Here is a 144,179-nt window from a genome sequence, read left to right on the forward strand (position 1 = left end):
AAAATGTTAGGTTTGTCCTTCTTCTATACAGAAGGGACAGTCCGTGCCTTACAGCCGTGGCTTTGGTTGTAAGGCCTGACGGTGCGCTGGGCACGAGGCACTCGCTACCGCCTCTGGAGGCTGCAGGAGCCGAGGGACACCGACATTTATGGCCTCTCCTCCACTCCATTTTAAGCCTCTTCCAAACCCGCCAGTCTTAGGTGTCCCTTCCTAAGCATGCCAGAGAAAACGTCCTTGTTCATGGCCTCTGTCCGGTGGTAACTGCTCTTGGGGCATTTCCATCTACCTTGCAGGACAAGGTGATGCAGCTGCTGGGAGCAGTGGCCCCTGCTGTGGTGATGGGACAGGCGCAGCATGCGACAACTCATCTGTCATTTATGTGATCATTACGTGAGGGAATTAAATGTCCCATGCTAGTTTGCTGATGTCAGCAGGAAAGCCAACTGGTTGATCTTATTTTTAGTCTCTGCTGTACTCTAGGCTTATGCAACCTGCTGGCTGTGTGTGTGTCCCTGTGTCTGTGTCCTCTCCTACCTCCAACTCCAAAATCTAATGCCGGTTCCAGCCATGTCTGGCAGATGCTTGGAGTTCCACAGAACACTGAATTTCACCAAGTTTCATCAAAATAGGTGACCGGGTAGAGGAAAGAATTTCTCAGCTGAACGAAGTTTCACAATATAAGCTTAGACCTTATCAGATGCCAGAAAACAGGAATGAAAGCCTGCACACATAACCCAGCTTCAGAAAAACAGTCTTGAATCTCCTGTGGGGACCAATCCATAGGAAGTCAGGGTTCATTATTTTGTTCTTTGGCATTGCACTCCTGACCACTCTTGATCAATGAAGTACCGCGTAGGACTTGTATTTTACCTGAAAATTTAATATGGCTTTATTATTCAGAAGATTATTTTTGTCTTTCTATGCATGTTTCTATATTCTCTCATTACATCATACGTCCTAGATGACCCATGCTTCAGAAATTCAGCTTTCTCAAGACTGATGCGTAATGAATCTTTCACCCTCAGTGACAGAATACGTTGCATTGATTTGTCAAGGCATTCCTTTTGCTACATTTTCAACTATATATTATGCTATGATTTATTGCTGGGCTGCCCTTTATTCATGCACAGACAGCTCACATGCATTTCACATCCTATTTATGGATTTATTGATAACAGTAATCCAGCAGCATGCCATAATGCTAGATAAGTACAGCTGAATATAATTTGAGAAAATATAAGATGCTTTTAAAACTCCAAGATTTGCATCTTCCTTATGCCTCACTGAGCAATTTTTCATTCAGGGCAACAGAGCTTTCCAGTAATGGGAAATTTCACATATTTTCAAAGAGAGAAAATGTCAGTTTTTGCCTTCTTGAGTACGTCATGTCACAAAGCAAAATGGGGAAAGCATGTATTTTGTTGAACCCCATAATCCCAAATTTGGGTGAAAATGGGCATGTTACTTTTGCAAAAGATATACTGATAGAATTATTATCACCTGTTTGTGAAGTAAAAATACTTTCTAAGAATTAATATTTCAAGCAAAATGTAACTATAATAATCAAATATAATATTGAGATATCAGTCTGCTTAATAGACTAATTCAGCATTCAAATCTAGTGACAGCATATCTCAATATGTACAATAAATATTTCATATACTATCCTAGAATATTGTGGTTTATTATTTTACATTTGCCAATTTAGCTTCAACTACCTGGTAAATAGAGTCTTCTTAAAACCTAAATTGTGAATAATTAGAAACTCTTGCCAACTAGTTTTCCAGCTTTCCTGTGTTGTCTAAATAAACAAAACGGGGAGAAATTAACTTTTCATATTACGAATCTCATGATTAGATCTCTGCGTCATATTGGCATCACTTGCCAAATAGGAATTCTGAATTGAGAGAACATTTTGTAATTGTTCTTTGTTTTGACAGTGATCCCTCAGCAGAAAACAAGCCACAAGGGCAGGTTTCAGGTTTAGAATGAAATTGAACATACTTGTATGAGTCACTGGAAATGAAAGTTCATATAGAATTGTTGTTTCAGTAAATTTTTGTTTCCTGCTGAGGTAATCTTTGTTAACAGATTTACTTTCCTATTCATGGATTTCTAGCCCCCTCAGCAGAATACAATTCCTTTAGCTGTCTGTTTCTTATTGTCTCCTGGTCACCTCCCACATGCCATGAAAATGGGATTTAGTGACTACATAATGCACATAGGTAGATTCTGGCTTTCTTGTAAGGTGCAGCTATTGAGAATATTGTGCTGTTTATCACCACAGCAAATATCAAAGCAGCACCAGCAAGACTTTTAGACTGAGCTCACAGGGTCATGCTTTTTATTCTTGTCAATGGAGAAAACAGCCTGATTCATATAAGAATACTGCTTTGCATACAAAGACTTTTTTGACTGCAGGCTGAAAGCTTTGTGCCAGAGTTAATTTGTTCTAAGCAGTGAGAGCCTCAGAATGGTGCAGATATTACTTGAAGACTCTGATGTGAGTCTCTAGCATGGCATCCATCTACCCGAGTTACTGTGTCCACCTTGTCGTACTGTGACAGGGATCAGCAGAACTGAGATTTGGTCTGCTGGGAGGGGTTGTCTGTGGAAGGATAATTTTCTAGAAAATGTTTTCAGAGTTTCAAGGAAGTACCAAGTTCTTGCATCTTCAATTGTCCTTCAGTTCCATCTGTTTCAGAAGGTGAGGAAAGTGATCTCCACAGCGTTTTAAAGATACATCCTTGTTGCTCACGATCTTCTCCCCCCCTCTCCGAGGTTATGTGGTAAGCAATTTCTCAAAGCTCAGTCCTTGTACTGCTTAAACTAGGCATGATGAAACCTGAATTGCACAAATACTCTAGAAAAATCTGCCTCGCACTTCCTCCCACAATTTCCAGGGTCTTTGTACCTGACCTTGGCCTGATCATTTATCTTCTCCATGCTGCTTTTGTACAAAATGAGTTATCTTCCATCATTCTGAGACTAAGGCCATGCAAATATATCCTGCTGTATCTCCAGCTTTGCCTGCTGAAGAAGTTACCCCTCTCAGCACCTTTCCATGAGGGGTCTTATTACTGCCTCTTTCCTGGAGCTGCCCCAGCATATTTGCTGACTGAAAGCTGTTTGCTGAGTTTTTCTTGCAATTCCTTTCTTTTAGTCACCAAGATCGATGACCTTTCAGTCAGTACAACTGGTGATACATTAAAAGAAATTTACAGTTAGTTTAAGATAACTTAGGCTATTTTGATTGAGACAATTAGGAAGTAACCATATAAGTAGCTCTGCAAGGGGATGTCTGTAGCTCCCACACTCCCCCCACAAAAAAGCATCTGAAAGTGGTAACCTCAGTTGGCAAAACTAGGGAGAAGGTGTGTATTAACTGACTTTAATCATTAATATATTTTAGTTCATTGGAAGGAAGAAGTGGGTACTAAAGGTTATTATTTAGATAAATGATCCAAAAGACAAGCATAAAAAAAGACAGATATGCTGAGTGAAAGCAGAAACCCATTTCCCCAATCCATTAGCATTTTTAGTTTTAAACTATAAGGAGATTATCTAATATGTGACGCAAGGATGACTGAAAAAATGTAATCAGATGACTTTCTTGTTATTAAAAGGAAGAAGTAGGTTGCAACTAAAATGAGCTTTTAAATTAGTGCTTTGTGGGCATCACAGTTAAAAAAACACAATTATAAATCAGGATAGCATCATTGATCAAAGTCCCGCATTATGGCACTTCACATTTCCTATATGAAATTTATATAATCCAAGTTTCTGTGCCAAAAAAAATTAAGTCTGCATGAGAGACTTAATTCTATGCTGAATGCTGACCTTATCTAAGGAACGCTTGTATTATATTGTCATTTATAAGGCAGTTTTCATCAAACGCCCATAAATATTTAACAAGGGACATTTCCTTTTCCCTCTGTTCTTTCACCTTTGTTGTTAATTGCTTAGCTTTAACATAGCAATTGTAATTCTGTTCTCTGAAGATCAGTCCTTATTTTTATTAGCGATTTCTTTAATTCTGACAAGGCAAACAATACATGGAAGTAGGAGCGACATTCCAGAATAAATGCCTACGAATGCTTGGATTCGACAAACAAATCCCCTAAAATGGACAGTTACTGTTACTTTGTTAAAATCACTTTTTACCTGTTTATTTATCTATGAAAGTGATAACACTGACAAGAATAAGTATGGTGCCACTAACACAGGAGCAACTGCAGCGGTAGTAGTGTGCAGCATCAGTGTTCATTCCACTGCTAAACACATTCTTTTTTATACATGGTGTAAAGTAATTGTTTTCAGGGACAGTTAATTTCCAGGAGCTTTTTCTAGCACAGTGGGGTGCTCCCAGCAATTAACAAAAGTCTTATGGCATTTTTCCTGAGGATTTGTTAAACGTGCAAAATAGGATATGTATCTGAGCCAGATACAATGAAGTATTTGGAGGTCTTTTCAGGATGATAGCAAACTTTGGATCTTGTACTGTAACAAAGGTACCGTTTTGTACACGTTGGTTGCCATTCTGCATCTTAATCTCAGTTCCTATAATGCATGATTTTATTGCTTGTAATCTAGTATTAATTTAACATACAGTTCCTGTTCTGGAACCCCACTTACCTGACCATAACCAGAGTGCAGCACTGGACTGTGTGCACGACATCTCTAGTTAAAGATCGTTCTCTCAAAGTACTTTGAAATAGCAACACTGGTTTAACCCTGACAGAGAAGAGTTCTTTTCCCTTAGTTTAGACAAACATCTTTGCTCCTAGTTCTGTGGCTGGGTACCACTGAAAAGAATCTGGCATCATCCTCTTGGCATCCACCTTTAAAATACTTATATGCATTAATAAGATCCCCTCTCAGACTTCTCTAGACTAAACAGGCCCAGCTCCCACAGTCTCTTCTCATCAGAGAGATGCTCCAGACCCCTGATCATCTTCGTGGCCCTCCGTTGGACCCTCTCCAGTAGTTCCTTGTCTTTGTTGTACTAAGGAGAAGTCAAGATTAATAAATCAGTTATAAAACTACCCCATTAGCAAGTAACAAAAATTACCACATTAAAATAGCCTCTTGGTAGAACAGCTATTTCTCAGGCTGCTTTAAAGGTGATTTCATTACTTTAATAACTAGAGCTGGTCCTTCTGTTGCCCTATTTGTGAACATTTGCACCTGTGCCCAATATAAACTAGATTTTGAAACACAGGTGAAAACAGAAATTACAAAAGCCATGGCATAGTTAGGGTTGGAAAGGACCTTAAGATCATCTAGTCGCAATCACAGGGGCAGGGATGCTTCACACTAGACCATGTCGCCCAAGGCTGTGTCCAGCCTGACCTTGAACACTACCAGGAATGGAGCATTCACCACTTCTTTAGGCAACCCATTCCAGTGCCTCACCACCCTCACAATAAAGAACTTCTTCCTTATATCTATCCTAAACTTCCTCTGTTTAAGTTTGAACCCATTACCTGTTTGTCCTATCACTACAGTCCCTGATGAAGAGTCCCGCTCTGACATACTTGTAGGCCCCCTTCAGATACTGGAAAGCTGCTATGAGGTCTCCACACAGCCTTTTCTTCTCCAGGCTGAACAACCTCAGCTTTCTCAGCCTGTCTTCATATGTGAGGTGCTCCAGCCCCCTGATCATCCTCGTGGCCCTCCTCTGGACTTCCTCCAACAGCTCCATGTCCTTCTTATGTTGGGGTCTCACAAGAGCAGAGTAGAGGGGCAGGATCACCTCCTTTGACCTTCTGGTCACAGTCCTTTTGATGCAGCCCAGGATATGGTTGGCTTTCTGGGCTGCGAGTGCACACTGAAGCCAGCTCATGTTCATTTTCTCATCGAGCAACACCCCCAATTCCTCTGCAGGGCTGCTCTGAATCTCTTCTCTGCCCAACCTGAATCTCTTCTCTGCCCCTGTAGCTCCGGGATTGCTCCGACCCAGTTATAGGACCTTGCACTTGGCATGGTTAAACTTCGTAAGGTTGGCATCAGCCCACCTCACAAGTTTGTCAAGGTCCCTCTGGCTGGCATTCCTTCCCTCCAGCTTATCAACCAAACCACACAGCTTGGTATCATCAGCAAACTTGCTGAGGGTGCACTCAATCCCACTGTCCATGTTGCCGACAAAGATGTTGAACAGGGTTGGTCCCAACACTGATCCAAGGGACACCACTCATTACCCAACCTGTATCAGCTGGACACTGAGCCATTGACCACAACTCTGTGTGTGGCCATCCAGGCAATTCTTTATCCACCAGGTGGTGCATCCATCAAATTCGTATCTCCAGTTTAGAGACAGGGATGTTGTGTGGACAGTGTCAAATGCTTTACACAAGTCCAGGTAGACAAATTTTGTGTAATTTCATTGTTTATCAGGAAAGGGTTTGTCACTTTTGCTCTCCTGACTAATTCTGGAAAAAAAAATAAAAAATAGTATGCTAAGTATTAAGGAAACGTTAAGAACAAAGCTTTGCACAACTGGTTATGTATGTATGTGTATGCCTACGGAGTGGCTGGTTATGTACAGCTTGAATATTCTTTTTCTCAGTGGAAATGCCCTCCTTGCTTACTGCTGGCAAAGGTAAGCTGTCTATTTTTAGGACAACCCACATTTGTCTGGATACACTTCAGGCTGGCAGTGTTAAGCTTACTGCAGCCCATTCCTGTACGTAATCATGGAAGAACACACAGTTAAAATGAGGTATGTGTCAGTATAGTTTAGAATATTATGATTACAGAAATCAACTGAAGAGACAGTTTTATTCTTCATCTTATAATTGAAGTTGTAAATTCTTAACTGCAGGTGCCATATTTTCATTAAGTGTTTAAATAAATCCTCACAATATGGGCCCTGATCCCTGATGAGGGACTCCTGCAGCACTGTAATGAAAAGAAATAATAAGAAGAATAAATAACTGTGCCCTTGTTTATGAGCCACACCAAGATGTTTGTCTGAATTCCCAGCTCTTTAATTAATCCTGAGTCCTGCATGTGAGTGGTTCCAGTTCTAACAGCTGTTACCTCTGTGGTGATCTTATTGCCTGATTTTGAGGTCTGCAGGTGAAAGATTAAGCTTGAAAGGAAGAGAAGCATACTGGCAATTTGACTATACAAATATATATATATTCAATAAACAGGATAATTAAATTTATAGGAATACGTGGAATAATGATGATGTTACCTGTCTCCTGGCTACAGATGAGGTACCTGTATGTAGGACTCATTTCCTTCTTTGGCATTCACAGAAGTAGAACAACACAGGCTATGTGATCCTAATCCTGCTTTGTAAATTGATCGCTGCTTCTTTCATTCCAGTACTGAAAGACACTTGATCTAATGTATTTGAACACAAGATTAAAGACTAGATACAGCTGAGCTCCAGTCCTGACGTAGTAACATCCTCTTTGTAGCCTTGGGCAAGTCACTTAATCTTTGAATTTTGAAGCTTCAAATTTTGTTATGTAAAATAATTACAAACATGTTATGTTGTTAACCAGAGCCACATTAGTGGTGTGAGAACTGTTTAGATGTTCTTTGTGAAGGATGGGTGTTAGGCAAGAAATGTTATTACAGATACATCTGAGCAGTAAAATTCAGATACTGAGCTTAACCTGGGTGAAAGAGCACTGGGTTTAGGGTTCAATATGACCCTGATTATTTCTTTATTCACATAAGTGAGCACAATCTCTACCCTGTTTTGTTAGAAATTCTAATTTCTTATTCTTCCATAACTTTCAGATGCCAAGTTCAGTTGCTTTTTCCCATCAGCAGAAAAGGTCGTTCTCATTAAGAGACAAATAATGCAAATTGGATGCATCCAATTTGAATATTTGAATATGCAAATGAGAACACTTCTCATTTTTCTTCCCAAGTACTGACCTCTGAGTCAAATGGAATTCATTCTGCTCTAAGCTGAAAGTGAACTTCTGTGCAATAAAGATGACTGGGTGTCACATGGCATCCAACATATTTTATCTAATTGTGATTCCAGATATTTGATGGCAGTCAGAAAGCCTGTGGCTGGATTTCACGAGAATGAAAAATGAGAAGTCAGCCTAGATTCCAGTTTTTGTGTAGAAACAGAGGTAATTAAGTGAAATTATTAGACCTGCTCAAGGCCAACATAAAAAATTGTTTTAAAGACCAGTGTTTAAGATTGATGTTACCAGCAGCGCTTTGATGCAGACTGGGAATGCAGCCATGGAACAATCCCAACCTCCAGCAATAAGGAAACAGATTCAAGGTCACTTGCAAGCTGAGATGCTTTATATTGCACATTTCAATGCATTCTGGACTGACCATAGGTTCTTATAGTACCAAGGATTGTCCTTTTATTAGGTAATCACTATGAGTGATTGTCAGATGAGAAAAATCTTGCCATCATTATCTATAATGGACAATACACTATTATTCTCTAATAGAATTTAGAAACATTGTTGCATTTTGTTCTTTAGTAACTAGGTTGAATAAGGGTGTGATCCAGTATTACTCTCCAGTTCCTTCAAAAGTAATTACACACTAAAAATTGCAATACATCAAAAATTTAATTACATTAAAAGTGCTTACTAATATTTTGTTATTACTCTGTTTAATCTTGGCATCTGCATGCCATCCCTTAATTTATTTCAGTTAATTTATTAATTTATTAGTCCATTAATTTATTTCTGTAAAAATTATAGGTCACATTGTGAAATTCTTCTTATATTGCTATGTAGTTAAAACTCCCATTATTTTTTTTCCCAGAGTGTAGCTTCAGTGAAGACATTGATTTGGGGTTCATGGCCTTGTGCATGCAGTGATGCATCTAACAGAGGAAGACAACTAAGACTATGCTTTAGTTTATATATATTTCAGATTTTTGTATAATCATATTTTTTCAGTTTATAATACTTAAATTTACTAGTTTTTGTATTTAATTCAATCAGCCATTTAAATATTTCCTTGATGTTAAAATAAAATGTTTATTTGGGTCATAAGCTTCAATGCTCTTCTTAAGTAAATGAAATATAAACTGCATAATAAAATATGCAGGGGGACACTCCAACAGTAATTAAACTCTTAACAGAGTAATTAACCTATATTTTTCTTTCTTTTATATGCATAGTCACACAAACTCATATGAAAATACTCTTAAGTTGCTGCTGCTTTATAAAGGAAAAACCACAATTTTTGGGAAAGTCAATAGACAGTGATTTTGTGCAATAAATGAGTATATTTTGGCTCTCGTAAAGAAATTATACAGAGAATGTAATGCTGTCTTCTGCACCAGCTTATTTTGACACTATGGCAGGGTAACTATATTTCAGAGAACTTTAGATATAAATAAAATAAGCACAAACATATAAATAGATATATAAATACACAAGCACACATTATGTACAAATATGCATACAATATATAAATTAATGTAATGATTCGAAAATCTACACCTTAAAATCTATTGTATGCATGAATCGGTAAACAAATTTTTCCCCAAAATTCCATAAACTTGTCCCACTGACATTGTGCATCAGTATTTCTTATTCCACAACATAAGGCAGGAAGAACTTTCTGAAAAGTGTGGTCTGTAGTTATTTCTTGATTCATGAATCCTTTATGAGGATTGTGCATATGCAGAGCAAGAGGACAATATAGTTTCTCACATTTTCTGTTACTGTCAGTACTAAAAAAGGCATCAGCCGGACAGAAGAGCATTTTTGTAATTTCTTTGAGTGCATGGTGTAGCTCACAAGAATTTCTCTTTGTAACAGTGGTGGCTGGAGTAGCTCCCTCTGTTCATTTATATCATTCCTTCTGCTGTATGAATAAAGAATGAACTGGCTCAGAGAATTAATTCACATTAAATTTTTCATTTTTGCTGGGTTATTTTCCCCTAGCTCTGTCTGGCTGTGTACTGCTGTGTCAATACTGCTGAATGGGTAGAGGGAACAAATTGAACAAGAAAGAACAAAGCTGGACAGGATGGAGAGGTACATGGTCAGGTATTTTTACAAAGTGCAGAAATGAAATCCTCACTTGGGTATTTCAGAAGCTCTATGGAGATTATTAGCCTGCAGTAATATAAAAATCAATTAGATGTAGGGAACTTGGAGTTGTACAGCGTCTTCTGCAGGGTTACTTCACTAGTGCCAAATTATATGATAAATTTTATAACACGTACGGACAAAATAACTTTTGATTCAGTTATTCTGTAAGGTTCTTTAGGACATAGACAAGAAATTTGAGGCTTTCTTTGGGGCTATTTGACAGGAAAGCTGGTGTTCCCTCAAACCTGCTGTTCCCTCAAACCTGTCATGACTTAAGGTATGACCAGAAAATATGAATGGTTTTGATTCAAATTTTCTATAAGATGGGATCAGAATTTTGGGAAGGCCTGACTGCAACAGCCATATCAATGTGGAATATGTGGAAAATAGGGGGAATTGGCTAGAAGTCATAAAGCTGAAGCAAGGTCAAAGGTATGAGCATAGGTATGGATTTGGAGAAGGCTGAGGTTCGTAATGACTTCTTTGCCTCAGACTTTACTGACAAATGCTCTGACCACACCACCCAAGTCTTGGAAGGCAGACGCAGGAACTCTGAGAATGAAGATCCTAGGCCCACTGCAGGAGAGGGTCAGGTTCAAGATCATCTTAGAAACCTGAACGTACACAAGTTCATGGGACCTGATGAAATCTATCCACAGGTCTTGAAGGAGCTGGTGAATGAAGTTGATAAGCCATCATATTTGAAAACTCATGGCAGTCAGGTGAAGTTCTCGATTACTGGAAAAAAGGTAATATACCCCCCATTTTCAAGAAGGAGAAAATGGATGGCCAGGGGAACTACAGACCAGTCAGTCTCACCTCTGTGCCTGGCAAAATCTTGGAGCAGATTCTCCTGGAAGGCATGCTAAGGCACATGAAAAACAACAAGGTGCCTGGTGACAGCCAGCATGGCTTCACTAAGGGGAAATCCTGCCTGACCAATTTGGTGGCCTTCTATGATGGGGCTACAGAACTGATGGACAGGGGTAGATCAATTGACCAGCAGGTCAATGGAGGTGATCCTGCCCCTCTACTCTGCTCTTGTGAGACCTCACTTGGTGTATTGTGTGCAGTTCTGGTGTCCTCAACATAAAAAGGACATGGAACTGTTGGAACAAGTCCAGAGAAGGGCCACAAGGATGATCAAGGGCCTGGAGCACCTCCTGTATGAAGACAGGCTGAGAAAGTTGGGGCTGTTCAGCCTGGAGAAAAGAAGGCTGCACGGAGACCTCATAGCAGCTTTCCAGTATCTGAAGGGGGGCTATAGGGATGCTGGGGATGGACTCTTCATTAGGGACTGTAGTGACAGGACAAAGGGTAAAGGGTTAAAACTTAAAGTTTAGATTGGATGTAAGGAAGAAGTTCTTTACTGTTAGGGTGTGAGGCACTGGAATGGCTTGTCCAGGGAAGCTGTGAATGCTCCATCCCTGGCGGTGTTCAAGACCAGGTTGGACAGAGCCTTGGGTGACATGGTTTAGTGTGAGGCATCCCTGCCAGTGGCAGGGGGATTGGAACTTGATGATCTTAAGGTCCTTTCCAACCCTAACTATTCTATAATTCTATGATCTCCTTGGGCCAGAGAAGGTGCACTGTTTCTGTAAAAGCAAATAAATTCTGAAGTATCAACACAAGATGCAAAACAAAATGAATCTATCCTATGAAACCTTGTTAACTTTGTACTATTCTTACAGTGTAAATAAGTGATTACTCACAGAATAATATGATTTTGAAACAAAAGGCATTTTTGTAACCTTATCATTACTGAAAATAGAAATACTGGCTTCTGCAAGTTTATCAGTGACCAGTTTGTAGGGAATATACTTCCAAGAAGAATGAATGAATGGTGTACTTGCTTTCACAATGAAGAAAGTCTTTGTGCTTTTTTAAAAACTCTGCAGCCTTCTATCCTCCCATGTATGATACATAGCCAGCGTACTGTGGTGAGCTAAGCCCATCATCATCATAACTTGTCACATGATTGGCCATATGGAGCTCTATGCTTTTTTTTCTCTGTAATGTGGGACCAGAATTTTGGGAAAGCCTGATTGCAACAGCTGTATCAGTGTGGAACATGTGGTAAATAGGGGAATTGTCTAGAGGTCATGAAGCTGAAGGACACCTGTAGCAAGGCCAAAGGTATGATCATTTCCTTGGGCCAGAGAAAGTGCACTTTTATGTCAGGTAGTAGTTATTACAGGTTGAGCCATGCATGACCACATCTTTGATGAGAAATGGGGTCAGTAACCATGCCCATACACTGATGGAGACAGAAGGATGAATATTGATACTTTCAACTTCATGTGGATAAGTCTGGGAGTTGTCCCACTCCCCTCAGTTCAGCCATTAGTAGTGCCTAGGAGAGCAGGGCACACCTGGTCACCAAAGAAGACATTCAGTCCAAGATACAACTTGAAATCCGTTAATGTAGGCAGACCTTCCCCTTTGCTGCTCGTTTGTTGAAAGACCAGGAGACATGCCTTTTCTATGTGTAGGATTCAGCTGGCAATGAGAAGGTTTGGGGTGACTTCATCTAGGCCATGGATGAGATTTACTGAGGGAATGGCAAACAGGCGGGCCAGGGAGTAGTGGCATTGTCATGAAGAGCTTTTGACCCTGCCTGCACACTTCTACTTGGAGCACAGGAAAACCTGAAACAGAGTAAGTGGGTGCATTTCATATCCGTGGAAGCATATGCTAAACCCACATCACTGGAGGGAATTTACAGGGTTAGTAGATAAGAAAGCCAAGAAGGCCAGTGGTGTCCTGGCCTCTCTCAGAAACAGTGCAGCTGGCACGGCCAGGAACGTGATTGTCCTGCTGTAGTCTGCACTGGCGAGGCTGCCCCTTGAATATTGTGTTCAGTTCTGGGCCCCTCACTACAAGAAAGTGTGTTGGAGTGGTCCAGAGAAGGGCAACAAAGCTGGTGAAGTGTCTGGAGAACAAGTCTCGTGAGGAATGGCTGAGGGACCTGGGGTTTTTTAGGCTGGAGAAGAGAAGTCTCAGGGGTGACCTTATTGCTCTATACAACTACCTGGAAGGAGGTTGCAGTGAGGTGGGGGTCAGCCTCTTCTCCCAGGTAACAAGCAATAGGAGAAGAGGAATGGTCTCAAGCTGCACCATGGGAGGTTTAGATCGGATATTAGGAAAAATTTCTTAACAGAGAGGGTGATCAGACATTGGAACAGGCTGCCCAGGGAAGTGGTAGAATCACTGTCCCTGGAACTGTTCCCAAACTGTGTGGATGAGGGCCCTCAGTGATATGGTTTAGTGGTGGTCTTGGCAGGCCTGGGGTAATGGCTGGCCTTGGTGATCTTAAAGGTCTTTTCCAACCTAGTTGATTTTATGATTCTATGTGACACACCACATGTAAAATATGGTCCAATGTAGCCATGTAGCATAGATATATATGGAACATTCAGCACGGGGTATCTCTGCAGTTGAAATCATTGGCGGTGTGGGTGTAATTTGAATGTAATGTATAGCTTAGAGGACTTAAGATGAAAATATTTTAGAGTTGGATGAGTGACAACCTATTCCTTCTTCTATCCTCCCACCATCAAGACAGTATGAAATCTCTGGAGTCCGTCATTCAAATACTTAGATGTACCCAAATGATTTAAGTCACTAGTGATGGCTTTTGATTTTATATATGTATCACCCCAGGATCTCAGGATCCCACTGTATTTTTGTTACTTGGAGGTGTAATTACTCTAATAAAATATCTACTTGAGAAAAAATTAAGCGGTCAAAAACAAATTGGCTCATTTCACATTACTGGCATGATTTTTGTTAAATCTGAGATTTGTTAGATTTGTGAGATTTTGTTAGATCTGAGTCCACTTTCTGAAAATAAGTATTGTCTTATGTTATAAAATAATCTGTTCTCATGATGTCAGCATTTTCTGATAGACCACTGGTGGAATGGATGAGTGTTATATGTTCTGTGGATCAAATACTAACCATTGGAGCTCTAATTTGAGTGTAGTTTTTGATGGGATAGCTACATAAAATTCTCCTGGTCAGGAGATCAGACTTGGCAGTGTAAGTGATCCTGTTTGGCCTTCCAGCCTTTGATGCTAGCAGTAAGCTTATACAGCAAAGAGAAACTTTAGTATAGCAACTGGCAGATATTGTAAAAAATGCATTTTATGTACTACTGTTGCATGAAGGAATACCTGCCGAAATTTATTTGCAGTGTCCTTGAACAACATTGAATTCTCCAGATTAGGTGGTGCCCATGGAGCTAGCCTATTCATTTTGCTAATGAGACAGAGGAGGAAGATAAAGATTTTAAAAACTCCTGGCATCATATTTTATTAGTCACCCAATATAATTATTGACAGGGATCAAGGATGTTAAGTTCCAGAAAAGGACTACTTATTATCTTAACACTCCTGAGACGCATTTAACACATTTGAATTTAATTAGAAAGGAGTATCCATGATTTAAGAATAAATCTTGCACCTATTAATTTTAGAAATTAAGATGATTTATTTCCTTTAAAATTTCTGGCATTTTGGATAAAAGTCCTTCATAAAAGGTGCATGGCTTACTTTCAAAGACTAAATTTATACAATGTGATTTTGTCAAGCAGACTGAAAAATGACTGTAGTTTAATACTGGATAGATTTTCGAAATGCCTTCTGTGTGCTATTTAACAGTACAGTCATCTTAGTCATGATGAGTCAGATACTGAAATTAAGAGAGAAAAATAAAACTATCTAATACAAAAAAAATGTTGTTTTTATTGTTTAAGGATTTGGCAGTGCAACCTATCTTCTCCCAAAAGTGTAACATTTCATTTCTCAAAACTATGTAACTAACAAAAAATAACTTGAGGATAGTTTAGAATGAGCACAGATGGTCCAGCAGATTAATGATTTTTTTTCTTTTGGCTTTAAGGGACAATGAGTACAGCCATATTAAGCAGTCAGGAACTGCTAATATGGGTGGATATTTGCATTTTCATCATTTATAATAGAGTTAATGCATGGTCACATGTTTTAGAATCAATAGTAAATTGGCAGACTAAGATGTCTAATGAAAGGTGTTGAATGCTGACAAATCAAAGGAGGATATTCATAAAGGACAGAGAAACAATCACATGTAAACAGAGCAGAACAAGTACAGGCATCATGATGGGTGAGACTCTATAGCCTGTGCAGGACATTGTGTATAGTGCTATATGCAACAAACCAGAGTGGAGCAGGGGCTGGAGTTATTTTTAATGATACTATGTAAGCACATCAAGAGTGGGAGCTAAACACAGACTGAAGAGAAAGAACAGGAGTGAAGAAAGCATCTGTTCTGTAAGGACAAAAAAATTATTTCTGGCACTTTGGGTTCAGAGACATATGCTGGTACTATTATTCAACCAGTGGTAAAACAACATAAAAGCTTCTAATGATTATTTGCTAACAGAAAAAATATTGACTTCACTCTGAAATAACAGTTCTGGATCCCATTATTATGTTGCCATGGAACCAACCCATGACACTGGCAAGCTTATATTCCATATGGGCAAAAATAACACTCACAACTAGTAAAGTATATATGTACATAGTACGTCAAGAGGTTCCCAAAGATGAGAACAATGATAAGAAAAAATTTGCATTAAAAAACAGGGATAGAGAGGATTTTTATTTTTTTTTAAAGGATGTATTTATTATGGTCAGTAAATCATTGCTAATACTACTGGCAGATGACACACAAAAAGAGTTTGCAAATACTGGAAATAACAGAGTGGTAAATTACAAAGATGAGTTAATTATATAATGTTTGGGAAGCAGAAAATAAAAAAGGCTTGAATTCAGTCAAACGCCTGTGTGCAAGGAATTGAGGTCCTATCTAAGAATTGGAGAACAGTGATTCAGAATAGAAATCATGGATTGCTGCTGATCGATATGAGCAAAGTTCAGAGGTAGCCACTATTTTCTCCCTCAAGGAAATGATTGCTATATCATTTGGATTTAAATGTCCCTAAAAGTGGCTTTACTCTGTATAATCATATAAGTGATCATAACAACCCAAAACAAAGATAAAAAACTGTTAATCTTACTTTAGGTCTGCCAGAAGGAAGTCTTTAACCTACAGCTGAACTGCTGATAGCAGGAAGACAGGAATAGATACAAGTTTCTTCAATTGCACATTCCATTTGCTTCTGGGAAGCAATCATATTTTTCACCTTTGAAGCTGTGTTCTGTTTTCCTCTCTAGTGAATCTAGATACAAGGCTGATTCATTGATCTGGCTTTCTCAAGTTATAATGCAATTCTTGTTATACTTTAGCTTACCAAATGTAAGACATTGAAAGGATCACCCAATAAATAATCTTAATGTATATAATTATGATAGTGTAACATTTATTTATACCATGATCAAATTATTTTAACCTTTCAATCTTTCTTTTGACTTCTGTAACTGGCTGGTAAGTATGTAAAGTACTGGGTATCATCTGTGGCCTGTGTTTACCCTAAGTTCTCTTTAAAATCAATGGTCACCCTCAGCAATATACTAAATTGGTCTTCAGGATTTGATCTGGCCAATTCTTGAGGAGTATCTTGAATGTAATAATGTAAATAGTTATATTAATTGAGAGACTAATTTCCTATTTTCTGTGTAGTCCAAGCTGTATTTGGCTGAATGGTGACTTGAAAAGAAGGCATCACCTGTTCAAATGCTCCTAGATAAATTCAAATTTAAAGACACAATGCCCATTTCATATTTGCAGGTAAAGAGAGTGATCTAAAATCCATTGACAGAATGTAGAAACTTTCCCAGTTAAACAGTTCCAACTTTAGCAACTTCAATTTTAGCCAATTCAACTAAATTTTATTAATTTGAATATCCCTTTATTTATTTATTTATTTATTTATTTATTTTTAATGCAAGTTAACCCGGTGCACATAAAATCCTCCTTGGGGATTCAGGACACCAGACACTGGGTTATCCTGAAGGTGTAAAATCATTCTTTTAAAACTAGGCTGAAAAGGAATGAACTGAGCAAAATCTATTTAAGTCCTCTCAATTTTTACACTAGGCAGTTAGGTACCACTAAATGCAAGCTTAATAGAAGTCTATTTTTCATTATTCCTTTTGTGTGTGAATAACTACATTACCATCTTGAGAAAATGTTCTATTTACACCTAAATCCTGCAGAGCTTATATTTAAACCAAGCTCCTCAGGGCTACTGAGGAGAATTGCTGAGGATAGTCCTCCAGCGCTGTCCTTGTTTTATCTGAATATGGATGAAAACCATGTAGAGGTCTTTTAGCCACTCTTTGGTGCAAGGTACCTTTGGCTTAATATTTGAGGTTTTCTTTTGGTATGCTTCAAAATACTGCTTTTGTACTCCCATCAGAAATCAATGGATTCATCAGTCAGCATTCTCATCACTTTGCAAGAGCTGCCTATTCTAGACTGCATTTCCTTTGACTGAAATAGATTTTGCTGTGGTGGCTATCATGATCTTCTTTTGGGATTTAGATGTGCCAGAACTAAGCAGTAACTTCTGCCCAAGAGGGAAAAGGATCGAAGCTGTTTCTCCTTATCCCACTCCCCCCTGTCTTTCTGTCTTTTTAGCAAATACAACTGTGCATCATGTTTCTGATGATTCACCAGCTAGAAATGGAAGAAAGAACTTGCCAGTTCATAAGAGAACTGTGTTCTCACTCTGCTCCTCAGGTATATTTCAAATTCAGTAGATTAAACATACAGCCCAAGTGGAAGCAGAAGGTTCAGTCCTGTTAAATCTTAAACTGAATTTTATTTCTGTAACAACTCCAAAAGTACAGCTCATTTTCCTTGTAACCTTCTATTTCAGAAAACTGTTTAACATGTCTGCACATGAAACTAGAAATGTATGAAATCCTTGGTGCCTAGATACAATTCTCAGACCTCCTTAATGAAATAAACTTAGTTGCAGATTCAATGATCTTTTTATTTACCACTGGGTAAATAATTTCCCAGGTAACTCAGGAACTAAATCTCACCTCTGGCCAAGTTTCCTAACCAACTGGCGCTAGAGATTGGTATTTACTGGCAGAGATTCCCTAAAAGCCTATATTGCCCTGCCTTAAGCTTAGTTCCTTCTTTTGACTCCTAACTATGGCTTTCACTGTCTCTTCTTCCCCAAACTGCTTTTGCTCTTCTATCCGCTTCTTGTGGGTCATCCTTGTCTGGATCAATTTGCTGCTTGTCTGTGGCCTGAACACCAACCATACTATTCTTTTGTGTTGGTATTGGTATGTCTATTTTAACATACTGATTGCTGGCCTAATCTGTGATTGTTCGGTTCTCCTCTTTGACTAGACCTTCTGGTCTACCCAGTTCTTAGATCTGGTTTGGTCTGGCTACAGCACTTCTGTCTTCATTGCAAATCTAGCAAAGGCCTGAATAATGGGTTCTTCACACCCTGGTTATAATACCGTTTCAATTTATTGTGTTTCAATTTATATGAGATTAGGAAAGCTGGGAACCTGTTTGTTCTGTACAAACTTTTCTATAGGCAGCTCTGAGAGAATTGGATTTCTCTGGGATCAGGTTCTTGCATACCAAACAGTTGTCTATTTTTTTTGCAGCTACAGCTGCTTTCACCACTTTCAGCATCTGAAAAAGAAAAGGTGACTGAAAATAAGTAGGAATACTTGAAGAAAAAAAAAAACAGATGGGTAATAATATTGTCTATCAGACACAACCTAGTGCTGTGCAGGGAATAGCTGTAAAGTAGGACAACTTTTCCCAAGAAGCATCTCAAAAATGGTGCTCCCTGATACTTCAGGTCTATTTTTAATGGTCCTTTTCTGTGCTTCCAGCTTTGGCGAATATCTAGAAAGTCTCCCTCCTCAAGCAGTGGGCTTCAGGAAGGGAGAGAGAGACGACACACCTGTGACCTCTCACACCCCTGGTGCTGCTCTGCCTGCAAATTGTATGTACTTGTCTATACCTTCACAAGTATCAAAAGAACAAGGGTGAGACCAGGGCCATATGGAAGCTGAAGGAAGTCCTGCACCCATTCAGAACTACGAGAAGTACATTAAATAGTCAGACATCAGTTTTGCTGACTCTAAAATTTAATAAATACTTCACTGTCTGCTTTTAACCAAGCAAATGGGCCAGAGGCTGGGAAGTAAATAGAGTATCTACTGTAATTGGCATGGATATCATGTATATCAATAGATGTAAATAGGCAGAGAGGGATGAAATTAATTTTTGAAACTTCCGTGGAATAATGTTGCATATTTGGATAGAAATAAGCACCATCTATAATTTAGAATGTGTCCTAGATTATCAGGTTGTATGTGTATATTTGGACAGTTGATCTACTTGCAGCCTCAGGAATAAAAGAAGTTGCCTGTGTGTATGGGGGGAATTGGGAACAACTGTAAGACTGTGCTTCTGTAGCACTACAGTCAGCCAAAACCCAACACAGCAAGTGATCAACAGAAACCACTCGGTGACAAAAAGCTGCTCCAGACAAGTGGAGCACTAGTTTTAAGTTAAGTACGATCTTTCAGACTATAAATTCTGGTGCATTTACAGCGAAGACTGCTTTCAGGGAGACCCGGCTGGCTACCCCCGAGGCCCCTGAGGTGAGTGAAAACTCCCAGCCCCCCGGCGGCCTCCGCCACTCCCCATACCGCTCACACGGTCACGTCCCCCTCGGCCATGCCCCTCCGCCCTTGCGCTGCCGTGGGACACCCCCCCCCCCCCCCCCCCCCCCCCCCCCCCGCCTTGCTGTGCTCTTCGCACCTCTCCTTCTCCCTTCCCCTGTTTTACCCTCGGCCCCATTGCCGAACAGCCGTGGGGTTGTCCCGCTCTGTCCCTTTCTCGTTGCCTTCTTTTCGCTGCTTCGCCCTTCGCCCCAGCTCTCTCGTCCAGGCTGACCCGGTGTGTGTGTCCCCTGTGGGCTTAGCTGTGCTTGCATCTCCCGCCGGGATGGGTGTGCAGGGCCGTGAGGGCTGGCTGGTGGGGACCTCAGCACTTAACGCTGGCGTGGGTTTTCCTCTCCCTCTGCCTTCAGGGAAAAGAGGAAATGCTGTGTATACATGCAGGTCATAGGTGTGCTGCTGAATGTTCTTCTGTGTGCTCTGTTATGTGTTCAACACCGCAACCTTAAAGTACAGCCTTGGTGGTGGTAAGGTATGCAAGGGATTTCATAGCATTGCTTGTGATTCTAAAATCCTCTTCTCTTTTGCTGCACTGTTGCAGCGGATGTGTGAGTAACCTTAGGTTTACCCTGACCTGTCGTGGCATTCTGAGTGCTGCTGCGTGCCTTATGCTTTCCAAGTGAAGCAATACAGAGCTCATGAGCAGTGCGTGTGCTGTCCCATCTTCCTCAACCTTCTGTGGTCAAGTGTAGCACTACACCTTACTTGCACTTGGATGGGACTGCTGTGGTTTCCGCTTTGACTGCCTCGTAATTATTTTCAGGACTGTTCAGAGCTGATAGAGGTGTTTTGATGGGGCTTATTTCTCTTCTGCTTCAGTTCAAGAAAGGAAATACATGCTGCATGTAGGAGACACGCAGTGTTGCCTGTTATGCATGTGCTGTCCTAACTCAGCTGGGTAGTTGCACTCTCTTTGCAGTTAATGCTGTATAAAGAATAATGGATTTCTCAGATGAAAGTATTTTTTTCATAATTCAGCTTTAAGTATTTTTAGGTGTACTGAGAGACAGTATTAAATACCACTGTTAACTGATTTATGCAGGCCTATGGCAAGGTTATTTGTTAGCAGAGACTTGGTTGGATCCCTAGTGTATTAATTTCTTTTCTATATTTTACAAATCTGCATATTAAGACCTTCTTTCTTCTGGTGAATTATTATATTTCTGAGATGTTTTTCTGAGGAGTACAAAACAAGGCTGTATAAAGAGAACTGTTTAGGAGATTTTCTGGGCCCTCCCTTTTCTGTGAGTGGATGTAGCATATGTAATGAGAGCTGTGAGTGGTGGAGGGGTGTAAAAAAGAAAAATGCTTCTTTTGGTAAAGAATTCTTCAAGCATTTTTAATCTTCTTTGTGCTGTGAAAACACAGGTGTATTCACAAATTGTTCCTCTCTTCTGAGTGCTAGCATCTGTCTTTTCCCTAGTGTCTGTTTTCCCATTTTATTTCTTTTTTGTATTGTCTCCTCCTTATGTCCGCCAGAGTCTTGTTCCCATACATTGTATGCTACATAACCTGCTGTTGTACCTATCAAGATGCGCACTTTTGATTCTGAAGGAATGGTTGTGTACAGGTACTGTTACAAAGACTGAAGGTCCATTAAATTCTTAAAGAACTAGCTTGTCTGTACTGCAGCTACTTATCTAAAGCTCTTTCAGTTCCTCTGGAACAATTGTGAACTCTTCCTGTTGGTGTAGCCCTGCAAGAAATCGCGTAAGACATCAATAACTTGTTTTAGAGGTGCAGGGTTGCTTTATTTGGAGGCAGAATATTCTTGCTCTTGAAACTGTGCTTTGATCTTTAATATTGATGACAAGCCATCTATGGTTTTGTTTAACCAGTGGGGATAATAATAACAATTTTGCCTTTTAAATCATGCATTGGGACAGTTGTGATCTTGTCTTTAATTTACGGTGGAAGACCGCAGGGTTTTATGAGTGTATAAACTGCTGCTGTCCACAGCTGAGTACACAACCTTCTTGTGGCTTTCACATAGCTGCAGAAACATATTGCAGTTATGATTACACTTGTGGTTAGTTTAAGTGTAACAAGTACATGGAGCATATTGCTTACATGTACCATTATGATAACACTTCCTCCTAATCATTCCTGCTCTTGCTGGTCATGAAGTTACACGGTGAATGTAATTTCTTAAAATATGCAGATATACAGTTGTTGTGTGGGTAGTGGATATAATCATCATCCCCTTGGCTGAGGAGGGAGCATATTCCACTTCCTGGCACATACACACAACTTTCATTCAAGCTGCAGATGGGGTGGGGGCAGTGGAGTAATCAGTAGAAAGACTTGATGTTTGCTGTGTAATATTACAGTGGGGGAAACCTCTGTGTGCCTGTAAGAAGTCAAATTTACAATATCTGGTAGTATTGTCTTTGGAGACCTAGTTGTGTGGCAGAATCTTTACTGGAAGCTAAAATGATGCATTCATGAGAGAAGAGAAATCAAAGGAAGTTGATGTAATTTTAAAGAAAAAAACTTTTTCACTTTTCTTTTATGAATGTTCCCTGGTTTCTTCGAATAAATAAAAGAATTTGTAGATTGTGCTTTCTGATGGAGTCCTCAGGGCATATTAGGCTTAACTTCAGCTTACTGCTTCATTTCTGTTTCATCTGTTCTCTGAACTGGCGAGCTACAGTTTTCCATGAAGTTGTGTTACATAACAGAAATTAAAGGCTTGTTACCCTTCTGCTGGTGGTGCCTGTCTCTTTCTGTAGGCACCATCTTCTGCTAATCCCACCTTGAAAAGACAAATGCTTCTGACACATGTTTGTAGCAGGGCACATGTTATGCGCAAGGGTAGTAAAAGATTATTATTTTTTTTAAATAAATCCTTCATCTCCTTTTGAGGTCACTGTCTGTGATTTTAAAGCTTAATTTAATTCTGGCCCATTTACTTCTGACCTCATTTGGAGTGTCTGTGTGGTGCCTGTTTTTTCCAAGAGGGTAGCTGTTTGCATTTCAGCTGCCTTGTATTTCATTGCTTCGTGGGGATGGTCTTTTATAACAGAAGGTTAACTCCCTAGTCTAGTTTTGGCATGACTCTTCAAATGTGAAACTGTGATGTTGAGGATCTGTTGTTTGGAACAGTTACTTGAAACACCCACTTTCAGACTTTTTGAGACTTGAATGCACTTTAAAATTCAGATTCAGTAAAGTGAACATGGGGACTGAGAACTGATGAGCTAGTATAAGAGACACGGCACAGCTGTGAGCTTGCTCAAAGTCAGTGGAAGCCTGGACTTTAATAAAGCTGGAGTCATACTCAGCCCTAACGAAAAGAGGCATGTTTCCAAAAAGCAGCCTAAGTTGGTTAGAAAATATAGAAAAGTGTCTGTGTTCTGTACTTGTCAGCATTCATATGGAGGAGTTGTAAAGGGCAAACAATGTTCTGTGCTAGTCTGATACTATCTGTTATTTTTGTACACTTAATTAGTTTGCCTTTCTTGACCTTTAGATTAATTTATAGCTTGTTTCAGTGTTGCACATCCATGCAATATATTTAAGCTTTTAGGGAACTGCTTTTCCCTTGTGTCTTGCTATTATGTCTGTTTAGACAACATAATTGTTCAGTTTTCCACTTGTATTGTTGTGAACTGTTTATTTGAAATGCAAATCAAGTAAGTGCAATGGGTCAGTCTCTTTATATTCCCCTGGGTTTGCTTTTTAGATTATTCTTAGACTCCTTTTTTTTTCAAGTTTGAGTCTCCTGCTCTGCAGTATTAGTTTGTATTTTTAAAAGTTAGGTCTACTTTTTGATCTTCTTTTTCCATTTATAAAATACAGGATTTTGAGTTTGTAAAAATATACACGCACATTTGGTTATGAGGTTTTCTTGTCAAAATAAATATATTGTGCTTGTATTCGTAGTGTGGGAAACTACGCAAGAAAATAATTCAGTGACACTAGAATTATTAGTTAGAAAGCTTAAGAACAAGCATAGTATATTTGGAAATGACTTAATTATATTAAATATGTCATGATGAATATCAGTCTTAGTACAATAAGTCCAAATACAAAAGTGCTGTTATAACTCTAATTGCTTCTTGCAAGTCCAGGCAGATGTTGAAATGGGTGTAATATGTAGTTTTATGATTAATGACAGATGCATCCATTTGAAGGACTAAATGTTTTCAGGTGTGTAGTCTTCAGATACCAGATTTTTGGAAAAACTTAGTTTCTCTACTTCTTGATGCAATTCCCTGTACAAGAAGGCTTTTTTTTTTTTTTAAGCATCCCACTTTTAATATTTATTTATTTTTACAGATGATACGATGGTTATTGAGTGTGTCAGTGTAAATCTGAACCTAAAAATAATTTCTAGCTGTTTAGGAAGGCCTTCTTAGATATTTGGAACTGTGTCATGGCTTTGTTTACTTCTCTGGTTTATTTTTGTACCTTTTTTCCTATTTGGGATAGAGAGGTGTTCAGGATTCCTCTATATGATGTGTGGTTGCTACTGGCATTTTTTCCTATAGGGCTGTGAACAGAGAATGCTGATTTGAGCATTGTACTCCTGTTGGTAGTGCTCTTGTTCCTGACCAGTTCTGCCTCCTTAAATTTATGCCCCAGATGAAAACTGTAATCTTCACAGACCCTTTTTTATGCCAAAAGTGATGGTATTCTGATAGTGTACAAGGAAGAAAATGCTGATTAGAAGCATAGAAGGTTTTAAAGAAAAAAACTTATTTCAGATACCAAAATGTTCTTGACTAAATGTTTATGCAAGTTTCTTTTAGTCCATGAAGTTGATGCCTTTCATTGTTTATTTTTACCCATATGCTGAAAACTTGAAGAGTAATTTGTATCTTAAATGGCTTGTATCTCAAAAACAACTTTGCTGAGCTTTCTCAGTGTTACTGCTTCTTTCTTAAGTCTTTTGGAAAATAATTTTAACTGAATAAAGGAGTATTTGTGGTAGTGGTATGCACATTTAACATAAATATAGAAAATGTTGGTAGCCTTCCATCATTTGAAAAAACCTACCTTTACAAGTAAACACAGGTGCTGTAATGAACTCGAAGAAGTGACGAGTCACCTTCTGGCTGCTGGTCCTGCACTGGTAGATCCATCTGGAATGAGTAGGCATCTCCAAATACTTGGCCAAAACAAGTAGATAGGCAGCTGCTTATTCCCACAGCAGGAACCACTTTTGGAGGGTTCTGCTTTTTCCGTTTATATATAATAAGCATGAAAGGCTGAAGTGTAAAAAGTTGCTATTACAGTTCAGAATAATTCCGTTTGAACACTAGTGTGTTTCTCTGTGGTAGCAGTTGACCAAAAGAGCAACACACTTCATGGAAGCTACAGGCATCTGTTTAGGAACATTTAATTAAGATGTAAATTAGATTTGAGAAAACCTAATGAGAAGGGGAAAATACTGACAGTAAACAAACTCAGCTATTGATTACAGGACCACAGACAAACATACCCATCTTGGATTTTGTTTGGATAGCTGGTCCTGTAGTAGAGAGACTGGGTATGCTGGCAGGATGTAACTAGGTGATAATAGGGTTGCAATGAACATCTCAATCTCTGCTGTGATGTAGGGGTGCTAAGTGTGATTGAATTCATAAGCACAAGACCCTCTGGAAAGAAGTGTTTTCAGAGGTGTTGAGGAGGGTTGAGGGGTGGGTGAAGCAGAGAGCAGAGTAAAGGAGTAGATGGTGGTAGTGTCAGAACAGAGGGAGAATTTGAAGTATAAGTGAAGTTACAATAAAAGTGAGTTTGGTTCTGGTGATGGAAATTCGGGTTAAGGAAGACTATCTAGAGGAAACATTTAATTCAATATAATCTTACTGCTTTTATTTGAAGGTTATGTAAGTGACTTTTACTGCCGTGCTTTCTTCTTTCCTGTCTTTCATCCTCCCCTGTTTAATTTGGTATTTATCTTCATTTAGGAGGGTGGCGATGACTCTTCTTGAGAAGGCCTTAACTTCTGCAATACACTCTATTTTCTCCACACCCTCCCCCTTACTTTGAAAGCCACTGTAGCTTTCCTGTAAACATGTACTGTCAAATGACTAGGGACACTGACTTGTTGGCAACGTTAATGTGCAAGACTTTACCTAGCTTTACACAGGAACAGGAGAGACTTTGAAAGTCATGTTTGTAGTTTGGTTTTATGCATATAATTATCAACAGCCTTAGATGTTACATCTCTCCAAAAGGTATGCATACAGCTGGGTAGAGATGACCTGGACTAAGTTACTATTGTAACCCGTTATTAGTCATTCACATAACAAGTGAAATTGCTTCATGCTTCCTGCAGCTTTGAGCTGTTGCTCTTTGGGGCCCAGTTTACTCTCATGAAGATGGGTACAGAACTCTTGTTGATGTTTCATCAGCTTGGTTTTGAATATGTATTGTGCTGCTATGTTGCTTTCCACACAGGGTTTCTAGTTTCTCTATTAACTGACCATGTTAAAGGTTTTCTAACTATCACCAGCATGGTTTGTAGAGTCCAGTACTTTGTACTGTTCTAATATTTTACTACTTTGAAATTAATTTGGCTTTCAAAATTTTGAATAACTGGAAAATACTATTCTATGGAACTTTATTTCTATTCATTCTATTTCTATATCAGGTGTGCTTTTCACAGCGAGTAGTGTGTCTATAGATGTCATTGAAGTTAACACATGGCTGAGTTTTATATACAGAGGATAGAAACACTATATGTGGTTATTTTTCCCTTTTGCCTTCTTGGCTTATAGTGCTGTGGTTTCCAGTGTTAGGCTCCATGATTGTAATTGAAATGTGATGCTTCCCAGTTTCACTGTTAGTTTTAAGTGCCTGTTTATACCGAATATCCCAGTTTTTCCATTACCTAACTGTACTTTCTGTTTTTAACATATTTAGCTGCTGGGAAGAACTGATGCTAGTAAGTTTGTGTTGAGTTTGACAACAGCAACATGTCTAAAATATTTGTCAACTTTAACGCTGGGATAACTTAGGTCCAGTTGAGAATCTACATAATTGGTTAGGCTTACAAAAGCATACAAGTGTTGCAGCTTAAATATGTTTGTGTTTTGGGAGGGGTGGTGAAAAAACCAGATGTGCTACTTAAAATTTCTACAGTATGTATGTGTGAGAAGACAAGGAAGAGGATGTTTAGGAGTTAGGATGAGAGAGTTCATTAGCGCTGTCTTCTGAAATAGTTATGCACCTTGTCCTGGAAATTAATATTAGCCAAAGAAGTGGCCTTAACATAAATTGTTTACGCAGTTTGTATTAAAGGGACTTTTGAGGTTATTTTTTCTAAAAGGAATTTTTAATGGAATGACTGTGAAGTTTTAATATAACCCATTATTATAGCTTGGCTGTAAAATATTAAATAATACTTTGATTCAGTGGCAGAATGTTAGCATGATCTATGTTGGTGTTATTGGTGCTTATTCTAGAGGGTGTTTTTAAGTCTTGTGCTAATGCTGAAAAATGTTCTTGAATCCAATTTTAAAGGCATTGCTGTAGCCTGTACAGGGTAAATAAAAATGACTTGCATTCAGTTTTTGTGGGTTTTTGTGTGTATTAGTAGGTATAAAATACAGTACCCTGAACAGAGGTATCTTTTACTAAGCATTGTGAAAGTGTCATCACATTTTAAGTTTTTTTCCCCATTTACCCAGCAGCATAAATCCATTCCTATTAAGTACACAGAAAGGAATGTAAAAGCTAATGAATTAATATATTCCTTTGAATTCCTGCATTAGTTTGAACTAAGCTTCTGCTGTTGGTGAAGTTAACTTGAAGGTAGTTTTAAGTGGATGAAGTATGGAAGCAATCTTTGGAAGGGCTATAGAAGCTGATTTTTATCTTCAGCCGAACAGTATTTAGCACATGGAATATGTTTTGGGATGTTTTGTACTTTCTGTTACATCCTGGACTTTTTTTCCTAGATAAACAAGTCTAGGCACCAAGCTTCTGAACCACTTATGATTTCTTCATGACTTGGGAACTAGTAGGTAAAAGTGGGTCAACCTCTTGCACAGGTCTTAAGCCAGGGAGGAGTCCTGAGAGGAGAACATAGATGTAGGGAAATCATAGCTGTGGAAGGCTGTGTCGATGAGTAAAATCAATCTGTAGTCATCAGACATATTTATCATTTTATCCTAAGCTTGAGTTTAGTGTGTCATGCTGTGTATAAGGCCGGTTGGATTAGAGTGAACTTAATCTACCCACAAAGCTCAGAGTTTTTTAGAAATAGTTTTATTTAGTGTGCATAGTCTGTTATAGGTAACATACTGTTGACACAAATTCAAATCAGGTGGATTTATTTGCTTTTTACATGTCAATGGGATAATGGAGTTGTTAGAGCAGAACTGCTTGTCTGTACTTGTATTTCTTGCTTTTTATTCCTGCCATCCTTTCCATGAGTAAACAAAAGTAGTTGCCAAGTGGGACAGTAGGAGGATGTTTTTTAGTTGTCCTGTGGCATTTCAGTGGCCATTAAAATATTTCAGCAGTGTGGCAGCAGTAAGAGGCGGGTGTATGATGCTATGTTTAGTTGTTTTCTATTATAGAAATTAAAACCCAGAAGTGCAGCACTAGTACTTTTCTGTAGGTAGTAATCATGATCAAGCAAAACACCAACAGTTCCGTTTTCAACTCTTAAACATGTTCTTAGATGTATTCTACAAGGTGGTGTTACCCAGTGACCTTTGTTTTCTCTGTGCTGACTCTTCTAGCTCGGGAAAAGGGCACGTTCTCTAAAATAGCTGAAAGAAGTGGAGATGGTCTTCATTCTGTCTGCAGCTGCTTTTTTTTTTTGTGTATCCTTTGAATCAAAATGCTGGTGCATGTAGTAGCAGTAACTTTCTTGTTTTAATACTGATGCAGCCACTTCGTTATTTCCTTCCATCCCTTATTTTTTTGGAGCTTCTTGATCTTTCATTTCATATACAGCATAGTAAAATGCTGTTCACTTTTTTCATTGTCACTGTTTTGCTCCTCCAGATTTAGTTCTCCCTATTTTAAACATTAGTATCCAGTCAAGTGGGAGGAAATGATCACTTCTCTGCTTTGATGCTTTTCAAGTGGAAATCTTGAACCTGTGCTTTGTGCTCGGAAGTGTGTTAAATCAAGGAACATTATTAAGGTCTGTGGCTTCTTTCTGCAAAGGATTTCTGTGGTGGTTCCTTGCTGCTAAAACTTCTTGTTCTGGAAGATGTTTAGTTTTTTCGTAGTGGGAGGACATCCTTGGCACAGTCTTATGGGGCCTATGCTTACACTAAAACTTTGAAACGCATTCATAAATGACCTGGACAAGGATGTAAACTATGAGGTGGCAAAGTTTCTAATGGTGCTAGTTTATTCAGGATAATAGAAAAGAAGGCTGACTGGACCCAAGCCTCTGGCTTGGAGGAGGATCATCTACAGTGTTGGTCTGGCTTACTTAACAGCTTGAAAACCTCTGGGCAACTGGTTCCACTGCCTGGCCCTTCTCATGGGGGATTTCTCCTTAGAATCATAGAATAGAATAGTTAGGGTTGGAAAGGACCTTAAGATCATCTAGTTCCAACCCCCTTGCCATGGGCAGGGACACCTCACAATAAACCATGTTACCCAAGGCTCTGTCCAACCTGGCCTTGAACACCACCAGGGATGGAACATTCACAACTTCCCTGGGCAACCCATTCGTGTTCCTCACCACCCTTACAGTAAAGAACTTCTTTCTTATATCTAACCTGAACTTCCCCTGTTTAAGTTTTAACCTGTTACCCCTTGTCCTGTCACTACAGTCCCTAGTGAAGAGTCCCTCCCCCTCATCCCTGTAGGCCCCCTTCAGATACTGGAAGGCTGCTATGAGGTCTCCATGCAGCCTTCTCTTCTCCAGGCTGTACAGCCCAACTTTCTCAGCCTGTCTTCATATGGGAGGTGCTCCAGTCCCCTGATCATCCTCGTGGTCCTTACCTGCAGTCTCATCCTCCCACTGAGCACTACTTTCAAGAGCTCAGCTCTGTCTTAATGACCCCCTCACAAGTACCAGCAAGCTAGTGTCAGGTCCTCCTGAAGCCTTGTTGTACTTAGGTTGAACAAGATGAGGTCCTTCAGCCTGCCTGCACCAGGCAAGTGTTTGAGCCTTCTGACATCTTGGCGATCTTCCTTGCTGTGATTACCAATGTCTTTACTGTACTGGAGGCTCAAAGCTGGATGCAGGAGCTACATGTGACATGATGAATGCTGACTGGAAAGAGATAATTACTTCCCATGATTATTGGCTTTGCTTCTGGTAGTATAGCCCAGGATGTTCTTTTGAGCATTTGCTGCCACAGCACGTGGATTGTAAGGTGTTTAACATTGGGCAATGCAGCTATATGCTTTTTACCTAGCATAAAATACAGCTGTATTTCCTGCATAATAGTTGGGAAGAATACTGTGCTATGTAAATAAAAGCTGTTGATCTTTCTGTACACAAAAACGCATCTTTTAATGCACACACAAATTACAGTTGTGAAAGATGGTTATATCTTGTGCAGAAGGAGGAGGGGAGAGAATCTTCTGCATTTTGAGAATGTTCTTTCTTAGCATGAAAGTGTAGCTCCAGCGTTTGCAACAGAAGTTGCTTTACTAATCTGAGACGTGGATTTCAGTGCCAAAGTTTTAAAGATCATCCACATGGGCAAATTAGTGTCAGCTGTTCTTTAATAACTGTCAGTGAGATAAGTACTATGTCATTTGAGTTCGTTCAGACCTGCTTGTGTTTAATGCTGGGCTCTTCAGTGCCAGCCCCTTAGAAGCACATAGTTACAAACTGAAATGCATGCAGTTTATCTCCAGCTTCATTCTTGCAGGAACTGAGAGCTGTCTGGTACGGATCCAAGGGTATGACATGGATCATACTTTGATTACTTTGGATAACGGATTCAAAAGTATGACTCGATGGAAGAATTGTGTACAAGATACTTAAGAATGTAGTGCCGTGCATCTCCAGAAGTAGCCTTTCTTGGCATGCCTAGTGTGTAATATAAGCAGGAGCAGAAAGCGCTTCCTTTTCAAAGTGAAGATTAAGAGCTCCAGGGAAAGACAGGTTTCTTTGCTTGTCCTAGCAGATGTTGTATTTAGCCTGTGCAAAGAGATGTTAATGAATTACATGCTCCAGGTTTGAAGACTTAATTTGCTAGGGAGCCCCTAGATGTAGCATAGGATCTATGCATTTTGTTTTCAGTTACTGAGTAGTGTGGATGAGAGAACATAAAAAAAAGACATTAAACTTATTAAGAATTGGTTTGCTTGACTGTTTGGCTATAACCATATAAAATTCTGTCTCTTCTTAATTTCCTTTATATTCTGATTCGGTTGATCAAACATGGACTGAGTGAGTGCATTTCCTGTACAATGTGGAACGTACCATAGTTGGGTTTAAAGTAGCTTCCCAGGAACAGTGCAGCTGTGGTAACAGATCCACATCTGCTTTGCCCCTCTGTATAGTTGGCATGAATTTAAGAAAATAAATTTTAAGAAAGGAAGCTATTTTATGTATGGTAGTTTCTAAGTTAACATTCTCAGACAATGTCAGAAACCCTGACATTCACTGTACATTCTCTGCAGTGTCTTCACCGACTCCTCAAATCAAACCTGGTTGAACTACAGTGAAAAACTTGCAGTGAACTCAGGATTATGAGGAATATAGCTTGTTCTAGATTTGCTGCCTTTGTAGCATCCTTAGCTTTTGTCTGTCTGCTCTTATTGTAGAGATGGGTGATGGCATAAAACACTGCTTTCTGGTTGAAAAAATAGCTTGCAGTATGATCTGGATTTTACATGATATTCCAATATTAGCTCCAATACTGTCACACATAATAGTTTTCTGAGGAAAGTCTGGAATTTAAAGAATGTAAGTGTCTTTTTCACTGGAGAGATCAATGTAGCTTTATGTGCGGTGTCTTGTTTTTGATTAGTGCCCTATTTCAGTATGACTACCTATCCTTTTTAGTAAGTGATCAGAAATGGGAGCTGACAGGTGATTTCGGGTGCTATGAACATACGTATATGTGAATTTTCCCTCTCCTAAAGGTTTTTTAAGAAAGTCAAATTAGGAGGTAAGATCTGTATTTCCTGAAGCAACATCACTATTCCTGGAGTTTTTCTTTTGCATCTGCCAGGGACTATATCCAAGAAAGGCACTGAAAAGTATTTTTTAAACTAGGGTTAGCATGCCTTAGAAGAAGAGCTGTAAAGTGAGTAAGAAAGTGGCTGGTAGCATGTATGGCCATAGGTGTTGCATTTGGGCCGAGGGGGAAAAGCTACTTTTCAGTTTCCTTGGGTATCAGTATTAAAAAAATATCTTGCTTAATTCAGGTGGAAATAAAGTAAACGATTCTGTTGTACCCCTCCCAAAACCAGTCCTTTAGGAGATGTAGTCAATCCGGAGGAGGGTTAGAGCATGGTGAAGAAAGGACTTGATTACCCTGAAGTAATAGATGCAGTGTGAAATTAAGGTGTGGTTTTAAAAGACATGGTGATGAACCTGAACCCTAAAAACAAGTTTCTACTGTAACTTGAGAGCTGCTCTGCTGGAAGCAATTGAGGACAGCATGGAAAGATTCAGTGTTTGGAGGATAATGCTAAGTTATTAGCATGATTCTCAGGTGAATGTGTTGAAATATATTTTGGTGATTGATCCTGGCTGGACACCAGGTGCCCACCAAAGCTGCTCTATCACTCCCCTCTGCAACACGACAGGGAAGAGAAAATATAACAAAAGCTTCTTGGGTTGAGATAAGGACAGGGGGAGATCATTCAGCAATTTTCATCATGGGCAAAACAGACTCAACTTGGGGAAATTAGTTTATTACCAATCAAATCGGAGTAGGATAATGAGAAGGAAACCAAACCTTAAAACACCTTCCCCCCAGCCCTCCATTCTTCTTAGGCTCAACTTCACTCCCAGATTCTCTACTTCCTTACCCCCAGCAGTGCAGGGGAATGGGGAATAGGGGTTGTGGTCAGTTCATCACACACTGTCTCTGCTTCTCCTTCCTCCTCACGAAAGACTCCTCACACTTTTCCTCTGCTCTATTGTGGAGCATCTTACATGGGAGACAGTTTTCCATGAACTTCCCCAATGTGAGTCCTTCCCTACAGTTCATGAACTGCTCCAGTGTGGGTCCCTTCCGTGGTGTGCAGTCCTTCAGGAGCCGGCTGCTCCCCCATGGGTCCCATGTGGGGTCACAAGTCCTGCAGCAAACCTGCTTCAGCCTGGGCTCTTCTCTCCATGGGGCCCCGGCTCCTGCCAGGAGCCTGCTCCAGAGGGGGCTTCCTGTGGAGTTATATCATCCTTTGGGCGTCCCTCCTCATCCAGTGTGGGGTCCTCCATGGGCTGCAGGTGGGTATCTGTTCCACCGAGACCCTCCATGTGCTGCTGGGCACAGCCTGCCTCGCCATGGGCTGCAGGGGAATCTCCACTTCTGTGTCTGGAGCACCTTCTCCTCTCCTCCTGCACTGACCTGGGTGTCTGCAGGGCTATTCCTCTCCCATTTCTCATTCCTCTCTCCTGCTGCAGTTACGTTCTTTCCCCCCACTTCTTAACTATGTTATCCCAGAGATGCTACCGCTGTCACTGATGGGCTCAGCCTTAGCCAGTGGTGAGTCTGTCTTGGAGCTGACTGGCATTGGCTCCTTCAGACATGGAAGATTTCTGGCAGCCTCTCACAGAAGCCACCCTTGTAGCCCTGCCCCTAACAAAACCTGCCATGCAAACCCAGTACAGTTTTCAGTACAGAAAGAAAGGCTTAGTGCCGTTACATATAGCCATAAGACCATACCTGGAGTATTGCATTCATGTTTGAGAAACATCATCTTAAGGCAGAACAAGTACAAACAAGGGCTGTATGTTTTCTGCAGTACAAAAATATCCTGAAATGGAGCATTATGAGGAGTAAGAACCCAGGATAGCAGCGTGACATGACAGTGGAGCTTACTCTTTGGCTGTCATGAGCAACACATTCCTTTTCCCCAGCTTAACTGAGTTCCACTCTAAAAATAGTTAGAATGCTGGCTTTTGCTGTTCCCTTTTGAAAGCTCTTCAGAATGCATGGTTAGAAACACTTCAGGATCGTGAGTTGAGATTGAAGGGATATTTCTGAGTTTGATTATTGTCTTGTTTTGGTTGTTATGAAAGAATTTTAATTTATGAATTACCTTTTATTAAGATCCTAAAACTTTCACTGATTAGAATTTGCTTTTTGCTGATAACTTTAAAATTATGTGAATTTTCAGCAGTAAACTTCATGAAATATTCACAAAACTGTTCTCAATTCTGACAGAAGTAGAGGGATAATTACATCAAGATATATAGTTACCCCTTATTGCTGAGTTGTGAAGTAGCTATCATCTAAAACTAGAAATACAGCATTTGGCAGTTCATGTTACTGGACAGCTTTCATCTGCTGTGACCTCAAAATATCTCAGTTATCTCTGTGGTACCTTATAAGTACAGATCCACGTTGTAACTTTGTTATCACAGATAGAATAAAGGTCATCTATTTTATTTGAAGATACAAACAAGATTATTGTAATTTTTATTCTTGTTTTAAATATAGTTAAACTAATTTTTGGCTTAATTTTATCTTTATTTGGGTCTGGCAGATTTATAAAGGGTTTTACTGACCTGCATATATGATACCTGATTTTCAAAAGTGGATGCCTAAAATTAGATGTCTCTCTCTGTAGCCTTGGTCGAGTTTTCAGGGGAACTGGAAACTTAGAGAAGGACTGTCTTTCAGCACTGGCATTGTGTTTTCTGATGCTGACAGGACAATCTGTGTCAGAGTATCTGAAAATCCAAGGTTATTCTCAGTTTATTTTGTTCTTCCTGATTAAAAAATATATCAGCATATTTTTTAATTAAATATTAATTATTAATAGATTTTTAAAAATAATTCTTTATCAAAACCTTTTTGAAGCATCCTCTGGAAAGTTGGAGTGGTGTACCCTATTCAGATTCAGTAGTTGAATTCAGAGATCTAGTTATGAAATCTAATTTTCAGCATCTGTATTTTGGGTATCACTGCTGTGTGTTGCCTGAACAGAGACTGAGCTCTGTTGCCCCTTGCAGACCTGTGGCTTTGTGATACTTCTGGGAGACTTCTGTAGAGCAGTTGTAGGCACTCAAATGCCACACTCAAACACTTGGCTGCACTTTGTTGTTTTTTTTTTTAGCTAGAATGTCTGTCTACACAAAAGAAATAACTCTAATTTATTTTTTATTAGTATTCCTTTAAAAGTATGTATTGATTGAACAATTTGTTTTTTCCCCTTCTGATTCTGCTGGTCTGGATGCAGTGCGCTTATTTAGATGTTAATTTTCCAAGGCTATCATTGCTACCTTTGCATTTGTTTTTCCCTTTCACTTAGGGTAGATTTTCCGATTTTAAGACGGTGAGTTCTTAAAGGCAACAGATCTTTAAATGACTGACTAAAGAAATAGATCAGGTGCTTCCCAGTGAAGTATTTGCAGTTTCAGATCACAAATGAGATAAAGCTCAGATGGAAGTAGAACATGTTTAAGGTGCTACTATTATGAATTGCAGATCCAGGCAGGGCCAATTGAAATAAAAAAAAACCCAAACCTTATACAGGTAATATGACAAACTCATTTAATAGTAAAACCTGCTACAACAGTTTTACCTAATTCAGTTGGTTAACTGCTGTGTGTTAAGACTTATGAGGCGGCTACTAGTATTGTGCATAAGCAAAAGTATCTTGACAGTTTGGGCTGCTTCAGGTGGCTTCGCAGCCTCTCGGATACAGGTGATCTGTTTTCTGCAAGCTAAGAGCAGAATACACTGCTGTACTAGAGAACTCTTCTCTATGGCTGTTCAGGTACTTGCGGAGCTCAAGGGCCACAGCATCATGGAATGGGATGCTTTGTTCTTGTTCCATTTCTGACTCATGTTTTTAATAGGTTTCAGCAAACAAGATTGCGGAAGCAGTGTTGGGTACCTCATTCAGATGCACATAAATGTTTTGCTTCCCTTTTTTCCTGTCCTTCCCCCCCCCCTTTTTTTTTTTTTTTTTTCTTTCCCACAAAGGCTCGGAGGGTTAAACCTGTCTTCTTGTTTCACTTCTTTCCCCCGAGATTTCCAGCATATATGTACGTGTTTGGAATTGTAGTGTGAACTCTCAGAAACAGCTGGATGCAAGTCATGCTGGCTTCACGACACATCTGACCTAAATAAGCCACCTGCCTTAGGAGGAGGGAAATTGTGCCCTTGGCTTCTGACTGTAAAGGAAACATTGTGTTTGACTAGCCTGCACTTGAGCATCCACTGTAGGCAGATAAGTCTCTCGTTTGTGGTGTTGCTGGGAGTTTGTTTGTTTCAAGACATGATGGAAGTAGTATACATAACTGCTTTTTGTTTTTCACATGTGTTAATAGCTTACTCCAAAATAGATCTTCAAGAGCCCATTGTATAAAATATGATTACCCTTAATGTGCGAAGGGGGTACAAAGCATGATAACTTTTACAACACAAGTGGATTTAAACTTCAAAAAAGAACCCAACCCAGCCCTTTCCCAATCACACTGTAAAGAAGGTTTTTTTCTTTTCTTAACTTTAGAGTAAAATTTGCTGGCCATATAGTTGATCCCATACCTGTTACTCTAATTGAACTGTTCTTGTGGGTTTAACTTTCTGTTAGTAAGATATAAAACATAATGATGTTGACATTTGCATAGAATACACTTTTGTTGATCTGAGTTAAATTTTAAATTGTTGATACTTGATTTTCTGTTTATTCTTATTATAATACAGGGATTTTTTTACAACCTAATAAATGCAATATTTGTTTTATTTGTTTTTTTCCCTAGATCTGTTTTCTCCTATTTGCTGTTCTCTACATAGTTTCCTACTTCATAATCACAAGATACAAAAGGAAAGCAGGTAAAGTACAGTTTTTTTAATGTATTAACAATTTTGTCTTTCAAGTGAATAGTTGATTCTTTTTCTTTTGGCCTCCAGAAGGAAAGCGGAAGAACTAGTTCTCTGACCAAAAGTGTTTCTCAGGCTGCCAGACTGATCTAATTCTATACGCTGCTCTCTTGCCTTCTGTCTGCTCCCTTTTTCCCTGAGCCACAAGTTCCCAACACCTTCATTGTGCCTACTCTGGCACTTCCCACTTCAGTGTTCCTTCTACTGTCGCTAACCAAGGGAAGAAGTGCACTGAAGCATCTCAGAAAAGGATCAGTGAGTTCTGTAGCTAGCACTCTGTGATTGAATGACAGTGGGTGCCTGTTATGGAGGTTGTGTGGATGGCCACAATCAGTTTTTCTGTTTTGTCTCTAAATCTAAACTGTTTAGAGAGGGAAGAAAGGTTAAAATTTCAAGTAGGTGTTTCTGCTTCCCTTGCCTTTAGATCCTCTTGTTCTCCTTTTATTTTGGAAAAGCTGACCTGAGTATCTTCAGGCTGTGTTTTAGCACAAGAATCAAGTTCAGAGCTTTAGCTGGTAAAGTGAAAAAGTTGTCAGTAATACAGAAGGGAAGTATTGGATTTCTTCTAAACATGCCTTGTTTGCTCAAATACAGTTGCTTCAGTGTTCTTAACTTGTTACTCATGACCGCACCACCCCTTGAGATAATCCTGTATATGTTTTTTTTTTCTTTGGAAATATTGTCTGAAACTACTCTGTAGCAGCACCTGTTATTTTCTTCTATGTTTCTTCTAAAGACAAATAGCATAAAAATCTGTATAAAATGGCAGAATCTTTCACTCTTGACAGCTTATATCACCCTTGGCGTTCGGTAATAGTCATGGTGGAGAAGCATTCTTATGCATGACAATCTTGGCACTTTGAACTTTACTGGAAACTGTTGATTGAGTTGTAGTAACCTGTGTTATGATAGAACTGAATTCATGTTTAAAAAAGTAAACTCTTTAAGAAATTTAATACCTTGAAAAAAAATGTACATCTCTTTGAACATGGAAAGTAAGGAGGTTGGGTGCTGTCTTCTGATCCTGATATGTAGTTTGGATACTACAAGGCTGCTACCACTTGGAGATAGGGAAGAACAGGGAGGGGGAACGGATTTGGCAAACACTATTGGATATCCAGGCACTTTTATTACTCTCTGGTAGTTGATGTTATCACCTAGTCAGAGGAGCTGTTCTGCAGCTGTCCTGACTTTAGGAAAGTTTTCTGAGGATTTACTAAGGTGAACTTTTGTAGCCTACTAGGATCTTCCTGAGTTAACACATCTGGAACTCTTTCAGGACAAATTGTTTGTTGTTTCTACAGCAGGCACTTTAGCCAGAATGATTCATAAGAGCTCTTGATTTAGTCTCTCAAAGCAGCATGAGATTCCCATAAAACTCCAGAACAATAACCCAATGTACTTTCACAGAAGAATTTCAAAATAGTGTGATGTTAATGGCTACATGTTTATTTCAAGTGTGTGCATGACTCTTAAGAACTTGAAATGCCTGGCTTTATTTATTCTTAGATTTTAAAATACATTGAGTTACCACTCACGGAAAACCTGAGAGACATAAAAGATGACTCCAAAGTGATTTCAAATGTACAAATGCATACGTTTGTGTACAGATGTATCTAGAGAAGGGTATAAAGGGTAAATGAAGGCTATGTTATTGATTAACCTCTGAGTTAAATGTTGATTTCAAAAAGTTGGAATAATAATTGAGGACTAAGTGAACAAAAATAAACTAAAATGGGAAATACCAGAGGGGAAGCCATGAGGTTTTAAATCCAAACCAACTCTCCTTCTGCCCCCACCAAATCCCTAGGAGTTGGGATGAATAAAGGGAAGCAACCAAGGGGTCATCACTGGTGTTCTAGGTATGCTTTCTAGTTTTTAAAATGGTCTTAATATTGGAAATGAAACTTCTGGTTAGGCATTTATAGTAGTTGGTTGGACCTTAGAACAGTAGCTTGCTTGCTCTCTGTGGTTTCAGAAATGCCCAAAGGGACAGTTTGTAGCAGCAGCCATGGTAGTAGTAGTCTGAAAGCTTGTTTGCTGTAGAGCCCTCTGGAAGATGTTTCCAGGAAGTTTTGATCTGCATATTTAAATAAAGTGAAAACTTCATAGTTACATTGATTTGAAAGGAGCTTCAGACAAGCAAAAAAAGAAAAGAATGATCTCTTTTGTTATGAAAATTTGCAAAATATTGATGCTAATAAATTCTTTTAGTAATTCTAAACTTTAATGGTAAATTAAAATTGTGCCTATGTATATATATTTTAGCTTGAGGAAAGATGACTAAGTATTGAATATAACCTGCTGTCATTTAATTTTCAGATGAGCAAGAGGATGAAGATGCCATCGTTAACAGAATATCGTATGTATAGCTCTTTATAGCAGATTTTTTCCTCTGTATATATTGTTGTAATAGGAAACTTTTATTCTTGCAAATAAGTAACAGTATATTATAACTGTGACAGCAAATAGATTGCTAGAGGGCAGAAGAAAAAGACTTAATCAAGTGGTGCTTTGAATTGTGAAAGGCATGACGAGGCAAGGCAGCTTGGTTTAGGGCTTTTTTTTACCCGTGGCTTTCCTGATAAGCGTGATGTTGGCCAGAATATTGCATGAGCACCTGACACAAGAGGTAGAATTCATGCTTGACTTCTGCACCTAAGTTTAGGTCTCTAAAATGTAGTGTTTATATGGGAGGCAGTTGTCTTTAAGTTCTCACTGTAGTTGATGGAAGTCCTGTCAAGGGAGGCAGTGGATCCTGGAAAGAAAGTTATCTCACCCTGAAGTAGACATCTGTATTTGATCATTTAAAATACAAAGCTTAAAACAGGGTAACAAATGGAAGACAAGCACTTGCCAGACCTCTTGGTCTGCCAGCAACTCATCTCCTCTTCCTGTTCCTTTGTAAAGCTAGATGTTAAACTGTCTATTATAAATATGTCTGAAGATTTACAGAATACCTGTGAGCTGTTGCTGCCCTCTCAGTTACATGATTTGGTAAACCATGTGGAGTTGCTTATTTCAATGTTCTTAGCTCTTCTGCGGTGGCACTGTCATCCCCTTGGAAGGAGAGGTCATTGAGTGTTTTATTGATTTGTCTTGTACCCTGGGAAAGTGCCGAGAACATTGCAAGCTGTTCACTTTTAGTTGTGCATTTGTGTCAAGCTTCAGAGATGTACAAAGATGATGTAAATCTTTAGGCACATGTCTCTCGGTAGTGTCTGATAACAATCTTTTATATAAAATTGAAATAGTTATTGCCACAAGATATACTTCAGATCTGGAGACAAATACATGCTTTTGCATGCTATGAGGAAATGTTTCCCTCTCAAGTAGAGGAGCATCTCCGCTGTGTTTTTAAGACTACAGGGAAGGCTCTTCTAAATTGAAGATTTTTGTAGCAGCTGTGGTCTTAGCCTCATTCTGAATGTTTTAATATTCAAAGAGTCTAAGAATCTTGTTAACTGTTACCCCACTCGCATACCTATTTTCTAGCTTAGCTTTAAAATGCATCAAGTATCAGTTGTAAACACTGTTTTTAATGTGAAAGCAGAGTAAGGCAGGATTAGCACTTCCACAGAGTAATAGCCTTTTGCTAAAACTATTGTTATAAATACAAAATGCTTCTTGTTCTTTTGGCCTAAGCTTTCTTGTTCCTTAAGTGTGCATGCTATTTCCCAAAAGCCATAAAATAACTTTCAAACATATGCAGGTGGATATTTCTTTGTGTAGCTTAATTGTCAGGACTTACTGGGGAGAAAACGAAGACAAACTGCTGTATCACCTTGAAAGGCTGTAATGTGTTAGGCTTCATAATTCTGTCTTAGAATACTTAAACATCCTTAAATAAAAGAAAGAATACCTCAAAATCATGTAAGAGTATTTTTTTTAAATAAAATTAGTCACTCAGACTGTAAGTATTGTGTGAATAAACAATGGATTTGTACACTTTTAGTGGAAAGTAAGATTTCTGTAAGCAGCTTACTGACAATCCTGTTGTAGGAAGAATCTACTTAAGTTTTATCTTTTTTGTTACGGAATTTTGAGAATTAATTTTATTCTAGCATTGGGTTAGTTCTGTAAGAATATAATTTTTTTTTTTTTTTTTTCATTTTGAAGAACACAGTTCTATTCAATGCCACAAGATGGCATTTGATATAAGTTGTATTTGGGATCTAAAAAAGAAAAAGCTGAAATATTTCTGAGAATTTTTCTGTATTGACTTCGCATCCATTAGAAAACCCGAACCTATGAGACACTTGAATAGCACTCACATTTTAGGAATTACAAGCTGCCCTGATTTCAAAATGTGTAAAAAGAGTATAGATAGTGATTTTTCTTCCCCCCCCCCCCCCCATTCTGAGAGTGTGTGTAATGAAAACTGAAATAGGAGAGTTAAGATATTCCTTGAACTTGAGTAATTTAATGTGTGTATGGCATTGGAATTGAATATATGCAGGTCTCGGAGAGTAATTGTGGTAGCTGGTAAAAACTAATTATTTTTACTGGATTCTGTAAACTATTCGGTATTTGAAATATGCTTTTTAGAACTGAAATATTGTGGAAATCAGTTTCTCCTGCCCCTTTACAATGTAAGAATGTGTTGCCTTCAGACGCTAATTAGCAGGTAGGCTAACGACTTTTTTTTCCCCTTGTTCAGAGCATGTTGGTGGTAACAGTGGTGCATTTCTTTAAATTTCAGGCTGTTCTTGAGCACCTTCACTCTAGCAGTTTCAGCTGGTGCAGTCCTGCTTCTACCTTTCTCAATAATCAGCAATGAGATCCTGCTTTCTTTTCCACAAAACTACTATATTCAGTGGTTAAATGGCTCACTAATTCATGGTTAGTACTCAGCATAATGTAATTAAAATGGATGTCTTCATTATACATGCAAAGATATGTTCTTATTTTCAAACTAATAACTCTATTTTAACCTAAGATGCTAATTGAGTTTTTAACATGTTACTGGCTGGTTTTGCTGCTGTGTGATTTATCACAAAAGTCTGTCTTAACTGTTTTGTTGTGTGTTGGTTTTTTGTTTGTTTGTTTGAAGAATTATGCGGACTTCATGGGATTAAACCAAATTCACTGTTATAAATATTAGTGTAGAGTAAAAGTTACTAGAAGCTAACTTAAAAGCACACTGTCCAAACTTCTTCCTCATGTGTTAAAGTGAGATTCATAAGGCTGTCTTTATGATGATACATGTAAATTTATTCTCAAAATAATAATTTGTTTCATGAAACTTGCTATGAGCATTTGGGATTGGATAGTTAAACTGCTAATGATGTAGTTGTAAATAAGGAAAAGAATAGAATATAAATGTATTGAGTGTGATAGAGGTGCAATAAAAATAAACTCAAGGAAAAGATGCAAGAAAAGACTATCACACTTTCTGCAATGATGCCTTGATGTCTGGCAGTGAGTTTTGCATGCTTTCCAATATTGGTTAACATGCCTACAACTATGATATGTACAATTTATACTAATATTTGAAAATAATTTGGATACTTCCATGTGTCTAAGGGAAATAACTGATGGAGACAGGACAGTCTTTAGTAGATCTGGCTTGAGAAGGGAGATAGTACCTCTGCTATAAAACAATTTAATCTGGAACAAATAACTTACAAGCTAATAGTGCTGTCCTTCTGCTCTTGTGAAGAGAGAATAATTAGGCTCGGGAGGATTTTTCTCTGAAAAGTGTACACTTTTTGCTAAATATTCAATAATACAGAGAACTAATGAATTTCATTATCTCTAACTTGCAAGAGTGTGGTGTTTGGTGTTTTTTTTAATTTGTTTTAAACAAATGTGGATAGGTGAAGACAGGAAGTAATGCATGTTGTCTGTTATCTTTCTGAAACTGGCTGGGTGTTTTTTGTACTATCTGGATGGTAAAAGAATTTTTTTTCTTTTAAACCCATGAATAAGGAGGGGTCGACTGGAGGTGTGACCCTGACCAGTGATAGAATAGTTTTAAGACCTCTGAAGTGCGAAGAAGGAAAACAGTAGAATAAAGACATTAGATCTTGAGAGAGTAGACTGTCCTCTTCAGTAAATGTGTATATGGGACCTCACTGGAGAATATCCTGAAGGCAAAGGATGCCAGGAGAGATGTTTACTTTCAAGGATAACCTTCAAGCATGATAATGTGTACCTTGGCGTGCAAGAAAATGAGCAGGTGTAGTAGGAGATTGACTTGGCTTAATAGGGAACATGAGCTCAAAACCAAAAAGAAAGTGTACAGAAGGTAAAGTAGGGATGAACTGCCCAGAAGGAGTGTTGAAATATCACCTGGGTTAATATCCTGGTGTGAAATTAGGGAAGCCAGGGCACAGCTGGATTTCTAACTGGTGAGGGGGTTTATATAGAGCCAGCTTCTTCTCTGGTATGTGCAGTGAGAGGCAAGAAGCAATGTTTGCAAGACACAAAGCAACAGCTCTTCACAGCAGGGATGGTTGAACACTAGAAAAGGTTGTCCAGAGAGCTCTAAATCCTTGAAAGTCTTTAAAACTCACCTGACTAAACCTCTAAGCAGCCTGATTGTACCTGCAGCTTAGCTGTTTTAAGCAGCAGATCTGACTACATGACTACAGAGGTTCTTTCTAGTTGAGTTACTCCCTGATCTGCTCTGTCACACATCATGGGGGATTGCTAATTTGGTATGAGACACACCATCTCCTACATTGGAAAAAAAACAGCCCAGCGAGTCTCATTTTTCACAAGGATTTGACTGCTCAGATTTATATTCTTTACTCTCAAATATGAAAAGGAATATTTATGGAAAATAACCCTTCCTTCTGTGTCTGAATTAATTTTGAAAAAACGACAATCAAATATTTTAGAGGGAGAAAATTTACATCATAACTGAAGAAATTTTCATTCTGTCAGTTGCTACAGCACTTGAGAAAACTTGGGTTAATTAGGAATTTGCTGGTAAAAATAGCTGTTGCATAGGAAGGTCTTCAGATTTCCCAGTGACCATCATCTTTTGATTTTAATGGGACAATCTTTTGAAAGTGCCACTTTATGCATACACAGTATTACATATATTTCATAAGTCAAATAGTAACTGCTAGCAAGGGAATAAATTCGGCATCTTGTTGTTTCCAAGTTTGACTCAGTACTGCAAAGCTTATGCTAGGGGTAGACATAAATGAACTAAACCAAGATTCACCACAATTGCTGTGAAGACTTCAGAATTTGGATTTTGGATATGACGACAGGTTTTTGCTACTGCAGCTTGACAAAAGTTTAGTGTGCTTTATTTCAAAGCCTTACCTTAGGGAAGGGCTCCCTCATGTGGTGTTCACTGGGTTTGCACAATAGCACTGCACTGCTCTGTAAAAAACCGTTCCGTGTAGTGGCAATACCTTTTTGAAGTTATTTATGAAATATCTGCTCAAATTTTGATAGCTAATAGTTCTATCACAAGCAGTCAAGTCCAGAATATATTCATATCTCCATAATACTGTCTAGCATAGGCTTCATATACGGTTTGCATACTGCTTTGCAAATATTATCAAATGGGAAGATTTGTGTTGCTTTACAATACAACACTTTAGTTTTGCCGGATTTATCAATTACAGATGTAGTCTGAGGTACTTGAATGTAGTATTAAGGGGTTTTATATTGTAGACTGCTGCATTAGTTGTGGCATGTAGAATAATAGAAAATATATGCCTCTAATATTTGAAACTATGCAGAAGGCCCATATCCATGTCCAGAACAAACACTCTCATATAATGCATGTTGAACTAAACCCAGAAATTCTTCTGACAGCTGCATGTTCACTTACGCTGTTGTTGGATACAACCACCAGGTGGGGGTAAAATGCAACGAAACTGCCAGGAGTAGAAACCCACCAAATTGCTGAGGATCTGATCTGTTTGCCAAAGACTGAGAGATTGTTAATTTTTATGTTTTATTAACTTGTTTTATGGGGGATATTCTTAGGTTGCTGCAAATGCAGGAAAAAAAAAGTAAAATATTCCAGTAAGCTGCTTAAAGCTTTTTTATATGTTGATGTCTTCAAGTCTCTCTCATGTAATTTTATGATGCAGTGTAGTGTGAAATAATTATTTTTCTGGGTCCATTTTAATTTGACTTCTGAAATGTCAAATTAGGATAAGACACACGTCAGGGGAAGAAGAGAGCCTTGTGTGTTCCTTACTTTGAAGAAAGTATATGTGTATCAGGAGGAGTATAGAACTGTCCTTACCTCTCATAACTTTGCATGTATATTTTACCCCTGTAACTTAATATTCTGTAAACGTGGTTCCTATCAGCTGCTAATGTGTAAATTTCTGGATTTCTTTTAAAAACACCACAGATGTACACCGCTCTCCCCTCTGTTAAAATACTCTGCACATACCATGCAGCTCCTAAGGACTGTTCTACATTGTAGATCTACATGTGATACAGCTGCTGAAATTAGGACAACCAGGTATTTGGCTTTGTGTTAGGTAGCTGAAGGCACTATTTGTCCTCAGAGAAAATAGCTGAAATGAGACCCTTACTCCATCTCATAGTATTTCTACCCTGACTCTTTTTCTGGGAAAAAGATACCCCAAAACCAAATCAAGCCAGCAACCAAAACCAAACGCAGACTATTTGAGTTAGTGTACTCCTGGTAAGGGCTGTTAATAACATTCTTGCTGATGTTGCTATGTGTGAATGTTTCTTGAATGGTAACTGGAGCTTCTTGGCTAAGCAAATTCAAAAGGAAAAATCCCCCTCTTTGTTAGCTGCAGTTTAGCTACCTTTAGGCAGTCTGTTTTCTTTAGCAACTGAGTATTATATTTCACGCATCGTTTAGAGTTTTCTTATTTTGTTTTCTTAAGCTTATTGGGCTAAATTTGGGTCCTGGTCCTATTAATTGCTGAATTAGATTTCTTACCCTGTCTTTCCTCCCTCTGTTTTTGTGTCTTGTTGAAGTTTAAATAATTTCCTTGAAAGAAAAAGGAAATAATATGGTGAAAGCATTTTTAAGGAGATGTAGGTGCAAAGTATTTTACGTTTGGAACTAAACACAGGAATTTCTCTCAATAGTGAATTCCCCAGACATTCAGTAAATGTCTCTTTCCTCGCCTATTCTTTCTAAAATGGATGATTTCAAAGAAGAAAATGAACAAGCCTATTCATGAGAAGAAAGAAATAAACAAAGCTGTTAGTTCAAATTTTCTTATCATGAGGGATGTTCTCTTTTGGATTTCAGGTGATACAGTATAGTCTTGTGTAATTGTGGAAATGTGTGTGTTTTGGGAAAGGTGGCCTTGTTTTCTCAACTATAAAATAAAAGCTGTGTTTTTGGGATGCAGAACATGTGACACTAGTTGAATCTGTTAGCTGCTAAATTGCAGGTAAGCTGCTGCTTTTAGAAGGAAGAAACTGCATCCTGCACAACTTTTAATAGGATGATTGATGATGGGTTCATGTTTAGGCACCAGAAATTGTCTATTCAGAAAGTGTTCATCTTAGATCTTAATAGAGCAGATACCCTTAATGGAGATTAGTTATCGCTTCAGGTTGTTTTCTAAACCTTTTCCCTTCCTGCAGATGTCACATGTGTCTTACAGATGTCCTAATTTTAGTCACTTCTAGATTTTTCACCTAGATCACAGAATGGTTGAGTTTGGAAGGGACTTCTGGAAATAATCTAGTCTGACTGCCCTGCTCCCAGCAGGTTCAGAGAAGGCTGCTCAAGACAGTACCCATTTGGGTTCTGAATATGTTGAAGTGTGGAGATTACAAAACCTCTATGGGCAAGTTGTTGCGCTGTTTGACTACAGTAACAGTGGAAAAAGTTTGGGGTGTGTTTTGGTGTGGATTTTTTTTGTTTGGGGTTTTTTGTTTGTTTTTTTTTCCCCTTCCCTCCCCTTCCCCCCCACTCTAATGTTTCAGTAGGTTTTTTAGTTCATGCATATTGTCTCTTCTCCATTCACTGAATACCACTGTGAGAAGTCCAACACTGGTTCCCTTTCCCCCTCTCTCATCAGATACTTATGTACATTGTGTAAATCTCCCTAAGTCAACACTTTTCAAGGCTAACCAGTTCCAGCTTTCATAGCCTCTCCTTGAGTGACAGGTGCTTCAATCCTTAATAATTTTCATGGTCATTTGTTGGCCTTGCTCCAGTATAGCCTGTCATGTATGGAGGAGCCCACAGCTGGATGCAGTTCTCCAGATCTGTGCTACTAGTGCTAGTAGCTCTGCTACTGAGCAGAGAGGAAGGATCACCTCCCTCAAGCTGCTGGTAACACTTCTAATGCAGTCCAGGATGCTGTTCACATTTGCTTCAAGGGTATGCTGCTGGCTTGTGTTCAACTCCTCTAAGGCCTTTCCTACAAGGCTGCTTTTGGGATGATTGGTCCCCAGTGTGTGCTGTCAGTCCATTTGTTCAGCTTCCTGAGGGTCATCTGAGTGGCAGGCAACTGCTCCTCGCCATCTTGTATCTTCAGCAAAATTGCTGAGTGTGCACCCTCTTCCGTCATCCAGGCTATGAGTGAAGATGTTAAACCCAGTATTGTCCCCCTGGGATATACCACTGGTGGCTGGCTTCCAGCCTGACTTTGTATTGCTGGTCATAACTGATTGATCCCAGAAACTCAGCCAACTTTCAGTCCAAATCAGAGTTCACTTACTTAGCCCATACTTTGTTAATTAGACAATGAGGAGATTAATGGGAGGTGATGTTTAAAGCTTTTGATCCAGAAAATCCACTGATCTCTTGCCCACTAAACAGTTATCTCATCATGGAAGGCTGCTGTTGGTGTTACTATGATGGTGGCATTTGTATGTTGCTCCTGTTAAAATCCGTGATTTGCTTGAGTTTCTCTTGGAAAAACTATGGAAGCGAGTACACTGAATTTTGGGAGATTCACTGATAGTAGTAGAATATCTTTGTCCTAAAAACTCTGTAAATGGTTAACTAAAGAGCTTTCAGTGGTATGTTGTGGAAGTAGTCCACCTGAGCTTGCAGCCTGGCTCACAAGATTTCATACATTTGCTGCTATTCTAGTTGGTATCCAATTTTTGTTTCAAGATTGTTATACAAAGACATGATTATTTTTCAGACCTATAAATAACTCTGTATCATAAAAATCTGTCTTCTGTTAGACTTGTATGTATACTACATTGTTTTATGTAAGGGGAGAAATGGGATATTTTTAACTTTTAAAGCTAAAAGCCTTAAAATTTTTTTTCTTGTTTGTTGCAGGCTTATGGAATCTTGCCTCTCTTTTTTCGAATTTATGTTTGTTTGTATTGATGCCCTTTGCCTTTTTCTTCTTGGAATCAGAAGGATTTGCTGGCTTAAAAAAGGTAGGAAAATGCTATTAAATACAAAGTAATTATGGTACGCATTCAATTTTTAGCTCTTGTTTCTGATGAAACTACGAATTTGGGAGGATTTGGTGCTGGAATGTGTATGCTTATGTGAATGCGTATATATGAGTGAATGTTTTTGCCTAAGCAGGTGAAGCGAGTATTTGGTGTGTGGCTGTGAGTAAGCTTAGGGGAAAAATGAAGGTCCTTGAAAAGCCATTTATACTGAGATGGAGGAAATGACTGAATTTGTTTCTTTAATAAAATATTTTAATCAAAAATTTATTTTTTGAGAAATGATTTTTCTGGGATGCTAAATGGAGAGAAGGTTGAATAAATACACTAGAAATAAAGTAACAAGAGAAAGCAATACAGGCTTCTTGCTAATGGGAAGGGTGATTAAGTAACAGATGACCTAGAGAAACAAGCTCGACTTGTGAATTTTAAACATTAACAAACATCCCCCAAAAGTTCCAAGTGTTGTCAGGATAAACAATAATATGTTAAGAAAACTGTCATAAATGGGTAGAGAATAACTGAAAACCTTAAACCTAGTTGTATGTATTATACACATATATATGAAAGGGCTGAGTATTTCAGCAAGGCGTGGAATTTGGCAAAGCACTTCCTGAACAGTAGGATGATAACGATTATATTAATACGTTAACTAAAGAAATATAATGAAAATTGCTTTAATGGGAAGAACAGCAAAATGAATTTCAAGTCGTAAATATCAAACTGTCTGGAGGCCAATTGTACCACATTTTCATTAATCTTTATGATCCAAATGATTACATTTTTGTTTTTTAATGATGGTGTGCTTAAGGGAATTCTGTGCTCTTTAGATGACAGTTATTAGAAAGCAAAGGGTCTTGAAAAGTGATCTGAAATCAGGAAAATGAAACGCATTAAAGATGAGTACAAAAGATGATGAGTCATTGGATCACATGTAACAAATCAACAAAGGGATGATTGTAGTGGGGAGGAAAATGTAATTCCCAGTTGCACTGAAAGGAACTGGCATTGAGGCAATGAAGTTGCCATTTGTGTTCTCGGGAGAATTGGGAAAAACTCAGCTGAAGTACTGCATTCAGTTTGGGATTTTAAGGTTCACATGGATACTTAGAGAGAAAACAGAGGACAACAACAGCAAAGATAGATACTTGGAGAGTACAGCATGAAGGAAAACGTCAATTCAGAGAATGTGGGGGAAAAAAAAACACCCAGATTTTACTCTATAGCTGACGTTACTGAGAGGTTACATATACTGAGCAATACATCTGTGTCAATGGACTTGTGGGACCCAACCAAGATGGTGTGTCACTACTGGGTTGGTGCAGCCCTTTCTGAGCTGTTGATGCTACTGCAGTTTTGTTCTGTATTGACTAGACTGTAGATGTGTATGTTACTTCAATTACAACTTTGGATGGCCAAGATAGTAAGTTCACCTTCAAAGGAGTTTGGTGATGGGCTGCTATGTTTAACTGCATTTATCCCTCTTGGCTTGAAAGCACTCTGCATCTTCCATCACTTCAGATATCCAGAGGACTAAGAGAACTTTTAGCAACTCGTTTTGTCCTGTTAGTTTTTAGGTGGAGGTGGCTCTGTTTTCCTTTTGACTCCAAGTATCTAGCCACAGCTAATGTGTATCTTTTATTCTTAAAAAAAAAAATAAACTAACTGATTTTTAGTGGAGTTGGTTTCTGGTAGCCCAACCAAAACCAAGGATTTTCTCCATTAGTGTATCATGGAGATATGGTGTATCATGGACAGTATTTCTGGTATGTCCCCTTGACTTGTACATTTCTTCTGGCTCCAACCACCAGGTGCATCATCTGTCTCAGCTTCGTTAAACTTGCACTTCACATAAAACTTCAGTTACAGTGTAACTTATGATACTGGCTATCAATAAACCCCATTCAAGATAAATACGATCACCATTACATGTTTACACTTAGAAGCATTTGTGACTGGATGAGATAGAACCATAATCTGTCTGCAGATGTTTGTTTTGTTTTTGTTTTGTTACTTCGCTTTCTTCTGGATGTTTTTGGTATGTCCCAAAAGCCAGGTCTGATTCTTAGTTACAGATAGTCATGGCCTTTGTCCAGTGTCTGTTCTACCTGGCTGCTCTGTTTAAAAGTATCCAAAATGGATGTGGACATACTGGATTGTTTTACCAGCTTTGAGTGAGCCCAAAGGCTACTGGTGAAGATGTAGGAATTGTAGTCTATTTAGGATGAACATACTGTGTCTTTGGTCACTTTTCTTAGAAAGCAGCAAATGTCACTTCTGGGCTAAGTTGATAGTTAAAATTGAGTTTGCTGTTCTTTTCCCGTTCTCATGCAGATACATGATTCTACTTGCAAGAAGTACTTTGTGTATATAATTTAAAGAAATACATCATGTAATAGGGTCATTAGAATCTGGGAAAATTTATGGTTACTTGAACTTGGGATTACATGTAAGCTTTTTGGTTCTAGAATCTTTGACTGGTACTTCCTGTCTTTGTTTTCCTTAAGTTTTGACACATTGCTTATTTCTTTTCAGAGAAGACTTTGAGACAATGATTACTGTGTAGAATTCTGGTACTTGCGCAATATAATCAAACACAAAATAATTTGTAGAAGTTTGATTTTTTTTTTTTAACTTTTTTTTTAAATGGCATATTGTCTTTCATCACTCAGAGTAATGGGCCAAAGAGATTCAACATCGTTCAAATACTACTGTTAACTGGCAAAATCGGATTTTAGTGATCTCAATTTGAAAGAGCATTTCATACATTTGGCAAAACTTTTGTCCGTAAAGAGATGAACAATCTACTGTAAATGTGAAGGCATTCATTAAGGAGGCTTGGCACAGGCTATTTAATCTTTAATCTTTCAGTTAAGAATTGGATGCAGGAGTAGGGAAAGCAATTGATTCTAGATACTCAGCTTAGCTCAAAATTTGGGTAAAAGAATTGTTCCTGTGGAAGCTTTTATGCATGTTGTCTTGAACTTGTCATAGAATTACCTTCATTAGAATGAATACTTGGGTCACTTGAGATATAGGTGTGCAGAGTCAGGATGTCTATTTGAAGGTGTTCATGTAAGAATTGCTTGTTCAATTTTAATAGAAGTTCTGAAAATGAATGATTAAAGGAAGTTCAGATCTGAAATTAAATGTTTGGGGTTTCTTATTTCATTTTTTTGACAGATTTTTGTTCAGCTTAAATTGCAGCAGTACTCTTAGTCATTATCACATATGGGCCTGTTGTGCAAAGTATTTAGCAATCTGTGTGCTTATCATAGGTTATGCTGTAGAAGTTGATTTTATGTATTCACTGTAATGTGACCATTTTGGGGGTTATGATATTTCATCTAGCTCATAGGTTACTATTACAAGCTTCGTGTCTTCTCTTTCCATATTCTTTTAAGGAAGTATTGCCCCTTCACTATTTTAAATTTCATGAATTGGAATGGGTTTGATTAACCATTTTCCAATTTACTATAGCTTATTTTCTTGGTTGCCGGTTTACTTTCTAAATGGCACATGGCCCCTCATACAGACTCTTTTGATTCCCCAGGGCAACAGCTTAAAACAAAACAACCAATGACTTGCATATTGTGCAGAGGAGAGAAATACGGAAATTAGGCACTCGCCTTAGAGTGATGTAGGGTTGTACCAAAAATTGAACTGATTATCTGCCTAGTTTTTAATGAAAAGTACTATGTTAATTCCAGAAGGGCATATTGGGTCTAAGGGGATTGACCATGCCCTTTTAAAAAGCTCTTCTGTGTTACAGTTAAGTCTGCAATTGCCATTCAATAGAACTACTGTTATCAGGAAAATAATTATAAAAGCAACATTGGGGGTGTATAATACATTTATGTATATCTTTATGTAAATATATGTGCATGCTGTGTGTGCATTTATGCACACACTTATTTTGATGCACACATGTGAATTGGGTTTTTCAGGACTACTGAAGTAGTTTGAAGTCACTGTGATGTATTTCACCTTACCTGATGTTATTAACTGAGCTATTGAAGTACCTGAAGTAACTTTAATCTCCTGAATCAGCGTTAAAAACTTTTTTATGTTTTTATATTCTTCTTGTCTTCTTTTGTAGAGCCTGAGCATAGAGTTATATTTCTTGTTTAGATACTCTTTCAAGTCTTTGCCACTAGCCTGCTCAAATTCTGTAGTATAATTATGAAACAAAGATGTCAACCATGTTTCTTAATGTCAGATTTAGTCTCATTCCTTACCATCCTCCCCAAAAAGGGAAACTGTGGTATTTGCAGCTGAGCATCTATAGTTCAGAATGCTGATGTTTTCATGTCTGATAACTGCACAGAAAATTACATGTGTGCTGCTGTGTGAAGGAGGCAAGCATTTTTTAAGAGATAATTGCTTTGCCTTTTCCTGACCTTTAAAATACGCTTTCTCTTGATGTAACTTTAACTGAAATTTGTATTTATTTGAAGTTGACAAAGATGAAGATGTTTAGGAGTAATTTCCTTGTAAGAAAATACAAACAGTGCAATTTACTGTTGTAAGAAACTGGAATAACTGGGTATTGCATAATCACGAGTGTAGAGTTTTAAAAAGGCTTTATGAAGTATTTTACCTTAATACCGATCTTTGAACTTGAAGTCATGGCATAAACTTTAACGTGAGCGACAGCAACATCCTGACCAATTATCCAAATTATCCAGACATCCCAAAATGTTCAGAACACAACACACAGAGTCTGGATTAAGAGGTTAACTCCTGGAACATCAAAAGAAGTGCATGATAATAAAAACAAATAGTACAAAAATTTGAGGTAACTTCCTTGCTTAATTAATTAGGTAAACCAGGTGGAAGCGAAGAGGCCAGAGCTGGTGCTCAGAATGTCTATAAAGCTGAGCAACATGACAGCACAATGGAGGAGGAACAAAGATTTTTTTAATATACTTCTATCCTGTGTCACAGTTTGAAATTGTCCTGGTTTATGTCCCTTTTGGCAAACTTACATAAAAGTGACCCTGTACTGTATTTTATGACCAGATGACTTTTTTTTTCCCCGTGGCTAATTTGTATCAGACCCCCATCTTAGAGACTCAGAAATGATTAGGAAGTCCAAGCCAGTTTGTCTCAATGAGCTTTCATTGCATGCTTTCATTATTTTTGCTCAGTTTTGCCACTGATCATCCATAAATTGTTGGAAATGAGTGATTAAGGAAGTGCTGCTTAGTGTTAGTGGCACATGCACGTTCTTGGTATGTTTTTTGTGGGTGAGAGGAAATCGTGTACTGCACAAACAAAAAGGAAAACTCCTGCTGGGAACCTTTCAAGGAAATTTAACTTGCATAATGTTTTGATCTTGGTGTTTATTACAGAAAATAAGAGTAATATTTCACCAGCTATTGTTATGTGTCAGCTAGTCTCTCCATCTGCTTGCCTTTCCTTGATATCGCTTTCCAAAATCTCATTGAGTTTATTTTAATAAAAGCACTTAAAAATATAGCAGTTTATTCATACACTTAAAGCAGGTGAGGTGGGCCAGTGTTCAGAACAGTTTATTGCGTAGTGCTTGCTATAAAGATTTGGCTGTCATGACTGCAAAGTCCTGCCTGTGTTAGCAGTTGCAGCTTAGTCCATACAAGTAAAACACGGTATGTAGGTTCCCTTCCAAATAATGAAATAGTCATTTCTGCTGTTAAAAGGCAGATTTCTTCCTTGCCTCTCTTTTGTTGGAGCATGGCTTTTAAGAATGTATTTTGTAATTAAAACTACTTATTTGGGGATGGAGTAAAATGATGAAGCATTGCAAAAAGAGTTACTAGCATTTTTTTGAAACTACTACTCAATATTTAATTTGATCCACTCTGTATTTATCAATAGCAGTGGCTTTTCCTAGTCATGTTATTGTAGACCAAGCCTGAACTAAGATTAAGTTTCTAATGTGTTGTGTTGTAGTGCATTGTATTTGCAAACTCTAGATAACTAAGTAATAAACATAAGTGAAAAGTGAACCTGTTGCTTTTTCCTTTTTTGGTGGCATGGAAAATCTTTATCTTTTTTTCTCTATTTTTGCACATAGAAAAGCTGTACTCCCCTGTTCTACTCCGTGTACCAGTAGAACTCTGGAGCAACTATAGGTGTAGAGCAAGTCAAAATAGGTTTTCAGTATGTAGTGAAGCCAGTGCAGGTAGAATGTTCAAAGTTTGTTCTGAACTAAAGTCCTTGGACTGAAATTTAGTTGCATTTAGAAACTTTTTTGCTGATTTCAAGCAGTATTCCATGAAAAGCTATCGTTCCTATAATACAAAATATTGGGGAAAGTGGCTTGGAAATCCTTTCCAGTATGAGATTCTCTCTGATTAAAAGCAATTAGTTTTCTAAATTTGGCTTGTCTAGAAAAGTGATTTGGATAGTGCAAGAGTTGTGAATTGTGTTAGGAAACAACTGTGTTTAATGCTTGCATGTACCTCCAACTGCAATACCCACGGGCCACTGTCTGTAATAGCTCACCAAATAGTTTTGAGGTACCCTGTTAACAGTGTATATTTATTTGTCATTTAAGCTCATATTTATTTGTCTATAAAATCATGCAGCATGAACTGAGAATTTAGTGCTCTGATCTCCATGAAATGTTTACTAGTATGTAACTGAATTATTGTACATTATATTACAACCCATTTACTCATTCCGTTAGTAATACCAGAGACAAAAGTTGTTTAGTCAGTCACATCAAAGGCAGCTGTTTGGTTTTGTATTTTTGACATAAGCTGACATCTTAAGTTCAGATATGAAGTTCTTTAAACAGGAGTAATTGAAAATGACAGTACTTAACATTTATTAGACTTTTCTTGTTGTTTAGAAGCATATCCTGATTATTCTGGTATTCAGATACCTCAAGTAGCTTGATCAGGATTTTTCTGTCTCCCTATTAAAATAAAAGCATAGTTAAGTGACAGTCGTACAAACCCATAACATGATCTGTAAGATGTACAGAGTTAAGGGCTATATTTTAAATGGTAAGTCTTGCACATCTTAACTTTTCGTATGCTTTCTTCTTCCACTGAAGTCTCAGAAATGGCATGTATATTGCTAAATGTAGTGTGTTTATAATTTGTAGTATTGAGGACAGGCACATCTAATACTATATTTGAGAATGGCAGGAAATGGAAGCTGAGAACGTTTAGCTTGCTTGTTAGCAGGTCACATTGACAAGTGTCTACATTAAACTCTGAAAACATGTTAAAATTATAGCTTTACAGTGCCAGGTCATTTATTTGCAGCTCTGCAGAGGAAAAAATTAATCTTACTGTACATGTACATTTCAGCAAATTAGTCTGAAAAGAGTTATGAGAGTGTTATGGGCTGCTTTTGAGTACCTGTGATTGGAATATGTAATTATACTGTAGATTAGTATGAGATGAAAATACCTTTGTCTGTAAACATTTTGCAGGGATGTCTGTTTTTCTGTCCTTTCACAATGACTGTAAGACCAAGTTAAAGACAGTAAGAACATGAAAATTGCTGCAGGGTAGGTCAAGAGGAAGTTGGTAATGTTGGTTGTATTGATTTTTGTATTACAAAGCTTAGACTTCAGCATGCTTTTTAGTTTTTATCTTTTTTTTGTGCCTATATTTAGACATTTGGGAATAACAGCTGTACAGGACAGGTAAATAATGTGAATGTGTACTTCAGCTTAGGCCCATGTCATGTTTCAATGAAAGCAAAATAAAAGGAAATTCAAGACTCAGTGGCTAGGAGAGAAACTTGTGACTCTTGAGGAATAATGGCTTAATGTTAATTTGTTTTTGTAGGTATATAAAATCTTTTATAAGGTTTTATAAGATGTCCTGCTTCAGTCAATTGTGGATATTTTAAGCAAAATCTGTCCCTTTTTGTTTTAGCATAAGGAGATCTATGGCTTGCTGGATATATGTAACAGTTCTGTTATCTGGGGACAGCTGAGGGGGAAATAAGTAAATGTTAGTTGTTGCACACATTGGATCAAGATGTCATGAGATGTGATCTGTGCTCCGTTTCATTGAAGTAGTTAAATGTCAGTTGGTTGCTTCCATAAATTAGAATGTACTTCTTTTAAAGAGGCCTCAGTGTAAGTTACAAAAAAATAGGCTAACAGGAGATAAGCTAATAGTATAGCTTGTTTGTCATATAATTTCTATACTACCTGCCTCACTGTGACTTCGTTAGCTGAGCAATGATTCAACCATTCTGCAATAGTTTAAGGGTTTGAGTTTATAATTACTTTTTTTGGACCACCTCTTTAATGTTGATAGAAGAGCAAAATGTGTTGGGTTAGTCTGTGATCTTGCAACACTTTCATATACTTGAGCTAAAGAATTAGTAGAGTAATCAGATGAAATAAGGATTGTTAGTAATACTGGGGTAAAAATACTGTACAAAGAAAATCCCAGACGTGCTTAGTGTTATTTCAAAATGTGGTTTTCTGACCATTACTTGTATAGCTCACTGTGAGAAACTAAGTAAATGACACATTATGAGTAGGTAGTCATCTGTAAAACTGATTAGTTTTGGAAGCTAGCACTCGAGCATTAGTTATTCCACCTCATCGGAGCCAGGAATGAAATGCATTGCTGAACTTTTGTGCTTTCCCCACTCCTACGTTGTTCTGAACTTGTACTTTTTTGCTTTATCGACCATGCTTATGCCTTGTGGAATTTCCATAGTTCTTTGCTAAAAGCATTAACTAAATGTAGCTGGAAACCTGCATATGGAATAAGATGTGGTACTTGGTTACTGTCTGGGCTTAAAGCATGACATGCTCTCTTAGTGAATAAATTGAGTGGGTTTTTTATGTTACAGTTTTTATTTGTTTTTAGGATAACTTACAGAGTTCTGCATGAGTAAAAATAGACATGCTAAATACTTCTGCTGATTGTGAAGTGTACAGATGGTACAGCTACAAATAAGAACCTTGAATCTCTTCATTTATCATTGATGTAAACTGAGGCGCTGGGTTTTAAAATACTTTTTTTTTTTTAAGGTACTTTTTCAGGCAGAAGTGAATAGTTATCAAAATTTGTTTAGATGTAGCATTCTTAGTGGCCTGTACAGAACCCTTCTGTTTGTGGTAAATGCTAGCTGTGTATCTTAAATCTGAGAAGTATTTCTTTTTTTCTTTTTTATTGTCTCTTTATAATAAAATGCATGTAACTATTTATTTCGTTTAGACTAGAAAATTTTGCCATCCTTTGGGAAAAAAGGAAGTATTCACCTGTGCAGGTTCCCTGAAATGGCTCTGATTCAGAGCATCTTGGAAGCCCTCTCAGTCAGTGGAAAAAGGCAGATGCCTCTAAGAATTTGGCACATCTGAGTTCGAGGCTGTAAGAAGGCAGTGGGAACACCTATCCATCTGATTTTTTTAGTTTATTTTATTAAATGGTAGAAAACATCTGCTGCTGTTTCGATTTGAGCACAGTGATTTGTTTTACAAAATTGGGTGTTATAAGTGTGTGAGGAATATTTTATTAAGATGAAATATTTGAATATTTTCCCATTAGTCTATGTCTTTATTTGTGTCTCCATTGACATCAGATAGTGGCCTCCCAGGACATGCAAAAACATTGTACTTGTTTTAAGTCTCTTTATTTACATTTATTACTCTATATAAAAAATTTAAAGACTTACAGATTTAATAGAAATGTCATAGAGAGAAATTGTTATATGATTTTATATTGATAGTGGCAATTTTTAATATAAGTATCAATCATAGAAAGGCATGAAACAATTTTCTGATAGCTTTAATTTTATTAAATGAGGCATTACTAGGTGCAAGGTCCTACACTGGGTTAGAGCAATCCCAGGCACAGTTACAGGTTGGGCAAAGAAGAGATTCAGAGCAGCCCTGCGGAGAAGGACTTGGGGGTGCTGGTCGATGAGAAAATGAACATGAGCCAGCTTCAGTGCGCTCGCAGCCCAGAAAGCCAACTGTATCCTGGGCTGCATCAAAAGGAGTGTGACCAGCAGGTCGAAGGAGGTGATCCTGCCCCTTTACTCTGCTCTTGTGGGACCTCACCTGGAGTATTGTGTGCATTCTGGTGTCCTCAACATAAAAAGGACATGTTGGAACATAAAAATGGAACTGTTGGAACAAGTCCAGAGGAGGGCCATGAGGATGATCAGGGGACTGGAGCACCTCCCGTATGAAGACAGGCTGAGAAAAGTTGGGGCTGTTCAGTCTGGAGAAGAGAAGGCTGCGTGGAGACCTCATAGCAGACTCCAGTATCTGAAGGGGGCCTATAAGGATGCTGGCGAGAGACTCTTCATCAGGGACTATAGTGATAGGACAAGGGGTAATGGGTTCAAACTTAAACAGGGGAAGTTTATATTAGATATAAAGAAGAAATTTTTTACTGTAAGGGTGGTGAGGCACTGGAATGGGTTGCCCAGGGAGGTTGTGAATGCTCCATCCCTGGCAGTGTTCAAGGCCAGGTTGGACAGAGCCTTAGGTGACATGGTTTAGTGTGAGGTGTCCCTGCCCATGGCAGGGGGGTTGGAACTTGATGATCTTAAGGTCCTTTCCAACCCTAACTATTCTGTGATTCTGTGATTTTATGAAACACCACTTCTGATTGTCTCTCTAAAATCAATTTAATTCTGATAACCAGCAATGTGATATGTAGATCTTTAGTCTATGTTACTTATTTAGTATTAGTAGAAATATTCCACATTAAGGATTACTCTAAATTAAGAATTACTTATTTTAAATTGATAATGCAAGGAAGGAGCTAATGCATCTGTAACAAGGTTTTGTAAGTCAGCCAACAACTTTATTTACAAAAAAAGGAAGGAAGAAGGATCCGTTTGTCTCCCATTTGTGGCCTTTTAAGGATTTCTCAGCTTATTAAAAGGAATTTTGGCCAATTCCTAGAAATGTGGTTTCTTCTTGATCTTATTCACCCTTGCAGGGGTTTAGTAATAGGCATTGACACACAAAAAAAAAATTCAGATTTCTCTTTCTTTTAGAACCTTAGTAGTGACCTGTGTGCTTCTACGTGTCATTTGCCTTTAGGAACTGTCTTTGTGGTTTCTTTCTGCCAGAAACATGATCACAAATTCCGAGTCTGTCTTTATACTTTTGCATTACTTATCTTAATTCTCTGCCAAGCTACAAAGACATTGGAAAATATCTATTTATCTTCCTATCACTCTAGTCTAGCAGGAAAGATTCTTTCTCATCCAAAAGTTAATGATTAGAGGGAGGCTCACAGTGTCAGAAATCCCACTGCTCCCATGTTGTTGCAGGTGGCTTTGGAAAGTCTGGGGAACTTGGTAGGTGGAGGGAGTGGAGCATCTAAGAGCTAATTAGTGAGTGCTGGGCTAGCCAGTGGAACAACAGAGGAAACTTGTGGGGGAAAGGGGTAGCATTGGGACAATCATCATTTTACTGTGTATATGTTTTCATTTCTTTCTTTCCTTCTTCCCAAAATGTTTGGGTTGTACACTTTTACTGAGTGTCAATAAGTCTGCCTCTGTCCTTATTAATAAGAACTTAGGCATAGAATCATAGAACGGGTACGGTTGGAAAGAACCTTAAGATCATCTAGTTCCAACCCCCTTGCCGTGGGCAGGGACACCTCACAATAAACCATGTCACCTAAGGCTCTGTTCAACCTGACCTTGAACACTGCCAGGCATGGAGCATTCACAGCATCCTTGAGCAACCCATTCCAGTGCCTCACCACCCTTACAGTAAAGAACTTCTTCCTTATATCCAATCTAAACTTCCCCTGTTTAAGTTTGAACCTGTTACTCCTTGTTCTATCACTACAGTCCCTGATGAAGAGTCCCTCCCCAGCATCCTTATAGGTCCCTTTTAGATACTGGAAGGCTGCTATGAGGTCTCCACGCAGCCTTCTCTTCTCCAGGCTGAACAGCCCCAACTTCCTCAGCCTGTCTTCATACGGGAGGTGCTCCAGTCCCCTCATGGCCCTCCTCTGGACTTGTTCCAACAGTTCCATGTCCTCCTTATGTTAAGGACAATAACATAGACGTAATCCTTGTGTGGTTTTTTTGTTTGTCTGTTTTTGTGTGGTTTTGTTTTTAAATGTGTATAGTTTTTTTTATTTTGTGTCGTCCCCCTCCCCCCCCATTTTCTTTCTGCAAAGGAGGGAAGGGATTCTGCAGCAGGGTAGTGGCATGCATCTGACAGCTGTTGGGTGCAGTTATTTTATTCCAGCTAATAAGTTTTTTGCATCTTTTCTAATACTCTCTCTAGCTTTTCCTTGTTTTAAGAAATGGGTATATCTTCTATTACAAAATTTGGAGGGAATGTTTCTCCAATATACAATTTCTATGGTAGATATGTAAGAATGATGACCTAGATGGGGAAGAGACAGTTGTCTGTTCTTTCCTTATGTAACATGAATCCATGTATTTGAAATGATACCTTAACTGTTAGGCAATAAATGAATATCACTTTGTCATGTTCACTGGAGTCCCTCTTATACTGGATAATTAAATAGATTCTAGGAAGAGAAGTAAGAAATTTATTTATTCATTTATTTATTTAATCTAATCACAAGGATGGAAGTCTGCAAGGAGTCCATGTTGGTTCTTAGGTTATTTCAGTGAGTTACTTGCACACAATATCAGCAGGAAAGTTTGACAGATATGGACCCTAAAATATACTATACACCATGGTTTGGATTTGTATACTCTTCTGGGACACTGGAGAAGAGGGCCTAAGTTTTCTTTGGCAGAGTCATCAGTCTAGTGGGTGTACGGTATCCTGGATAGATGTCCTTTTCAGCTGTCTACTGAATAAAGAAGTCTTTCTTTGGTACCTTTCTTTAGTCAATTCTCAAAGAATTCATCATTGGGGTTTTTTTGCATCCTTTAACTTTCATTTTATTTTTCTTCAGTTTTTAGTTTCTCTTTGAAATTTCTGTTTTTTTTGTTGTTTATACTATGTCACTATTAAATTCCATACAGTTAAAGTATTTCAATAGCATCCTTTTGCTCTATTGACAAAACAGTAGCCACCATGAAATGATTAGGGAAAAGATACTAACACAAAAAATCAGCTCAAAGTTACTGGGATAGTTTTGTGACTGTGAATTTTAAATATTTGTGTTATGTGGAAAATAAATAAAAACTTTAAAATAAACTTGTGTTGCAATGAAAAGTGGTTCTACAGGCTGAAAAGATTCTGTGAGGGAAGAGGTGGTGTGGGAGAAGACACAGTCAGCACTTGTTAGAGTCTGAGGTCTTTGATTCTTGCATGGGCAAGGAATTTTTTTTTCCTTATTGATAGAATCTGATGCCTGAATTTATTATTTCTTGATTAAAATTTTTTTGCCTGTTCTGTGAGGGTTCTGGGTCATTGGCTTCTATGTTTTCAAACTGAATTGGGATTTCCTAGAACTACAACGTCTGTTTCTGACTCGGTAATTTGTGGCAGTCTCATAAGGTAATGACTTCTTGACTAAAATATCAGTGTGCTAAATGCAGTATGTGTTTCCATGTTACCTGATGGAAAATAGGTCTCCTCTACTGATTTAAAAAAAAGGTTTCTGCACTGAGTAGGTCAGAACAAATGGCTCCAAGTATGGTTTCTAGCCATAGAAATGGTTAGGATGCTGGAAATGATCTCTTCACTAATGCTCACAAATTGAGAAAGGGGGGATCATGTCCAAGAATGCAATAATGTTAATACAGAGCATCCCCAGTCTCATACATGCTGTAATTCTTGTTCTTTTTCAGTCCCTCCATTTATTTTCTGCAGATGTTAGCATGCATGTTTGTTGCAGTCAGCCTCTCACTGAACAAATCTTAAGGTTACTAAGACTCCTTTTTGTCACATGAAAACAATGGGCTTCATGTGTACTTTAAATGTGCCATGATTGCAGAAATGTTTCCCAGGCTTTCCCAGTGGGTCAGGGCATGGTGTAAAAACTGTTGTTTGCCTACCTTGCAGGAGGTCAACATGTCTAAGCAGAGCTGTGTTCAAGTATTCAGCACCATAGAAACTTTGTTAGGACTCTGGTTGTATGTGTAGTGTTGTAATTTTTACTTAATTGATAATAGTGATTTTTCATTATTCTTTTATGACAATTTACAACCAAATTAAAATGTAGAATTAACTAGAATTGAAAAAAGCCATAGCATGTCCTATATTGGTGATGTAGTTCCATCTTACAGAAGCTAATAATGGGTTCATCAACATCATTACAGCCAGGTAATGGTCCATCAAAGAAAACTTTTTCTGGAGGTAGGGGTGGAGCTGTAGCTCTTTGGTTTTAGCAGGAATTTTGCCTCTTAGAGAAGAAAAATAACATGTTGCAAGTTTTACTCCATCAGTATTAAAACACAAGAACTCTTGGTAAATATTACCTGTACGTAGATGATGAAATCCTTATACCATTAGCAAGCATTAAAAATTATGCTTAAATTGCTGGACAATAATTGTGTTCCTAATCACAACTGGCAGAGCAGAAAGCGGCAAAAAATGTCTCGATTGCCAAATTTATTTAATAATTTGTTTTCCCCAAAAGTAACAAATCGTGAGCTTCTTGCACAGGGTTGTGTGACTGCTTGGAAAGTCAGAGCGTCTTCCATAGTGCGTTTCCTGGATATATGGTACATGTTTTACCTTAGCTTTGAAAGAAAATATTTCCCTTTAAGCTTTTGCAGGTTTTGCACATGACTCTCAGTGGAGCAAGGAGCAGTCAGCAGGTTTCTTGCCTGTGCATTGTCCTCGTGAGTCATGTAGTCAGGAAAAATCCCTGTGCTAACTGCTTGTTACGCCTGAAACTTTGTAGACAGCCAGTGTGTGGAGCAAGGTCTTCACTTGCTATCTGTGCTAGCTTAATGGTAAAGCATTCTGTATATCATTCAAAATACTTACAGAATTTCACAGGGGGAAGTACCCCAACACTGCTGTCTCCATTATCAAGAAATCTCCCTTTTTCCTATTGAAAAGCTCTAAGAAGCTATCACCAAATGTGTGTTCTTTTGTAAAGTAAACACCAATCCCTGGGTGTGACGTGTGAGCACATAGTGGGAAAAGTCTTAGTGTGTGGCAAGGGGCATAATAGTCACGCTGCTTAACACAAATGTAGTAGGGAGGAGAAATGGTTTTCTTAGTAATTATACTTTTTGACTTTCTTATCAATCCGTCATCCCTTCTGCACTGTTGTAGCCATTTGTACTTCATTGGGCTTTTCAGCTAAGAATTACCTTTTTTTATTTTGTCTGCCATGTACTGTTTAAGTATGTTGTGGATATTTATCCTCCTGGATGATTTATATGTGTTAATCCGAACAGGAAGGAAACATGGTAAGAGTCTGATGCCTTCCAGAGTAGCAACTAAAAATTTGTCAGAACACTTCTAGAATAATTAAAATCTTTCTTGCTATAATTAGGCTTTTCTGGAAACATGAACCCTTAGGCCTGCTGCTCCAGGCAGTATAAGTAGCTCAGGATTAAACAATGTGAAAACTTCTAAATGTCTCAGCAACTGAATTTTAAAGAAGTCAAAGTCTGATAGTCAGGTATCTCTAAGGTTGTACAAACCACAATATCCTTAGAGTGCATTTGTAGGACAGGCTTTATTTGTAGGCTGCCTTGAGAGATTCAAATGTGCTCTATGTTCATTCCACCACACACACGAAGTAGTGTACAGAGAAGATGACCGATATTACTAGGTTTCTGGCAAGTTCTAGGCTGCTGGGGTTAATGTGTTAGATGTGATTTCTTTAAAAAACAAACCCCAAACTTAATTTGTTAAGCACTTATGTTACAGAACTAGGTGGATATTGAAAATGTGGTGTGAGTGAAAATATAGGCGAACTGTTGAGTCTGAACAGTGAAACTTTGAAGTTAACAAACCAAAAAAGGGGGCAGGGAAGGAGAGGTTAGAGGGTATAATGAGCCAGTCCTTTTTTCCTCATTTTCTTGACAGATAGTTTAATTGTAATTTCTATCAATTATAGTAATTAGCTTCTAAAAGTTTTTGTTTGCTATACCTTTTTTGCATCCTCTAAGAGACTCTTTTTGTATGTCAAGTTGGCCAAGATCCTGCTTCCCTGACAATAGGGAACCACACAAGTAAGTTGCTTTCAAAAGTCTGTTTTGCCTTATAGATAATCTGAAACTTGAGGAAATTGCAAGCTGTTGGATACATTCTGTTTTCTTATGTAGCAGTTACTGAAGATGATCATATATGCTTGTAGTGGTGGAAGCAATGATAGCTGATGTTTTGTTCTAGGCGCCTTCATGGAAAATGACTTACAAATTGGGCTACTAAAACTGAACTTACTTTCCAGAGAGGGAACTGCTATGTTCCTTAAAATTGTGGTTCAAGCTTACCAGGGGATGGCCCTGAGTCAGGAACAACATTCTCTCATTTTTGGACCTACAGAGAAATTTGTTTCAATTGAAGACCAAAAGTCAGGTTCTTCTCAACACTTCTACCTTTCTTTTAGCTTGAATTTTCAGTTCCCTGTTCCCTTTTGCTCAAGTTTCATTTCCAGTTAATCTCCTTCTTAGTGTCTTACAGCTTTCCCTCTTCTCTGTATATCCCCAGGGAGCAGAAGCAGCACCTACAAAAGTGAGGATACTTTCTGTATAATAAAAAAAAAATACAAATTTGCTGTATAATAGAAAAAAAAAACCAAAAAAAACCTCAAAGCCCAACCATGACATGAACATATCTTCAGGGAGTGTCTGAAGAAGTAGCCGTGATCTACATTGCTTCAACTATTTCCTTTGAGGACTGCATGTTCTGGTTACAGATTGAGATTTTCAAATCTTCCTGATTTAGCAAATCATATTCCTGGCAAATAATCTTTCTAATCCTAGGCTTTATTTATAGACAAGTTTTTTGAAAAGGAACATTTTTTTCCAGGTTCTCTTATTTCTTTCACACTCCTCTCACCTCATGCACGCAAATGTAAGCAGAAGTCACCGTAATTATTCTTACTGTGTAGCAGTGAAAGTATGAAAACCCACCACTTTAATGTGTATTTTTATTCTTTATTTAATTTCATAACTTCAGGTTCAGTTACACTTTGTGTAGTTTGTGATTTGCTTTTTGATATCTGGTATCTAGCATTGTAAAAAAGATTTTAAAATGTTGGTGTGGGTGGTTTCGTTTTCTAGGTTGCCTCTTCAACTTAACCAGCATCCCAGCAGTAACTGGCCTAAGATAAAGTAAGGGATTTGACCTTAAAATTGACATGCTACTAGAAGTACTGCAGGGTTCTGCTTGTCTTACTGAAAATAAAGCAAGTTTATTGCCTGAGCTCACTCCTCTTGTTTAGAATTGTCTTCTCCCTGTATTTAAAAACACCATAATTTAGTCCGATGTGGAGGGAAACATCTTTAATTCTTTTCAAGGGCTATGGTTGTGTTCATCTCTGAAGTCTACAGCATGGGAGCCTTATTTAAGACCTGTATGGTTGATGCTGTATTGAAATCCAAGTTTGATATTTGAATTGGTAGTGGTCTCAAGGTGATTCTCCTTATGCTCCCCCTTAAAAAGCTGTATAGACATTATTTGTTTCAGTTTGTATCTTATGTTTGAATTCTTCTTTAAATGCTACAACATATGATAGATGCAAACCAGTCTTTTCCTCACTGTGTCAATATCATGGAGGTCTCCCTCTGGTGCTTTACTGTGCAATCTGTGCTTGGTTTGGAGATAAATAAATAAATCCCTCCTCCCTTAAACCAGGTTACACTGTAAGTGGAATTGCATTAAAAAAAATCATAAGATAGTGAATTAATTGGGATATATGCAGTCTGTTCATAATGAAAGACACCTTGAGAATGAAGTAGTATTTGTTACCAAATGCAGTTTGGAAAGTTGAGCTCTAGGATAACTTTATGAAAACCCTGATGCAAGCTGCTGGTTTATAGTGCTTACTTTCCTTGTTCTTACCTGTCAGAACCATTAGGAAAAGAAGACCAGATGAATACTTGGACAACTGATTTTTTTTTTTTTTTTTAAAACAATATGGAAAGCTAAAAATACAAAGTGTTTTCCCACTCCTCGTTCTTATAGTCAGTTCAGTTTCCATAGGAATGTTAAGCAGTGATCATAAGAGCTCATGAGGCAATTTCTCCTGATGAACCAATCAAGCTGGAAAACTAATGTAAAAGGTGTCTGTCGCCCCCTTCTCCCCTTGCCTGCCCCTGTATTTGTACATACATAGGCACGTGCACACACACTCAACTTGCTGAGTAGCCACCTCCTTTATTCGTGTGGTAAAGGTTTCGTTTGTTTTCAGTTAAATTAGAAATCAAAGAACTCTTCCAAGTGATTCAAATGCAGTCACTCTTTTGACAGTAAGATTTAGTGCTGTATGACTGGTTTTCCTTGCTCAGTTAGAATGCCGATTTGAAGTAGTCCTATTTACCTGGACTACATGTTTTTTTTGTATTGCACTCATTTTTTAATTCTGTACTTGTGACAGATACGATGGTGTAGACTGAACAGGAACAATAAATATACTCTTACAAGCTGATCTGAAATCTCCAGTTTTAGGTGGGATTGTTGCTGTTTTTGCAGGTGTCAGGCTCTAAAGCACCTTTTCACGCAGGAAAAAGCGAGGAGTAAATGGATTCAAAAAATGCAACAAGTATAATGTGAAATAGAAGTGGCAATATCTTCTGTGCCATGAAAATATGCCATGACATTTTGTTCATCTAGGAAATCTGAGTAATATAATGGGGCTGTGGAAGAGAAGTGAAATGACTCAAAAAAGAAATGCTAAGCCAAAACCAAAATGTCAGTGAACAGCTTTTTGCTCAGAAAAAATAAGCATTGAGTTTCAAGCTTTATTTTCATAGTTTTGCTTTTACTGAAATAAAATGAAATCTTGCTTGTATTTACCTGTTCTTTTCCCCCTCTGTTTTCAAAGTCAGGAATATAGATTTTTGCCTGGCTCTTAAATTAGTGATGTTGCTAATGGTAATGTTCAAGCTTTAAATTTTTCACCTAAACAAACATAAACTACTTTCAGGAAAAAATAAGTAGTAGTGAGGGTGTCTAAGGCTCACCTGCTTCTTTTTTCACTGTGAGGGTGCCTGAGTGTTAGCATAGGTTGCTCAGGGTGGTTGTTGAATCTCCATCCTGGGAGATCCTCGAAAGATGTCTGGGCAACCAGTGCTGGGTGGCTCTGCTTAAGCAGGGTGGTTGGACCAGATAACCTCCATACATCCATGCCAACCTCAGCCATTCTGTGATTCTCCAGAAGTTATCTGTGTGTGTGTGAAAATTCTGCATCTTTCATTCCTAACAAAAAGCAGTTACTTGACAGAGACACTGATGTATGTAAGTATGAACTAATGTGCCTGAATCATTAATGTTTTAATAAGCACAGCCTCATGGGTGCCTAATAGAGGTTAAGTATTTACCTGTATGCTTCAAGCATCTTAGGTTCTTTTTTCTATCTTGGACCATTATCAGGTATTCATTAGTGCCTGACAGAATGTTTCTATCTAGTCACTTCACTGCAGTTCTTCAAAATATTTATATTTTGCTATTTTTTAATGATCATCCTGGTATGAATCCTATTATGTGTGTGCTGTGTAATATAAAAATTGTTCTGCCCTTGAAATGAACTGTCAGTACATACATGAGACTGCAGTATTGTTGGCATATGACACAGGTGCAGAAATAGGTGTAGCTAGTGAGAACAGAAGATGAGTGATCCCATTTTCTGCGAATGAAAGATTCAAACTAGCATAGAAACCAAAAAACAGGGAAGGCTCATTAGGCAGCTAACTGGCTTTTTGCTGGAGTTTGTGCCAACGGTACTTTTGGCCAGAAGCAGTGGTTACCTCTGAGTACTTGCTTTGGTCATTTTTCTTTTTTTGAGATTGAGTATTGTTTGTATTTGTCTTAATCTTGCCTGTCTGCAGAGAACACTTGCAGTAAATATGAAAAAAAAGATATTTACACTGGTTGTCTCCATCACAGTGTTTCTGTATCTGTTTTGACAATTGTAATACTCCATCCAAGGGAGGAGAATTTGGTGGCTGGGTGTGAAATATTTTCCAGGTTTGTCTAGAAGAATCTCTTGCTGTTAAACTTAAGTCAGGGAGATTGAGATTTGTGCTTATGTCTTACAGTAGGGAGGTAAGGTATCCACTTTCTGTGGCTAAGGCTTTCAGACGCTCAGAAGATAGCTTTATATTTTCCTCTGCCTAGGAGAGGAAAGGAGTCTTCAAGGTGTTTGGAAAGCTTGAAGCAGATCTCTGTGCATGCATTCTTGAATATTATGGGTTTTCTTCTGTGATTTTCTTCTGTGGTAAAGTGAGACTTTATCAATGCTCACTACTTGGACTGGAATGTGTGTTTCCTGGTAACTTATTGCTCAGGTTCAAAACTTCAGTATTAAATATACGGCTATTTAATCTTTAAATACCTATATTTAGTTTAGATGCTCATCTTCAAAATAACTCACAGAAGGCTGAAAGCCAGTGTCTGAGCATGACAAAAATACCATTTTAATAACTTACTTCAAAGTCACTGTTACTATACACAGAATGCATTTTAGGAGTAAAGCATATCCTATCCATGCTACCTTTAATTTGAATTCTGGTGTTTTGAGAGTCCTTATGGAGTTGGACTTAATCTGCCCATTTAAGCCTTAAGAGGAATTTTGTGAAGTTCTCTCTTTGTCTGTTTTTCTTGTACTATCTTAGCTGTTCTGCGTAGGACTGGTGATTGAAAGGAACTTGTATGCTAGGTGAGATCAGCCCACATGGTTAGGATGTCCGAGGTCTTCAGTCGTGGTTGGATGCAGTGGTTGTGTAGGGAGAATAATTTTCAGGGTAGATATCATGTAAATATTACCCGCTTGGTTTAAGCAATGAGGGAAGACATAATAAAAGTAGGTAACACAATAAAACATGCTTTCTGCTTCTGCCTACAAAGTAGACTTTTCAGTGGAATATACCCAAGTTGGGGTGAGCCTGTGTGAGAAATGAGAGTGGGCTTGCATGTGGAAGTATATTGGCAAATGCATAAAAATTAAAGTAAAATTGTTGTGCTGGTACCTTACTGGCAAGGATGTCAGAAGAAAGTGTCCCAGTAGCTCTGTTGTTTGCAATTAGTAAAATCAGTGTTAGAGCACCAGTTTAAAAAAAAAAAAAAAAAAAAGATTTTGTATATACTTGATATATTTACATTTGGAAATCTAACCCTCAGCTATTAGAGGGTTGTTACATTTTTAGACTCAAGAGCAAATGCTATGCTATATAACCTTGTAGACCTGTGATGTGCGTGTGGTGTAAGCAAGAAGTACGTGTTTCATTCGGCGCGGAGCATGCAGAGATAGGAGGTAAAGGATGTGGCTGCAGCAGCGCTGCAGCATTCGAGCACTTCTCCGATCGTACACTTGAGGGCTCTGAAGACTGAGAGGAATGGTGCAGAAGCAATTGCGGTTGAAGAATGTATTTTAACTAAATTGGTGCTTTGTACCTGCGCGGGGTTTAATGCTTTCTGGGCCATTTGGCTATTTGCCATAATTGGCTTTCCATTCCCTTGATTGGAATCATAGATAAAAATTTGCTAATCCACTTTCTTTGCTGAAAGTATTAGAAAAGTAATCCATCTTTTAAAAATGCTTGAGCAAAATCATACAGTATAAAGAATATGTTATTGAATAATGAGATTAATGAGAACTGTAAGGCATATGCAATTTAAAACATTTTTCTATGGTTTTAAGGGGAAAAACGCAATCTGGGCTCTTTAAAGCCATAAGTACTTCGTTTTTTTTAATGCAGTGCCTTTTAAATGTGCATTACATGTTATGCTTTTGTCTCCCTTGTCTACTTAAGAAAATGTGAGTATATATTTAGGAAGAAGGAACTGCTATTTATTTTTATTTTTCTTGTGTTTGAAAATATCTGATGTAAATTTCTTGCCTGTGTTCTTTCCTCCCTCTCCCCTTTTCTGCCCATAGGGCATCAGAGCACGCGTTTTGGAAACCCTTGTAATGCTTATTCTTCTTGCACTGCTTATCCTTGGAATCGTATGGGTGGCTTCGGCACTCATAGACAATGATGCTGCCAGTATGGAGTCTTTGTATGGTATGGAATTCAAAAAAACGCCACACTAATTTCATTTTAATTATGGAAATGGATGTTTTCAATTAAATGTATTTCTAGTAAATGCTATGTGAGTGTTGCACAGGTTGCGATGAAGCTGTATTAATTTAGTCAATAGGATTTGTTTTGTTTAATCAGTTTTTAACATGCTGAGGAGTTACATGTGGACATGGTATATATTAAAAACAAGAGACTTAAGTGGTATAGTTTTCCATGTAAGTGATTTTTCAAGCTAAAGAACTTGGGGATTTAGTTGCTTGCAGGATTATTAAGTCAGTAATTCTCAATTTATTCTTGAAAGTACAGTTGTTCAGTACTGAATGCTTAAGAAAAAAGGTTAATTCATTAGTGTTTGTGACATAAGTAGCCTATTTGTAATAAGCTAAGGCTGTGCTGAATATTTTCTTTACAGATCTCTGGGAATTCTACCTCCCATATTTATATTCCTGTATATCACTGATGGGATGCTTGTTACTTCTGTGTAAGTATTTTACAGATTATTCTGAAAGATGAATGATTTTATGGTTGATTTTTTTTTTTTTAAACATTAAAACTTTTTCATTATGAAAATCAGTGTTGTGAAAGCTGAATGTGATTTCCCCCTCCTCCCCATTTTTAAGTTTAAATTAAGATGTAAATTTGTTAGGTTTGGGTTCTGAAGTTTGAACAAATGCTACTTTACATATTCAGGTTTTGAGGAACTTCACACCTCACCCAAAATAATTTCAACTTTTAACTTTTTAAAGGTATTTGAAAAATGGGGCTTCTATTCTGCAAAGAAAAGCACAGTTTTTAAATATATCTTCAGGAGGTCAGTAGTACAGAGAGACAGTTATTTTGGGGCATTTAATTTGTCCTATATTAAGTAAGCTACCCTTCTTCCTTATTTAATTGAAAACGTTCTTGTATAGACAGAAGTTGGAACAGTGCAGTTACCTATTTTGTGATTATGAAAGCTATCTGGAGGTCAGTTATATATTTGCATATAAAGGAAATGCAGTAAAAACCCCAACCTTATAGCAACTGGTCGTAGCAAAGGTTCAGTCATCCATGTTCAAAAAACATGTAGACATCCATGTTCAAAAAACATGCAGATGAGGGCCTTAGTGATGTGATTTAGTGGTGGACTTGGCGGTCCTGGGGTGGTGGTTGGACTTGATGATCTTGAAAGTCTTTTCCAACCTAGTTAATTCTGTAATTCTGTGTTTAGGGGAATAAGATAAATGATGGAAGCTTCCAAATCCCACTTGTAATTTCAGTCCCCATCTTCCCTCCCCAGGTAATTTCTAGGAAATTGCTGTGAGGAGGACAGAACATAACCCTCTCCAGATTATCCTGATTTCATTTGTTCTCTAGGCTTGATAGGTTTACAGCTAACACAGGGTTGTCATTGTGGGGAATGGTAGTTCAAAACATCCTTAAGACTGAGCAGATCTTTTTGTGAAAGGTGTTGCTCTTAGAGACTTTGGTGAGTCTCCTTAGGTTCTCTCTATGTGGAGATTCTTAAATCAAGTTTAACTATTTGGAGGGAGGGGTGTGGATTAAGGAGGAAAAAAGTGGTTTTGAGTGTCTCCTGTAAGCTGTTGAAGAGTGAGTCACAGCAGTTGCTGAATGGTTTTAATGGGGCAGTTTGCTTACAGACTTTGTATCTCTTGTCTCTTATTTGTTTTGGTACAGCTGAAAACACAGGGTGCATTCTGGGGCTGTTGTAAACCAGTTCACCAAAATAATTGGGTTTAAATACCAAGTTTTGGAAGAATTATTTGTAACTTGTACAAGCAAATCACTGAAGTAAAGGTGCTCCAAGCTGCGTTTTCTGTTTAGCTGAAAAGACATCATACAACAGCGGGAAGGTGGTAGATGGCTGGGGTAAAGCTTCCTTATATCTTCAGCTGGCTTAGTTGCTGAAGCGGTGTATGAATATTGCTGTGGTGATTTGGAGCATCACTTCCATTCTCTTTTTTTGCTTTTCCTGTAGGCTTCCTTTGTTGTGAATGAAGACTATCTTAACTTAGCCTTTTGTATTTTTCGTATAGTACATAGTAGCCAAAGGGAAACACCATTTAAAAATAAATTTAATCCTCCCTATGAAATCTTATGTGCTTCTCTGTTATTTGGCAACTCTGTTCTGATATAATGGAAACATAAATATATATTCTTATCTATGCTATTACAAATTTGTTCTGTCTCTCACACACTTCTCACACACTATTTGAAGGCTGTTCTCCTGAAACTGTTGATTTTTACTAATAATTTTCTATTATCATGGCTTGAGCCTTTCTCCCAGCAAGCACACATGCACCATACCTGGAAACAATCACAGGCTATGATCAAAAAGGGCCCATTGTTATTTTAAAGAAAAATAGCTTCAAATCTGCTGGCTGAGCCTGCTATTAACTGAAGTTGCAGTACAACTTAGCAAAGCAGCATCATGATCTCTTGACCTCACAGCTACACCTGTGCCAATAGATTAAATGGGTCTTCAGTGGTCTCCAGTGCTCTGGCCAACTAGTGTCTTTCTGTCCGTGATATTGCAGTATGCAGTAGGTGGCTCTGTGGGTATCACTTCCTGATATTGGTTCCTGGACTGCAGGAACTCTAGAACTGCACCTGAGAACTGTTTGGGAAAGTGCTAACTGGCCCAGGGCATATTATGCCATGGATAGTTCTAGCAATTTACTGGTATAGGCAAGCGAGTCTTAATGCCCAGGAATGTATCCTGGCACTGCTGAATTTACTAGTGTAGACATAGCCTCTGATGCCACATGCTTTGAATAAATAATTACTTGAGCAAGTTCAAGATATCTGATTAGATGATGTTCCTTGTTTACAAAAAGAAAAAAAATCACACTTATGCTCTCGAAGGGGAGAGATGCTTGTCTTGTTCAAAATTTGTATGATAACAGTGTGGTTTAAAGTTCATATTGGAGCTTGAAGCTCCTGCAGTTCTCTTCAAAACTGTGCTTGATTATATGTGGAATAGCACTTTGAACATCCAAATAAAATTGGTCCTTGACTTACAAATCACTGTTTACACTGATCTTTTTTCCTCTGCAGTATGCACCCCAGTGGGACTTTCACGGATGTTTACAGTAATGGGTCAGTTGCTGGTGAAGCCAACAGTAAGTGTTACACAAATCTGTCCTCATTTGCTCTCTGTTAGAAAGTGGAATGGCATTAGGGTATTTCCTTTTTGAATGCTTACACTTCTTTGCAGTTCTCTTCAGTTCATCAGAGTTTCTATAGTCAGTATTTCTGTACTTGTTTAAAGATTTTCATAGAGCACAAAAGCGTATTCTTTTCTACAGAAAAAGTTTTTTTTTAATATTATAGGCTTCCTCTGATTTTCCAATTTATATCACTGCTACTAGTATTAATATTTATTGCCAGTATTGCCTCCTGCGTCTGTTTTATAAATGCCTGAAAAATGTGGGTTTGTTCTGAGTTCAGAAGCAAATGATACAAAACTAAGCAAAGGATACAAAGCTAAGGCTGGATAACAAAAAGGGTATGTGGGAGTACACTTGGATGAGTGAAAAATGGAGGTAGTTAGCATCTTCAAGATCTTAGACTGAGTTCTTGTACTGAGTGTTGTGAGGGAAGGGAGAAGTTTGCATAATGTACAAGTGCTCTAGTGACTTTGCTGTCACATTTCTTAGTTTGTATTTGCTAAAATTTGGATACACTTGGGTCCTGCATTCCTTTTCATTAGTCAGTTCAACCCTGAAAATACAAAGAAAATACGTATTGTTTGGCTGTTTGTAAGCTTTAAACTCATAGTACCTGATAGTAAGGTAGACAGACTTAATTTATTTTGTTTTATCTTCCAGTAGAAATTCATACTTGCTTGAAATACTGGCTTATGTGAAAAGTCACTTTTTAAAATACACTTTTTCAAAATCTGTAGGTATTTTTGTTTAAATCAAATTGAGTGTGAAGGTTGGTATGGTTTGAATGTATCAGGGGAAGGTCAGATGTACTGTCCTCTCCCCTGTTCCTTAAGTGTCTTTAGATCCAAAGTGAACATAAAAGAGCTTTAACCTGAAATGAAAACTTAACAAAAAGTTTGCTTACCATAAAGAAATAGATCTGTAATAGAATGGAATAATATTTTGTGGGGCTCTTATTTGTATCAGTATTGCAGAGTTGTAGACTGTATATTTAAAATGCAGGTTACTAGAACAAAATGAACCTGACTAGTTGACTGCAGTTTTTTCTAAACAAGTGACTCTGGTAGTCAGTTCATGTTTCTGTTTACTAATACAGATCCTTGAAGACCTAGATGAGCAGATGTACATCATCACTTTGGAGGAAGAAGCAATTCAGAGGAGGCTTAATGGTATGCTTGTTCTGATACTGTTTCAGATGCAGTATTTACACTAGAGTGGTTCTGATCAGGAGCATTGATCTCACTGTTGCATAGCCTTTTCTCTCAAAATAGAAAACTTCAGCATCTTAGTGTGTAACAAGCATTATTAGGCTTATGTTCCATTGTTCACTGTGATGTTCAAGATTGGCTTGTGTTGTTTGCTTTGATTATGTTTTTTTTAACATGTTCATGAGCTCTAATATATGAATATTCTGAGACTGAGAAAGCAGATTGAGTAGTTGACCAGACCCACCACCTGTATTGCAAAATAGTTTGGATTGGTAAATGACTGTATTTTAGCCTTATCTGAAGAACAATGAATTTATACTAGCAAGAGGTTCAACTTCCTGCATTATGAGTTTTGGTTTTCATTTGGAGGATTTTTTCTGTTTCAGTTCATTATTATTTAGAATCTTAGGTAGTAATTCATTAAACATCAGAGCAGTTCTTTATATTCTAGGAGTATTTGAATTTAATAATTTCAGTAATTTTATTAATAATTAAAATGAATAATTATTCAAATGTTTTAGAATTCTTGTATGTAGTATTAGAATTCTGTAGTTCTTAAGGTGTTTGTTTTGATGTATGTTCAAAAATAGTACGAACTTTTGGTTTGTAAGAGCGTATTGCAGCATGGCAGGCACCAATTACAAAAAAAAATATTGATTCTACAAACCTGGAAATGATGATGTACAAATTCTCTTCCGAATTGTTTTTTAGCTGCACAGATAAGCCATCTATTCACAATTTATTACAGTTGCTTCAGGTTGGAAAACCAAAGAATATTCATGTCATGACACATCCATTGTTGGATATGACTACATCCATTGTTGTCTTATGACTTATTTTAGCCTTAATTTTCTCGATTTCCTGCCTTTCTCTCTTAAGTCTTCTGTCATATATCTCAATCTTTTCTTCTTTCAAGTCTCAGTAAATCTCTTTTCGAAGTTGCTTGGTTCAGGGAAAGTACCTTTTATAGCAGCAGATCGTGGTGGTCGTCTTTATTCCAGTGTTTAAAATTTGTGGTGGACTAGTGACTTCTTTGTGTAGAAGTAATGTTCACCTTTGCTGTTTTAGAAGCTTAGGTTTTCATACTGACATGGAGAGAGATATATATATATATTTATATATATATGCATTCACATACAGATGCACAAAAAGTGTGTACAGTGTCTTTGAAGCTGTGATGGAGTAATTATTGTTCTGTGTTTTTGATGTTAGCTAGCAACTGTAAAATATTTGTTACTGAATATTTTATGTTGTCATGGTGGTTGTGCTTGTGTACAAGAAAAGCAATACCTGAATAACTATTGGGTCACTTTTCTGTATCTATTAAATGTAGTGCAGAGTTGTTTCTGCTGTTCAGGTGGAGAATGTGATTATTTAGGTGATAAGTGCCTGCTGCTGATCTGTGTAGAAGTCTGTGACAGTTTATATTGCATTTTAGTAATATTACTTGTGAGGTAGACCTAGTCTGTTTGTAGGCATCTACTAATGGGGTCTGGATTTAGGATGTGTACAGGAGTGTTCCTGCACCACCAGCCAAAAGACTAGGTTTTCTCATTGAATTGATATGTATTCAGCATAGTGGAACTGCAGCATAGAATCATAGAATAGTTAGGGTTGGAAAGGACCTTAAGATCATCTAGTTCCAACACCCCTGCCGTGGGCAGGGACACCTTACGCTAAATCATATCACCCAAGGCCTCGTCCAGGCTGGTCTTGAACACTGTCAGGGATGGACCATTCACAACCTCCCTGGGCAACTCATTCCAGTGCCTCACCACCCTAACAGGAGAGAATTTCCTTCTTATATCCAATCTAAACTTCCCCTGTTTAAGTTTGAACCCGTTACCCCTTGTCCTATCACTACAATCTAATGAAGAGTCCCATGCCCATGCACGCCCATGTTTCACAGAGCTCTCACCAGCCTACTCATGAGAGGTGAAAGACGCAGAGCTTAAATGTTCTTTGATGGGAAAAGGAACTGAATTCTGTTTCACATGCTGAGGGAGTGTATTGACACCACTGCCCAAAGGAGTGCTTGAAAAACCATAGCTTGATGTATGGAGAAGATTAATGGCCTCTAGCTGAAAAGTAAATAATAATCTAAACTCTGATATAGTTTGTAGGTGAGGGGCAGTATGTTATGTGCACAAGAATATACTCTGCAAAATCTTTGTGAGTAGTTATTTAAGTAAATTTAAGTATGGCTCTCAATTAAGTGGGAAGTTTCATCTTCTCTGCCAGAAGTCTTTCTAATATGTACAAATTATACCCAGAAAAATAGACACAGTTTTTGCCAGAATGATGAAGACTCATGTTTATCATGTTTCCCGCATCTTTAAAAAATGCGTACAACTAGAGGTGCCATGCTAATTGCATCAGTAAATGTAGTGCTGTGATATTAGAGGCTGTAATCTGTGATTTAACACACAAATGTGCAAGTATTTGTGTTGCTGTATCAGAGCAGATACATTAGGCTACATGCTTCCTGTGCCATGGCTCTTGCAATTCTTCCATAGTTGTGATAGTGGAAATCACAGTATGCTAGAGATTGGAAGGGACCTCGAAAGGTCATCTAGTCCAATCCCCCTGCCGGAGCAGGAACACCTAGATAATAGAAATACATGTGCTTAAGTGATCTTGCTAGGCAGTTTTGCAGTAAAGTGTTTTAAAATACATACTGCATTTGTACATATAACCCCAAAGTTGATTTTTTTATTAAAACTGAAGAGGACTGGAGCACAGGCATAAGCGATACTTGGTGATTGTCAATGCTGATTTTTATTTTATTTTCCCCTTGGTAAAATAGTGCTATCACACTCCTAGCACCCAGTCATAAATAATGCTTCCTCCGACAGTGTCTGGTCATGGGAAGGGGCTAACATAAGCCAGTTTTCAGAGGAGGAAAATAGCTATGTGAGCTGGTGCCGTTCTTGATTCATATAGGTGTAACTATTGTGACTGTGATGCAGTTGATAAGAGTATTCTGTAAAGCTCTTCATATTTGAAAATACATCTAACTGTGAAACTGCATATCTTCTTCACGGAAACCAGTCTTCTTCCTTCTCAGGTGTCTACAGTGTGTAACTGAAAATTGGAGGAGGAGGGAGGGGAAAGTTTGATTGTGTTATCTACCCTAGTATTTTTATCTGTTGAAGATATACTGGGCTTTGGGAAAATGTTTGTTTCCAGTGTATTATATTTCAGTACCCACATCACTCCTACAGTGGAAGAATAAAGCTGGGACTTTTTTTATATTAAAAGAAAAAAGTTGCCTTCAGCTATTAGTTTTCCTGAATCCAAAGAGACGGGTGGGGTAGGATCAAAAATACTTACTTGATCAAAGTTATTGGCTCTGAAGGTATCCTTACCTATGTAAGAAAGATGAAAGGTGTTGTTTTTATTGCACGCTAGTAACAGTGTAATTTTGAACTAATTGGTGTTGAACTGCCAATCACCTAGGGGGAATGCAAATAGATACTCTTACAATTTCCTTTGAGGTACTGAAATCTTATGTCGGGGCTGGAAGAAAAACAGAATAATACCGTTAAATTGACCTTAAATGAGCTGCTTTGTGGCTTTCTTGGAGAATCCCTTCTAACTTTTCATTGCTAGTCCAAACAAGTCTCGTCTACCGATTTGATTTATTGGCTAGACAGCGCTGACATTGAACTTTGTGCATGTTTGAAATAAAGCTAATGTTATAGAGCTTTTAAGAATTTAGCTGCATCCTTTTCAAATACTCTTTTGACTGATCTGAAACTTTGCCTTCCCCTGTCGTAAAATATCCTTTTGTATAGCAGTCTGTTGTTTGCTACTATTTTTAAGGAGGAACTACAACAGCGCTTAAATATGATTCAGAATTTCTATTGAAGTATCTCTTAGGGACCTAATGTAATCGTGCTGACTTTGTTGGAAATACTCCCGTGAATATCAGTGGTTTAAGCTCTAGATTTTTATATAGAGGGTTAGAAACAACATATATCTTCAATAAAGCATTTTCTCAGAGACCCTTAATTATGTAGAAGAAAATGTAAGATGCTAACTTGTATTTTTTTGTCTTTTTCAACTGCTTCTGTTAAAGGTTTTGAGACTTTTTCCACTGAGCTTTATAGCTAGCCTTTTTCTCAACTTGTAGTAATTAATCATTCTATAAAATAGGTAGTTTAGACTTTTATCAGAGGGAATATATCAGCACAAAAATTTATTTTTATAATGATAATTAGATAACTTTAAAGCCATCTTTTTTCTGAAAACCTGTGTATTATGATTACTTATTTTAAATACACAGAAGTTAAACTGACATTCTTATTGCGGGTACTTCAAGTGAATAGAAATTGTTAGAAAACGGCATTTGTAGGTCTTACTGCTTGGCCCTGGGATTTGAGATATGTATATATGTGAAGCTCTGTAACTATTGCATCATACACATTATGTCACTGATATAAAAAATGTTTAAGCATAGCACAGTGGTTGTGTTATGTGCAAAACTGTGTATGAAAGAAGCATGCAGTTAAACAATCAGTTTTTGAAACAGCTGGATGCCTCATTGATAGTTTGTCTGCATTGAGAAAATCTGTGAATACTCTGAAATAAAAAGAATAAAAGCTTTTTTTTTAAAATTCAAGGAATACTCTTGTATATCTTTGTTTTCAGGTAGGACTTCACTGTGCTGTAATATGGAGAATGTGGGAGCTGGATGGGATGAGAAATTTACCTTCTTATCTTATACTGAGATTGCTGGATGGATGAGCAGACAACAGAAAATGAGGAAATAATGAGACTGGAATATAAAGTAGTGTTAGTCTGCCAGCAGCCTGAGTGCTGTTTAGTGCTTGTAGGTGAATGATGAAGATAGGAGACAAAAGCCTGGTCAAGACTAATAGTCTCAGAAATTTATTAGAGTGTATTTAAAAAGGTACCGGGAGCATGGTGCTATTACAGGTTAGCCCACAGTCAAAGGTGAGGTCAAAGGTAGGGAATGGTCATGAGGTGAAGGGCATCAATGTAAATGGAGAAAGAACAGGACTTAAGGTTTATTAAGACCTTGAACTGTCGCTGCCACAGAGAGAGACTGTCTTGGAACAGACAGGGAAAATATGAGCCCTCTTAACGTATTGTCAGGTGAGATTATACAGAAAAAAAGGATGAAAGTAGGGCAAAAGGATAGTGTTTCTAACTTATGCTGGGAAGAATATTTCCAGTGTGTGATTGCAGAGGTTAAAGTATGATGAGATCAGAACTGAAACAGCAGATCTCTAGTCAGCATTCCAGAGCTGTGTCATTACTTCAGCACTGTGCAGTGTTTGTGTAGGAACTGGAATCCAGGAGACAAACCATGGTGTGCCTGCACTGGAAAAATGGGTGGTTGGTAGAGAATGGGAGGCAGAAAAGGAAAAGGATGGAGAGGGAAAATGGGCTGGATTTCCTAGAGCCCATGTATAGATGGGAGGAAGAGTTGCTGAGCAGCTTTCAGGCTGAAAATCAGCAAGGGAGAGAGGAATTTATATTACAGTTGTCAGTTTTCAGCTGGTGCAGAGGAGAGTTTGAGTAGTTCCACAATAGTGATGTCTCTATGCTGTGAACTGTAAAAAGGAAAGTGAAAGAATGTGATCTCGCACGTGGTTGTGAGGAAGATCTGATTGTGGTTGTCAGAGGGTACTCTGTGGCACAGACTGACCGAATTGAGTGAGCAGATATGAGCAGAAGACAAGTCAACAAGCAGGTCAGCAATATGGAAACTGAGTTTGCTGAGGAAAAAGGACTGGGGAAAAGGATGGAGTGGCACAAACTGAAACTGGAGGTCTAGCCACCAGCTTACTTAGGCAAAGCGGGCCATTGCTCCAAACTTTAAGTTGCTAAATAATAATAATGCACTTGAAGAACATTGAGAGATTCTTTACATCTTGATATATGAATCATTGAGAGATAGAAGAATGAAGCATTTGAGACATCCAGTTTCAGGCTGCCACAACATAACTGGGTTTTGGACCTGTGTGACAATTCAGCGGTAGCTGTTCTTAGTTCTCGCAGCAGCCAGCCAACAGATTAGGCAGGGATCAAAGAAGGTCACATTGCAAAACCTCTGATGTGTTGAACTCTTCTGGTTAGACAGACTTAGAGGTTTCTCGACTAAGCCTCTGAATTTTGAAAAGTAGTTGAAGAGTCTCAAACACCTGCAGTTTAAAGCCACAAGTGTTTATGTGATGCTTCCTAAATCTGAATTGTCACAGTGTCTTACAGTACTACGGTTAGTCTCATCCAAAAGAAAATTCTGTCTTCTGTGTTAATAGGTATATCTTCCATGGTAGAATACCAGGCAGCAGAGTTGGAACGGGAACTTGAAAAGGTGAAAAGCAGGAAAACAAATCTAGGTAATAACACTTTTTCCCCCTACTGTTTCATGTGCATTACGGTTTAATAAGTGACCTTAAGATGTTGTGTTTAGCTTGTAGCAGTCACTTGATTGATTCCACTTTGTTCTTAACGAAATTTGTGTATTTGCAATCCTTTCAAATCTTCATAGTTTCTACAATTACATTACATGGAATCATTACACCCCTCTAACAAACAAATTGATGTAGGGAGTCTGAATTGAATCTTACTCTTAACGTAACCTTAGAAAAATTGTAACATATTCACTTCCTTGCATGGAGCTCAATAACATGTTTTTTCATACTTGTAATGATACACTTATGATTATTTGAAATAATCTAAGACATTACTTTCCTCTGTTTCTGAATTACTTCTATAAAAGGTTGTTTTTAAGAACAGTAAAATAATTCTTAGCAGGTTTCTGTCTTTTAAAACTGAAAAGTGATACTTCTGCTAATGGCAGCCGCTTGACAGGAGTCTCCTTATTTATTCAAAGGTTTGCATTATTCGGTGGGATAACTTAAGACTGGGAAGAAAAATTTGGGTTTTCTTTTTAGATGTACTAGTGATGTGCAGTGAGTTAGTCTTGTCTGTCTTGCCTTATGTTGTAAGAGGAAAATACTGTTTAAATATTTAAAATTATCTTCTGTCCCTTTAGGTTGTACTAGAATGTACATGTAATCAGCATAATTTAACATTAGGTATATTTTAACCTTTGCAGAACTGGTGTATGCAGGGGGAGGGAGGGGAAGTGCTATGGTAAAACATGCCTGTAAACAAGAAAAATCTCTGTCTCTGCCCAGCCTTTCTCTAAAGAGGCTTCATGTTTTTGGCATTGCTTTGTACAGCTCTTCAGGGTGGGTATTTTTATGAACTGGTTGGTGTCAGTTCAAGATAAGATTACTTTTCTTAACTGTAGTTACGGCAAGTGCTTATACAGAGCTGAATGATTTTTATGTGTGTTATTTCAAGGTGATGTACAGTATTAAGCTTCTGTGTTTTCTCCTCTGAACAGAACGGAGGAAAAAAGCTTCTGCTTGGGAAAGGAATTTAGTCTATCCAGCTGTTATGATACTGCTACTGATTGAGACAGTAAGAATTTCTGCCTTTTTTTCCTTTTTTCCCCAGTGAAAAGTATGAAGAATTCTGTGTCATCTGGGAGGATAGTTTTGAAATTGAATGATGTGTGTTTAAACAACAAACTTGACGTTCTTCTCTTGAACCATTTTTTTAAAAAAAACCATTAACATTACAAAATCTGGTGGGGATAAATGTATGCATTTTAAAAATGTAGAGTACTTTTAAATAACAAGACTATTTCTGCTTCCTTACAGTCCATCTCAGTCCTCTTAGTTGCTCTCAACATTCTTTACCTGTTGGTTGATGAGACTGCAATGCCAAAGGGATCAGGGGTAAAGTAAACTTTATGTATATTTTTAATAACTTTAGTAAAGCTTTGGAGCCCTTAGAAAAGTGCACGTGAGAACTTCTGCTTTAATAACATGGAAACAAATGAGTCTCCGCCTTGACTTTGCTTCTAGGTTTTGTCCCTGTGCGCACATAAACATTTATTACATGACATGTTATAGTGTGTTCTTGATAAAACTAGTCCAGAATCTTAGTGAAGATACAGTGATTCACTAAAGTAAATCCTTAATCTGGAGTTGCATTTTCTTCACGTTTCCTACATTTTTGTGAACAAGAAATCTTCAATTTAAGAAGCTATATTAAAAACCAATACAAAAAGCTTATCTTGGTTTGTGTTCCACTTAAAATACGACATTTTCACATCTTTTGTTATAAAACTCCTTGAAGAAAGTCAAGAACAGCACACTGAGGAGTTGTAGTGTCTTTAATCATGAAGATTTTTGTATTAACTTAGTAATGCTTTTCCTTGTGTATCACTGTATGTGAGCTTGCTGAGCTCTATACAAGGTTTCTAGTGGTGATGGCCACTCTGCCTGTGTATTGTGAACAACTAGAAGTGCTACCTTTTGAAACCATTTATTTTAGTTTCCAAAATAATGGGGTAGGTATGGAATGTAGCATGGTGGGATGCCATATGCATAAAATATGAATCACTGTACCTTCTGTCTTAGTAATACATTTCACTCAGGTTTGAAAGCTGGCTGATGCCATTGCATAGGATGGGAGACTCGAAGGTCAGAACATCAAAATGCCCCTTAAACACTGAATTGAGAAATGACTACTTCATGTAAGACATTAGGTTTTTTGGTCCTGGTAAAAGTTAACTTTATGACACAGTTGGGTGTATCTTACTAAATTATGCAAAATACTTTTCTCCTTATAGGGGCCTGGAATAGGAAATGCCTCCCTGTCCACCTTTGGTTTTGTGGGAGCAGCACTTGAAATCATTTTGATTTTGTATCCTTTCTTGAAGAATTCTATCTGTTAACAAGTATTCTGTCCAGTTTTCTGGGACATTGATAATTTACTCAGACACTTGTGTGGGGAGATACAGACCAGTCCTTCTCAAGCACTCAAGCATGTTTTTGTTTTTTGTTGGTGGGGTTTTTTTTGTGTGTGTGTGTGGTTTTCTTTTTTTTCCCCTTTGATTCTTAAGACTTTTAGGAGTCTGCTGAGAACTTGAGTGAAACTTGCATTCCTTGGCAGTCCCTTTTTCCTTGATTCTCACAGCTATCTTATGGTGTCCTCTGTCGTCGGCTTCTACAGTCTTCGGTTTTTTGAGAATTTTACTCCCAGGAAGGATGATACAACTATGACAAAGGTAAGGTAAAGTCTGCGGTGGTGATGGCCCCTTCTCTTTCTTGCCACCCAAGGCAAACTGACTCTTTTAGTTAGTAATTACCCTGAATGGCTCATTTGCGGTGATCAGTATTTGTTTGTAAGCTGGGTAAACACAAACTGGAAGATTTTCAAAATGCTGAATGAGTGGGAAAAAGGATGTGCTCTGTTTAGTTTGGATGGCATCCATTCACTTGTAAAAAGCTGGGAATAGCAGAGCTTGTTAACTAGCTATAGAAAAGCTAGTGAAAGAACTTTGTTCAAAGGAAGCGTATTGCTAATGAGTAACTTTGATTGTGCTAACTGTACTTCAGGGAGCTTGTTTGAAATCCGAAGAACTTGGTTGCTAGAAGTAATACAGACAAAGTAATTTAAATTTGAATAATTAAACTAAGACTGAGGAGGTATATTCAGCAACATTTTGCAGTCTGAGACTAATTTGACTTTCTACAATTTAGCACTGGCTTCAGAATAACAAGTGCTGTTACCTAATGCAGAGGAACATGGTTAGCTTTTTGGTAGAATATTCCCACAACTGACAAGGAGAGGTGTTCAGTAACCAAGGAATGGATGATGAATTTAATTCTTTTTTCTTCGTGTTTCATTGTTTGTTTGTTGTTCGTGTGTTTTTAAAGTAGTGTATAGACATTTTTACCATAAACGGCCGGAAGTGAGAAAGTAGATAAACACACAGAATGGTTATAGTAGGTAATAGGGAGTTGGAATACCCTTAATGTTTTCTGCTAATTGTTTACAAGGAATAGTGTGGAAATAAACAGTGAATGCAGGAATGTCTGCCTACTTTCAAGAAGGTTTTGGGTTTTATTTAATTATTTTTTGTTTTATTTTAAATTCTGTTAGAGCTGAAGAAAGTGATCTCTTGTGAGAGAAAGTTTCAATTACTCTTTATAAAGGCTTTACAAAAACTGGAGTAAAATCTAACAGCTGTGAATTTTTTCCTTCTGTTTAAAGTAGTCAACAGGCATTCAATTGAAAGGAAGCTCTTTGTTGTAATTTTTTAAATAATGCTAATCCTGCAAGCAGTTACCTACAAAGCTTAAGCTGATGTATCAGTCATCTATTCTAAGCCTGTGGAATGGGTCTTTTATCAAAAGGTTTCAGGAATTAACTAAACAGTTGATGCTTTGCAACATGGTAGTCTTGAATTATTTTGAATCTAAGGATGATTAAAAGCAAGTGATTACATATTTGATTTTTTTACCTCATCCCTTGGGTCATCTTCATCTTGTATAACACCATATGGAGAAGTGTGGCAGAAGTGAGCAGGACTAACAATATCTTACTGTAAATTGCTTTAGGTTCGGTTTAAAGGGTGTAACTTTCAGGAATTCTTCTTTCTTATCTTGACCACTGTGTTTCTTCAGCAATCCCATAGCTAATTTAAATGTTTGTCGTTTTTAAACAGATCATTGGAAACTGTGTCTCAATCTTGGTGCTGAGCTCTGCTTTGCCAGTGATGTCAAGAACATTGGGTAAGTGAAGTGGAAGTACAACACCTTGTAATAAAGGATGTTTAATAGAGTTAACAAAACCAAAGACGACCCCATAGACAGGGCATGTATGTGTGGCCTTTTCTACACCAACATGAGCTGTTGAGCATGCATTTTATGTACATAAACTGCAGTATATACATTCTAAAAAAAGATACTGAGCATTTTTTACAGACTATACTCTTTTAAAAAGGTAGGTTAGGTTTTTAAACTTCTGGTGGGAAGAACTGATATGTAGACTGCTTGATTAGGGCAGTATAAAATAGTTTCATGTTCACTGTGACATTATAGTGCTCAGTTTTCATGGGGAAAAAAACCCAAACAAAGCAACCAAACATTTGGGGATTTCAGGTTTAAAATTTGAGATAATGTTGAGTGTAAATGTCATCTTAAGTACAGTTAATACTGTAATTTCACCAAAGTTTTTTATCAGCAATGATACCAGGCTACTTTCATTTTTCCTAAAATAGCCTGCTTGCATTCTTTGTTACTTCAGTTTTCAAATATAAAAATTTGGAGTCCAGCGTAGTAGAACCGAAGAAGTTCTGATTTTATAGTTAGGAACTGGCAATAGCGTTTGAAGTTTAACTGTTTGGAAAGACAAGGTGCTTTGTATCTTCACTTTGTTTAGTTAGGTAATCTTCAACTTGATTTCTTGAAGTTAGGTTGCAAGCCTATCACATATTTAAGTAGTGTAGAATACTTTCAGGTAATGTGAATTTCATTTGGAGCAGTAAATGAAATAAAACAAAAATCTACACATCAGGCTGTATGAATCTTTAGTACAAGTTTAGGAGTTTAAGCTCAGATCAGTTTAAGCCCACAGATAGTAATGTGTACCACGTGGTTCTGTAGTTCATCTTATTTTCAACCAGAATACTGTCAAATCAAGAGTAGTTAATATTTTCTGGTAAGTTATACTGTACATCTTCATGCTGCATATGTCTATAGATGAGTTTTATTAGATTTACTAGGTCATTTCTATAACAAACAAAAACCCCACCCCTAATGCACTTCGGAGGGTTGAATCTGAAAATACACATTATAGAGCTCATGTTTTAAAAATCTGTAGGAAAACTTCACAAACGCAAAAGAACAATTCAAGTACTTAAAATAGTGCATTTTTAAAGTATAGCCAGTATGATAAAAGTTCTTACAAGTAAAAAAATTCTAGCACTTAAAAGCAAGATTCTATGTTGAAAAATTAGTGATTTAGAACAGAATTTTAACATTAGTATCGTGTCCACTAAGTTACTGCATTCATCACTTATTTAAAGGGAGATAATTGTTAATGATCTGCGAGATTAACAGTTGATAATAAATGGATTCTGTGGAAGTAAGTATACATGCTGGGTGCATTGTTGTCTCATAGGAAACAGATTAATGGTAAAACTCACTTGAAAAAAAGACTAACAAATGAAATTCCTGAATAGTTTGCCATAGAGATAAATAAAAGAAGAAAAAAGATGGAACAATTAACGCACAGCTAACAAATGCACAGTCACAGCTGTCCAAACAGGATTAATAGAGTGTATTAGAGTACAGTGAGTCATGTGGCGCTTTGCAAAAATATCAGTGTGTTGCGCTACATGCTACCGCCCTGTGGCATTGAATAGATGAAAAGAAATAAATATGTTAAGCAGATTCATAGCCTTTTCACGTTATTAAAAAAGCAAGTTTCTAGACTATATGGGAAAGATTAGACTTCTTCATTATGGGAAAGGTAAAAAAGCAGACGTTATCTAACACGTACTGATGTTTTTCAAGTTTTAAAAACGGAAATAGAATTTTGTACAAGTTTGCAAGTTTTAAATAACATTTGTATTGGATATGTAGATGGTGCAGGTCTCTAATAATTCTTATAGAACTCCAGGAAAGTTTTTACTCAAATAAGTTAATGCATTTTTTAGCCTTTTAATAGTCCTCCTTCAGAAACATTTCACACCAGCACCATATTGCTAACCACTGAGAATCAAACTGGAAGCAGGTCACTGTACAGAAAACAGAAACAAGGAGTTGTGCAAACAAAATTGAAATTTCTAATATACAAAGTTTTCCCAGAATTCCACTCAAGTATTATGGTTAAAGTAAACAGTGACTTTTGAACTTATTTGCATGTAAAATCTAAAAACATAGTTGTTGTTTGTTTTTTTTTTTAACCTAAATAATTCTTTAATAGTTTTTTTGGTAAATTGATGCCAGCTCTCTTGGGTATCTATTTGTGTCCACTAGAGCTTTTGCTTTCTGTTCAGCTACTGAATAATTTTTCAAATTGCAGTCTTGCAAATTCTTTTCTTTGTGGGCTGCATAGATACTTCTATCAGAAAGTCACTGAAAGCTTTTTAATCCTTTTCTCCCACAGATTTATAAAATGATACTGTCAGATCTTTTCTAACAAGCAGTGACTTTATTTTAACAGAAAAACGTAATTAATGAGCAATATTTTTCCCACCTGTTCTAATAGAAGTGTCAGGCTTAATTTTTGTTTGTCCTTTACAACGCCTGCTCTATTGCTGGATATTCTTTTGAACCTCGTTGTGGCAAGGAGTATTATTTCTTTCCCAGAGAACTCTTCACCCAGTGCTGTACCTGTTTTGGTTTTTTTCCTTTAAGGGTCTGGAAGGCTCTACATTCAAACCTGACTTTCTCAATTTTCCTGTAGCTCTATAGTCTGACAAAAACACAGCTGCTTTTGAGAATGTTAAGGGCACTGTTTTCCTTCACGTGTGAAAGCAGCTTTGTGTTTATTGTCCTTCATCCGTTTACCAGTTAATTCGGTCAGCTGGTTTCTTCATTTTCTGCTAAGACCTTCTGTGCTTTTTTGATATTTCTCCCTGCTTCTCTTGCTAGTTTGATCAGCTTCAGTGACATTTTTCTTTTTCTTTATCCTGCTTTTCATTTTCTTAATTTTTAACATGTTTTTCTTAGATGTCAAATTTGATTCCCATGTTCTTAATATAAATGACTGATGCTGAGTACAAGGAGTGTTTGTATCTCTTACTGTTGTGATAGCTGGCTCTAAGTCTTGGGTATCAAGCTACAATGAGATTTAGAAGTGCCAGGTTTACCCTTGAGAGGAGGATAACTGACCCTTAATTCTGCCTCTCCTCATTTATTATCACCATTTAAGTCATGGTTCTTCAAAGCCCTCAAACCTTTTCAAAATAGGATGATAGGAAACTCATTTCCAGGAATTTCTGAGCCAGGTTATTTTCTGATTGCCTAGTTTTCTGCTGCTATTTCAGCTCTGGGGTGAGGAAAGCTTCCTTCCTTTTCAGTGTTGGTCTCAACTGTGAGAGCACGCATCAACATCGTTTGTGCAAATCTGTTTGGGGAATATAGTGGCTCATCAATCCTAGACAACTGTTGTTGGGGTATCATCTCAATATTCTGCCCTTTATTCAGTGCAGTCCTGATGTAGGCCTAACAGAGGAACAACTGTCTTCCTCTTCTGCCTTCTGGGATGCATGCTGCAGCTCATAAACACTTCCACATTTTGGAAGAATTTTGCTCACTTAGCTGTAGTGATTGACTAGCCTTTGATCAGCACTAAAGCGCAGGCATCAGTGTTATGAGGTCCACTGTGAACACCTGTCAGCCCTGTCTTTCAGCCAGACTCTTTTCCTTCTGTGTAAATGCTCACTGGCTGTAGTGGTGGGTAGGCCTAGGAGAAAAACTGCAGTTGGAAAGATGTCTTTGAACTTTGGTTTCAAAAGCAGTGGCTCAAAAAAAAACCAAAACAAACACTTATAAAGACAGTGTTTGCTGTAAGATGTTGTGGCTCTAATGGAAAGGCTTTTTGCTACCTGTATTTTTAATAAAGAAAGCCTGTGATGCATTTAATCCTTTTCAGGAATAGAACATGGATTTCATAGGAACTGAGATTTCAAGCAGTTTTCATGATACTACTGATATTTTTCTTTCCTAGTTATATTTACTGAAGTTAAAGAAGCAGAATTCTTATCTAAATAGACAATTTACTTAAAATCACATTGTCCAAGCATTTCACTAGGAAACTTAAACACTTTGATAAGTGTGTCTTACAGTTTTATATTGGTCAATGAAATGGAAAATGACCTTGAGAACAGTGTCTTTTGTGTTCAACCATGTGTCTGCTATAAGTAGTGTGTTGTCTGAATTGTGCATCCATATGTAAAAAATGTTACAGTGATGTTTTTGTGTTTCTTAACAAATGTGATCAAGAATTTGATGTGAACCTTAAATGCAATTTTAACAGGAATCACCAGATTTGATCTGCTTGGAGACTTCGGAAGGTTTAACTGGCTGGGAAACTTCTATATTGTATTATCTTACAACTTGCTCTTTGCTATCATGACAACATTATGTCTGGTCAGAAAGTTCACTTCCGCTGTGCGAGAAGAACTCCTGAAGGCATTAGGTAATATAGCATTGAAAATGTAGTTTGTACTTGGAACTTTTCCTTTTTCCAGTGTTTGATACCTTGATGTGCTACAGCTAAGTTTCTGTTACAGCTGACAGAGAAGTTTCTTTTGGTGGAAGTTTCTGTAAGTTAAGGTGTGAGAAAGCATAGCTTTGTGGTATTTTTTAGAGTTGAGAGCTAACGTACAGTGTTGATATTAATGATGTGCCCATATACTTCCTGGTCTGTAGTTAGATTATCAGACTCTAGAGAGCGCAGAAACGTTCCAGTTGCTACCCAGGAATTATTTGGAAATGCAACTTCCACTTACGTGTGGGTTCGCTGTTTTCTTTTGTGTTTGAAGCAATTTATTCCCTAAAAATAGTTCAGTGGCAGTCTGAGCTGCCTTGTTGTGATGCCTTTTTTGAGCACTAACTGTTCAGAAAATCTTTCTACAGAATATACAGAATCTTAGTAACTGATTGAGTAAAACCTGTGCTTGATATCATGAAAATTTAGATCAAATTGCGCATTCATTGTTTCTTTGCCATAGAAGAAAACTTGAAATGTATTTCATATTAAGAGGATAAAATGTACATATTTAGCAATCGTGATTTTACTACATCTTATCTTTGGTGATTAATGAAGCTCCTACCTCTATAGAACCCTGGAATAGTATTTGCTGAAGTTGAAACGACTAAGGGTGAAACTTCAGTGTTATTTATAACTGTGGATTCAGTTTGTAGACAAACTAACATTTGTCTAAAATGTTAGTTTGTTCATTTTCACCAGTTATTGCTTTCCACAGTTGCGACCCTGGTAAACAAAATCCAAGCATTTTCCTAGAATGCACTTCTACCGGTGGCAATTAAGTTAAAATCAGACATACTAAATAGGGAAAAACAAAATGACTGATAGCGTAGGATTAAAACAAGCTACTCTGTGATTTTTGATGTTGAGTTTTGAAGCTCCAGGGGAACGGATTAGTGGACCAGGGCCATGTAAATCTCTCCATTGATTTGTATGCTGAAAATGTTTTCAGAGAAGTTCCATTGTTGATTGAGACAGATATATGATGCAAGTATGATGTATCTGACATTATCCTGCAGCTTTTAGTTAAGGTTATTTTATGAGAAGACCTTGATTCATCTCTTTCAGTTGACTTGCATAATCCTAATTTTTTTTTGGGCAACTGTTTTGACTGTAAAAGGATTACTTTGTATAATGGCTGATGCAGAGCTCTGAAGGAAATAAATTAACATCAGTCAGCATGGGCTTATAGCAACAGGTCTGGTAAAACTTTTAAATCATTTGCTTTAAGAAAGAAACTTTAAAGATTTATCTTGATAATTCATGGCACATCACTGTATTAAATATGCAGTGTTTAGTTAAAAAATCTAGGCAAATCAACAAACTTCAGAATGCAGACATAGTAGGATAATGGTCACTGGATAGCACCACTCTAAGGGATTTTTTTAGGGATGCTTTTGGCCATTTGCTGTCACATATTATATGATTTTGTGTAAATATTGTGATCAAAATGGAAAAGTAATTGTAAAAGGTTTACATTTGACATAAGCAGGAAGTTATAAATCCTGAAGAGTGCAGGTTTCCTGACACAAACTGGGCTTGTTTTCCATGCTGTGCATAACAAACAGTGTCTATTAAGGAATTTTACATGGAACTTGAAGAATGAGAACCAAAATTTGTGTGCTTATTTCTCCCACACATTGGGAACTGTGATGCTGAGGATTAGAGGCTGGTGGAACGTCATAGCTAATTATTGGAAGTAAGCATCCCGCTGCCTGTGACCAGAAGAGTTCATGTAATATTGGGACTTACAAGTAATACAATACTGAGGAGTGTTGTTTGTTTGTTTTGAGTAGTGTAGTCAATTTTGGAATTCCAGTGATGCAAGAAATTTAGTTTGGTACATTATGGTACTTCAGCAAGACGTTCTGTATAGTCTGTGCTAAACAAATAAGAAGCTCTTTCCATTTTTGATCCTTAGCGACTTGATAGGAGACTTCAGAGAGAAACCGTAGCAAGCAAGGAAGGACTGACATTATGCCTCTTGTGAATAAAATATGGCTGAATGTACTGTCTTTCCCCACCTTCCTCCAAAAAAAAGAGCACTTTAACTACTTTCCTGGAGCAGGATGGGAGACCTTAATTAGCACTTGTAGTAGAGAATGATGCAATAAGAATAAATGGCTGCAAATAAATTGGTAATAATGTAGGCCTAAAAATATTATTAGACATATAAACAGTTTGGAGAAATGATGAGGTCATCACCAGTGATCTGAAGATCAGTGGATGCTTTTCAGAAAGCAGCTATACTTTAAAAGAAATATTCTTAGGTAATTATGTTGTTCTTTGTAAATTGTCAGAGTAGAATATTGCAAGTCTTTCTCAGTTCTGAGCATCAGATTTAAGCAATGTGAAGTTAGGCCTCTCTCCCTTCCATGCTTGTCAGTTGTGATGGACTTTTTTCACTTAAAACGCAACTGAGGGCATATCCCAGAAGTGATTCTTACCAGAGCTATAATCTGTTCTGGTCTTTAGCAAAAGTCCTTATCACAAAGTAGAATTTGGTTTGTATGCATTCTTCTGAATATCTGTCTGCGTGAAACATGGGAGAATCAGTTTTTTTTTTCATTGTGCAATGTTTTGCAGGATTAGATAAACTTCATCTATCAAATAATCCAAGAGACTCGGAGACAAAGCCATCTGCAAACGGGCATCAGAAAACACTGTGATTAACAATCGCCTGCAATCAACAAAGCTGAAAACATCAACCTCATGGCATTCCTGTCATCTCATCAGCATTTTTATATTGATTTTTATTTGTTGATAATTTGGGTCCAACCTAAGTCTCATTTTTTGTTGCTGTATGCTTTTGAGAAAGTTAGATATATCAGATTCTTCTATTTCCAGTGAACTTTTGGTCTGCTTGTTTATTTCCTCGTAAGTTAATGCAGGAGGTGCCTTGAAGACTGGAAGCTGAAGAGAATAATTCATTCCTTTTTATTTGTTGAAAGTCTCACATCTTTAGAACAAACCTGCTACCATTTGGATGCATAGTACCTCCTGTGTTATACAGACACAGCTATAGCGAATAACTCTGGGACTTGGTTAAAAAAAAAAAAGCAGCAAAAAGGGTACACTTCGAGCCCACTATGACCCTTACTGGGAATGTAAACTACCTGGAGTAGGTATCCTTGGCATTAGATAAACAGTTCCACTAAGAACATGTTAAAAATAGCAGTAATGTGTAGAGATCCCAGTCCTTTCACGCTGGATACAGCAGGCTGTTCACAGCCGAATGTCACGGAGCTTTCTTGGAAGTCCAGCGTTTCCAGCTTTCTGAACTTAGCTAGAGACACCAGGTTGCTTTAGTGGTAGTCAGACAATGTCTTATTAAAATACAAGATGAAAATTAACTTCAGTGTTAAATCTGAGCCAAGTATGCTTTGTAAAAAGCTGTGTAGACCCCCTGTCACAGCTCTTACAGTTCTGTAAGCTATCATACCAGGGAGGTTACTTCCCTACCAAGTACATCCCTGTAAAATTCTTTATGAACTACTGTGTATAAGCAGTACTTGTAATCAATGCAAGTAGCACAGGCCTAGGAGGCTGCAGTTGCAGTTTTTTATAGTCTTCTTTCATTTGAAGTAAATTATTTCTCTGAATTTGTACTATAGTTACCAGGATTTCTGTTCAGTGGCGTAATCCAGTATCTTTCAGTAGCCTGTTTTTTTTTAATGTACACATGAACGTGTATATAGGCCTATATGTGTAGATATCGTAAATTAAATTCTAAGCTTCTAGAGATAGCGTAGGTGGCTTGGTAAGTAAAACTTGTGTGTTTAATCTTGGTAGTTGAATTTCTGCAGTGTTACAGTTTAACTGCTCAGAGGCCTTAGATTCAGGCTGGCATTGGTGGGTGGTTACATCCCTTTTCTTAGCATTACTGTAGCCTTAGGAATTCCTCAAGCAGTTTGTATTAAAAAAGCTCACCAACCAAAACGCAAATAAGTATTCAAAATCTGGTTACGCTTTTGTCCTGCTCTGCCACAGGTTATCTTTAAACAGGTTGGAACGGGGACACCTTCGGTGTAACAAGTCAGATACCGTTCCTGTTGATTCCCCATTTCCGTAAAACAAGTATGTCTGTAGCCTGAGGTCTTACATGTGGTGAGGTGGTGATGACTAGCCTCTCCAGTGTGGTTCCGAAATAAGATCAACCTTGTGTCAGAAACCCTTTGGCTGTTTGCGTGAGGTGACTGCTCTGGGCTGTAGAGCTTACTGCTGAGTGTGTGAATGTGAGCTTTTTTTTTGTTCCCTAGAGTGCTTCAAAAATCAAGCTCCAGTATACATGAGGGTTTCTCATTTTTGCAGCTGCCTTTTCTGACTCATACTGGGGCACAATGTAAATATTTCTGTAGTAAATATGATGCTAGAGAGTTTTTTTTTTGTGTGTGTGATTAGTATAAATTCAAGGCTTATCAAACTGACTATTGATGTGTTGTACTGAGTCTTGGAAGACAAAGTAAAACTTGATTTCATTAAGATTTACAAGCATCTTTTCTGTTGTTTGAGTTTAATGCTGACGTTTTAGCGAGGAATCTTTATCTGAGTCAAAGTTCTGCAACCTAGAACAGGGAGCTGTGATTAAAGTTGTTTTAAAACGTGTTTACATTTGAAATATTGGGAGATCTATTTTTTAGGGGCATCATTCAGGTATCCTCAGAGCTTGTAGCCTTACTTATTAGCATTATAGTTAAAAATAACTGAAATGTATCCACTTGTCCATGCAAGAGACTGTGTGACCAAAATTGTCTTTGCGTCTTACCAGGGCTGGTGAATTGCGGTGTGTGAGGCTAGTTAGCATTATTAAAACATTTCTATGGCAGCTTTTAAGACAGTTATATAAATACAGTCTGTGAAACTAAGGAAATGAATTTTAAGGAATAAATTTAGGGAGTGTGAACCAGCCTAAGTCTTGCTCTTTGTGCTTTTGGAGAGATGTTTGTCCTCACATCAGTGACCCAAGAACACAGGAAAAGATGAGATTGAGGTATGTGTGGTTTCTGAAAGTGAGTTGGGCAGTTACGTAGAGCAGAGACAGTTCCTGCTGAGAAACACACAAGTTTCAGGCAAGAATTCAACACTCTCTTTCAAAACAAACGTTACAACCTTGCCTTTCCACCCCTTCTGCTGGTTTCTGCAATAGGAGAGATGTGTGGACTAAGGCTGTGTTAGTAAAGATTACACTGAAACCTGAAGGGTGGTTTAGATGCTGTGTGGTTTCAAGTAATTCAGAAATACCCTGTGCAACTACTGACAGTGTTTTGTTTTAAAACTAGCTGTTCGTATTGTGACACTGTCCACATTAAAATATGCCTTCTGCCTGGAAAAATGGCATGCTTATGCACAGCTTCTTTACAGATAAAATGCTACAAATATACTACGTGTAAGATACAGATCACTGTATACTTTTCACAGAAGCATACGGTCACTTAAATACAAGCAACTGGTAATTCATTAATGGATATTGACGATACATTCCTAGTATTTTGACTCATGTAGAGTCAGGTGGTCTATACCTTCAAGGTATATACAGCTGATCTTAGTAACATTAACATCTGCCTCACTTCTTATGAGGCAAAAAGCACATAAATGCTTCCATCTTCAACTAGATACCACACAAGACCAAAAAATAGATGTAAACTAAGTGTTTTAAGTTAGCTGCTTCTTGGCTTTATTCCGTATTGGTAGCACAACATTAAATGCAGTGGCAGAACTCTAATAGTGTGGGATTTCGAAGCATAAAGCACACAGGCTTATCACTTTAAGCTAAAAAATAATAGTGTTGGTTACTGTACAAGTAACAGTTTTTTGCAGTCATAGGAAGCTTTGTTTACTGTCTGTAATGTGGTGTTTATCTTTGGCTGTGTTCCTCTGAGACCTTTTACCCTGTTGAGTCTTTTAGCATGATAGAAATTAAAGGATTTGACAAGTTGCTTTCCTTGTCTGGTTCCAAAGTACCACATCGAGAACTGCAGAAGAATGGCTATGTGCTGTGGTCTGGTCCAGTCCGTGCAGACAGAGCTTGTGCAGCCCTGTGCTTGATGGGGTGAGCACATGAGAGGATGCTGAGGAGTGTCCCTTCTCCAGTCTGTCACCAGGAGTGATGAGAGTGAAGGAGCTGCAGCCCTCATGTCCCACCAGAACTCTACTGCTTGCTCGTACAGCTCTGCAGCAGCTTCACATGTGCCCACTGTCATGTAGTAAAGGCAAGATGGCCCTTCTCTTAAAAGAATCTACAATCTAAATTAGAAAGGAATAAGGTAGAAACAAAGAACAGTTGGCATCTTCATGCATGTGACTTGCCTTGAATTTTCTAAGAATGTTGTAGGTTATTTTCCTTTGTTTTATCCTCCCCTTCCAGAAGTGGGATGGGCTCAGGTGGTGTACATAAATACAGCAACCGAGCCTTATGCTCAGTCTACTGGCATCTCTCATTTTGAAACACCAAATCCAGGAAGACAGTTAAATTCTTTTGCTTTCACATACATTCTAGTTTTTAAAATAGCAATTCTTAAAATCTTGGTGAAGTCACTGGAGCAGAAACAATAAACTAAGGCCATGTTAATAACCTCTTTAAAAGGAAATGGGCTTAGTTTTGTTAAAAAAAAAAGCATTGATGTGATCCTTAAAGACTTTAAGGAAGTAAAATCTCCTGCCCTGTGGTGTTAGTGGGTTTTTATGCCTTTTTTTTTAGTGTCTTTTAGTGCTGACTTCAGACAATATTCCATACACTAAGTTCCCTCCCCAGCCTGTATGTTTCAGGAGCTGAAATCTTGAGCTCTTGAATATTGGATTTACTATTGGTAACTGGCAAGTTATTTCAGTCGCATTAAGAGCTTCTGAACTTTACGAAAACGCTGCTTTGGAATTCATCTCATTCAGGGAGAGCAGTCTAATCTACTGGCCCTCACCCAGGTGGTGATAACCTCTGCCTCCTTTTTCTGCCTTGCCCAGCACTCTTGCTTCTGGCAACTGGTCTCTGACATTGTCGTAAGAAGTTGAGATGCGCCTTCTCTGTTCAGGGTGTGAGGACATCAGTCCCGTGGCTTGTCCATCTGCCACATGCAGGTCTAGCTGCTGAATTGGGTTACTTTGGGGATTACAGGCCCAGGATTTCCAGGTGGTAGACATGCATGTGCTTGAACTTTTTGCTTTCAGCTCATTTTTGCTGGAACTGAAAAGTCATCACAGACTTTCTGGGTGTACATTTCTGTGCAGGCCATTTCGGGGAGAGATGTGAGGGGGCAAATGAGATGGAGCTCATTTGTATAGACAGTTTTATTTCCATTCTTTTTATAGTCAAGCTTTACAATTCCATTAAAAATACACTTAAAATCCTTAAGTTCATGAAATTCAGTAACTGCTGAAACTTTTTCTCAACCTGGTCCTAATTCTTTGCTTGCTTTCCTCTTTTATGTGTTCAAGTCATTCAGTGTATTATTTGGTGGCTTTGATGTTAAGAGCATGTCTTGATCTAGGCAAAACATGAAATACCAGACCAAGAAGAATTTACATAGATCTGATGTAGAATGTGTGAGAAGACCACTTCAAGTGGGAAGCTTTTTTGAAATGTTTCACAGTTGAAGCACCCAAACCTTTTCCTTCCAAGAGAAAGAAGACATGTATCATTAAGATAGGAAAATTAATTCTATGTTCTCTAAAATGCCAGTAATTCACCAACGCTGTAAAGAACTTCATAGATTCCTAAAATCCATTCTGTGATTCAGAGTGCAACAGCATCCTTGACTTTATAGAAGCCTGTGAACTTTTGAGAATAGCTCTGTCTTGGCAGCAGAGAACTTGAGGATGCTTTCTAATTCTATGTTAGTTACCACATTTTTCTAAGTAACTATTTCAGTTGCATTTATTGCTCATTGTTTGTTTGTTTTGTTTAAATATACATAACATTAAATGTTCTAACAAATACAGGAGGTGACTTCAAACAGTCGAAAGAATAGCATCAGGAATATCCTGTAAATGTTGACAATCCTGACCTGCCCAGTTCTAAGCTATTTAAAAGCTGTGTCTGTTTGAAGGTCTTACATCGGCATAGAAATAAGGAAATCCCAGTTCTTTAAGGCTTGACGAGGTACTGGTGAGATACCTGACTTTGTTCCTTTGTACCTAATGAGCACTTTGGAATACTGCTTCTGCATTGCTTCTAAATGTTTGCTGTATATTAACTTCAAGTTGGTGTTGCTTCCACCCCCATTCCATTAAGTTTTATAGTCGGTATCACTGGAGGAAGCTCCTTTAATGAATAGGCTTTGTTTTGCATTCCTTGCGTCTTCCGTAGATACCAGCTACTGAAGTATAGGGGCATTTGCTTGTATTTTAATGTATTTCTTTTCCCACAGAGTCCATACAGAGACATTCCTTAGTTAGAAATGTTATTCCACGATGAAAATGTTCTTATTTATTCGTTTGTACTTGATCTCTTTTTAACCACTAGATTTCACTAAAACAATCCTGTCATTAGAGTGGATTTTCTAACAAGTTACCAAGAGCTCATCTAAGTTTGAATTAGGAGGGAGATGAAAATGGTTTAGTCATTGCACACATCTGTGTGCTTTTAATCTTCAGTAGTGCAAAGCAACCAGCCCAGTTCTCAGTGAGAGTGTTAATGTGCTAGTACCGCCTGTGTGAGCCTGTGTGATGGCTGTTACTCTGGAGCAGTTCTGTGGACCTGCTCCTCAGTTACCTTCCTTGTACTCTGTAGAGCAGGACTACAGCTCTTGACATGCCTTGCTGCCTTGCTTGGCTGGAGATGGGAGACACACTGTTCCGGTGTGTCAGCAGCACGTCACTCTCATGTTTTAATCAAGGTCAGACTTTGCACAGTGCCGAGGTAAGATGTGACACTCTTCATATGTTTTCTGTACCTTTTGTATTTCACCTGTGCTTGAGCGTGATTTGGGCATCCCTTTCCACATGAAATGTGATTGTTCAGAAAAGAGGAGCGATGGCCATACCTTCATGGTGAATTCTGTGCATGCGTTTCACAGAGAAAATTACCGATGTGTGACTTCTGTTTTCCCCCTAACCATAAGTTTCCCAGCCTGAGCTGAAACACTTACTCGCACAGATTTTGTGATTCTAACTTTTTCTCCTTCCTGGCTTTATGTAACAAAGTTGATCCACTTCTAATCTTTAAAACAGTAGGTTTCAAAGCATTTTTGTCTTATTTGGCCTGACTTCTATTGTGTTAAAAATGGATAGAAAATGAAGGTATACATTGGTCATGGATTTGAAATCTTCAAGTTTATGAAATGCGTGCTTGTGCACAAAAACCGTGGCTAGATTTCCTTTACTTCTTGGTGGGGTTAGGAACCCAGTGCTGCATTGCCTAAGCAGAAAATGCATCTTGCTGTTGTCTTCAGGAAGCTATGTGTCTCAAAATTCCCACTGAGGAGACTGAATGCTCTGAGTGCTGCTGGCCATCTCATCACATGGGATCAGCTCCACACAGATTTGGGTGGTGTGACCATGATGATACAGCTCTGGACTGACGTGTCTGTGGGTGGTGGTGCTGCTGCTGTAGTAACAGCAGCAGGTATCTTCTGTCCTGCACTTCCAGGTTTTTCACAGCAGAGTGACTGGTTAAGATTTCAGTTTACAAAAAAAAGTAACACAGTTACGCACAATCTTGATGCATGTGAGGCTGAGCGATGCTGAGCAGAGTCAGCGCTTCCCTCTTGGTCCGATTTGCACTTCAGGCTTTTGGTCTTGAGCAGCTTATGTTTCTTTCAGTTGGATGTATCTTTGACCAAGGGAAAATACAGCTGAAAAATTACACATTTGGTGATACTGTAATCAGAACAATTTTCTGTGGACATACCTTTCCCCCATCAAACCCTTCCTGCTTTATTTTAGGTCATCCCAACATATGTCTTATCATGTTCTCAGTTGTGGATACTTTGCTGTGTTACAAACCAAACAAAAATACTCGCCGTGTTCACCAGATTGAATGTTTTGTGAAAAGCAGTGGTAATACGTTGTATTTTTTTTCCTTTGTTTGAAGTGTTACACTGAATGTTTGGTAGGAAGATTATTATGTTTTTTTTACCGTTTTCAATAAAGTGTGATTCATAGTGGAGTTCCACTTCTCTTTATTTTAAGCAATGAAAAAAACATAATCCCTGCAGCATTCTCAATTGTCCTCTCTGTAGTTGGTGTAAGTAAGTTGCTTTACTTTCTCTTATTCCTTCCCCCAGCTTCTTTATACAAGAGGATGCTGATTAAGTCATGTGTAAGTCATTTGCAGTAGCTCAGTAGTTTGACTGAAAGGCAGTTTTTAGATACTAAAATCTGACCACTGTGGTTCCTAAACTATTTGGAAATTAACAGCTTCAGACTTCCGTTCCATGAGAGATGTTCTTAAAGTTGAAGGAGGGAACTGGAGAATGTCCAATCTGCTCAGCTGCACAGGACCAGATGTACCTATGCAGATGTTCCAATTTGCAGCTGGTATCCAGGGCTGATTTAGAGGTTAAAAGCGTCAGGTCTCCACTGATGGGCCATTATTCTTCAGAGAAATCACAAAGTGGAAAACTAGGGTGTCTGCTGTGGGCTTTGTTAAAGACAATAACCAGTGGGAGAGGAGGCATTTTGGATGTTGTCCTTGGTGTAGACTTAGTGACCTATGGCCTTAAATATGTTTCTGCACATTGCACATAAGCCTGAGCAATCTGGTCACTGTATCTGAAGATGTTCCTACCAGTGCTCAGCAAAATAAATCCCTAAAAGCAATACCTGCTTTTCTAAATCATCTGCTTGTGTGCAATCCCAACTCACTGTGACCGCCTTATCTCATTGCTGCCACAGTATCAGAAAGTTTTGTAGGACATCGCACAAGTCTTAGACTTCCCTTCAACTCTGCTTGTAAGAGCTTTCAGCAGTTTTAAGGAACATTTCAACACCTGTACCATGACCATGCAATGTGAGCCTTTCTCTCCATGCATTTTGTGAGTGAAAACCTGTCAGGAAAACAGGGAGCTGTCTTTTCAGGGAAGGTGGGGTGGGAAGTGGGAGGTGAGGTGGCAGAAGTGTTGTTGCCAAGGTCAAGCAGCTTGATGGTACCTGGAGGCTTTCCTGTTGTTTCATTTCAAGTGGTTTTTTTGGTAGTCTTTTTCTACCAGGACATGTGCTTCATAGCATGTGTCAGAATATTCAAAGGGAACTTTTTCTAGACCTAATGGAATCTGGAAAACCCCCACAAAAACTCTCTGAAAAGGTCATTAATGTTATGAGATTGCATTTAAACTTTGAATTTCCTAAATTGACTTTTAAAACTATATAATGCTTAGCAGGATTTTTTTGTTTGGTTCATATTTTTTATTGATACCAATATAATGTACAGCTACGAAAGTGCCTTCCATTGAAACCCATACTGTTTCTCAGTATTTTAGAGACAAACATTTGAAGCATCCAGGTAATAGTGAAAACCATCACATAAGGCAAGTTGCTTGCTTCTTGATGTTAGATGTGTTCTCTTAATTTTATGGTCCGATTCACTGCTGAGACCTAATATGACTTGCCGTATTTCCAAATGATCCCTAACACAAGAATATATTGAAAGGCTGTATCCAATTGTCAGTACAAATCGGATTTAGTTGCCTCGTTAGTTAATGTTGATGTACAACATAACTTAAGAAAAAAAGGAAGAACAAAAGAATTCCCCTCAGCTGCCCTGTACAGCGTATTTAAATCACAACGTGACAGGAAAAGCAATAGTCCCTTCTGTGTTCTGGGAGAGAATTTCTTGTCCAGCAAGCAGCAGATGGGTAATCTTGTGCTCCCCTCATGACTGTTCACTGTCAAGAAGGAAAAAACCCTGATTCTATCCCATGCAGACATGCACGCTGACCTTCAGTGGTATGTGTAAAACAAAAACTAAACATGCATCCCACTGCAGGCCTCCTTCAATATTTACACTTTGTCGTCTCCAAACAATCCCAAACGATGACACTGTGGGCTTCCCGAATAAGACATGAAATACTACGGCACTACACTTTAATCAGTTTATGCCTTTAGTATGTGATTATGTATTTAATCAAGTACTTACAATCCTAGTAAGTTTTATCTAAACGTTGTTTCCTAGATTCTAGAGCTGCATCTGCTCCACATAGTAATTTCAACTGCTGTTACTGATTTGATTTTAAAATCCGACTTCAGGAATGACAGGGTAAGATAACACCTAAACCTTACAAATTCATGGTTTCTGTTCAATATCCAGTAAAGGTTAATCTTTTTAAAGCCACTTTTGTTCCTGATTTATGCTTGGTCTTCATTTGTATTGGTATCATACTTTGACAGGCCTGAAGTGTTTTCATCAGAAAGCTAGGGAGATACAATAGAGAACTAGAGCAGCTGTCACGATGCTTTCCGTAGCATCTCAGGACTCAAAATTTGAAGAAAATCAACCACGTTTTAATTCTGCCCTTATCAAGGGTCTATTTCTGTGAATGTGAGAGCAAGGATGTGGTAAGTTCAGGAACAGGCCTGTCTTGTGAGCTATAGCCATGACTAGGCAGGCTGCTGAGGACAGTTAACCCCCAGGGAGGTATGAGAGCTGAGGGCAGAGAGGGGCTAGGATTGTGTTAAGCAACCAGTGTCCCCTTTCTGCTTCTGCTGCTTGCTCCTTTTTCCCTCAGAAGAGAGAAACCCTAAGTTTCCTCACTGAGCTTGCACTTGTGCTTCTCTTCCCCATTTCACTAAGTAAGCCTCAAAGTCCTCTCAGGAGCCTCCTCAAGCAGAACCTGTAAAAATAAAGAGAGGAAAACTCTCCTCCTGCCTGAGACTGTGATCTATTAAGTTCCTCTGCTGCTAAGATACTATCTGCTTTGAGCTACTCCTGTATTTCTGCCGTGTGACCTGGCCCAACCCGTATCCATCAATCAGCAAATAACATTTAAGGTTGGGAAGAAAAAAAAAAAGTGTAACTGAAATTTAACCCCAAATTTTTGTTAACTGGCAAATAAATGCGAGCTATCAACACAAACAGAAAGGAAATAAGCGTTTTGTATAACTTGTTAACGTGTTGTAGGATTTAAATATTAAATCCTGCTGTGTTTTAATGAATAACACTGAAAAACCTTTTTTTTTTCCCCTAGAACAACTGAAACTGATTAATTGAATTTATTTCCTGGTACAGCCTCCCTCTGTATTTTATGTCTGTCTCTTCTTAAAACTCAAACAGAATGGCATAAACTGAATATTTGAAATGCTCTATTGGTTTGCAAAACTACATCAGTCATCTGTACAGCAGCACAAGACTATGATAAAATAAAACGATGAAACAAAGCACCGAGGTGAACTTTGTCCACAGGGAAGCCTTTTTAAGGGATCCAGTGTCAGCAAATTGCTTACTAATGTGTTGACTTATGGCAACCCTCAAAAGTAAAATGAAAAGGCTGGAATTTACAGCATATCAATGAATCAGTTGATAAGCTTTTACTGGTTTAATATCCTCCTAGTTTTGCTGCTTGGAGCCACTTCAAGTTAGCAACAGAATGTTTACCATCTCCCTGTGATAAAGGAAGTCAAACGACTAAACAAATTCCAGGACCATTATACTGTTTGGTGAGATTTAAATTAAAATCGTTGGGAGAAATCATGTGGAGGGGGAGGAAGAAACTAAAGCCAACTGCATCATTTCAGAGTGACTCCCCTCGCTGCCTAAACAATGGCAAGATTTTTAGCAAAGCTGGAGATAATGTAATGCATTTGAAAAGATTTAATTGCACCAATAAAAGACTATACCGCAATTAAATGACATACAGAAGTGACATTTATAGGTAAGATCAAAGAAATTCACTACCTAACATGCTGAAGCAACACCCTGCTTTCTGTGTATAGCAGTGCTAAAACGTAGGCTACTTTGGTTTCAGTGACCTTTCTTATCTCCTTTGATCTAGATTATTAAAAAATTTAATGGTAGCTGTAATAAGGGCTACTGTAGCACCCTGAAACAAGTCGAAAATGTGTCCTAATAGCACTAATACTTCAGGCTTTATTTTTTATTTTGTGATATTTAAGCATATGGAACTTGACATTTAACCTTTGTGATCCTTCCAGAGGAGGCAGGGTTATTAAATATTAGATTTGGGGGTTTTTCCTCAATGGCCATGCCATTTGGTTATGCTAATGTTTAGGGAGTGACATTTTAAAAGCACAGAACAAGTTTGAGGCAAAATTTAGTTTAGAAAAGCTTTTTAGCATCTGGAAATGGATAGCTCCCTGTGGAAAATTTCCTTCGTGTTTTCATTAACCGACACTTGAAAGTGTAAGAGCAAAAGCAGGAAATCTCATCTGCAATTCCCACTTCAAAGCTGCTAAGAAAACTAGTATACAGCCTTCAATCATAATTGATACTGAATTCTTTTAAACCTGGCTAATCCATACGAGAAGACTTTATGCATTTATTTTTAATTAAAGGTGAAAAAGTAATGCCCATTTTGTTCCCTGGAAAATCCCGAAGCGTTACCTATGAGAATGGTTCCCTACTGCTGTGGACTGTATATGGAAACTATGTTAAATGAAGACCTCTACCTATAATCACATGATGAAATGTGGGCAGTCTGTCAGGCTGTATCTCCCTAAGACACGTATCTAACCTGAGGGCCTTAAAAGGTACCTCATTGAGGTAGCTTGGCAGACTGCTACTGTGGCCAGCTGAAGCTCAGTAAGTTGAGTGGTAGACATTTTAACAGCTTTCTGTATATTTAGAAGCCTTCTTCAACTTCCCCTTACTGAGACCTGTCTATATCTAAGCACATATCTTGAGCCCACAGAAAACTAACCACATCCCTGGAAAAGAAGCATACGGCTGCTTCCCCAGTCTTCCATGCAGGAAAATCTAAGTGTTTCTATTATTGGTTCTCATGATGCTACTTGAGGACAGTCACAATCCACCCAAGGATTCACTTCTTCCAAACTGAAGTGTTTGAGCACTTTCAAGTGTAACATTAGCTTTCTTCAGTTACCTCCATAGTCATTTTCTCTGTTACAGGGAAGGACTTTGCATTGATGACAAAAGTAGCATAGCAACCAACATTCTGTCTCAGTGTTACGACTGAGAACAATATTTCCATTCTCTCCTCTGCCACCATCACCACACAGGTGGAACAGCGGTACTGGTTTTGTTGCAGCACCTCTAAAGTACCAATCTCACTATCATATGTAACCGCGTAAAGTAACAAGAAAGGGTCTTTGTCTCCAAAGCTCTCCTCCAACAGAATGCAACCAAATAAGCTTGAGAAATAATGACAGACAGTAACAAGGCTTTTTGTGTAAGCACTCTTCTGTTTAATTAAAGCAATGATTTGAAAAAAAACCCACAACTAAACAACTGATTTAAGTATTGTTCTAAACCTACTGCTGACTTAGCTTGCAGCTTGGGTAAGAGTATTTTCCTAGTTGCACACACTAGCTACACTGCAATGGCTGTCCTGTGTGGCTTTGTTAATCTCTGCTAACCACCCTGCCTGCTAATCTGGACTGGAAGACAACTTCCCACACCCCCCGAGGGACCCTTTGGTGATTGCAGAGGATGTGTCAGAGCAGTTTTTGTTACTGAAGAGCTGAGCTGGGCTGGTTCTTACTAAACTGGGGGAAGACTGGAAGTTGCAAAGAAGCACTTTGAAGTTGCACAGGGATTCTTCAACAAAGGCAAACAGGGTCACTACAAAATGCTTGCACCTGATTTGGTTTCCATTTGTATGGGGTCAGGATCTTAATTTGTTACAGTTGGACTCGTACCTGAGAAGTTAGAGAAGGGCAAAGTTATGGAATGGAAATACCCAGTTCAGTGTCCAGTGAGAGAACAGGGAAAAGAAGTGATCGTTTATGTATTTATTTGTTTCTCCCCTTACTAAACCCCCTTCATATAATTCTATAGAGAAAGAGGTTAATGTGATTTATCAGAAAGAGAAGGGAAATACAGAGCCTCACAAAAAACCTAGGCAAAAGTCAGACCTTAAAATTAAGTATTAAAATTATTTTCTTTCTACATTGTAAAGAAGATGAAGGAGTAAATTAAAGGGTAGAGAGCTGATATTCAGGGGTTTTGATTTAAGGCTGCGTGAATCAGAGCAAAGAAAGAAATGCAACATACCTTTTTCTCAACAAATTGCTTTCTTAATTTTCTATCTTTAGGAGGCACTGTTTCTTTAAACTTTTTTGGTTTTTAAACTTTTGCACTACATTCGTTCTCTTTAGTTTCTTATTAAAGCTTTAAAACCTTTGGAACATTATATAAAAATAAATATTTTTCAGTGACATCACCTGTAGAAGAAGTAAGACTTACCTAACAGTGTGCCCCATCATGTATTACTCTGGTCTGATACTGCCCTTTCCTACACAAGAGAAGGACAAGACTTTTTACCTGTACATTTTTCAAAGGTTTTCAGGCATGCCCGTTAAAATAAGTGCAACCACTTACAATATATACAAGCAGGATAGATTACAGGATGTGAAAAGGGTTCATCCATCAATCCATGAACACTCTACAAGAGGTGTATTTTTAAAATTAAAGCGTTAAGAGAATATTGTAAGTTTCCCCATATTTGCATGAAATTTCATGAATTAAACTATTCCCGCTTAGTATACAAATATATCGCTCAGTCACAAACAGTGTTTTCCCATATGGTTTTAAAAAAGGTGATAACATGAAATACAGTGCTTCATCATAAAGTAGCCTTACATTTTATTTCTTGCCATGAAAATATGGAATCAAAATTACTTTTTAAGATGATTGCATTTAAGATATTGACTTAAGTAGTTTAATTTAAACAGTCATGTATTATGTGCTCAAATGGTTATATAGAAGTGTGCTCACTTTATGGAATACGTGGGAACATGAAAGCAGCCCCTGTTTTTCAAAGGAAAAAAAAAACCAACCAAACCTGACTTTAAACCATTCTAACAACTGAAAAGTAAGAAATGCTGACAAGAAGATTACTGGCTGCCTGGAAGGTCATCAGTTTCTATCTGTTACTACTGCAGTCTTTCCAATGAAGGTAAAAGTAGTCTTCTATAGAAATTACTTAGTAAATTACATCTTAAACTAGTATGTGAATTTTGTGTTAACAACACATGGAGTGCAGAAAACAAGAAGTGCCAGCTGCTGCTGACTGGAGAAGATTATAAAACAAGTACTTGAGATGAAAGCTGATTAATTTTTTCCCCTTTTCCCCCTTTTCCCCACAGAGACATTAAATTTCAAGAAGTGATATACATCAAATGCAGTGCTTCATGCGTACAAAAAAAACTAAAACCAAAACACAAAAAACAAAAGAGAAAGTATGTTCACAGGCTACAAGAAAACTTCACCTTTATCTGACCCAAATTCCCACCAAATGCTGATGATCTCCATTGTGACAAAAGATACAGAGCTGGACAAAAAAGGCAGTTGGCTCTTAGAGGAAGGAAAAACTGGGAAAGGAGTGAAAACCAGAACAAGTAGTGTGCACTATTGAGCTGGCAAACACAAAAGGATTAATGGCTAGCAGCCAGCTGAAGGCAAAGCTTTCAGATACAGTGGCTTTTTTTCCCTTGAGGGAGGAAAGCTAACGAAACACTGTGGAGAAAAAGAATTCCAGAGGCATTTCCCTTTTTGTGCCAAATCTAAAGTAACCTTTTTAATGAGTGCTGTCTTTTGCTCTCTCTTGTCAAGCTTTAGGCTTTCAAGGTAGCCAGAAACTGGCAGAATGGTCTTTTGCCAGATCTATCCCACCTGTCTGTGGACAATTGTACACCTTCAGTTAATGTTGATGTAAAAGGAAACAAAAGCTCTGTATTTAAGGTTATTAAAAGAGCTTGATTCACATCACAAACTTGGCTGTAAAAAGTCTTCAGGAAAAATTAAAAGGGACAACAGGCAGAAAAAAACAGCCTAAAATGCACTGTGGAAAGAAACTTGCAAGTGGCTGGGATAACTCTTCTAATTACCATCATCACCTCTCCAAAGCAGAACTCCAGCCAGTCACTTGAAGTGTGATGTCTTTATGCTTATGTTACACACATGCGTCAAATAAATCCAACAAGGTAACGGGCTCAAACTTAAACGGGAAGTTTAGATTGGATATAAGAAGGAAATTCTCTCCTGTTAGGGTGGTGAGGCACTGGAATGGGTTGCCCAGGGAGGTTGTGAAGGGTCCATCCTTGGCAGTGTTCAAGACCAGGCTGGACGAGGCCTTGGGTGATATGATTTAGCGTAAGGTGTCCCTGCCCACGGCAAGGGGGTTGGAACTAGATGATCTTCAGGTCCTTTCCAACCCTAACGATTCTATGATTCTAAGGTAAAATACAGGCATTTCTTCAGATAACCTGAGAAAGTGACTGGCTGGTATTAAAAGTACAGCTACTTCCATTTGCCAAAAAGAAATAGCTATTGAACTAAACTGCAATTAACAGAACTTGTGAGAAAACAAAATGTATCTTAAAATGTATAGTTACTGGGTATTTACCAGTCTGATGAATGAAGGCTGGGATCATATCTAACAAGAGTTTAAATGGAGCAGAAAATAGCCTATACCTGCTAAGCAAGAACAGATAAAAAGGCTGATTACCTTCTCCCGTGCTGTCATAATTTCAGAGGTGAACACTACCAAACTTTCTCTACCATGTCATGGACAAAATACTTTCAGAGTTGGCCATTGATAGCTGGGTCTGGGCTATAAAATGACAGCTGGTGTCTTACAGTACAATCTTTCTTTCCTTTCTTCCTCCAGGTTTATCAGTAACACTGGAAAAAAGAGTTTTAAAATACCGTTGATAGTACACACAATTACACAGTCATACGTGTACCTGAGGTTGAAGTGCTAATCCCTGCATATTGCACAATGCTGTATGGAATCCCTGTGCTGTATGGATCACCTCTTTATTTTTACCCATTTTTCAGCAGTTAGTGGCAAGGAAGGAGGCTCAACCAGGCCTAATTTCTTAGCTATAGACAATAACAGCAACAAATTGCTGAATAAAACCCAAATGCAGACAATGGATTTTCTTCATATGAAATTCATTGATGATGTACTTACTTTGATATACTTTATGCAGATACTTCATATAAATCTATTATCAGACAAATCACTGGCAGGCGATGGACTTATTAATTAGCCAGTCAGTAATTGTCAGAACCCTTTTACATACAGGATTGACGCAGGAATTTTTTTTAAATGTAAACTTTCATTTGCCAAGTAATTTGAATCTATTTTAACCCCTTTTCACAGCCATTAAGGTGAGGGTTATTAACTAGATAATGTAACAATGCACAATGAAATAATTTCAAATCATTGGTGTATACAAAATCTGTTCGATTTAATTTGTGAAGGTTTCTTCAACTTCTGCATTTTTGTGTTCTTAAAATAGAAATAAACATTAGTAAATTGATAGAACAAAAACTGTTGTTGCTGCAAAATCCTGAAGTGTAATGAGACTGTGATGGGTACAAGAGAAATAAAGATCATAAAGAAATGAAGAGATGGTCACAAGACATCAGTGACGGTGTCACTGTGATAGCTGACCTTGTCGATATTGGATAACTGTGAGGTGCCTTGCCGTGTGTCCTGGAGACCTCATAGCAGCCTTCCAGTATCGGAAGGGGACCTACAAGGATGTCAAGGAGGATATCTTAAGGTCCTTTTCAATCTGAATCATTCTATGATTCTAGGAAACCTCTGCCTTCTTAACGAAGGAACCAGTGAAAACACAATGCACAAATGGCAGATAAATCCAGTGTCAGTATCTCAGTAGTAAAAGAATATGCTAGGAGGTACAGCAAAGAATAGATATTTGTCATCTTTGAAGATCAGAGGAAGCAGCTTGTGTGGACTGACCAAAGCCAGTAGAGAGGAGTGTCCAAGGTATGTGTAAAAACCCAGTAACATGAGTCCATGATGAGGCCTCTGTAGTATTTGCTGAAACAAGAAAGGAAGGGGGACATGCAATAATTAGAACACAAGCTGATGACACCTAGCTGAGAGTTTTAGTTCTACATGGGAAGAATCAACTCTTTCATTCATACAAAAACCTTTGCATGAAACAGGCATTAATAAGTAGCGTGTATTTGTTCTGTATAAGGTTTCAAACCCTCATCAGACCACTTGTGTATCCAAACCTATTACACCAGTTAGTCATCAAGAGAAAAGCAATCCCAACAAACCAAAGACTGGGGTTTTGGTGATCCCCTTGCTGAAGTATCTCATTATTCTAGGACAGGACTTGTTGATTTTCAAGACAAAAATTCTGCTCCTGAGCTCATCCATCTATAGATGTGTTATTGTTAATAATTTAAAATTAGCAAAAAAATGGTTTTGATCTTTTAAAAGAACTTCTGTGACGTACTAAAGGAATTATAAAGAATACTTTCTTCCCTTAAGTGAACTATCTGCCTTTACCTACTTCCCTGTGAGGTCGTGACATCCTTCAAGCATAAATCAATTTCATTCCACACCTTACAACAACAGGACAGCTTTGAGATTTCAAGCTGGGTCAGTTTCTGCTTTTGGGACAATGTGGAAAATGCTTTTTCTACATATGATTTGTTTCACATAGATCCCACCTTGTTGCTGTTGTTACCCTTGTAAAGGTATCAAGTCAAAGGTAAGCAGGGCATGTAAGCCTAAATATCAACAGAACATTTGAGTCAATGAACGCTGTGGATTACATCCATGGTCACATATGAATTTTCTCAGGGTCACACACTTACAGTTCCTGCACAACTCAAGACCAGACATAAATGCAGCACCTCCACACGTGTGGGGACTCACAGCTCTGCCTGCAGGCTATAGGCTAGAATTCAAACCATTCCGTGTCAAGCAGCGAAGTGCATATATAAGTAATTACAGCATTGTAATTTCAGAACATAAAATGTATACTGTATTAACATAAAATAGCATTGTCTATCAATTTTGGTGTAGTAAAATGCTTTTATCATCTGGCACTTTTGATGATAAAATATAGTATGAGCTTAAGAAATATATAAAGGATCCTGCAAAATGTTTAGTTTAAAAACTACTTCACAATGTGTATTTTGCTTAAAGCTTATGCATGCATTGATGAAACTGGTGGTAGAGTAACAAGGAAGTTTTCCTAACCAGGAGTCCTTTCCCTTTTAACCATTTAACTCTTGAAGAGCATATATTGCACGGATCAGTGTTTCTGCTACAAAAGTAGAATCAAATTATAAAATACATGATACAACTTTCAGTAAAATAATATATGAAGTTTCATCTGACAGTAATACCTGGGGGTATCCGTGCATGGGTAAGGAAACAAGATCCCAAATTGATAGTCCAACATACACAAAGACCAAGCAATGGTCTTTATGAAAATCTGGATACACAGGGAACAAGACAGCAAACCAGTCACAGCATGAAAGACAGTATCACAACATAAAAAGTGCCTAGCCTTGATTTTCTTCAAGCACTGTGGTCAAAGACTGTTTTAAGGAAGACAATGAGATGGCTTTGTGGAAAGCCTTTTGTATACCCCCAGGGTAAGAAAAAATGCTTATGTAAAACTTTCACAAATGGATGATTAAAGCTGCCAAATAGGAAGAGATTGGCGGCAAAACTTAACTTCTAAATAATATAAACCAGATGGGATATTTGTGAGGGACAGGTTATACAGGTGTTTAGAAGGAAAGCTTTTACACAACATAGTTGATGAAGGAAAACTGGCAGCAGGACACACAAGAAGGGATATGTGGTTGAAGCAAAAGGCTCTACAAAGATATTCTCAAAGCAGCACTTTGAATAAATACAAGCAATGAAAGCCTACATTTATCACAGCTCAAGACATCCAAGAGTTTTCATCCTTATGCATCACATTTACAAGTGCAACCCTTTTACTGACACACCCATTTACAACCCAGTTATCTATCCTGAAATGAACGTTAGCAAAGTGATCACACACATTAATCATTAAACTGTTATTATTTGATTTTAGGACTCAAGTCCTAAATTGAGAAAATTTAAATGTTAGTGGCCTGTGGGATTTTGATTACCCACAAACTCAGGAAGAAAAAGTCACATTAAATTACATTTTCAAAGCTGTTTCTCAGCTGTAAAGTTTAAACCACACAATTCTTCCTAAGAACAGAAAGCTTGGCGCAAGCCTTTTAAAAGAGTGTGACCATAGGTGAAAATACTAATAAGCAAAACCCAGAAACAACGGCAATTTTACAAAATCGTTCAGCACATTCTTTCAAATCACTTGCACAAGCATTCATAGGCGACAGTTCAGTCAATGAGTCAATGCCATGACTGAAAGAGAAAATACTTCTTATAATTGCAGAGAACATGCTTACACTTGGGTTGTGTTGTTTCACCACAGTCTTTAGCTTCCATAATCACTCCTTATTTATATTTGTGTTAACCTCAGTACCTGCTGTTTCCCTCCACTATCCTCTTTTCTTTCAAATTCCTCTTCCAAACAAACCAAAGAAATAAGCCTCCCATCTTTAGAACTATAACCGTGTAAACATAGTAATAATCACCTTTGTCCTATCACTTGTTACACTCACTTGTTGTGTATTATCTTCAGTTACCCTCTTAACCTTCAGCTCATTACAGATGGCAGATGCTTGTGCTTGTATGGAGCCTCATTGATTCACATGGTTCTCTTCAGAGCTGCGACCACTGTGACAGTTACTATAGCAAAGGCAAAATGATTCAGAGAGGCCTATAACGGCATTTTTATGATAAAGAATAAATAAACTTTCATCATCATTAATAACTGTTTTATTATGCTTGAAACTGCGAATTGTGAAGATGGGAGGTCCTTTAAGAAATGCCTAAACAAGACAAATGAAAAGATGGAAGCAAAATGTCCATGGCAAAGATACTAAAGAAACCTTTAGAAAAGGGAAATACGGGGCTGTAACTGATTGATGAGGAGCACGTTTGGACTCCTGGTCTGTAAAGATGCTCCCTGGCTTTGTTTTTTTTAAGCAATATTGTGTGTTGCTGCTGTACAACTGTATTATTATAATGCTATTTAAAAGTGAGTTTTCTCACCAGGCATCATTCCAAGCCCTCACATCTGTGACTTTTATCTTGTTGCATGTTTGCGTCTAAATTTGAAAAAGGTATTTATCTACAGGTGTTAATTCTTCCCAGGTTTAGCCCCAGGACCATTGTAAAAACAAACCTTTTTAACTTTGAGTAAAGGTGGGTATATATTAACAAAGAATATATTTAATGCAACACTAGTAAATGTCTTTTTACTGAATAGGGACCATATCAAATAGACGTAAAACCCCCCTCAAGACTAAAACATTCCACCAAATAAACACAATCTCAAAATCAGTGTTTGCTTGAGAATATGAGGTAAAGAAAGTTATGACACTCAAACATATTAAAACAAGTGTAAAAAGCTTTCACCTCTCAAAGAATTCTTCTTCATCAAGACGCACTAGTTTCTTCAGTTTTACTTTCATTGTCACAAGAATAATATTCTTTAATACATTTCAGATATGAAAAGACACGTTCAAGCCACTGAAGGGCAATTCTGTTGTTTACCTGGCCTAAACTGCTGAATTCAGACAGATCTTGAAACAAGATTTTATGCTGTTTAGCATGAAATTATCTTCTTGAAGAGAAAGCATAGTTTATTTTAATTTATTTTAAATAAAAACAAAAATTCACAAATCAGAATGTAATTGTTTACCTAACGTTAGCTGTGGAGGACTGGGATCAAGAGCATGCACTCCTTTATCTGCATCTTCCTTGGTTTTGTGGCCAGTGCTCTTTTTTCTTAGTCCTGCATTTACCACTTCTCTGACCATTTCTTTGTTCACAGGTTTGTAAATGTTCTTGGTATTCCTTGTCCTTGACTTAAGAGGATCTGCTAATGAAAGGTCCTGGAGCTGGTGACTGCGTATTATGCGATCCTGTAGAGCAACTGCAGACGCTGCTGTTGTCTTTTGTTTGGAGGAGCTGCCCTAAAAGGAAAAAAACACAAATGTGACTACTTATAAATTATGAAAAACCATCTATAATATACTAAATTAAAAGAAACTCTGCTCTTAGCCAGTATTTTTGCCTTGCGAAAAGCTTTTATACACGTGCATCTCCCATACTTGAAGCCTAATACACAATTACCATAATATGAATTTTAAGATTGATGTTTGACACATCCTAGTTTTAACTTATAAAAAGTCAAATGAAATCTTTGATTTCTCAATAATATCAAATAAAATAGCAGCATTTTTTAATTACTGAGCTTATTATATGCAATAAACTCATTACGGACTATAAAAGTCTGGCATGCCCGAACGCATTTTTACTTCGATTCCCAAAGGCTAACCTTGCCTTCCAGAACACTGAATATAAACAAGAACATATTATTTTTATACAGGGAATAGGCTTATCTACCTATTCCTCCATTTTTCCCCACCCTTTTGCCTTATTTTAAAAGATGTGAAATAGTACATTATAATACCATGATGCTCCGTTGATAATCTTTAGCTGATTTTACATAAGTAGCATGGTTCTACAAACAGACATGTAAAAGAACTTGAATGAAATTTCTCAAGAGAAGCAACCCTCATCAGTAACAGGAGAGAAACCTACAATTTCACTCATTTTCTCCTTGGCCTACCATGGGAGACAGCTTAGCATGTACTCCAGGCACAGCAATTAACTCTGGATCCATAAAGCACCAACTGTGCCCTTCTCTTGTCAGCCTCATCTCACCTCCAGTGCACTGCTCCTAATGTACACAGAATGGCTTCTAAATGAATGTCAGTAATCATGAATTCCAAACTGATCTGAGGCAAAAATATGGCTGTAGAAATAAACCTCATTGAACTGTTCTGCCAGATCAGTTTATTGTAGGCAAGGAAGCCTGTGATACATAGAGCAAGGAGGATGTAAGCAACTGCTTTGAGGCTTAAGCTGCTCTGCTGTGATCTCCACATCCTCATTGGTACAGTTGGAAACCCTGTGGTGTGGGTTGGTAATAGAGAGGGGGCTGTGGTGGCAGACACCCTTCAGTGCTGGCTGTGGCAATCAAGAGCCACTACCTACAACCCTGCTCTTTACCAGCTTTCCTGGTGGCTTTAAATTTTACTGCTATTTTGGGTGACCTCTGTTTTTTGGCAACTCTGTATAAAACAAAATGAAAAATCCTATAGGAGGAGAATAGATGAGTGGTATCTGTAAGGATCAAACCAAAGATCTCTGTCACCTAGTGTCCCATCTCTGTCCATGGCAAAAGCAGATGGTTCAGGAACAGTGTAAGACCGAGGCTAGTATACAGCGACAGCTCCTTTAGGGAATTCTCAGGCTTCAGAGCAAGACTTCCTGAGCCAGAAGCACTGCTCTTGTTTTTAATAACCACTGATGTGTTTCCTTAAGATCCAGAACTGTGCAAAGGTACTTTTAGCCCCTAGTAGGAGTGTAGCTTCCTTTGGCTATTTTCCTGGTTATTCTCACTTGGCGGCCCTCTAGTCCCTTGAGGAGGACAGGTACAGATGCTGCCTCAGGTCCAGGTGTACCATTTCTTTAATCTTTTGGGTGTAAATAGTTGTCAGAGTCCTTCTCAACTGCTGCTGACTTGAGGGATTTGTTTTCTTGTGGAGCTGACATTTTCCAAGCAAAAGCAGTGAGGCTGTCCTGAGAGTGGTTCTTCAAGCAGCATATAAATGGAGTGATTAATCCACTGGGTGCATTTCTTCTTTGTAATTATAAGTAATTACTTTAAAGTCAAATCTGCAAATGAGGATACCTCTGTGTACTGTAGGGAAAGATGTAAAAAGCAACTGAAGTGGCTATCTTTAAAACGACATTAAATCACCGATTCTTTCGAAGGACAGGAATAAAAGATAAGATGATTTTTAAAATAAACTTTCAAGCTAGCCTGGCACCAAGCATGACGATTGTGCCACAAAGGGATATTTTACAGTATAAACTTCTGAGGATTTTTTGTCATGATTTTTAATCAGTAAATGAAGTAGAAAACTTGATTTTCTGCTGTCTAAAATGTAAATGAAAGTGTAAATTCTGTAATATTTCCAAAACCGCATTCAGATGTAGAAAAATCATTAGTATGTACCAATTTGAATACAAAGATATTGAAAAATACCCCTCTCGTACCTATTTTATCTTCATTGTTTTATGCTTGAACTTGGTCCAGCATTCTTGTGTCTTTTCAGTATTGCATTGCTGTGTTTTGGTTTGTGTAAAGGAACCCTCAACTGAGTTTCTTGAAGTTACTAATAAGGTTCTTTTACAATGAAGTTTGCTGTCTCTTCTATTTCTGTCATACCTCATTAATGTGATCCTATACACATACATGCTCAATTAAGGCTTTTCATTAAAATAAGCCTTTAATCCAGCGGTGCTGGGTCTTAATTGAAACTCAGGGAAGGTTAGTGTTGTCTTTTATTTTGGTTTTCACCTTTACCTACTTCCTACTGCTTCTAAACCAAAATGTCTGTATTCGCCTTAGCTGATACATGGTCAAGGAAGGAATTAAAATTCACCCTGCAGTCTTCTGGGGAGTAGCATGTCTCAGTAATTGCCATTTCTTATTAAGTGCCACCTTTTACCAAGAGCCTCCACTTCAAATGCGAAAGGTTGCTTTAAACACTCCAAGGACATTAACAGAAGGAACACGCTGCCTGTTTTGAAGTTGACTAGTAAGTGACTAATGATACCTGGTTTTACCCATGTGTGTAAATTTAAAGTGTTCGTTGTGTGTTTAAATAGTGCTAAAATTATGGCTCTGCCTCGAATGGTTGAGTTTTACAGAATTCTGTTTAAGAAGATTTAGGAAAAATGAGAATTTTAGCCGCAGGTTGATAGCACTCACCTGAGGTATTGCATGATGTAATAGGTTTTCAAGGCTTTTTGAAGGAGTTAAGACACAGATTTAACAGCTTCTGGTGTTCTAGAACAAAAGGCACTAGTCAGAAAGCCGACCCATTTTACTCTTGTAGAGCTGCAACTGAGCATGGTACTGCTAATTAGCAGAGGCAGGTGGCCTGCTGCCATCAATGGCGGAAGAGTAACTTTTCAGGAAGAGCTCATAAATAGCTTTAAGTTGAATAAATTTGGTACAGCAACAACAATGCTAGGGCAAAGGTTTGAAATAAACTTTGTAGTATGGATAGCTGCTGTAATGAACTTCACTTGGACACAGTCCTTATGCCGTGATACGGTCTGATAACGCTGAGTATTATGTTTATCGTTACACATGATAATATATTATGTTTTTACACTTTGCCATGTTGAAGGAGTGTGATGAAGATAGTAAAGTGTTTGAAAGGAATATAGTACTTTGTGGAGGTTCCTTTGAATTGATCAACATTTGAATGTTTATTTTAAAAGAATGTGATAAAAATGTTCCTTGATACAGTAAGTAAAGCTTGTGTCGTAAACAGCTAGAACAGTTAGTTAGTGCTAAACATTTTATACACTTATCTCTGGAAGGGTTGTTGTGTAATGTTCTTACAGGGATGCTGGTCTGTGATGCTGTCATCAAACCAAGCTCCAGGGTATGGACAGTGACCTTTGCTTATATAAAGATGCAGATTTCCACTCTCAACCCCTGCTGGAAATGAGGACGTTTATACTGCTGGAAGTGTACAAGCCAATAATTCTTCTAAGAATCTAATGTGCCGCTGTCACAGATGATGAGAGGTGAGTCTGAATGTGTTAACAAGGAATTCCAGCTTGAAATACTTCTGCTGGCTGAAGAAGGCAGGTTTTGGCAAATCTGCACATGTGAGCCATGCCTTTGACTCAGCAAGGAGCAGTGTGTCGCAGAGCTTTGTAGTTGCCCACTTAAAGGTTTTTTGAAGAGAACTGAGTCAGACGTCCTTAATTATAAAAACATAGTGTCTGCTTTTTCTTGTCAGAGGTTTGAAAACATTTTATCTTGTTTACTACTTGTTCACATAAATAGTAAATATGTATTTTGTTTATACGCGTGTGTACACGCATATGCTCTGTGTTTTTCAGTGTTGTGCTACTTGTTTACTGTTTGTATTTTCTGCAAGTTTCTGCTAACTTTCAGGCATGTGCTTCCAACTCGGTAGGAAAGCTGGAGAGTTTTACTTTGTAAGGGTAGTAGAGATGTTCTTAGGTTCAAGTCCATGAAAAGGCTGTCAGTGGTTTATAGCTGAATTCAAAATCTGTTCTGTTAAGTAAATACCATGTCCTTCTCAGGGAGGAAAAGCTTAATTTAAGGGGAAATTTGTATATGTACGTTTTTGGAACAAGTTAGATTCCAAGCCAAAGTTCGTGCCTAACCATTAATTTTTATCGAGCGTATGTCATAGTGAAAAATTTTTTACCCCAATACTACACACATTAGTATGGATTTATAGACCTGATCTGCCTTTTATTTGCAAGAATGCATTGGAAATTACTTCGGTAATTTCCAAAGTAAAAAGAATAAACCCAAAACACCTGGCTTGCAATATTTATGATGCCTGTGCATTAACCGTGTATGATCCTAGGTTGTGTAATGCTGTAGGTGTATGAATGTTTAGTTTTGGATATATCTGTGAAGATCTGCATATGTTCTAATTTGTAATTCCCTGTTAGATGAATATTTGCTTAATAGAGACATTTTCCACCGTGTGGGAAATACGTTTAATTATGTGGAGGATTCACACACAGTTCTACAAATGTGCAGTGTAGAGCACAAGCCTGAAATTCACACCATTGTCGGCATTTAATGCACTGATATTGTTTCTTCCCCTCTGTTTGTCTTTGGAGAGGTCCTCATTCCTTGAGGATGAAGTAAAGCTCTGGTTCCATCACTGCAGTCTTCAGAATTAGCACTGAAAACACAGAATTCTTTTCCTGGGTTGATGAAAGTAATTTCTTGTTTGCTGTGTCAAACAAAGCATGCTATTTGTCACATTGTGGTTTGTGTATCTTTTAAGAAGCTTTCAACTTTGATCTGAGTCGAGGTACACTCAGTAGCACAGATGACAGAAGTAACAAACAGTGATGTGCATTGTCATTCATACAAACTCTTTAAGTCAACAAATACAGAGACTTAGATGTAGAAAACCATATTGCTTTTGAGGGGGCTTGTGCATTCTTGTGAGAAAATGCAGACCTTTGCTTTTCTGGTTTCAGACAAAGGTGTGGAACAATTTATTAGTTAAGGATTCAGTTCAGTGTCTGCAATCAAAAGGTGCCTCTTCTAGTCCAGATTCTGGCCCTTGCTTATATTTTCTAGGTAAACAGTTGCATTTAAAAGACTACATTGTAGATGTAGGCTCAGTAGCACATAAAAGCTGCTTTCTTCCAACTGTCATCACAGAGGTTTTCAGAGCATGCTTTTAATACTTCCAGCGCTGAGTTTGTGTCTGTTTCTCCCTCTTTATGTGAAATGCTATTTGAAACAGGGGTGTTTTTTTAAATGCAATTTTCACCTGCTTTTTACTTGATCTGTCCATAGGGAAATTAACCTTTTGTGCAACAAGACAGAGGGTTAGAAATCTGTTTCACAAAATTACTGCTTTAAGAGAACACAAAAGAGACAGTTACAACAAACAAGCAGTTGTTCTCAATGGTTGTGTGATTCTGAAAGTCGTGTCTCGCCACATGTTAAAGCTCTCAGGTTTGGGGCACAATGTGATCGTTTGGACTGGCCTTCTAAGGCTGCGTGAGGGATTTTATGCAGTTAGCAAAGTTTAGAACTGAAACCGTTTGTTTAAATTGCATCTTTCAGAAAGCCATTCAGTTTTCATCTAAAAATTTCGTAACTTGGGGGAGGTTGTTTGCTCAAGTGGTTAATCATCATGGCTGCTACTCTTTATTATATCTCATTTGAATTTGTCTGGCATCAGCTTCTAGCCATTTGCTCTTTTTATGCCTTTCTCAGCTAGGCTGAAGAGCTCTTTATTAACTGGTATTTTCTCCTTGAAAAGATACATTAACAATGTCATCAAGTCATCCCTCAATTTTTGTTGCTAATCTGAATAAATTGGGTTTGTCAGACACACTTGAGACATTTGGCTTGGCCTGGAATATTTTCTTGTCTGTTTTCTGCCCTGTGCATTACACAGATTTTCAACTTCAAAAAATTAAGATACCTGAACAATGTAGTATTCTGTTCTTTGTTTCATCAGCAACTTATACAAAGCAAACTGTTTATTATTCATGCTTGGCGCTGTATGCTTCCCAATAGAACAAAAGTGTATGCAGCAAAAAAACATTCTTTACAAGTAAGAGTGTTTTTATCATAATTTTGCTTGGTATTTTCAGATGAAAATGTCCTGTTTCTTATGTGCTGTTCAGACCGCTCATCTTTGCAAAATATATCTAAGAATATGAGATTCAGTAAAAAACTGCAACTGTGGTGCAGCAAAGGTGAAAAGACACCTCTAAAAGAGTAACATTTCAATAAAATAAAACATGCAAATACTCATTTAAGGAGCTTAAAGAAAAGTCTCGGTAGCGCTTAATGTCTGGCATCCAGATAATATAGGTATAATTTATCACTTGTGAAATATGGTGCTCATGAAAAAAAAATCAATGAAGTACAGTAATTCATTTCTGTATACCGCAGAGGAAAGAGGGATTGGGATGTGGAAATGGGAGTCTGTTCTATAAATCCCATTGGGTTTTTTTTAGGCAGAAAAAGTGAAGAGTGTATGGGACCATCAGAGAGTATCTGGGCTAAATACTGCTTTGAATAGGCTAAGCATGACAGCAAAGAGCACAAAGCAAAAACTGTTTTCTTCCCCAGTGGGATTTTAATGAGAGTGTGAGTAGAGGTAGAGGACATGATTCAATGTCATGTCAAAATGTGATATACAACATAATAGTTAGAAGAAACCTGAAGAATGTTTGTAGTTACAGTGACAATGTGCTGGAAATGCATGAGGTCTCCCCAGTGTACAAAGGGAACAAACTGAAAAGACAAAAAGCTTGTGCAGAAACGAAGCATTTTTTTGTTTAGAACTTCAGCAGAGCAGATAGATTGTGAGCAGATTGAAAGAAACTACCTGCCTCAGCCTTTCCTATTTACAAACAGCAAGCATTGCCAAAAGCAGTGATGTATATACAGAGTTTGCAGCAACCCATGGGATTAAAGGACAGTGAAAGTCAGAACATGTGGCATTCATCCAAGGAATCTGAAGGAGCTAAAGAACTGCTAAGTGAATTTTTATTAAAACTTAGGTAATTAATCAGCAAAATGTGATGCAATAGAGGAAAACTGTGGCTAGACAGCTTCATACCAAACTTTTTTTTGGGTAAATGGTTTTGAGAATGATTCCAGGAATTAGAATGTCAAACCTTTCTTTGCTGTCAGAAAACTTAATGGGTAAAGCTGTTAAAGATAAAAAAATGTAAAGAACCTGGATAGAATATAATTCTAAGGGAAAATAACTGTGAGAGTTGCAACAATATGTCTTGCTGCTCCAGCCTTATAGTATATATTTTAAAGGTCAATAATCTATTTGAGAAGGTTGGAATTACAAGTACAAGAAGAGGTTTTTAGGCGATAGGTAGTACCAATCATGAAGAAAGAACTTGGTAATTGAGATGACACAAATAAAGCCAGTGTGGGGAAAAGACAGGTTCATGACAGAAAGCAAAAGATTTCATCAGAAAAATCAGTCAGAGGAATGTCCAAGGATCCTTCTAGATGCATTTAAACTGCCATTGAGACAAAACACATGCCACTTCTTGTTGCGAGGCAGCACAGCAAGCTGGTCACCTGAGACACTGTGAAGCTGCGCTGCATGCTTCCCTTTTTTCACTGTGCCAGACATGGAGGCATAGCAGCCTGGGACAGCGCTGTTGCAGAGCTCTTCATGCTGCACCCCATTGTGAATCTGCGTTTGGAGGAGAGGCTGGAAGTGGCAACTAATGACATCCCAATTTACTGATGGAACAAAATAAAGCTTTTTATCACTACATTTCTAGGATAAAAACCCAACCTCAAACACAGGAAGGGTCAAGGGGGAAAATAGAAATGATTAGAGGCATGTGGGGAGCTTCTTTACAAGTAAATTAACAAGAATGGTCCAGATTTGCAGCTGATGAAAACTGGCACGGTTCCACTAGGATCAATGGCGCTGTGCCAATTTACACCAGCAGAGAGTCTACCCCAATGTCTTTTTAATATGAAAAACCAGGGCGATTATAGCAGAGACCTGCAGTAAAAGACCAACATAATTACAAAAGCAAGGCTGCGAAGGTTAGGAAGTGCCAGTATTCATACTATGTGAGTCTTTAGAGATGCATTCTTTTTTGAGTGTTGGTTACGATCAGTTTTTATAGTCGACGCAAAGTTGCTTCTTGGTTTACTTATTTGTTTCCCTGTAGAATGCAGATTTCTCCTGTCTAGCTCTTTCTTCTACTTTCTCCTAGTTCTTAATCAATATTCCATTGGCATCAGGGAGGTTGTTTTAAACTATTCTGCCTGGTGCATGACACAGTGAAAAGGGGAGCAGTGAGTGCATAGGAGGCAGCTCCAATGCCCATACTGCTGTCAAGATGTGCCTTCTCGTCTGCCGTCATGCCCAGATCAGCTTTAAGGCAGGGAACTGTCCTGCCTCTAAGTCTCTGCAGCAAACAGCTTACTGAGAGCCATAAAACCTTTCTGGAAAACTGAGTTAGCACTGAGGTGCTTGGCCCACATTGACCTTAAGGTGGACCTTGGCCGTGCTGTTAAACTGCTTGGGTTGTGTTGCCTAAGTGCCTATCCACAGATCTTAGGCTGCCGTGTAAGAGTAAAAGCTGTAGCTTTTCTGATCTCAATCCCTTTGCTTCTTGCACTGGATCCCCTGGTTGCAGAAAAAGTCCTGCATAAGCTTTTAGGACAAAAACAGAGAATGGTCACCTGCTGGGGTTAACGTATGGTTTTCTTTTCAGAGCTCTGGAAGGATGGAATATGTCAACAGTAGACAAAGGCTTTAAATCTGCCAACTCTGACGAGACTCCCTAGAGCATAAGTAGGACTTGCCCAAATTTTACCCCTTTTCTGCAACTTCCGCACCAACAATATTCATGAAAGGCACAAGGTTTTGAATGTAGAGAAAACAGGTTTTCCACTCACATAGAAGGCTTTTACAGACACTTTCACTAAAATTTTCTCCCTGAGTCAGAAAACTGGCATGGAGAACAATTGAAGTTTGGCAAGGATGTAAGCAACTGAAACGATGTAGTAAAGTGATGTTAAACCATTTAAACACAGTTACCAGCTAAATGATCTGCAGAGTGAAGATGTGCTTGATGCAGCTAATTGCTCTTCCTGATACTACCTGAAATGAAAGGTGAATTAATGAGAAGGAAACCCAAAGTTAATGAGAGTTAATAAGATAAAAGAAAATGTGCATATAGATATATGCACATGGGGGAGAGAGAGGGAATCCACGTTGCTTCTGTAGGGCAAGCTACTGCACAGAATAATAATTCCTCCTATAATTCATTATTTCCTGTAAGATTTCAATTTGTTTACCAGTCACCACTGCTTTACAAGATCTTATCACACTCTTTCTTGCTCATCTTCCCATTTGCCCTTGACTCACATTATTGCCATCATTAATTTTTTGGTTTCACCTCAGCGCAAAGTTGTTCAAGGAGTCAATGTGCTCATCTCAGAGAGGAGAGGAAGAAGTGGATACCTTAGACCCTGGCTATGCATTTGCTTGGCATCGTTTATGGCTGTCATCACTTTGTGTGCGTATCCAGCTTGACAGGGTACAAGCCATTTTGGGGGGATAGGTGTTACTGAAGAACTATTTCAGGTGAGAACATTAGTAACCAAAATAATTTGTTTCTAGTAATAGTAATTAGGACTGCTATACAAGTTCAAATAAACCCAAGATTTTTCTCCTAGCACTGTATTGCACAATAATAGATCTTTTAAAGGGATTGTTTCTTCATCTAAAAAATATTCACTTAATAATCCTGAGACCTGTCACTGGGCTACCGGTGCACTCTGATGCCCTAGTATTTCCAATTTTAAATTAATTTTCCCTCCTATTAATTTTTAATAGAATTTTCAAATGTCTTTTTTTAACACCTTTTTAAAAGTCTTTTTAATTTCTCATTAAAAGAGATTTAAGATGCATCTTTACCCTCCCTTTAAAATTTCCTAATGACCCTGATATTTCTAATTAGAGTTTATCTCAAAGGTGGAAGAACCTGTAAAAGATCTGTTATATAGGAGACAAATACTGTTGCTATTAAAGTGGTAGTTATTGTGCCTATGTGAGGCTTATGCATCTGAAAGAAAATAAATATTTATTTCAAATATATCTATTAATCTAACAAACATCATGAAGTCTCTTTACATACATCATCTCTCCTAAGTAGAGCTTTGCATTTTTTTTTTGTTTTGTTTTCATAAAGGTTATACTTCAGATTTGGAAGAATGAGTAAAATCAGACGTTCTGGGGGAAGGAAAAAAAAAGCTAGCATTTATGGTAGTCCATACAATTAAAAAAGTAAATCACAATTTAGGTTTGGCCTTTATGCTGTCAATACTGGTGGAAAGGTAGCTGAGTAGTTCTTGTTGAATGAGATTTTCTCTAATGTTTAAGCCACCAATAAAACCCCCAGTTAAGCCCTTCATAGGAAACTTAAGAATTGACTGATGGGAGTCACATGGTTAAATCAGTGCTTGTTATTCATAATTTATTCAATGGTTGATGGAAAAAAATTGTCCAATTATTTGACAAATACTGCTTGGCGAGATGATTTACAGAGAATAATGCAAGTATTTGTTGAAGAATTTAAAGTGACAAAAAATGCCAAAATTACGGCCCTTATTCTCAATGCAGTGATTAGAGCTGATTGAATGATATTCAGACAGTTTGACTAATTTTGAATAGTCCTTCCACAGGCAATATTCCCATTGACTTCAGCTGGAATTTTGCCAGAGTAAGGACTACAGGATTGGGCCTTTGAGTGTAAATGTCTTGAAAGGGTCCCTTTATAAATCAGCAGCTTAAATTCTGAACTGCAATGAAAATCCGTTTTCACTTTTCTCTGTTACTTAGCCTGTTCTGTGCAATCACTCTGTATGAATGTTAATCCCATTCCCTCTTTATCAGTAGAGGGTGCTATGGGAGTTTTGTGCTCTCCAGTAGCCTTTTGTTTATGCACAGTTCAATCTAATTTAAGTTGAACTGACCATTTCAATGGGAGTCAAGTGTGTATTTAAATGGTGTGTGGGAGAGCCATAGTTTAATGGCAAACCATTTCCTTAATTGATTCAAGTTAAAGAAGGGAGACATTTTAAAGTGGATAGTTTCAGATTCCTGGCCTCTACCCCCATACCCTCCTAAATGAGTCACTGAATGTGGTCTTATACCCTTCGGTGAGAAATGATAGCATTTTCATATATATTTGAAAGGCAGGTTCAGTAGTCCGAGTTACTAGAGATGTATAGTGAAATAATGTTTTTGAGTATGAAGCTCAGTGACTTTTCAAAGTTCTCAATTTTTTAAAATACCACTAGGACTTTAATACAAAAAAAGGTGTTTACAAACCCCTGACATGGAAATACTCAAAAGTGGAAAAATGGTTTTTGGTAAGCCAGTATATCAAATGCTTTGTTGCGAGAGTGTAAAGGTTGTAAAGTCAAGTGTAGAGAAAACAGAAAATACATAGGCAATTTTAATTCTGGTAATTTTTCCGATTGTTCATCCACATCCTGACAGGGATATTAAATTACATGACTGCACAGCTACTTTTTTCTATGAGACGTCTGTGCCTTTAACATGTACAATAGACACCACTGAATGGGAGCTTTATGAAATGTTTCTTTTTATCTGAATTGCTCAGTGTATGCCATTGAGTTATTTGCTGCACACCATTCTGTCCAGCATTGAATGCATGATTATCGACTTCCTCAAGTACCTCTCTATAGTGCTACCGTAAGAGGTAGTTTATTAATCCTTTGATTAATCACTGTTTAATGTACTTTTGCTATTTAACACAAAGACTGAAAAAAAGGGTGAAATGAAAGGCAAAAGTGATCACTAATTTTATCAATCCAATCTGAGAAGCCTTAAACCTGGTACATTTCAGAATACTTTGCACTTCTTGTAGAGAAAGCAGAAGCGTAGCTGACGACTCCTGCAGTTCTGAATTCTCATCCCTTCCATAAATCAGATTCTGTGACCTCAACAAATCTGTATTTTCAGGAAATAAGGGCCAGACAGTTGGACTTCAGCAGTGAGAAGTTCAGGGGGATTTTTGTAGCCATCATCTGAGGCTGTGGTCAAAGGTGAGCAGACTCCAATACTCGAAGACGACATTTTTTAACCTTCGGACCACATTTTTTTCTTTCCTCATGCACTCAAGTAGTCTTTCAACTCCTGCTGTAAATAAGAGAGGTTCTTAGAGATGGCAGTCTCATTTCCTACTATGGGTTCCTAGAGTATTGGCTTCATGGTGCAGCTAATGAAATGGCTTCAGTGGATGAACACCTAATAGTTAAAAACGACCCAGCTGCTAAGTAAGGAGGAATTCCAGAGTGTTGGGTCAGTTTTGGTGGGTTTTTCTTCAGCTTAAGTATTTATAATGTCATCCCATGGCGGGAAATAAAGCTTCAAAACTGTTGGAAAGCTGTACCTAGAAACACACTGATTGCCTGAATCACGGGCAAGACCAAGACCCTTGGATGCACGGGACAGTCTGTAGCCATTTGTTGTTCTTTGTTATGTGGCCCAGCTTCTGCTGTGCACTTTGTCGTCGAGCTGCTTTATCCAATCAACCCCAACCTTTTCTGACTGATCTTTATTCCACTGCGGTAATTTGCAATATTCCTTTCTAATCATGACTGAGGAGAGGAAGGATAACAGACGGAGGCAATAAAAAGCATAGGAGGGCGAAAATTTACTGCTTTCATTCCTAGGCAGTGGGCCTGGTGGCTGCTCACAGGCTGAAAGGTTAGTGAAGCTCTGCCCGGGAATGGACCTGCAATTCAGAAGAACGTGGCATGCACGCTTTGGCTGGCCCAATGGGTTTAATGGGTGGAGTTTGCTTCTTATTATCTGTTATGAAGTCAAAATTTCCAATTGGTCTGTGTGGGCAGATCTGTAGAAGCTCACAACTTGGCTGAATCTGTGGATATTTTCACAATAAAAACAGAATATTGACTCTATGGCAACTGCTGTGCCATGTTTCCAAAGCCTGATCTGAGTCATGGAGGTAGCTGTAGCATCTCCACCAAACAGCTGTAAAAGATGTTTTTATTAAGGAGGGGGGGAGGGAGACGGGAGAGAGAGAGAAGTGGAAGAATGGGAGAAACAATGTGTTCATCCTCTCATCCCTGAGGAAGAGTAAAATTGATTTATGTCAACACTTCTGAAGAACTTCATCCTTAGTCAGAGCTATTTTCTACACTTTCAGACCAAACTGTGACAGTTTGAGGAAGCTGTGAACTCCTGGAAAGATGGTCTTTTAATGGGAAGTCTGAGGCAGCCTTGTTTAAGAGCGCTGTCCTCTTCAGGCAGTGCATTCTCTGCTGTAAACCATGATCTTGAGGTGAGAACGTTTTGTTCATTACTTTGGAAGTGCCTCCTTAACACCTTAGAAATACGCATATGCTGTTTGACTCCAGCCCTTGTTAGTTCTGCTTCATATGCAAATTTGGTTTCCTCTGGCATCATCAAAAGCCTTTTTATGTCTGAGGATTTTTAAATGGCAGCTCGATATCCGAAGGTGGCTTCTGTATTGTTTGAGGCTACTGCTTAAAACAGGTGTGAGATGATGAGTTCCCAAAAAATGCTTGTAATAATGTAAAAAAATGTTGGCTTTCTAAATTGAGGACTATCCATCTTTTTTGTTTGACACTAATCAGTATGCTTCACTTCCAAATGCTTGTAACTGGAAATTTTGCCTATTGCTTACTTCCACAGTTGTATTCTCAACGCTTCCAATAATAGAATTTTCTTGTAGGTCAGGTTAATGTCATTCTTGCTTACTGGTGTCTAGAAGGTAGTTTTCCTTTCCAGCTACTGAGGAATAAGGGTATTATTGTTAAGATACTATTATTTTGACATGGCTTTTAAGTAAAGTAATAAAGAATGTCTATATTTAGGGAGGTATTTAGGAAAAGTGATATAATACTCTTCTTAAACCTACTGCTAGAAGAAAAGTTTTGGCTTGTTTTTTATTTGCTTATAGTCAGTGAATTGGAAGAGGATTTTGAGAGGTGATCTGTACTAGAACAGAACAGATGCAGAAACAGTAAGTGAAAGAATTGCACCTTAGAAGATGTCCTAGCAAATCTCTTGCTTTTACTCAGTTAGATCATTTGTCCTGAATAGTAACAAGTAGTCAGTGATGAAGTCCATCATAATCTAGCAGTTCAAAAACATGTCTGTATCCATACTTCAGTTGTGAGAAGAGTGAGTTGTCAGATTTAGTTGTGCTAAAACTGTTAGGGACAGACCTGTGTTTTTAGTTGCTTAAAACTGACTTGTCCTGTATAATGAATGCAGTGTCACTTGGGAACTTACTTATCTGAAAAAATACCTGAACATGAGCTCAACTTCCAGCCTGTAAGTTAGCCCATTCATTTAATATATACTTAAATATCTGAGTGTAGGCTGGATTCACTTTCAGGGACCCACACTGTAGCAGTCTGCTCCTGAAGGGCTGCACCCATGGAAGGTACTCATGCTGGAGCAGTTCATGAACTGTAGCCCATGGGAAGGACCCACGCTGGAGAAATTCCTGGAGAACTGTTTCCCATGGGAGGGACCCCATGCTGGAGCAGGGGAAGAATGTGAGGAGTCCCTCCTGAGGAGGAAGGAGCAGCAGAGACAATGTGGGATGAACTGATCACAGTCCCCATTCCATGTTCCCCTGCACTGCTGGAGATAGGAAGGTAGAGAATTTGGGAGCGAAGTTGAGCCCAGCAAGAAAGGAGAGCTGGTTAATTTGGGGAAATAAGCCAAATCTTAAAACACCTTAAAAAGCTGTTTTACGATTTGGTTTATTTCTCATTATCTTACTCTGATTTGATCGGTAATAAATTAATTTCTCCAAGTTGAGTCCGTTTTGCCTGTGATGGTCATTTCTGAGTGATCTTTCCCCATCTTTGTCTCAACCCAAGAGCCTTTCATAATATTTTCTCTTCCCTGTCCATTTGAGGAGGGGAGTGATAGATTGGCTTTGGTAGGTATCTGGTGTCCAGCCAGGGTCAGTCCCCAATAACATCTTTAGAGAAGACCCAAATGAAGGTTGCAGGAATCTCAATTTTATTATTCAAATATAGTGTACGTTTTTCTGTTTCCAAAGTTCCTGAATGAAATCTCAGCTTCTCAAACCATTTTTAATTAGTAATTTTAAGTGGAATTGTTTTTATAACTACATGTTTTTGGATATGTGATAACTTTTTGTTAATAAGGCTAATGAGTTTTTTTTTTTACAAATAAAGGACCAGTTCCTGCACCAGTGAAGGCGATGTTATCTTGCAATTTGTTTTTGTATACCAAGACCATTTTTCTTATACCTATTGAGAAGGTTAGAATCTCAGAATACTGAGATTTTTCATTGCATGTGAATATTAGGATGTGTATTTTTACTACTGCTATAATAAGAGTTGCTGAGAACTGAAACTTAAGTAGTCAGGAGAGCATAAACTGATCAAACTGTACTTGCTTATCAGGAGGAGCCTTCTTGTAATGCTCTGTAACATAGAAAATTTTTTGTTTATTAATTTTTACTGTTGTAGAAGTTTCTTTAGCCTGCACTTCTGCAGGTTGCAATAAGGAAGCCAATGATTTTCCCATATGCCTTCCTTGTTTGTTCAGGTCATTTGCAAAATCATTGGCACCAAACTTAATACTGTTCCATCCTCATTTTTATTATTGCTAAGCTCTTCTATCATGTTGTGTGTTCTTATTTTATGTTATATCCAATGTGTGCAGAAACTGACCTGCTAATCACTTGCCCTTGCCCTCCACTTTTACATTCACAAGGGCCTTCTTTCTTTGATAACCTCCCAGTCCAATGAAGAACATCTTCCCTGTGCTGAGACTATTTAATTTTTAGATTAGTGTATCAAAGAGGCCTTCTTAAATCTCAGGCAAATCATATCCAAATCTGTTTAATGTTTATCGGATTTATCTGTTTATCTGTTTAATGTTTGTCAGGTCAACACTGGTTATAGTCATCTGTTTTTCCCATTCCATGTTTCAGTTATTTCTGATTGCATCCCACTGATTTTGTTGGGTTTTTATTTTTCAGCCCGCTGCTAAAGAAGATCCCCTACTTTCAAGGGTTTTAATCCTTTTAATGGTATATTGGTTTGTTGAAAGCATTTGAACATTCTTTCCTAGGATAAGAAAAGGAGGCACTACAGAAGGAAAAAATTAAGTGGATGAAAGAACTGGAAAAACGAAAGAAAAGAGAAAGAGAAGTCTAGTTATTGATCTCCCACTCAGATATAATTTACTATTAGAAGTCAGGGGTCCATGTAGAAGGAATTTACTTTTTCCTTTTTTACATATAAATGCAATGTAAAACCCTTTTATTAGGCAGTATACAATTTCTGAAATATACCTGTAAAGTATTTATTAGGTATCAGTGCATTTGGATTTTGGCCTGGACACTGAAGTGACCTAAAATATTTTGTTCACGATGGTCCAAAACATGCAGAGGGGCAGATCTTTCCAGTCTGAAAGTCACTTAGGTAGCGCAGTGAAATCAAAATGCCTGGATGTTCAGAGGCAGAGCGCTTTACAGCATGAATTGCCAAAAGTGAGTGCTCACCTTCTGATAAATCTTTATGAGTAAACACTTTTCAAATAAAACAAAACATCTTGGAAAAACAACTTGGAAAAACAAGTGGGAAAAAAATGTGTGTAGTCTTTCTTCTTACACTTTAGTGTTTTCACTACTTATCTTGCCAGCTTCCTTCAGGAAGAATCAGGCAAAAGAGGACTCCTTGAACATCTATGTTAGATACATGCTAGTGTGATTGTTCCTTATTTTGCAATAAAGCCTTATAAGGGACTGGGACTTAGAATTCCAAATCCAACCAGTCTGCTGTTTCCTTGATGCTAAAGGCAGACTGATTGGGAGCTACCAAAATATGCCCCCATTCAGTAAACTGTGTAGGAAATGCCAGTTTCTCCTGCTTATGGAAGCTTAGACTTAGTCTAAGGCCACCTGATGTCATTATGTATGGCATTATCTCCCAGTGCCTTTATCCTGGGAATTCCAGGAAGTCATTTATCTCATGATACAATAGCCTTTGGTCAACAGCTTGTACCCTTTGTACAAAAAGTAGATAATAGCCAGTACTAATGATATTGTCCTGGGAGTACAGGTTGTAAATTCCTCCCAGGAGGTCTAGCAAATACTTAGGTATTTAGCATGAGTATCTGAACTAACTTTGTTGAGGGTAGCTTGTGTATGGCCTTGTACATGGCAGTGACAGTGATGTAGATACAGTGCCAATGCATGTAAAATTTGAGTAAATGCTTGCCAGCATAAACTCCACTCATTTGATTAGTGACCACATTTCTCTAACATGGAAAAGCATGGTTGAGAAGATTGTCCACAATATACTAGCAATTCCATTGCTGCTCTTGAATGTCAATCAAGCAGAGCTGACACTTTGTCATTGTGAATAGTATTTCATAATGCTGATGTTACCAGGTTGCTGCTTAATTCCTCATCTGTCACCTTTGACCTTATCCTAGTGTTGGCTGAATAAATACACACCCTTCCTTTGCAAGCATTTTTAGAAGAGTCAAATAATTTTCTTATATTTCAGTTTTTCTGTCTGTAGTTTCTCGCTACCAGTATTTAAAGAGCCTTTTGATGCCAAGTTTGCATCATCCATGTAAATGAAAGAACATAGTTGCGACATGAAGTTCAGAAATGGAGTGTTTTGATTATCACTGTTCCTTGTTCTACTGCATTAAAAAACACGGAGCAATTCCGCTTCTGTTACCTTTTTTATTTAGTGCTTGGAGAACTCTTGAGAATTACTTTCCTAGAGACTGATTGTTCAGTCTAAGGTCGTGCAGAACTGTCGTTCAGTCTAAGCTGAATGAGTAATACTGGCACAGGCAGGGGAAAAAAATGCCGTGTGTTAAGCTGTACTATCCCTTCCTCTTCCTCCAGGACTGTGTATTAAAGCCAGCAATCCTGGAGAGACATACTATGGATCTGGACATGGAGAACATGATTTACACAGCCTGATCTCTACTTTTTTGATACTTTCTGTTGTTTGAGAATCCTTAAAAGCCTAAAGGCAGCAAACAGCAACAGTTAGGATTCAGATGGAGATTGGGCTGCAAGGATCTGGACTGTGAGATATTAGCAGCTTAAGTATGAACACCAGAGTGTTTCCTAGAGATATTGATGTGAACAATAACAAGGGAAAGGAACTGGTTTTTGTTAATGACTAGAGATATAAAGTACCTGAATGCTAAGATAGTAACAGCATCTTGCAGTGTCTTGTGACTTACTTTAGGTTGGAATGGCCAGCTTAAAAGTGACAAGGTCTGAATTCCTTCAGACTTGGAGATCCCAGAGGTGTGCACAGTCTACTCTTTCTCAGGTCTTTGCTGCTATGTTCCTGTTTATCTGCCATAATGAAACTCTTAAATGAATCAAATTCATTGGAAGCCACCTCTGTAAAATCACACAGCAAATTTTCTTGAGTATCGAGCTCTAAGACTCCAAGAGTGGGAAAACACTTCTTTATTACATTTTCATTGGGCAGTGGGAATATTTGTGCCACACAAGTGAGCTAAAGAACAGTGTTTCTAGGTAGTAACATTCTTAAATAAAATGCAGAAATATTTTTCATGTCTTTGCAATCTGTCCATCTGTCCAGTACCTTCAGATGGATTTGGCTTTGGGAATGAGTGTTATCCCATATCCAGTCCTTAAGCAATGTCATGATGTTACATAATTTTATACTTTGTTGGCAGCCCTAAAGCTACTCTTCTGGGAAGAAATTTCCCAGACTATATTCACACAAGAAGTATGTTTTAATATGGATCTTTCCACCCCTTTTTCCTTCTGTTCAAAGAAAATGTCAGCTCTTTTTAAAAATTGGCCAGGAAGCATTTGTAAGAGGTTAAGTGAAACTACAAATATTCCTTAATTGAGTTTAGATGCATTCCATGCATTTTTACAGCAGCATCAAAGAAAACATCTTTCCAAAGATAAGCAGCTTCTTCTCATATTTCAAAAAATCATCACATATTTCCATCAAGCTTTCAGGAATGAAAGCTACTGGACTGCAGTGTTGTCATAATAAAAAAGAAAGGTGCACACAGCGGTACTATGGTCCAAAGGTGACAAGTGCTGAACAAATAGCCCATGAAGACGTCTTCCTAGCTGACAGCATCTGTTTCCATCAGTTATTGCTCTTGTACTCGTTCAGATATGTTTGATCAACTTTCAAATGATTACCCTGGCAGGAGCAGACGAAAGCAGTCATGATACTTTGATTCAGAGTAAAGTAAAAGGCAATCTGAAGGAGCCTTTCACTAGCAATTGATAGTTGACAGTGAGATTCCTATGAGGAAGTTGGGTTGAAAACAGTTTTCCATTTCCCTCCTTCATAAGAGAGGTTTGGTCAGGGTAGTATGAGTGTAGCAAATTTCCACTTACTGACTTGTATATTAACACATCTGGTATCAGATTTACCAATGCAAGATACGAGTAGAGAAGGAAGGCCTTCAGTTCTTTTTGTACCATTTGTTTGCATCTAGTATTTTCCATTAAATGACATGGTTATACTTTCACTTAGGTTAGTTTTCAAAAGCCACTTTGAAACACACTTATTCCTGTCACAAAACCAATGCACTTGTCTGTGTGCGATTTTAAAGCACTTCAGTTTCAAGCAGCTAAAACTGAAACCCAAACTAAACTTTCCCAACAAGAAATTGATTATATTGGTAGCAATAACAATTTCTTTTTTCCCTTTGTAAATCATTTGTCAGATTGATTCCAGTTTCTGTGAATGTCTATCTTTTTCATGAGTATTCACCAACCTGATGTATCTTTGGTTTCCACTGTGTCCTTTGTGGTGATAATGGTTTTGCTATCTGAATAGATTTCATAGAGCTGTTGATTCCAAGGAGTTTACGTCTAGTATGACACTTGAAACATTCTCCGTTCATGCAAATGGAAATAAGTTCAGGCGAATACGCATGAATGGCGAATAAAGAGATTGGTAACCTGGTTAGTCTGAATAGTTTTGGAATATGAAAATATGAGGGCTTTTTTTCAGTATTTAACCAGCTCTACAGATAAATAATTTAATATCTAATTGTATTGAAGAACAAGTCTTAAATTCTTGCTAGCACAGAACCAGAGGAGGTCATGCCAGTAACTCCACTAGAGCCGTGGTTTCACTGTTTTGTTTAAAACCTCTTGGAATCTGTTTTTATTTTTTCTTTTCTTTTTTTTCCTTTTTCATTCAAAGCCACTTTAAACTAACAGAAAGGAATAAAGGCTCTGTAGCACAAATGAGAATCAGGCCAGTGATGTATTTTTATATCTCTAATATTTGTGCCTCTTTTCAGCATTCGTTTGATCTCTGTCTCATGTTATAAATCCATGCACCTTCCATTTCTTGTACCTGACATCCTACCTTTTTTGTCTTTTAATATGTGTCTGTTACTTCATCATCTCTGATACTTTACAATATTATTTGACTCTAAAATTTGAGTGACATAACCAATATTAATCAGATGGTTGGGTTTAGCTGGATTTAATGTTAGTTGCTGACAGTTGTCATCCCATACACATTTGAGCAAAAAATGCCTTTTGTGTTATGCATTTTACATTTTTCTTTTGCATTTTATAAACTATTCATATTTTTTCACTATTAAACCTATTAAAATTTCTCTTCTCTGCTACAAGGAAATGTGATTTTTAAAAGTAAATAGATGCTTATGCAGCTTTTAGTGGCTGTCATTTTTGCTCTTCTTCCTCCTGGTTTCCTCAATGAAACAAACTCTTCAGTTGCTCTTTATCTTCTCTCAACCGTGATTTGTTAAGCGTGAGGTAAGGTTGAGCCATGTTGGTGCGTCACTAGAGGTGAAGGCTTCGCGGCGAAGTTGAGCTGTGAAATAGAATAGAAAAGGTACAGATGGCAACCAAAACCATAACTAGATTTTTTGTCGTGTGCCACGTTTACACAGTTGCATCAAAATTGGATTAATTCTTCACCTGAATGTGAGCTAACGAGATACTTAAATAAAATTCTGCATGGTTAAACTCTACAGGACTGCTTCTGCTTTTTTACGTTAAACCCAAGAACTCATATGAATAATTTGTTTTCTGCAATACCTTCTCAGATTTTCCTGCGTTCGAACAAAACCTACCATGAATCAATGAATAATTGCTAATGAAATTGTAAAAAGGTTCCATACCTTATTCTGGATGCCTTGACAGAATGTTCTTCAGTAAGTAAAGTTCTCTTCTGGTATCAATAAACGGTTACAGTGAGCACAAATAGGTAAAATGCGCTCCTATAGGCAACACCCTCAACAAAGTACTCCTCTAGAGGCAAAACCCTCAGGAGCTGAAAGGCCTCGGTACCTTGGTAGTTATTGTTCTGTGATTGTGCACTCAGGTTTACAGTGAATGTCTGATTGAGAGCCCTGATATCTTCAAAGTTTATTATCTTTAGCATCCATTTTTATGGTCTTTGTTCACTGCACTTGCAAAAAGCCCTCCTGTGTCTTGACAAACTCCTTTAGCAAAAAAAGAAGTATATGAGGTAAAGCCTCAAGTAATTTGGTTTTTATTTGCTGTAATAACAAACTCCATTGTTGACTTTCTGTTGTTTTTCAGTGAGGAAGCTTAATTCTAGTGTATTTTACATTGCTTGGTTGTAGTATGATGCTCAGGTCAGCTGTTGTAAATTAAACATACAGCATTAGCCTTGTTAGGGATACCTGGTTCTTGATGCAATAGGTATGAATAAATAAATAATCTTTCCCCTAATTCTTATCAGTGTTTTCTTGTTTCTGGTCTAGTTTGTGTCTTCTCTGGCAAGGGCCTTGTGAGCAATAGAAAGCTTCTTAAAATTATAATTAATTTGTGAGACATATTTTATGAGGGTATTTTGAATATGAAATGGATTTTGACACAAGAGGTGCATACAGAAAGTGGAAGCTTTGAAATTGTGACCCTACTATCCCACCAAATATCTGATTCTCTATTACATGTCACAGCATTTGAAAGTCTTAATTTTTTTTTTCAGTGGCACATTAGAGAGCAACTTTGTGTCTTTGATCCATAAAATGTCCATATTCACTCTTAATGCTAAATGAAGAAATAATATAAAGCCCAAGTGCAACCAAAATACATCAATAAAACTCTCAGGCACTGTAACGATTGAAGAAGTGGGGATTTTTTCAGAAAAGTGTCATTTTTCATTCACACCACAGATTGACCTGAATGGTCACTTACCATTTCAGATGGAACTGAAGTAGCACACAGCAAAAGGCATATCAGATTTGGGGCAACTTGGTTGTAAAAAAAAGGAAAAGAGGCTTTATGCCTTTCTTTTACGGAAAGACAGAGGATTGCCCAGTTTCAGTTGTCTTTAGGTAGTGGAGAGATATTACAGTGACAGCATAGACACTGATGATTCTTGCACTAGAAAATTTATAGTAAAATACTGTCTTCTTTCACCTGCATTTACTTCTATGGCATATCCTTTTGCCTGCACACCTTAAATAGTTATTATTAGTGAAAAACCAATAAGACATACGACTCCCGTTCAGGTTGTCCCACTTCTCAGAACGACATACAGCACTTCACTGCCACTGGGAGAGGTCATGTTTGGAAAATGCCTATCCGTTCCCCTGCTTTTGGAACGGTTACATACTGTAGAATTCTTGACGTGTAACCTGATTTTTCTTCTTTATTTTCCCATGTATTTTTTCCTTCACTGAGGTTGACTCTGAGGAATTTTTTTTGCCTTTGCCTGGGAAAGGAGGGCACCAAAGGCTTTTCTTACTGTTTATATACATGAAAATGTGAAGGGAGATCAGGCAGAAAATTTAAATGCCACACCACTTGCTTAGTCTAAAATTGTAAGTCCCTACAAAGTAAGGTTAATTAAAGTCCCTGTCTTCACTAAGCAACTATTCATACTCTGTTTTACTCCAAAGATGTCAGGTACATGGGGGATTACTGACTGCCTGCACTGTCAGATGTCTGGCATCCGGTAACCAAGCAAGATGTCCAAACTTCCGTGATTCATTGGAGCTGTTTATATGTTTCCACCTGGAGCAAGAATTACTCAGCTCTGGGAAAACAGGGAGGGAAGTATACAAAACCTCCAAATCCCGTTTACTTTCTCCTTTCCCACAGGAGAGAATCACTTTGTTGAGAGACAAGGTGGTTAAAAGTTAATTGCAATTTAATTACCTCCCGTGTATACCTTAGCAGTTGACAGAAAGGGCAACCTCTCAGTTACTATCTTCACGCTTTCAAAATTAGCCCAGTGAGGCTTTCAAAAGAGGCCTGTAAAATTGGGATGCACTTTTTTACACATACAGTCAAGTATGTCCCCCAGTCTTCGTCATTCAAATACCACATAGCAGCATGGGTTGTTTTTGGAGAAAGGTGTTATCTGTGATTAAAACTGTAAGAATTCTGAGATAAAGCTAGATAATGTCATCAATTGCTAATGAAAATTTTGCTAGTTTTATTTATTAGTTCTGTGACGTTGACATGTAGGATGACATCTTCTTTCCTCCAGGCCCTGTACAAACATGAAATAGATGGAAAAGCCTCCCTCCAAAAGAGCTTAAAATCTTAAATATTCTCTGAAGGGGGAAATTTTCAGATAAGCCTCTGGAAATCTAACCTATTCTATGGCCACGGTCTGTTTCAAAAATAGAGTAGTTATTAGGCTGATGAAGACTGCCTTTTAGCAGGCTTTATTGTGCCATTAACTTGAAACTATGGTTATTGTAATATGATTTTTATTATTGGAATTAAAGATTGGCTTGATTTTAGAGGATTGGGTCTAATTGGGTTGATAGAAGCTTCTATAGTGAAGTCCAAATATTTATCTGAATTCAAAAGCACGTGTGTTGGTATAAGATTGTAGTTTACTCAGTATACCTGGTACAGAGGTGGGGTGAAAATATGTGTTTCAAAGTAAATGTTAGAAGCAGCATTTTCTGGGGGAGATTGATGTGTGGTAGATACAGCAGAAGGCTGAGTTTCAGGAATCAAGTGCTGCTTTTTTATTTTTTTTTGTTGTATTCATTGTAGAATGTTTTAAATTCTTGTGTGAAAAGGCCCATGTAAATGCGTAGTATTGGCTTGTTCCCATTTCTTCCACTAGCTCCTTGTTTAACTAGGGACTAATAATCACTTAGCTTTTGTATGGCTGAGTTTACTCACGAATGTATTCACTATGAGTATTTTGTCAGGGGTGTCTTGAAGTTCCATTTCTTTTTGAATCTGAAGATAAAAGGCTTTATTTTAATAACTAATTCTTAACGCAACACTGACATATTAAGTAAAACAATACACAATTTATTTAATGTCTTCTATTATGAATACCAAGCCCTGAGTGTATTTTTTCTCCTTCCTATTTAAATAAGGGGAAAGATGTATGCTACTAGAATTTTTAAAATACGAGTAGTGCTTATGGTAACACAGTGTGTCTGCAAGTAATGCTCTACAAAGCTCTGAAGCCTGTGGACTACTCTCTTTAAACAGCAAAACATAAAATATAATCTCAGCCATCCCACAAGATACTTTGGCACTACCTGAACAAAGCTCCCAGGAAAGTGACAAGAAAAATACCTGAAATGTCTTTTTACTGGGATAGCTCTTAGTAGCGTATTTTGCAGATGGGGAACTTGAAATGCAGAGGAAAGGTAAAACTCCAAAGCAATGAGACACTAAACCACTTCTTTATTATGAATGATTGTTCTTTAAATTAAAATTAAACATATGCTCACATGTTATGCTGCTCTGGGGCTGAATGGCTTGTTTAAGGTCATACAGCAGACAGTTCTAATATTAAGTCTATTGGTATCAGAGTAGTGATTCTTACTACTCTGCTCTTTTCCTAGATCATGTATAACACCAACAGCAGAGATGAGAAAGTGCAATCATTAGAAAAGAATAAACCTGACAAGCAGGTGGTTAACACTTTTAAAGAACATGACAGTTGCCATGTTTACTAGCATTAAACAACCAAGAGACGCTGATGGTCGTGGAAGAGAATATACCATCCAAAAAAAACCCCAAAGAGTTAAGGACATTCCATCTGCAATTCTAGGCTATATGTGCATTGAAGAAAGACCATTGAACTCTCCTGAGAAAGGTTTTTAGTAAGAGTGTGACTTTGAGAGACGATGTGGTTATTATGCTCTTTGACGTTAATCCTCACTAGTGCTAACTGAAGTTTTCTGCATGCAGCAGAAATGATATATGAAATGTGAAATATATGACATAAATATGTGCATTTGCCATAGAATTCTTCCAGATACACAGCTTTTGCTACAAAAAAGTGTACAGTGTTCAACAGACGCTTTAGCAATAACATTTTTTCTGCTTTTATAAAGAAGACGTGAATTGTTCAGTGCAGAGTGTTTGTACAGCTAAGATATCTTATTGATATGTTGCCTCAAAATCCAGCTTTGGGCTTTGGAAAGGACCGCATGGTTTCTGGAGGTTTTTTTGTTGGTTTGTGGGTTTTTTGGGTTTGTTTTTTTTCTTTTTTTTGGACAGGATTAAAGAATGTAAAAGACTATTTGTATTAAACAGATTAAGCTGTTAGTAAACATGTCCCCTTTAAATTAAGTGGTGGTGAAAACAAAGAAAGTGCTTTGTTGTTGTCAGATGGATTTGTCTTAAGTCAAATGGGCAAACAAGTTAAACATCAGTCCTCTTTAAATCCCTAATGGCTGTGCAGATTAAATCTCTAAAGGTCTGTAAAATGAGTAAAAAAAATTAAATTGCTTTACTTCTTTCCATGGTTTACTTTGGCTAAAGCATTTTTCTTCTTCCTTTCCTTTCCTTTTTTCTTTTCTTTTTTCTTCTCATCCAGCTTTAGAGAACTTTGTTTTCACACTGCATTAGCATACAGACAAATATTAAACAAGAATTTCACTTCTCTGCAGTCTTGTCACTTGTGATGAATACATCCTTGCTCGGTAAGTGCTGGTGACACATCATTGTGGCAGCTTCTGCCTCTCAACAGAAGGATAATTAATCTTGCTATCAACACTCCTAAACAGGGGTAGATAGTTCAAAGTTTTATTCCATGGAGCTGCTTTGTGTGTGGTGGGATTCCTTCATTTGAAATGGCTGCCTGTGAATCATGGCCTTCCTGTGATTAGCTTTTCTTTAATGCGGGGGTGTTGATCTGTGTGGGAACAGCAGAAGGAGCAGGCTTTGTGCTCCTCTGACTCGGCACTTTTATGCCTTAATAAAGTGGGTGGGTGCAGAATGCAATTTAGAAAAGATACCAAGAGCTAAGGTGGCCTCGTAGGAGCGTGAAACTGAATTCGAGGTGTTGTTCTGCAGATACTTCTTTGATTCGACTGGCCACAGTGAGAATTTGAGTGGTTTTGTTTCTGGCAGGAAGAGATTTGAAGTGCACACATTGTTTATACATCCCAGCTATGAGTGTGAAAACATTTTCTGTACACATCCAACAGCTGTCAGCATGACAGTATTAGAAGGGGGACAGACTGCTAGCTACCTAAGCATTAAAGACTGAGTATTCACAAATTTTTCCCCTATGAATTTCATCATTCTAGCAGCTCTGTTATGGTGAAAATCAACCAAGAGAGTATTTGTTCCAATTGGATTTTCATTTAATTTATTAATGATAAAGAAACCCAACTTCATGCATATTAAAGCAGTGTTGATTGAAGGTCACAGAGGTGTTAGCTGTGGTGTCCTGGCTAAATTCCAGTTGGCTAATTACAATCTGCCTTCCTAGTTTCATTATTTAGATCATTAGCTCTTTATATTTTGTTCCAAACTCTTAGTGGCATGTCTCCTTTTTTGTTAAAGAGTTTCACTGCTGAGCTTTTTGGTTCATCGGAAGGCAAATTGTGAAGTCAACTTTTTGCCTCTTTGAATGTAAGATGAATGGTAAAGATATGGGATTTAAGTAGGACTACCTTTAGCTCCAGCAAAAAGCAATTGAGGCATGTTTTACAATGTCATGTCACACTGTGTCAGTCATTTGCTGTACTAGAATCAAATGGCACACATATGGAAAGGTATACCTTTTGGCTATTTTCTTCCAGTTACCTAAACACACAATTTGACATGATTTTTCACCTCACTCTTCCATTTTTTAGTTGCATGTTACTTACTCCTGCTTGCCCGATACTTTCTACCGTTTTGGCAAGCATCCTCTTTTTACAAAGGTTTGTTAGACCAAGCAGGTCAGATGGCCATTCTCTTTGCTTTTTGTCTCATACCAGTTGCTTTTACTATCTGTGGCTCTTCTAAAAGGATCATGTTTGGAAGCACCTGGAAACATATTTTGTATTAGGTGGTGTAGAATGTGATTGCCCCCCCTCCAGACAAACCTCTGTCTGGGACTCCCAAAGCTATCTGTAGGAGAAAGATGGGTTCTGTACTCGGTTCTCAACTCAAGCAGTCACGTTGCAGCTTACAGAACTGGTCCATAAAGTTAGGTGGCACACAATATCTGCAGCATTGTTTTTACATTTAACAGGGGTCACAGGTCAGTGGTGTTGTCTGGTGGTAACAGACTGAGAGCAAATTTGTCTGTGGTCTGCACTGACTTCATTCTTACACTCCGTTTGTGATTTTTGGTTTCTGAAGGTCCACTGTGAACACTGATGGAGGAGCAGCAGTGAAGCAGCTATTTAGAAATGGATTCAAATGCAGTTGAAATAATCGGCTGTAGAGATTAGGTCTATGCTCTTAATCGAATAAATGAAGGAAAATAATTTATCAATTATTCAAGATGTTTTCTTTGTACAAAATGCTGAGGGTTTTTTTGTAAGTATACATGTCCCTGTATAGTGTTTTTATTGAACTATTAACTGTAATTAGAAACCAAAAGTAAATGGTGTCTCAGTGAGTCAAGAAAGCCACAGAGGAGCTGAGTGGTGCCTGTAGCTTTCTGAGCACTGTCAGCTCCCCATGAAGCCTATCTAAGGGTGATTAGCTCTTTACTCAGCTTACTTGAGCTTATTTCTAACTAATGGTGATTTACCATTTTGCTAAATGCTAAGCAGCATTTGTTTGACAGAGTGGAAACTGCAGGCTTAGAGAAAAGCAGGTAAAGATTTACTACAAAGGGCCTGTCAAAATACTTCTAAAATATACTGTCATAGTGTTAAACAATTTATTAATAAGGCTGTTAATACACAAGGATTTTTTTGTGTGTGTGTGTCTTGAAGTTCTGTTAAAAACATCAGTGTTTAAGATGCTATCCACACAGGCTTAATGCCAGGGAAAGCAATCCCATTAAATTGGACCTCATAAATATTTCATGAGGTCCAATCTAAAATTAATCTTGGCATGGAGCCAAACCAGGCAGTATATTTGCTACTGTATTAAAAAGAAGCAGCAGATGAGGTATTTTTTCACAATAGTAATCTGACTGGATTTTTGCACAATCCTATCAATATTTTTAATAATACAGCTGTTAGTTTTGGCAGGAAGAAATACATTTCTTTCATCACCTGTTCATGCAAGACTCGTACTGCAACCAGCATATTTAATGTCATCATTCTACATGATTTTCCTTTTTTTTTTTTTTTTGCCTGGTGGTGAGATCTCTGTTTTCTGAAAAATATTTCACCTTGTTACTTGGGAGGAAATGGATAGGTCTATAACTTAACAGTGAGAGTAGGTTCCTTTGGCGAAAGGTTATGAACTAAATTTTCAAAAGGGATTTAAACAGGTAGGAGGTTTTCAATGTGATTTGACTCTGAAGTGCCTAATTCACCTAGGAAATGAAGTTTAGGTTTTTAGGTAATTTTGGTAGGATTGTGAAATTTACATCTGGTCATGGTATTAGTAGGCAAATTGGAAGAACTGTGGTTTGACAGTAGTTGAAACTCAGTAGAAGTATATCCCTACGTATGACTGAAAGCCTTTATATGTTTTTCAGAGAAAACATGTCCTGGTTTAATATCTCTTTGAGTCAGTTCAGGTTTTAATCGGTGGATACAAAATCAGAATGCATAAGGCACAGGCAGAGAAAGGGCAACTCATTTGCTTTGCCCATTTAGGAGATCAGATGGTTCTAGAGGACTGCCTGATAGGAAAAGTATTCAGGCTGCAAAAAAATTATTGCAAAAAGGAAAAGTCTCCTACTCTTGGCAATAGCCATCAGATGAGGTATCTAAATAATTGCTCATTTTTGACAAGTATATTAGGTGACCTTTTTTATGTTTCACATATTGCTTGTTCTCCTAATCTGTGACCAAATTTCAGTCTCAAGAATTTCCCTTGTACATTTAGGAAACATTTAAAACTGTGTGAGCAATGAGAACAAATAATAAATACAATGACACTGTAAGAGCTCAAGGAACAGTTTGTGTTCTATGGTTTTAAAACTGGCTTGAGAATGAAAAAGAAAGCCTTTTATGCTGGAACAATTTCTGGGAGACATTGGTAAGGAGCAAGATTACAGGGTGTTTAGCGATGTGCGTTTCAATAAGGAGCAATCACCATTCATATGCATACGTTTCATTTAAATGCATTATATACACTAGCAAACTGGGAGGCAATCCTGAGACATTGAACATAATTTATTTGGATTTGAAGAAAGGCTTTGCTTTTGTGCCTTACAATGGATTTGATTTACTAAGTCAGGAGACATAGTGGAAGCAAATTCAAATGGACTTGCATTTGGCTGAGGAAAGGGAAGAGCAATAATATCAATGTGGAAATGGACAAAGGTAATGTGTAGGAAATGGCATGGTGTTCAGCTCACCTGACTTGCTGCCTGAAATTCTTGTTTAGGAGTAATAGAGTAAAGGGGGAAGGGGTGTCCTCTTCAGATAGCAACTTGTGCCTCCTGCCTTGGTATGAATTACATCCTCTTGTGAAAGTGATGCTCTATCCTACTTACTACAGATCAGCCTGGAGACCTAGCTTAGACTAGATGCTTCGTCTGAAATTAGAAGAGTTGAATCCCAAAGTTGTTATTTCTTGTGTGTGTTAATTGTCTTTTTTCTTGATTGCAACCAGTGAGAGACCTAAGGGTCCTTTTAATTCATCTGGACTCTGGAGGGTTTTGGAATGGGTTCTCTAGCCTTATTGGTAGAAGGGAAGGGAAAGAAATGCTTCCTGTCAAGGAAAGGTGACCTTGATCAAACACTATGTACATTGGCAATACTGAACGGGTTAAACAGGGAAGGAGCGAACACCTCTGGCAGCCAACAAGGATTCGCTGAGGTTGGGTCACCTCTAAGCTGATAGTGAGAGCTAGTCACAGCTCAGCAGTGAAGTATGTCACATGCTTCAGTTACACATAAAAGTCTTAAAGGTCTGCATTTAAAAGAGCCTGTGAGATAAGAACAAAAGGGCTCATAAGAAACCAGAGGGGCTTGATCCTCCAAAGAGAGGCCTGTCAGTATGGGGGAACTGAAAGATACAGACTTTTGAGAAATCGGGATTTCTTCAGTTAAAGGAACTCT

The 144,179-nt window shown here is 37.9% G+C and overlaps 2 protein-coding genes across 4 annotated transcripts; one reads left to right on the forward strand and one right to left on the reverse strand.

Annotated features, from left to right (window-relative positions):
* The first annotated feature begins 20,102 nt into the window (after positions 1–20,102).
* Positions 20,103–95,511, forward strand: LMBR1 (limb development membrane protein 1). 3 transcript variants are annotated; one of them, XM_057416479.1, is made up of 17 exons: positions 20,103–20,186; positions 36,540–36,612; positions 38,983–39,022; positions 41,363–41,502; positions 47,879–47,982; positions 69,933–70,059; positions 70,490–70,558; positions 73,135–73,199; positions 74,344–74,416; positions 80,746–80,826; positions 81,843–81,919; positions 82,162–82,239; positions 83,139–83,212; positions 83,486–83,576; positions 85,020–85,086; positions 89,342–89,503; positions 92,162–95,511. In XM_057416479.1, exons 1-17 carry the CDS (start codon positions 20,118–20,120, stop codon positions 92,242–92,244), a joined length of 1,473 nt encoding a protein of 490 aa, XP_057272462.1. In that variant the 5' UTR covers positions 20,103–20,117; the 3' UTR covers positions 92,245–95,511. The 3 variants fall into 3 exon arrangements, with proteins under 3 accessions (XP_057272462.1, XP_057272463.1, XP_057272464.1); XM_057416480.1 differs by lacking the exons at positions 20,103–20,186; positions 41,363–41,502; XM_057416481.1 differs by lacking the exons at positions 20,103–20,186; positions 36,540–36,612; positions 38,983–39,022; positions 41,363–41,502 and adding an exon at positions 45,682–46,022.
* A 9,033-nt stretch (positions 95,512–104,544) lies between these two features.
* RNF32 (ring finger protein 32) lies at positions 104,545–114,271 on the reverse strand. The gene is given in 10 exon segments (XM_057416454.1): positions 104,545–104,805; positions 105,693–105,752; positions 105,828–105,941; positions 105,943–106,014; positions 106,416–106,448; positions 108,386–108,402; positions 108,405–108,524; positions 113,249–113,522; positions 114,023–114,073; positions 114,182–114,271. Coding segments are annotated over 10 exon segments (1,092 nt in total).
* Positions 114,272–144,179: the final 29,908 nt, after the last annotated feature.

Source organism: Pezoporus wallicus, unplaced genomic scaffold (genome assembly GCF_028554395.1).
Source record: "Pezoporus wallicus isolate ANWC-B61680 ecotype Strahan unplaced genomic scaffold, APGP_CSIRO_Pwel_v1 contig_3847, whole genome shotgun sequence".
Classification (NCBI taxonomy): domain Eukaryota; kingdom Metazoa; phylum Chordata; class Aves; order Psittaciformes; family Psittacidae; genus Pezoporus; species Pezoporus wallicus.

Coding starts and splice junctions, on each gene's coding strand:
- LMBR1 (XM_057416479.1), top strand. CDS start 20,118: ATGTTCTTCTGTGTGCTCTGTTATGTGTTCAACACCGCAACCTTAAAG. Junction 39,023..41,362: donor GCCATCGTTAACAGAATATC/GTATGTATAGCT, acceptor TTTAAATTTCAG/GCTGTTCTTGAGCACCTTCA. Junction 73,200..74,343: donor AGTTGCTGGTGAAGCCAACA/GTAAGTGTTACA, acceptor TTACTAATACAG/ATCCTTGAAGACCTAGATGA.